Source organism: Adiantum capillus-veneris, chromosome 21, assembly GCF_014529385.1.
Source record: "Adiantum capillus-veneris isolate H3 chromosome 21, ASM1452938v2, whole genome shotgun sequence".
Taxonomy (NCBI): domain Eukaryota; kingdom Viridiplantae; phylum Streptophyta; class Polypodiopsida; order Polypodiales; family Pteridaceae; genus Adiantum; species Adiantum capillus-veneris.
In genome coordinates, this window is record NC_140951.1 from 51,913,218 (window position 1) to 52,057,396 (window position 144,179).

The window sequence follows — 144,179 nt, forward strand, 5'->3', positions numbered from 1 at the left end:
TGATGCACATTATGCCCACAAAGATTCATGCCGAGGTGACAACAGATGCCTCAGATGTTCTCATTTTCACTTCAGATCTCACTCCAGATGCTTTGGTTGCACAGGATGAGGGTTATGCACAGAATTGGATCCTTGACTTTGGTGCAAGTTTTCATGTCACACCGCATAGAGAGTGGTTTTCCTCTTATGCATCCATGCATGGAATAGTCAAGCTTGGTGATTCCTATGAGCTTGACATTATTGGCATTGGTGATGTGAAACTTCAGATGCATAATGGCACTACTTTTGTGCTACAGAATGTCAGACGTGTGCCCAAGCTTACGAAAAGCTTGCTTTCTATAGGGCAATTGGATGATCTTGGCTACACTACAGTTTTTGGTAATCGTTCTTGGATGATCCGCAAGAACAACCTTATCATGATGAAAGGCAATAAAAACGGATCCCTGTACTCTTTGTTTGTTTTGAGTGTCGACGAACACTCTATCTATGTTGCCGAGCTGCCGTCTCCTGAGTTGTGGCATATCCGGCTAGGGCACATTAGCCAAAAGGGAATGAAAACACTTCAGCATTTTGACTACTTACCTGTGTTAGATTACACGGACTTTCCATTGTGTGAGCATTGTCTGTATGGCAAACAGACTAGATTAACATCTTCGCCATTGAATAAGAAACCAGGCGAACCTCTAGACTTGGTGCACAGTGATTTGTGTGGTCCAATGCCACATAAAACTCTAGGGGGGGCGAACTACTTTCTCACATTCATAGATGATTCTACCAGAAAGGTGTGGGTGTATCTCCTTAAGCGTAAGGAAGAAGCTTTTCTGACATTCCAAAAATTCCTCGCCATGGTTGAGAACCAATCAGGAACAAAGCTCAAAGCTTTTCGCACGGACAATGGTGGAGAATACGTCTCCACAGAGTTCAAGGATTTTTGCAATAGAAGAGGCATTCGGCGGCAGTTTACTGCTCCATAAACACCTGCACAAAATGGGATAGCTGAAATAATGAATCGTACGATTCAAGAGCGAGTTGTCTCTATGATGTCTATGGCGAAGCTTACTCCCGAATTTTGGGGGGAAGCTGTTCTGACAGCAATGCACATCATCAACAGGTCACCTAGTTCTCCTTTGAATTTCAAAATTCCAGAGGAATTATGGACTGGCAAAAGGCCAAGCTATGAGCATTTACGTGTATTTGGATGTGAAGCATATGCACATGTGCCCAAAGAACTTCGTCGGAAGTTAGATCCCAGATCACACAAATGCATTTTTATTGGCTATGGTGCAAATGGAGAGATGGGCTATCGTCTTTGGCACCCAGAATCAAACTAAGTCATTCGTAGCTCACATGTGATTTTCAATGAATCAAAAATGCACAAGAAGCCCATCAAAGATGTTGAGTACAGACGTGTTCGTTTTGAGGATGTAGCCTCCGAACCAACTCAGTTCAGTAGTGTTGCACCTACTCCTCAAGTGCAAGATACTACTATTGCTCCGAAGAGAGCAGAGTCCAGTAGTCACGCACTAAGACGCTCTGAGAGAGTATCACGTGGGCCCAAGCGGTTTGAGCCGGGTATACACCACATTTTGGTCACTGACAGTGGAGATCCCACCTGCTACAAAGAAGCTATACAAATGGAGGATAGCGTTAAGTGGGAGCAGGCTATGCAATCAGAATACAATTCGATTGTCGCTAATGAGACATGGGATTTGGTTGAATTACCAAAAAAGCAAAAATTCTTTACCTTGCAAGTGGGTATACAAAAAGAAGTATACAACGGAAGATCCCGAGCCTAGATACAAGGCTCGTCTAGTTGCCAAGGTTTTCAAGCAGCAAAAAGGTGTGGATTTTGATGAGATTTTCTCTCCAGTAGTCAAGATGACTACACTTCGTACCGTGCTTGTCTTGGTTGCTATCCACGACATGGAACTTGTCCAAATGGATGTGAACACAGCATTTCTTCACGGGGATCTAGATGAAGATGTCTACATGAAACAACCAGAGGGATTCGTATGTGAAACCCAAAAACCAACGAGGTCAGAATTGGTTTGTAGACTTAAAAAGGCACTCTATGGCGTCAAGAAAGGTTCAAGGCAATGGTATCAAAAATTCGACAAATTCATGCAGTCTCAGGGTTACATTAGAAGTCAAGAGGATCACTGCTTATACACAAAAAGGTTGAACGATGGTTCTTTAATCATCTTGATCTTGTATGTAGATGATATGCTTATCGCAGGCAAATCAATTGATGAAATCAATCAGTTGAAAAAGATGCTAAGCACTCAGTTTTCCATGAAGGATTTGGGAGATGCCAATCACTTTCTTGGTATGCACATCAAGAGAGACAGGCAACGTGGAATTCTTGAATTATCTCAAGAAAAGTACATTCACAAAGTCTTGCAAAGTTTTAGTATGCAGGGGGGGAAGTCATTGAGTACCCCAATGCAAGCATACTCCAAACTTAGCAAGGAAGACTCTCCCAAGACAGGGCTGAGAAAGAGGAAATGGAGAAAGTACCATATTCTTCAGCAGTTGGCAGTTTGATGTACGCTATGGTAGCCACAAGGCCAGACATTGCACATGCAATGGGAGTGGTTAGTAGGTACATGGCAAACCCTGGCAAGAAGCATTGGGAAGCAGTGAAGAAAATCCTCAGATATTTGAAAGGTACAGCTAGCAAGTGTTTACGCTTCGGAAACAGTGATGCATCTATTGTAGGTTACACGGATGCGGATTATGCGGGTTGCGTAGATCGTAGAAGATCCACATCTAGCTATGTGTTCATGTTTGCTGGAGCAGCTATATCTTGGAGATCGTGTCTCCAAGATTGCACGTCTTCATCTACCACTGAGGCAGAATATGTTGCTGCGTCTGACGCCAGCAAGGAAGCCATATGGTTGGCTCGTCTAGTGGGAGATTTGGGCATTCACGAGGTTCCAGTACTACATTGTGATAGTCAGAGTGCCATTGCTTTGGCAAAGAATCCAGTGTTTCACTCAAAGTAGAAACACAAAGAGGTCAGATACCATGTCATACGAGATGCATTGGCTGGCAAGCGTATCGAGCTTGTCAAGGTTCACACTGATGACAACCCCGCAGATGCTCTCACAAAGAGCCTAGCCTCGGAGCGATTTACACATTGTATAGAACTTATGGGTGTAGGATGAAGCCTCGGCAATGCTTCATCAATTTTGTATAGACTAACTATACTAATGCCACTATTGGCCACCATGACCTTCAAGTGGGAGGTTGTTGGGGTGTAGGCCAGGTGGCCGTGGGAAACCACCCTTGTACACTTGCTTTCACCTAATCAATATAGGGAAGAAAAAGAGGAAGGGTTGACCTCTCTCTTTCTTCTCCACTAACCCAACACAGGCTGCCTGTGTATCATCCCCTTCCCCATACTCTTCTTCCCCTCTCTTGCACACACTCCGTACACGCACTAGAGAAACACAACACATAGGTGCAAGATGCATGGGAAGCCATGGAAGAGGCCCATGATTTTGAGCGACGCGAAAGGATGCCCGAGACCAGCATCCCCAGAGGCAAAAGTAGCAGCAACCGGAGCAAAGGGCAGGGGAGAAACCGGAGCCGAGAGCAAGGGACCATTGGCAGCAATCAGGGGAGAGGACAAGGGACCAGTGGCACAAATTGGTGGAGAGGACAGTAGCAGGGAAAGGGAGCAATTTACTTGTATAAATCTTAACAGAAACAACACAATATGTAATGTTTTGAGACAATGAAAATGTACATATTTGAAACATTTTTTGACCGCCACAAAATGTCTCTGCATTAGTCATTTTTAAGAGTACATCATGGTTTGCATGGCATCAAAGCTCTTTGCGTGCACAAGGTATGTGACCTAGCTTTCAGTGGAAGTAATTAAGTGAAGTGTATTTGTGAGTGACTCCTTGCACAATGTTGTTTTCTCCTTACATCTTGGAATCTGAAAAGAAGAAAAAGTTAGATTTTGTCTTAATGTATTAAAGACGATCAAAATTTATCCATTTATTAGTAAGCACCTTTCTATTGTTGAGACTGAATGCATACAATTCCGACGAAAGTGGAAGTTCTTCACATGTAAGATCTACCCTGAGCTATGCAAGAGTTGTGCTTGACATTGTCTCCATCACAGTAAGTAGGTTGTCTCGAAAGTAGAGCTCCATTGATAAAGGTTTGTTCTCGAGGCTATATTTTGTATCTTGGTCGAGTGGAATAAGCTGCCCACTAAGAAGATGATATCTAATATAGTAAAACGACACTAAGAAATTTTGAGAGCTTATAATGAACTTGCAAATTATGGACTTCTTTTGCAAAATACAGATTTTGCTTTGTGATTGTTTCCTATCCCAATTATCATTTAAAAAGTCCAAACAGCTCTCAGACTTGCAAATGAACATAGTTGAGGTAGTTTTTATTTGCTCATCAAAAAAAAATTCTACAAACACTTCAAGAGGCATAAATAGTGTGAGCCGAACTATTTTTGTGGTAATTGAATACTTGAGGGACTTTTGTATATCCTGAAACAACTTATTCCTAAAGCTTCCACTAGTTTACAAAGCTAGCAAGGACCAATCCTTGCTGTCAAAGGATGGAAGTGACACAGGAGCTACACGACCCCAACCAATGGAAGTTCTCGATTCCACATATGACATATCATAAAAGAATATTCCATTATTAGCAAGTTCCTTGTGTTGTCTTCCTCAGTACATTTTCTCACCAATAAATGCATGGAAAGCATCAAAAATCCCAACTATGCTCTCAACTGGTTGCCAATCTGTCCTATTCGATGGATAAATATCTGAAACATACCAAAGGTGATATCCACCACTTAACCTTCAAATATAATCATACACTAAGCGAGATGCTCAAAATAACTTACAGTTGGGTCGATGCCTTGGAAAACTTGGAGGAGATGTTTGCAACCTTAAGTCTGCATGCTGGAAAGCATGTCGTATGAGGACCTCTTTCACCCGCTTGCTTTGTGCACACACTTTAAACTCTTTAACTTGTCCCTTGAAAGTCTCCACAAAATCATTGCATTGCCTTCTCTTCCTCCTCCTAGTTTGCAGTAGAACCCAACTTCCGATAGTTATTCGAGATGGTATCCATGCTTGATCATCTGTAGTATAACTGTTAAAAATGCTAACAGAGTCAATGGTAGTGCTAGTCCTTCGAGAAGTAGTCGTGGTGTGCACTAGAATACAAAGAAAGGTTAGCACAAATATGAAAAAGGGAAGAAGTTTTGAGAGGGAAGTAGAGCTACTCAAAGTCATATTTGGGCAGGAACAAAGATACTAGATAGAGTCTTCAATGAAAGTTTTGAAATTCCTCAGTACAGAGATAGTACGACTTACGGCATTTATGCCTTGAAAGCGTGAAATTGTACAATTTGATGAACAAAAATAATATTTCCTCCCTTTTTTTTAAAAGAGCTTGACTCCAAAATGTTGATTTTCAACTTAACGTTAGCCTCTTCCTCGTTGGTCGAGCGCCACTCTCTCTCTAGAACTGAAAGGCCCAAAAGTGAGTCCAACTTTCTCCTAATGAGTGATGATACACTAATGTTTTCCACAGTGGTATCCCTCATGGATCCAGTTGTTTGTTTGACTGAAACATGGTGCAATAGGAGGTCCAATGAATTCAAGAATAACATCTTGATTTTTCACATTCTTGTCCATTTGCAACCATCTTGTGTTACCGGTTCCAATCCAATCATAGTGTGTAGACTCCATTTAGAATGCACATGAGCATGCTAAACGAGTTATCACAACAAAGATGTACCTAAAAGAGTACCGCTTTTCACTTTCCATAAAGGTAACTTGCTGACATAACTCATCAACCTAGTGTAAGTCCTTGACTTGCTCTCAAATTTCATAAGTAAACAACCCCAACATAACTAGTGTTCAAGGTTGAGAACCTGACTTATACATGAAGAGACTAAACCTAGTCGCAAACATGCTTTATCTTATGTTAAGCAAACTCCTAAGTAGAGTAGTAAATGCTTATTAATTGGATTGCTTGGTGATAATGTATTCACTTTGCATATCCTTTAGTACAAGATTACACTTTGTAATTTTCCTATCCCCTTGGATAACTGACAGTACTGAGATGTGTTTCCCTCACAGTTTACAAACAATCTTCCCAGATGACTGGTAAACGGGGATCACAATATCGTACAACATTGTTGAAGAATCAACAATGTCCTGAATAACCATCGTGGTTAACTTGAAAGATCCACAAGCACCCAAACCGAGCCATGACCTCTATTGGTGATTGGTAGACCCAAAATTAATCGCATAGAGATACTGCACATAGAATGCAAAATGCCTCATAAGCAACAACTTGATGAATATGCATGCCGTTCCAAATTAGTCTTTGCTAAGCTCTATGGCCCATAACACCTAGTGTGCATGCATTTAGCAAAAACCAGATCTGAACCTGTATATCCATAATCGTCCTTGCCAATACTTATGGCGAATGTGATGCTCCTAGCACACATTGAAGAGGAGTGTAAATAGGTAAAAAAGAAACTAAATACTTTCTATTGCAATCATTTGCAAGCCGTGCTGAAACATTTGAACCATAATAGAAGGCGAAATAGAAGTCACTTCTAGGTACAAACGAGGAAACTTTTTCATTAATAACTCATAGCCTTGCTATATGTATAAACAACCATCTGTAATGTTGTTTAACAACACTTGTACCGCAACAAGTCATTAAGTATCCGACAATTTTTTTGCCACTGAAATTGCTCTTGATATGTTGTGCTGAAAATGGTCTAGAAAATAGATTTAACCAGAACCAAGGGACATTGTCGCGACACATAATTAAAATTGCGACGCCAGTGTTTGTCCCAGAGACTCATATTCTCCACATGGGGAATATATCTCAGGTAAGGATGTCTTAAAAAAAGTTCTTCAAGTACGAGATGTACTTGGGTGTGGACGTAACTATAAACATGCATGTGACGTGTGTGAGAGAGACCCTCATTATCCATGCTCCACACTGGCTAAACCGAACTCCTTGAGTTCCTAGACCATGTTGCATCCCATGTGACAACATGTGCCAAACAAATCCTACAAGTGGGTCTATAACTGCATAATGCAAAAACTTATATTGGACACGACAACCCAAATTTCTTGGCTCTTACATGACCTTGGCATTTCTCGTAAGAGCAAAAATGGAGGATAATAGAGTTTGTGCAAAAAAGCAAAAAGAAACAAAACCAAACCAGATGCATACCTGTAGATTAGACATAGTGTTCACTTATCCAAAGTAAAAATCATCTGCCCAAATTTCTCGCCTGTAAAGGCCTAGGAACACTAATTGAAAATTAGTGAAATGCACGTAGTATTGAACCTGTAACCTTGGGTGTTGCCGTTGCAATCCCGACCCCATGGTTAAAATGAACATTGTCAAACCCTTTGGTTAAACTGTGCAAAAAAAACTGCTCAACTAGCAGCCGGCCCTTGGCCAATGTCCGTGACCCCCCCAAGGTTGCCTGTGGCAGTACTTTCCTTTGGAAGTGAAATTTGTCCACTACCCCTTGGCAGTCTGTGGACTTTGTTCCTTGAAAATGCATGTGTGAAGGTTCCAAGTATTTATCATCAACCCTTACTAAGTAATTTAGTAATCACGAGCCGGGTCTTACCCCAAAACTGTACTCATATATGCACTCTTAGTGCAAATAAGAGCTCCACTAAATTTGGAGTCGTATGCACAACTAGAGCTGTTTTACACCCAAAAATCCATAAGAGTGGGTTTTTGTGAACAGTCACGTTGTCTGAAATGCAGGTGTCATACATCATGGTAGAGATAAGCCCTTATGAGTTTAAGACCTTCAAAAAATCAACTTGACTTGCACACTTAAAGTGTGGAGTGCTAAAATAATGCCCCAAAAAACACTAATGGCAAGACGCTTGCTTGTCCATTATAATCGATGGGTACTCAACTGTAGAGAAGTGTTTGATCATAGAATTAATCAGTGATGGACTACAAACATATGGCTCTTAGCCATGCCAAATAGGTGGTAATAGATGGCTCGTACCCCTTCATGTGGGCTCATAGCCCGTTCTGTTATCATTTTGACATAGAAAGATGTCAATAAAAGCATGCCTAGTTTCACCTTTCTCGCAAAGAGTAGGGGAGAGAGAGAGAGAGAGAGAGAGAGAGAGAGAGAGAGAGAGAGAGAATGATGGGCTCAAGAAAATCCCATATTCAAATTTGTTTTATGCCCCTTGCACATAATGCAGTGCAGACCATGTCTGTGTCTTAGCTTATCATATAAGCGTACAGCAGTGTATTGGTACCACGCTCTCGGAGAGAGAGGTACCAAGAATAACATCTTGACTCACTTGTCGTGTATGTTATTGTGATTGTAACAAGGTGCATATGGACGGCACTTTGTCTATGAATACACATAAACACAAACTGTTTGAAAACATTAATAACTGAGCTCCTCCTTGATAGAGTAGCTAGTGCTATAGCAGAAGCGTATGCAATGATGGGTGTTGTAAGGCCAACGTACTAGTACGCCATGCATACATATCAAAAAATGGAATGATAAGCCCTTGGCTTCAATAATAGTCTCAACCATGTGAGTCGCTGGTATACATGTCTTGCACGATTATACTGTCATGGATACATCACAGTGCATCGTGGCAAAAACTGTGAGCTTATATCCATATAGTGCCAAAGATGTGTGCCATTATCACAATGATCAAAAGTCCATCAATAATACCTAAGCACATAAGAGAAGTCATGCTTCACGTGAAGACAGGCAAAGCACTTTGCTTTATACAGTGGCTTTGTATGGAGTCTGCCTAAGCACTTTGCTTTGCACAGCAGAGAGATCTTGTCCAAAATAAAAATTCAAACATAGACAAAAAAACAAACATAACTTGAAATGGACTAACCTTGTCGCCCACTAGAGGGCAAGTTTCTGGTAGTGCCATATATGCTAAGGACTTGAGAGTTGTCGGATGTCCTGCACATGCTTGCTTGGCTTGGTTTAATCCAATCTCTAATGAGAAAACATGCAGACTTCCAAGTTTGTATGCTGATAGCATATTTCGAACGTCAAAAGCTGTTATGCAGTATGTCTTAAGAGTGAAGCCTTGCTTCCTAAAAGTAGATCAATAAGATGAGACAGAACTGACACGGAAAGCTATCTCCTTGAGATACTAAAGCCTTGCTAGTTGAACTGGCTTTTGCAGCAAAAGTTAACCTCTTGGAAAACTTTGATAATATTAGATCATACAAAAAGCTAAAAAACTCATGAAAACATCTAATAATAGTACTTAGGCGAGGGGTTTTGTCCGATGCCATGCATGGGGAGAAGCCATGCTTCTTATCAAAACCATTTCTTATTCAAGCCTTGCATGAATGTGGTTGTCAAACCAATTCGTGGTCTTTTCTAACCATATACTTGAGTTCTTATATTGCACAATGATGGAAACACTTCCATGGCAGCATACATGTCGTGTGCATGCCCTATCTATTGAGTACATTGGCAAAAAAAAAAAAAAAACAATTGCGTACCTGATAAGAGAGTCGTACCCACTGGCCTTATTGTCGTAAAACTCAAAGGAGTTGCAATCAAGACGAGAACCTTAAGAAGTGTGTACTTCAACTTGCCTTACCAGCCACTTGGCCTATGCGACGAGCTTACTTGAATCTCGAACTCCGTTTACCAATCCTTTGTCGAATTGACAAAATAACCTGCTCAAATTTTATTACCGAAAGAGAGCGTCTCCCATCGAATTTCTTTGAAGAAACAATTTCTATACGTTTTTTATTGCATGACTTGCATGTTGCTGCATGTGAGCTTGCTTGCTCCATTTCTAAAATTTGCTCCTCGTGTGATTTGCATGCTTCTCATCATGCTTCTCATCGGCCCTACCAGAAGTTCCACTATGGGAACAAACCCTTCAAGGGTAAAACATTGGACGTCAATGGGTAGCCCAAACTTGGAGATGGCGGGCACATTGCGTAGGGAAACAGCAAAAGAAAACTCCTGCTAACGGTCCGAATTCAAGAAGAAAGGTTTGTCGAGAAATGCCTCTTGGGCCATGGCAAAACCAGGGGGAGAGAGAGCTTCCGCTTTCATGCAGGTCAACTTTGACCGCTTCCTGAGAGAGTGCATGCCCGTGTTGCTTCTCCTGTCAAGGCTCCCACTCCTTGCAAGCAGCTACTCCCACGGATCTTCTTCTTGCCGGCCTGGACTTCGTCCCCTTTGTTGTTGTGTCTTCATTGGGCCATGCCCACATCCTTCTCCATCCTAGCCTCCACGAGCTCCAAGCCCGCTAAGAGAGAGAGAGAGAGAGAGAGAGAGAGAGAGAGAGAGAGAGAGAGAGAGAGAGAGAGAGAGAGAGAGAGAGAGAGAGAGAGAGAGAAGACATGTAATAACCCATGCAAAAATCAAGCCGACCCTTCTCCTTCCCTCCTCCATGGCCTTCCTCTTCCCTAGCTTTGATACCAATATAAGACGGCAGGGGACTAGATCGTGCAATTCACCTCCCAACCGTGTCCTATATAGGCCCTTCGCCTGGCTAAATATAGGAACCCCCTTAATCCACGTCTGTCTTGGCCCTTGGCCTGACAGCTAGTCAAGTCAAGAGTTTCTAGCACTTCAAAGGAACCACAACCAATTACACAAGAGGATATCTAGGGCGTTTTAAATGCAAAGATACTAGAATGGAATGAGATATTTGCTAAAGAAAAATCTTTCCAAAGAATAATAACCAAAGAGATTTAAATAATAGGAGTTAATGGATTTGAGTCTCACTCAAATATGAAGAGTTTGAAGCCTTCATTTTCCCATGACAAGATTAAATCAACATATTCTTTTCAATAAGGTAGAAACAAGGGGGAAATAATGCTAACATAGTAGGATATGTCATGGTACCTTAGCATGGTTTGTTGACATCATTTTGGCTGGTCATGAGCCTCTACATCATCAGTTATACACGTTGGAGGACTCTACAACAACCACCTAGAAGACAACTAAAAAGTACCTAAAAGGTAAGAGTAATGCCAAGAGGTCTGCAGGCAGATCTGTAGGGGTGACAGCAACCACCTATAGCAGTGATCTTGTGGAGCAATAAAAAGAGAAATTTTTATACTCAAGAGATGGATATGAGGGCCTAGTTGAAGGGCTTGTTATCTTGATGGAGAATCCATCACTTGATGAGGTGGAACAAATTCTTAGAGATAAAGACCAAAGGCAAGGATCCGTGAGGACATTCCATGATGGAGGAATATCAACAACTCCAAGCACCAATGATAGGGCTCTCTTTACAACAATAGAAAGATGAAGACATCAGCACAACATCAATAAAAATTACAACCAAGATCAACCACCTTATGGAGGTAACCCATTTGCATATGGTAGAGGAAGACATTCATTTAGAGGTAGAGCAAGAGGAAGAGGTAGAGGTAACCACCATTCCATGCAATGCTTCAAATGCTCAAGGTATGGGCATCTTGCTAAGGATTATAGAACCAACCAAGCTAATTAAAAGGAAAAATCAGCCAACTACATGGATGGAGAAGGAAGCTCACATTGCTTCCATGAGGATACATCATTGTTATCTTTGGAAGAGTTGACAGCTCATAGTGAAGAATAATTATGGTGGATTGATAGTGGGGCAAGCTTCCACATGACCTCACATGCTGAGTATTTTTATAACTTAGATGCTACTCATAATGTAACAATATACATAGCATATAGTACTCCTAATACTGTTTTAGGGAAAGGAGACATACCATTCAATTGGGCACAGGAATGAAGAATACCCTTGGAAATGTTCTCTTGGTACCACCATCCCTTACCAAGAACCTACTTTTAGCTAGAGTTATGATAGAGAAAGGTCTCAAAGTGGAGTTTGAAGGCCAACGATGCCTTATCAAAGACCCAAGGAATCACTACAAGGCGAGAGCTAAAGGGAAGAAGCATGGAAAACTCTTCAAGCTAGATGAATTTATTTCAGCACTTTCAGCCAGAGATGAGGGAAGATCGGCCCCTCTTTCAACTCATAAAGTGTGGACAAAGGAGGTCCACTATGCCTTCCTCAATGGGTAGCTTGAAGAAGAAATAAAGCAACCACAAAGGAGTGTTGTGCAGCTACAAGGCACTTGAAAAGAAAGATGAAGGAAGAAAAGCAACCAGAAGAATGCATGGTTGCAAGTTCAAAGCATTTCATATGCAAGCAAGGAAAGAACCTACATGGAGTCAAGCAAGCTTCAAAATCTTGGCATGGAAAAAGGAAGAAATATTTCAAGTCCAAAGGAAGCAAGGATGTTATGGTGACAGATGCACACCATCAAGCAAGGATATCTACAAAAAGGGAGTCTATTCCCAAATGAATTTTTGAGCAATATAATTGTTCTCGTGTTAGCTCTACTATGGAGCTTTTTGAGACTACTACATACAAGGATAATTGTGGTAGAAGGCAATGGCAAAAAGAAATTTTGTATGCAAGTGATCATCTAAATGTACAAGGATGCAGTGCATTGTCTTATGGAGAAGCCAAGGTTGTAGCAAGGATGAGCTCTAAGCAAAGAGCTCTCTAATTTCAAGCATAGATCGGAACTTGGCATGATGGAGCTTCCCTTAAGGGAAGGAGTTGAATAGTAAGGGAAGGCTCATCATGCAAGGTTCATGAATAAGGGAAGGCTTGTTTAAAAAGTCTTCAATTTCAACATTAGAGATTTGATTTTTTCAACTCATGTTTGGTTTCAGGTTTTTAAGCTTTCGCCTTAGAGATGCTTATGGACCTAAGAGAAGGTGTTAAAGTTTCAAGTCCAACACGTCTTTTTCAATAAGGTAGAAACAAGGGGTGTCATAATAACTAATATCTAATTCTTCTAAATGATTTTCTCATGTTAAACTAATCATTTAATATGGGGAAGTGCCAAGGGAGAAAAAGCTACAATATTGGTTAAGCTAGTAGACCGGCCAAAATAGGGATCCAAAGGGGGGGCCATCTGCAAAAGTGCAATGTGCAACAATGGGCTTTAAAAACCCTAAGTTTCAACTCATTAAGACTTCCAAAATGCTAAGGTTCCAAAGGTCAAACACTAGGGAAATTGGATGCTTTGTGTGTGTACCAAAAGTTATCAAAATTCCTACAAAGGAGGGGGCGAACCTTGCAAGTAGGGAATGAGAAAGAAACACACACACACACACACACACACACACTCACAAGCTTCCTTTACACAAAGGGAATGAGAGACACATGTCAACTCCCTAGCCCAAATACCCACAAGGTGTACTCAAATCCTTTTGGATGGCCATGGAGGTGGACCAATGAGAATTAGGCTAGAGTAAATCTAGTTTAATTAATCTAAAAACACTTAATAAAAGAACCAATAAGTATTAAGCTCTCTAGAAGACTATTGGACAACACACACACACTCACAAGCTTCATTTACACAAAGGGAATGAGAGACACATGTCAACTCCCTAGCCCAAATACCCACAAGGTGTACTCAAATCCTATTGGATGGCCATGGAGGTGGACCAATGAGAATTAGGCTAGAGTAAATCTAGTTTAATTCATCTAAAAACACTTAATAAAAGAACCAATAAGAATTAAGCTCTCTAGAAGACTATTGGACAACAGCCTGCCGAATGAGCATCCAGCAGCCCAATGGCTTGCCTAATTCCTATTAGCCAGGAGACAAAGGGGTCCAATGAGAGTTTAGTTGCATTGATTAATTACCTAAAAAGCTCTCACAAAAGGGGAAAGGGGGACACATGTCAGAAGGCCATCACTTATGCTACTTAATTTTCATTGGCTAAGCCTGGAGGGGTCCAATGGGAAGCCAGCAAGAGGAAATAGCATGAGGGGTCAACCAAGAGAGAGAGGGGGGGACTGAATTTCGCAAGGCATTATTGCACACAAACTCACAATAGCTCATGTGTGAAGCAAGAAGACTCTCTCTCTCCTTCTCAAGCTTTAATGGAAAGCTTATCACCTACTCCAAGCTTGTGAGAAGGGAGGCCTACACCACAACTCTTGGCTTTGTGATGCAAATCCAACCAAGAGCCAAGCTTCAATGCATGATCATCTCCTCTACCATGCTAATTACTAAGCTATACTATGCTAATATGAGTGATTATGTGAGGAGATGTACATCTTTCTCGTAATCCTTCTTCCTCTCAATTTGTGATGCAAATCCAACCAAGAGCCAAGCTTCAATGCATGCTCATCTCCTCTACCATGCTAATTACTAAGCTATGCTATGCTAATATGAGTGATTATGTGAGGAGATGTACATCTTTCTCGTAAGACTACTCCTTCTTCCTCTCAATCTACTCTCATACCCCCGCTAGCTCTCACCATCTTCGAAGGTGTGTGAGGTCTTGGGTTTGAGATCGTGAGGGAATTGATGTTGTGTTTTATAAGTGTTTTCTGAGTGCCTGAAGCTTCCATCACCAATGCACTAGCTAGTTATTGAAGGAACACAAAGAATTGTATTGTAAAATGTCTCCCTTGATGGGGGAAACCTATAATACAAAGCCTTTTGGAGGGGGGACCGGCTCCATGTAAATCCGGTCCTCAACTATTATCAATAGCTTAATTTCTCTCTCTTTTGAAGTATTGTTCATGCTATCTAACTAGGTGTTATGCTTTTGTTGCTCTCTCCACCCAAGCACTCTTGTTATGCTCATTAGGAACCTATTCTAATGAAATGCTCACGATGTTCATGTTATTTTCCGCTACGTACAAGTTACTAGGCCATTAAATGTTACATTGGTATCAGAGCACAAGGTTTCTCTTTTCTTGCTCAAGAAGAGAGGTCCTCAAGCTAGCTATAAAGGGTTGGTATTATTAATTGCAATTGAGTAAGTAGAATAGGGATTTTTCAGCCTTGCAGTGCGCCTGCCTTCGTGCAGATAACGGGGCATCACCGTCGAGAGTTATGTTCTTAATAGTGGATTCCTATGGGGCTTGCCTACGGCTTAACCACTATTGAGCTATTAGAAGTTTGATAGGAATCAGTGTTGTTTTGGTGTTGAAAGACCCTCTCTTCTATTCCTTGTAATTAATGGTATTCGAGCCACAAGTACAGTAGCTTGAGTGCTTTTTTAAAGGGGTAAAGAGGAGTAGCAACTAGGGCTTGAAGTGCCAAAGTACACCTACAAAAGTTTACACATAAAAGTTTCTAGAATGGCTGACAATAGTAAAGAGAGTGAAATTAATGTTGATAGCTTTGATTTTGCTAATGAGCAGGCTACTAATGATGCCCCTATGCTTGTTAACTACCTTGTTTCTAGGCTTCAACAAGCCATGGGCAATCCATCCCTCCAAAGTGAAGTGCAACAGCAGCTTCGTGCTCATGGAATTCTCCAAACTCCCCACCATGACGAGAGAGTACCTAGGAAGCCTCCCTGTGAGACTTCCAAAAGAGGCCTCTCTTTGATTCAGGAAGAAGAAGAGGATCCATACAAAGGGCTCAAAAATTTGCTTCTTGATGACGTATCTCCTTCTGAAAGGAGAACTCAAGAGCCCGCACCAAAGGAACAAGAAAGAAGTGAGTTCCTGCCACCTTGACAGAGATGGCTCCTCGAAGAAGGGGGGCTAAACGCTTTCCATCACCTCCTAAACGGAGAAGACCATCACACACTTCCCCACACCATAATTCAAAGAGGGATGACAAAAAGCAAGAGAAGAAAAAGGCGAGAAAGAGGTCACCCTCTTCTCCATCTTCTTGATCTTTTTCCTCTTATGAAGAAAGTGATGGTGCGGACAAAGAGAACCAAGGCAAGAAAAAGGCGAGAAAGAGGTCACCCTCTTCTGCATCTTCCTCAAATTTCTGAAGAAAGCGATGGTGCAACTTTTGAACCATCAAAAAGAAGATGCCATAGGAAATCCTATGCCGCGTGGAAGAGGTCGTCCAAGCTCAAGAAGCTCAAAGAGGGAGGAAAGAGCATCTCTTTCCTTACTTGCGATGGCACCTTTGGTGCTACAGACAAAGCCTTGGCCTTTATCCAAAAATTGGATGCGGCGTTTTGAGATGAGGGCTTCACAAAGTCCTCTAAGCTATGCCATGTAGCCATGCACTTTCAAAAGTCCGCCAGGCAATGGTGGTCTAGCCTACGGGCAAACGGTGAAGCTCCACGAACATGGAAAGCTTTAAGAGCTTCCATAATGAAGCAATTTTTGGCCACCGATGCCAAAGACAAAGTACTCACCGAATGGCGAAGCTTGAAGCTCTCTCCCTACAAATCCATTCACAAATATGTAGACAAGTTTTGGGATTTACATCTCAAAGCCACTGCCTTCAAAACGATGGATTTTGGAGAGAAAAAACAACAATTTTGTGTGGGCTTAACTGAAGAAATGGTGGAATATTCAACTCCCAAAGACCACGCACTGTATTTGAGGTTATACACCATACTATGGTGGCTTCTCGAATCAATTTCCAAACAGGGGCTAAGAGAAATCCTAAGCCCACGGAAAACAAGGGTTCCAATGAGCCTAAGGGGAAGGACAATGTCCAAAAATCTCCTAAGGGCAATTCAAATAAACATAAAACTAAGGAGAAGGGAGTTTACAAAGCCAAAAACAAACTCTCTCTTGAAGAGCTTGAGCGTTATCGCAAGGATAGCCGTTGTTTCAAGTGCGGCGAGCAAGGGCATGCGTACCGCGCTTGTCCCCAAAAGAACACACACCACGAGCCTCCTAGAGCTAACTTGGTCAAAATCCAAGAAGAGGAAGCTCACCACAAAGGATCTCCTATATGCCATGCTTGGGGAAAGGTAAGAGAACATGATTCTTTTATTCTCTTTGACCCTGGTTCTACTCACAATTTCATATCCATGAAGTTGGCCACCAAGCTAGGCATCCAAGCCTATGAGATGGGAGATGTCCTACCCGCAGATGGTGCTTTCAAGGGGCAAGAAGCTTCAGTCACTCCCTTAATTGGGAAATTGAGGCTCCATGTCCAAAGCTATGTGGACAAAGAGGACTTCTTTATCTCTCCTCTCAAGCACAAGGATGTAATCCTAGGGGCACCATGGTTTGATTGCATGGCTGCCAATGTTAAACTCCCTGAAAGGAGAATTTACTTTAGGTTCAAGGAAAAAGATATGTACATAGATGCTAAGGAAATGGGTAACACCATACCCATTGTACACATACAAGCTTTCAATAAGTCAATAAAGAGCTCTATTTCCGTGTACATGATTTTTGTTAAAGATTCTCAAAATGAACCTAATGTTTTAGCAAAAGAAAATATAAACAATCACAAGGAATTAGAGTTATCCAATTTTCTCAAGGGGTTTCACAATGTCTTTATTGATGACATTCATCGTGAACTACCTCCTAAACGAGGCAATGATGACCATGCAATTGAACTCCTTCCAAGAAGTTCACCACCTAATAAACCTCCTTATAGAGTTTCTCAAGCTCAACAAGAGGAGATTATGCGGCAAGTGCATGAGTTAGTTGAGAAGGGCATGGTTAGGCCTATCTCATCTCCATTTTTCTCACCCGTATTACTAGTGCAAAAGAAAGACGGCACATATCATATGTGTGTCGACTATAGAGCACTAAATAGGATCACTATCAAAAATAGGTTTCCTGTTCCACGAGTAGAAGACCTATTTGATAAGCTACAAGGGTCCACCTACTTCAATAGGATTGACTTAAAAAGTGGCTACCATCAAATAAGGATAGTTGATCAAGGTATTGTAAAGACCACATTTTGCACTACGTTTGGTCTTTACGAATACATTGTCATGCCTTTTTGCTTGACCAATGCACCAGCCACATTCAACCGCTTAATGGAGAAGCTATTCAGGCCCCACCAAACCTTTACTGGAGTGTGTTTTGATGATATTATCATCTACTCTATTCACTAGATGAACACAAGCAACAACTCCAGGTAATATTTCAAGTCTTATGAGAGAATAAAATTTATGTTAATCGAAAGAAAAGTGAATTTTCCTTGCAAGAGATTTAGTATTTATGTCACACTATCTCTCAAGATGGCATCCAAATGGATCCATCAAAGTTAGAGGTAATAAAAGGATGGCTTAAACCAAGGAATCTTCATGAACTAAGAAGCTTTATAGGTATGTGTGCATACTATAGACGCTTCATAAAAAAGTTCTCATAAATTGCAGGACCATTACATGACCTAACAAAAAAAAAACATTAGGTATACATGGTCTACCAAGGAGAAAAATGCTTTTGAAAAGCTAAAACAAAAGCTTATCTTTCAACATGTGCTTACATTGCCCGATCTCTCAAAGCCATTTGAGGTCCAATGTGACGCTTGTGGTGATTGCCTTGGAGTTGTTTTGCTCCAAGAAGGGCACGCCATAGCCTATGAAAGTCGAAGGCTCGACCTTGTTGAGCAAGCTCTAAGCATATATGAAAAGGAACTCCTCGCAATTCTACATGCCTTAGACTCATGGAAGCGCTATTTATTGGGGACTCCTTTCATTCTGCGGACGGATCACCAAAGTCTTAAGTACTTCATGACGCACACCAAGCTCTTCGACAAACAAATGAGGTGGGAAGATTTTCTCTTGCAATTTCATTTTCATATTGCTCACATTGATGGCAAGCATAATCAAGTAGCCAATGCACTCTCAAGATGGCCGAGAGTGAATGCGGTTTCCATAGCAACTCACAATGATCTATCTTCTATGATAGATGAGTATGCATTTATCCCGATTTTAGCGATGTGATTTCAGCCCTTGCACTAGGGAAGAAAGAGGAACCATTCACTTTAGAAGATGGTTATCTTCTCTATGGCAATAGACTATGTGTTACTAACTCACTACGTGAGAAAGTAATGTATGAATCTCATGCTCCTCCTTATGCGGGGCATAGAGAGATTCAGTCTACCCTAAAAGGGATTGAAGCATATTTCTATTGGCCTACCATGAAAGCAAACATACAAGAGTATGTTTCTAAATGTGTGGTGTGCCAAAAGACAAAGTTTAGAGGGAAGCAACCTGGATTGCTTCAACCTTTGCCAATCCCTAATTCACCATGGGAGAGAATATCCATGGATTTTATCTTTGGATTGCCTAAGTCTATGCATGGGAATACGGGAATATGGACGATAGTAGATAGGTTCAGCAAACAAGCTCATTTTATACCTATCAAAAAGACTATCAAAGCCCATCAAATGGCAACCCTCTTCATTTCACAAATCTTCAAGTACCATGGCTTGCCAATGTCCATAGTGTTGGATAGAGATCCTAGAATGACCTGTAGTTTTTGGAAGGGTCTCTTTGAGAATTAAGGGACAAGGCTAAACTTCTCTTTGGCCTATCATCCACAAACAAATGGCCAAAGTGAATAGCTATCCTAACAATTCTTGATCTACTAAAAGCCTATGTAACGGAAGTAGATCAAAGGTCACAATGGGAGAAGTACTTACCCTTAGTGGAGTATGCCTACAATAACACTGAACATACTTCCACCGGAAAAGCACCTTTTGAGGTAATTGAGGGAAGATCAAAAATTCCCCTACTACTTAAGGTACACGAGAAGATCTTCGCTACAGATGAGTATAGCCGAGACCTACAGGAATCTTTTCAAAAGATTAAGGATGCTATCTTTATCTCACAGCAAAGGCAAAAGGCTACTGCTGATAATCACAAAAGAGCCCAAGCCTTTAAAGAAAATGATTGGGTCTTACTAAAATTTCCCAAGGCTTGATTAAGGCACATGAAGGGCAAGAATCCTACAGGACACCAAAAGTATGTAGCAGGCTACAGTGTCACTTTCACAGGACACAGTTAGTACATTTGGTCTAGGCTGTTTCACACTGGATGGACACTCTGGGCTGAGGAATGACACGTGGCAGGGTACCAACGGTGGTCTAGTGGACATCGTGGCCAGGTCACCACATGGCTGACATTTATGAGCCATTGGTGGCTCTTTATGGTGTGACATATGAGTAGTAGAGGTTGGTCATCCGGATTATCTTCTTCACCTTTGGTCCAGCATTGTCGTCGAGAGCACTGAGTAGTGAGTCTATACACAGAGCACGTCTTCACCATCCCAGAACATCTGAGCCTCGACACCCCCATTGTACCTGTGAGTCCTGGGCTGGAGTTGAGTGTGCTACCACGCCAGAGTCTGTATAAGTCTTTGCGATAGCCGAGTCATATGTTGTGGTCTACTGTTGTGTCTTTGTGAGCTCTGTTGATGTCTATTGTTTCCTTTCTATTCAGTCTGTTTGAGTGAGATTGTCATGCACATTTCACTGAGGACCACCCATTGTAGAGAGAACGACACATTATCCGCGCTACAGGTGCTCTCATTTTTGCGATCACCGTGGGACCTCAACTAAAATCTCACTCTTAGATTTGAAGCTAGTTGGGTCTATCTAGCTTCGCCTACCTTGCTTTGCACTAATCTCCTCTCGCCTGGGCCAACTAGTCTAGTCATCTTTAGCCCTGGTCCAACGAGTCCTCGTCCCTAGTCTAGCCTAGTCTAGTCCTCCTCAACCCTGGTCTAGTCCTCCTCGTCCTTGGTCCAGCCTGGTCTAGTCACTTGCCTGGTCTAGTAGAGTCTAGACCAGTCTTCAGCCAGTTCAAGGTTTTCTTGCCCAAAAGCTTGGTTGGTTTGGTGGTCGCTGCATGACCCATACAAGGAGGTCAGTCGAGCGTCAAAGCAGCTGCTACAAGGATAGAGGGGGCTAGGAAGTTGTTCACCAACCCCCCTCACGTAGAGACCCCCTTTATGTTTTTGGAAAGTCCTTCTGATCCTTTAACTTCTTTACGCAGGGAACTGGAAGCCCTAAAGTTACAGCGAGCTCTCCAAGAGGAGAGGTCCTTCTCTCTTAGACAAGAGAAGCCTCCACATCACGAGGCATTGGAACAGATTAAGCGCGAGCTAGAAGAGCTCAAGTGTCATCAAGAGACTAAGGCTACGGTTTGGTGTAGCTCATGCCGCTCTCCAGGTCACCCTCCACAGGAATTCCCCCTTCGGGTTTACTGGCACTTCTGTGAAAAATCTGGACATGAGGACAAGGATTGTTGCTACCTCAAGGGATTGTGACAAATACATCAAAGTCTTGGTCCTTCTCTTCAGCAAGGGCCAGCACCTGCATCCAACATGGTTTCTCCTTGTGGCCATCCACACCATATGCCACCTTTGCTGACATCCCCTCCTATGCAAGGTATGCAAAGCACTTTTCCCTCTCAGAGCTTTTATCATACCCATGCTCCCTCATCACCTCAAAGCTTCTATGCCTCCACCTCCAACTCAATGCACCAGGAGCAAGGACCACCTCGCCCTTCGACTTGCCCTTTGAATCGGCCCATTTTGTGCTATAGATGCAGGGAATATGGGCATTACCAAAGCAAATGCCCCCTGCCAGAAGGGTCCCCTCCTTGCCTTCATTGCCCTGAAACGAAGGATCACTATAGTAAGGATTGCCCTAAACTTCGTGCATCCACGGCTTCGAACTCAAGTCAAATCCAGAATGAGTTTGCCTTTCCCAAGCTCGATTTGATAGCAGTGAGCACCATTTCTCAGCCGCCCCCTTCTACCCACGTGGTTACCCCTCAAAATAAGCCGTCGCAGTTGGAAAAGGAGCCATCGAGCGTCCTCACCCGGGCCTAGAGAGCCGCTCTCGGTCTTAGCATTCCATCAAGTTCAACTCCCCCACACATTCTCACACCAGTGGATACCCTGCCTGCAGCAGTTGTTCACAAGCCATCCCCCAGTGCCATGAAAGAATCCAAATATTTTCTCTCCGATTATTGATGAAGCTTTCTTGGAAGTAGTTCCGATCTACAGAAGATCAAGGTACCAAAGGAATAACAGGTAGAAAAAGTGAAGCTTACAGCAGAGACGATCTTGAAAAACACATTCCAACAAGTGTCCCTCTATGACATGCTGCGACTAGATGCGAATTTTAGAAGTGACACCCTTGCTGTTATTCAGTCACTTTACCCCGGAGTGAGTCCTAGTGGCGGGCACCTCCCAGTGCGACCATCAGAGTCCTATATGATATCCAATCCCGCTGCTCCACTCACTGATTATAGAAGCCCTCGCCTAACAGTGTCCGTGTTGGGTCAGCAATTCTCAGGAGTGATAGTGGATGGTGGATCTAGCATCAACTTGATGCCTGAGTTCACTATGTTAGCTCTAGGTCTACAGACTACTCGCCTTGCTCCCTTCACAGTTACATTGGCCGACCAGCGGACAGTCTACCAAGCGGGCATAGTGGACAATGTGCCTCTGCAGGTACAGGACTTTACTTTTAACTTGGATTTTGTTGTGGTTCATCTTCCCTAGGTTGAGGGCGGATTTCCTTTGCTCATTGGAAGACCATGGCTGCAACACACTAAAGCACTCCATGATTGGGGAAACGATCAATGTGGATACATACTTCTGGCTCCCCGATGCAACCCATTCTCTTAGAAGGAGGTATGGATCCCGTGGTGCAACAAGTTTCTTTGTCAATGGAAACCAACCCTGAACATGAACAGCCTACTCCACTTGACGGGTCGGATGAGGATCTGTTGGAGTGGTTGGATTCTACCAAGTCTATGCCTTGTTATGGAGTCTCTATTCACTCTTTGCCTGAAGGTACACCCTTTTCAAATGTTTCCATAGTTACTAAACTTAAGGAGCTACCTGAGCCTTTGAAGAAGCATAGAAGCAGGAAGAAATCTCCTCTACAGGATTTCACTCCCCCTCAAACATCAACCCCTTTGGTGTCTCCTTCTTCTTCGACCAGAAGAAAGCTCTCCTTTGTGTCTAGAAAACTCCCTTCACACAGCACGTCCTGCTGGATGAATTCCCTGCTCATGATAGTTGTCTTGCTCATGGTACCTCCTCATGTTCTCCATCAACTGCCGCGCTCTGTAGCATCTCAACTTTCAGCCAGTGGACAAGGGAATTCGTCTGCAAGGAAACACGAACACTTCCGATCATATCTTGCATTGGAGATTGAATTGCTATCAGCCACCCCCTCACACTCTCTCGCCCCATCTACCCCCTATCCCCCACACCCTACCCTTCCCCTCACACTCCCCCTACCATTTTCCCCTCGCCCCTACCCACCCCTCTTGCACTCGCCCCTACCCTCCCCCTTCCTTCCCCTCGCCCCTACCCACCCCTCTTACACTCGCCCCTACCCTCCCCCTCCCTTCCCCTCACCCCTACCCACCCCCTCTCTTACCCTCGCCCCTACCCACCCCTACCCACCCCCTCTCGCCCCTATCCACCCCCTCCCTTCCCCTTGCCCCTACCCACCCCCTTCCACCACTCGCCCCTATGTAGCCCTCCCCACCCCTCTTAGCCTCAGAAAGTTCCCCCCCCCCCCCCCCCCCAACCCCGCATCATCAACTAGCTCTCAACATTCACTTGGTTGCTATCCTGTTGCTGTGAAGGATTTTTTTATCTACCATCATAATGGAGCTTAACCCTATTTGTGGGGTTACTCAGGCTTATGGTCATCCCTCCTTTCGAGAAGAGTGTTGTTGCAAAAAGTGTGGCAAGGCTATCTGCAAGCATAGACCACGTCATTTTCCTCTCACTATGGTTATCAAGAATAAAAGATGCGTTGGATCCAAACCGAGCATATCTCTTGGTAGTGGAGCCTCATTCTGTTGTGCCAATTTGGATTCATGGACTATGCAATCATACTAGGCTTAAAACGTTGGCAAGCAGTGCAGTGTGTTTAAACTCCACTTTTGGGCCTAGAACCTGCTTCAAGAAAGATGTACAGATGCAGTACCTAATGGTTTTCTTTCACAGTTTTTTCAGTAATTCCTCTCATCGAGACGGTGAGTGTTCTTGTGGCGGCAACCTGTAGCAGGCTACAATGTCACTTTCAGAGGACACAGTTAGTACAGTTGGTCTAGGTTGTTTCACACTGGACGGACACTCTGGGCTGAGGAATGACACGTGGCAGGGTACTGACGGTGGTCTAGTGGACATCGTGGCCAGGTCACCACATGGCTGACATTTATGAGCCGTTGGTGGCTCTTTATGGTGTGACATATGAGTAGTAGCGGTTGGTCATCGGGATTATCTTCTTCACCTTTGGTCCAGCATCGTCGTCGAGAGCAGTGAGTCTATACACAGAGCACGTCTTCACCATCCCAGCACATCTGAGCCTCGACACCCCCATTGTACCTGTGAGTCCTGGGCTGGAGCCGAGTGTGTTGCCACGCCAGAGTCTGTATCAGTCTTTGAGATAGTCGAGTCATATGTTCTGGTCTGCTGTTGTGTCTTTGTGAGCTTTGTTGATGTCTATTGTTTCCTTTCTGTTCAGTCTGTTTGAGTGAGATTGTCACGCACATTGCACTGAGGACCACCCACTGTAGAGAGCACGACACATTATCCGCGCTACAAAGTACTATGCTAAGTTAGCAAAAAGGTACTATGGTCCCTTCCAGATTCTTAGGCCAATCAATGAGATGGCCTATCAGCTCAAGTTTCCTAGCCATTGGCTCATACACAATGCTTTCCGTGTGAGCCTACTAAAGCCTTACAAAGGAGAGCCACCTCAAGAACCAACTATTGAAGACCCACCGGAGATCGAGGACCAAGAAGAGGTGCTACAGCCCGAGTCCATTCTCCGACATGAAGACAAGGTATTAAGAGGCGGTAAGACTATCCGACGATATCTTAATAAGTTTAAAAATTATCCTTTGAAGATGCTAGATGGATGCAAGGCATACAATTAAAGGATAACCTAAACTTTGTCAATGCCTACAATGCTTCCCTAGAGTAAGCAAATGTACAAATGTTTAAAATGAACAAAGTTTTTGTCTTATAAGACTCTCTTTTTCTTTATTGTGCACATTTGTGAAGTAGTATGCATGCTCGGATTCAAGTTTGCGGAGATGACATTTCCCAAACACTAAGTAGAGCTTGTCACTCTACTATGGAAGATTGATAGGACTAATGTGCAGACATTCTTGCGGCAGCTTAGGCTCTCAAGCACCAAATGGATTATTCATCCATTCTGGAATGATGTCGTAGGGTAAGATAGGGATCATCTACCAGCTAGAAAAAGGACTAATGAATAGGCTTTATCTTCTCTACTCCATCGTCGAGGATGACTATGATTTCAAGAGAGACGTAATGTCATAATAACTAATATCTAATTCTCCTAAATGATTTTCTCATGCTAAACTAATCATTTAATATGGGGAAGTGCCAGGGGAGAAAAAGCTAGAATATTGGTTAAGCTGGCAAACCGGTCACAATAGGGATCCAAAGAGGGGGGCCATCTGCAAAAGAGCAATGTGCGACAATGGGCTTTAAAGACCCTAAGGTTTAGCCCATTAAGACTTCCAAAATGCTAAGGTTCCAAAGGTCAAACACTAGGGAAATTGGATGCTTTATGTGTGTACCAAAAAGTCGTCAAAATTCCTACAAAGGAGGGGGCGAGCCTTGCAAGTAGGAGATGAGAGAGAAACACACACACACTCACAAGCTTCCTTTACACAAAGGGAACGAGGGACACATGTCAGCTCCCTAGCCCAAATGCCCACAAGGTGTACTCAAATCCTATTGGATGGCCATGGAGGTGGACCAATGAGAATTAGGCTAGATTAAATCTATTTTAATTCATTTAAAAACACTTAATAAAAGAACCAATAAGAATTAAGCTCTCTAGAAGACTATTGGACAGTCTCCTAAGGAGTCCAATGAGCATTCAGCAGCCCAATGGCTTGCCTGATTCTTATTGGCCAAGAGACAAAGGGGTCCAATGAGAGTTTAATTGCATTGATTGATTACTTAAATCTCTCACAAAAGGGGAAAGGGGGACACATGTCAGAAGGCTATCACTTATGCTACTTATTTTTCATTAGCTAAGCCTGGAGGGGTCCAATGGGAAGCCAGCAAAAGAAAATAGCATGAGGGGTCGACCAAGAGAGAGAGGGGGGGCTGAATTTCTCAAGGCATTATTCCGCACACACTCACACTAGCTCATGTGTGAAGCAAGAAGATTATCTCTCTCCTTCTCAAGCTTTAATGGAAAGCTTATAACCTACTCCAAGCTTGTGAGAAGGGAGGCCTACACCAAAAACTCTTGGCTTTGTGATGCAAATCCAACCAAGAGCCAAGCTTCAATGCATGCTCATCTCCTCTACCATGCTAATTACTAAGCTATGCTAAGCAAAATGAGTGATCATGTGAGGAGATGTACATCTTTCTCATAAGACTACTCCTTCTTCCTCTCAATCTACTCTTATACCCCGCTAGCTCTCACCATCTTTGAAGGTGTGTGAGGTCTTCGGTCTGAGACCGTGAGGGAATTGATGTTGTGTTTTATAAGTGTTTGCTTAGTGCCTGAAGCTTCCATTACCAATGCACTAGCTAGTTATTGAAGGAACACAAATAATTGTATTGTAAAATGTCTCCCTTGATGGGGGAAACCTATAATACAAAGCCTTTTGGAGGGGGGACCAGCTCCATGTAAATCTGGTCCTCAATTGTTGTCAATAGCTTAATTTCTCTCTCTTTTGCAGTATTTTTCATGCTATCTAACTAGGTGTTATGCTTTTTGTTGCTCTCTCCACCCAAGCACTCTTGTTATGCTCATTAGGAACCTATTCTAATGAAATCTCACTATATTCATGTTATTTTCTGCTACACACAAGTTATTAGGCCATTAAATGTTACAAGGGGTCAATAATGTTGACATAATAGGATGATGCAATGGTAACTTAGCATGGTTCATTGATATCATTTTGGATGGTAATGAGCCTCTACATTATAAACTATACACGCTGCAAGACTCCACAACAACCACCTAGAAGACAGCTGAAAAGTACCTAAAAGGAAGGAGTAATTAAAGGAGGTCTGCTAGCAGATTCATAGGGGTGATAGTAGCCACCTACAATAGTGATCACATAGAGCAATACAGAAGGAAATTGTTCCACTCAATATGGACTACAACTGGTTAGAGGGTTTAGCTTAATTCCACTTCTACCATCTCTGGTGAAGGCGTCAAGTTGGCTGCCTGTAAAGCTGTAGAATGCACAGAGGAACTAACACACCAACTTAGGAGCTTCCTACCAGAAGATACATCCATGATCTCCTCATGAAGTGTAAAGAAGGAATGTTCCCCACATTATGGTGCATCTACGACCTATGCTCGGATGTGAGAGCTACAACTACATAAAGATGTGCCATGACACTAGTTCTACAGTGAGACAGAGAGAGACAGCAGAGATAGCAGAGAGAGTGCTGAGAGACACTGAGAGGCATTACATCATTGTGTATAGAGTGTTTTTAGCTAGGAAAAAATCCTCATTGTACTTGCGTAATGCACCTCAATGTGCTTTGTGCGAGCATGAAAAATTGGGTTCCTCGCAACTTCCAAATACGCTCTGATTGTCACTGTAGATGGTGTTGGCAGTGTCTTGTCCAACACCCAAATCATCCATAAGGCATCTGAGACATACACACTCAACCATAGCTGTGAATATTTCCTTGTAATCAGTCTCATGTGGACACTCGCGTGTTAAAACAACCAGCCCAATCTCAGTCCGAAAGAGCATGTAAGTCTGGCGGTAATGATCCCCCCTTGGGATAAAACAAGCCAAGATGTAAACTACCACTAAGGTATGGAAAATCCTCTTGACATCCTGCCAATGCTTAGGCCCTAGGCTATGCATAAATCTGCTCGCCTGTGAGATTGCAAACTGAATATCCGGCCTCGTGTTGCAAACATAAATGAGGCAGCTACCAGCACTTTGGTAAAGAGTGACATCTGCAGGATCACTAGCATCATGAAGACTCAATTTTAAACCTATTTCCATGGGAGTGGCAATAGGTTTGCAATCCTCAAGTCCAAATTTACATAGCAATGTCTCTATGTAACTTTTTTGACGCAAAGCAATACCACCATCACACTGCTTAAACTGTATACCCAAGTAAAGATGCAACAGCCCCAAATATTTCATCTAAAAGTAGCATTCAAATCAGCCTTAAATTTAGCAATATGTCTCTCATTTGGTCCAATGATCAGAAAATCATCTACATAAAGAACCACAATGAGAAGTACATCACCCTCACGCTTTACATACAATGTGCTTTCTATTGGAATGTTATGAAAACCTTGTTTGACCAAATGAGTGTCAGCTTTCTCATACCAAGCACGAGGAGATTGCTTCAACCCATACAAAGCCTTCTTACATCTGCACACTTTGTCCTCTTCTCCTTTCTTGACAAAACCGCGAGGCTGCGTTACATAAACTTCCTCAAATATGTCACCATTCAAGAAAACGGTAACAATGTCTGATTGATGTACATCCAAATCAAAATGAGCTGCCAATGGACATAGAAAATGCGCAGTAGTCATACGACAAGTGGGAGCAAAAGTCTCTTCATAATCTATGCCTTTTTGTTGTGCATAACCCTTTGCAACAAGTCGAGCCTTATGGCGATTGATCTCACCATCCGTCTTGCATTTCAACTTGTAAACCCACTTCGTACCAATGGCCTTTTTGCCAAGAGGAAAATCGCATAAAGTCCATGTGTCATTGTCTATAAGTGCATCATATTCTGATTGCATGGTAGCCATCCAATTTTTTGAATTTTGTGCTTCATGAAAAGATAGAGGTTCCTCAACATCATGTAAGCTAGACACAGCCAAAGCATAACAATCGGATGCATAAGATGCATGGCAAGAGCCTAAACGAGTACGACTAGACAAAGGTGCATCCAATTTACTATCACGCAATGTGTGCACTAGCCATTTTGGCATACCTTAGCCTATAGCCCTTTCTTCATCAAGTACATAATGTACATCTGCATCAGTAATAGGCTGATCTGTAACATTTTTGAAAACCCCCATAGGCTGTACATTTGCCTCATTCGAATTTACATTTGAACTTCCACCACTGAAAAGAGGCAACAAAGTGTCATAAATGTCCTGTGAGCTTACATTACTGTCTCTAGTACATGATAGCAAGGGCTGAACAGAATCTTCCACAAACACTACATCCCGTGAAACTAGAATACGCTTTGTTTGCGGATGATACAACTTGTAAGCTTTGCTTTCAGCACTATAACCAACAAAAATACATTTGACAGCCTTATCATCCAATTTTCTGCACTGTGTTTGTGGCACCAAAGCATATGCCAAACAGCCAAAATACGCATGTGCTCAAGAGAAGACTTTCTATGATGCCATGCTTCATATGGAGTAATAGACTGCAAAGCTTTCATAGGACACCTATTCTCAGTACATAAGTGGCACACATGATGGCCCCAAGCCAAAAAAAAATCGGCAAAGCTCGACTTTTGACCATACATTGTGCCATTTTCGTAAGTGACATGTTTTTCCTCTCAGCAACACCATTTTGTTGAGGAGTATAAGGCACTGTACATTGGTGTTTTATCCGACGACTAGCCAAAAATGCATTAATGTCATGAGACATATACTCCCCCCTCGATCGGAACGGAGGGTGCCCATAGTATATTTTGAGACATTTTCAGGCATAGCCAGAAATTGTTTGAAGCACATAAAAACTTCGGACTTATCTTTAAGAGTAAATACCCATGCATGCCTGGAGTAATCATCAATGAAAGTCACGAAGTAAAGGTAATTGCCCAAGGACGAAGTTTGCATGGGCCCACAAACATCACTATGCACAAGCTGCAACCTGCATGCGGCCCTAACTGAACCATCCTTTGGAAACCTTGAACATTGTATCTTACCCAAAATATAGCCTTCACAAACATGTTTGAGAGGTGCTTCAAGAGGCGGCAAAGAAGAAACCATATCAGATTTCTGCAAACGCAGCAATTTGGCAAAATTCAGATGACCAAAACGTGCATGCCGAAGTTTTGCATCTGAAATAGCCCTTGAATCTGCAACTACATTTGCAAAATCTTATCCACGCTTTTCATACAAAGTGAGCTTATACAGCCCACGGCACAAAAGGCCAGATGCAACAATTTCATCACCAAAACTGAGATCATGAACTGTACATTTGTCATCCACAAATTTGACTACAAGTCAAAGTCTAGCAATTGCAGATATAGACAAAAGATTCTTCTTGATCCCAGGTACATAAAGTGTATCAACAAGTGTGAAAGAACTTCCATTTACAGCAGTAAGCAAAATCTTTCCAACTCCTTGAACTGGATAAGAGGCACTCGAGAGAGGGGAACAATTCACGATGTGAGGTAATGTGCTTTGTAGCACCACTGTCAAAATACCACACATGTGAATCTGTAACAACTAACATGCATGCATCATGGACAGCACGATTGTAAGTGCACTCTGCACTAAAAGCCCATTCTGCATCAACATCAGCATCACAATCTCCTTTCACAAAAGACTCAACAATGGCGGCATTCGTAGTGGAACCAGCATTTGCAGTGGAACCACCCTCTTTCTTCTTAACCTCTTTGGCCTTCAACTTAGGACACTGCTTGATCAAGTGATCATTAGCTTTACAATAATGGCAACGCATCTTCTTTTTGCCCTTATCACCAGAATTGCCAGACGCAGTGCTACCAGTAGAAGCATTGGGAACAAAGTTTTGCCACTCGCAGTAGAACCATAAAGAAGTGGTCGTATTGCTGTTACTACCCTTTCTTTGAGAAGCAATAAAAGCATGTTCAACTGCACGATGTCTAGTCATGTTTTTTATGGAAAGTGACTCTTGCAACAGCAATGCGCACAATGCATCAAACTTGACAACTTCAGGATTTCCTTGGGTCATAAGTCTCCAAGTACTAGCAAAAGTCTGGTAAGAATCTGGTAAGGCATCAAGAACAGTCTGCACAAGATAACTGTCTGTTCACCTGTAGATCCTTGACACCAGCAAGGAAAGTGTCCATATCATCTTCCTCATGCATAATCTTCGACTCCAGCTCTTTATGCAGCAATGCAATTTTTGCCTCATTGCGGCTTGCATAAAGACCAACCAGAATATCCCAAGCCTGTTTTGCAGATTTCGTTGAACGAATGTGAGGAGTAATGGTGCGTTTCACAGACAACACAATCAACACATCAGCCTGTGAATCCTTTACATCCCAAACGAGCTTGTTCTGCCGTAGGCAAAACAACTCTAATACCAGCAATCCTTGCAGCAAGACCTGCCACATCCTCAACATCACCTACATCCTCAGAACTAGGACGTACATCAATGCCCTGCACAATATTCTAGACGCCCTTTGACACAAGAACATGTTGCATCATGTAAGCCCACATAGGGTAATTGTCCCCATCCAACCTGTCCTCAGCAGCAAACATCTTGAACACATTTGTGTTGTTGTTAGCCATGGAAAATGTATGTACCTGGTGTGAAAACTACCCAAAATGAGGAGAAACTAAGTGAGACTACCACGTGCTATATAGCACAACCCGGAGTAGACTATATAGGACCTGTTATGCAAAAAATGACACTGATAGAAATTCTACACTAAATGACAAAATTGCATGTGCAGACTTGCCTGTAGTGGAAATGGAGGCCGAACTAAGCCCGAATCAGAAATCTAAGCAGACTGTGATCTACGAGCTCATCCAAAAATTTTGTCAACCTGCGAACGTTCACCAAAGCTCACTGAAATTGGAGAAAATGAGCAGGCGTGTGCTGGAGCTGCTGGCGACTAAGCCCTATTGGAGGCAACCTACTCTAATACCAATTGTTGGAATTAGGGTTGCAGGAAAACACACACAGCTTGTAGAAGACGAAGGAAGCTCAAGGCACACAATAGAGAGTGTATTACTTAGTGTGCAATGGAAAGATAGATAGCCCTAGAGTGATGGGCGTATATACAATGCATGGGGGAAAAAGCCTTCTAAAGAGGGAAAAATACCCCGGCGGTCCTAGTGTGTTCACACACATCACTACCACATATATATGGTAACACCTTAAAGTACCTTTTTTGTACTTTAAGTACTTAGATTGTACCTCATTTGGTCCTCTGAATAATAAAGCTTTCCATTACATTATATCATTGTCTCTCTCGTATTTGTGTTGTGTTCATCTCCTCCCTCTCTCTTCACCTTTCATATTTTCACATAGGATTGTTCTACTCAAGGATGTGAAACCTACACTACGATAGCATCGATATGACATGAATCCAAATTATGAAGTCAAGGGAAAGGAAGGTATAGATAATCTCTTGAGGGTCGGATTCATCACGTCAGTGGATAAAGCAATGTGGTTATCACTAATTTTAATCGTATTGAAGAAGAAATGAAGTTAGAGGTTTGTGTGGATTATCAAAAGCTGAATGTTGTTACAATTTTAGATCCCTAGTTGATGACATAAACTGATGCTTTGCTCGATGATGTTGCGGGCCATGAAATATATTCTTTTCTTTTTCATCAAGTGGTGAGATTTCATTTCCAAAGTGATGATCTTTGGCCTCACAAGTGCTCAGACAACTTTTTAAAGAGTTGCCTCAACTATATTTGAACCCTATCTCACACATTTCATGCAAAATTTTTTTAATAATTTTTGTTTGGTGCCAAGGAGAAGCATTCAAAGCATTTTGAGCTATGTTCTTTGAAGTTATGGGAATCCCATCTAAGTCTAAACCCTTTGAAGTACACGTTTTGTGTTAAAAGCAGCATGTCATTGGGCCATATAGTTTGAATAGAGGGCATAGCTATTGATCTCGAGACGTTGAAAGTCATTCAGTTAGCTAAAGTACCAAAGATTCTAAAGGACTTGCTTAGGTTCCTTGAACCATTTTGGTGGCATGGCAGAGCTCTCAAGTTTCTAGCTGATATAGTTGCACCCTTAAACCAGCAAACAAGGTCAAATGAGATAGAGTGGATGAAGAATGTGATAAAGATTTTTGAACTTAATCTTATTCTTTTCAAGGCACCAATAGTGCAACCACCGCAATGGAAATTGGCTTTCAAAGTTTATTTTTACGCTATGGATGTGGCAATAGTAGTAGTGATAATGCATGTCGAGGTTGAGAAGTGGTACCGACCATAGTAGTATGCTAGCCAATTGTTATTGTTGAGCCCGAATCAGTGCAATTATTTGGTCACACAAAGGAAAGCCTTGGGAATGATTTATTCAATCAATAAGTTTCAGCACTACTTGCTAGGGATCATTTGGTGACGAAACAGACCTTGTATGGAAAATTTATGTGATGGATGCTCACCCTCACAAAATTTAAGTTTACAATGATTAGCATGCTCAACAAGCATCATATAGTTGAGAATTACCTATCTTGGCTTGAGATTGGAGATTTTCAAGTGTCTTTAGAACTGTAATTGATATCCTTGGAATTTAAAACTTGGTGTAGATAATCTTATTGAATTTGATATCATACTTCGGATTCTTCCATTGGACAAATACAATGTGCATTAATTGGTATGGACCAAAAATTGAAAGCAACAACAAAGAGGACAAGGAGGTGTGGCATGTATGATGAAGATAGGATTGGAAGATTATGTATCTATTGTGAAAGATGACAATCGCAAACATTACATGTGGCTGAAAATAATGACACCAATTGCACATCCATTGCTACATTCCTCTGTGACTTTTGTTGACCTAGAGGAAGTCACTGCTCACTTCAAGGAAAAGAGTGAGGTTTTTGTCTTTGGTGATAGGAATGCACACACAAGAACTTTGCAACATGACATATAACAATTTGATATGCCGCATGTTTCAAGGAGACTAGAAAATATACACATGTATAGCAAACCTCTAATTATGAAACAGAGCCAAATCAATATAGAAAGTCACCTACATTTATGCAATAGCATTTGAAAGCTCGTCACCAATGGTTTATCTTTGTCAAATGGCGTCAATGGATTTGATTGTAGAAACATAGTGAAGATACTATGATTGCCTATATGATATTTTTGGAATCCATCTTTGATTGCATACAAAATTTTACGCTTGGCCAATTCGATTGGAATTGGGGCATACAAGACTTTATTTATTGATCTCAAATGTACAAAGAGACCCAAGGATGTAAACTCAAACCATAGTGTGGTACAATTGTCTTTATGCATAGACTTCAAACATGCACCTATGTATATTGTTGTGGCTAAGCAAATATTAGAAAGACAAATCTCCCAAACGATCCAACACTAGAATGCAAGTGGAAAGTTTTTATCAAATCATTTCTTGTGTGGAGAAACGCTTTCCATGAATCACATGTCTTGCAAAGGCATCAAATAAGGTAGCTCAAAGAAGAAATGACTTGTTATAGAATGTAAAGAAGCACAAAAGTGTTGGATGAGCTTAGATGCAAAGATAATGAAGACTGTCAAAGACATCTACATGCATACAAAGCACTTTTTTTATATAAAAAAAGGAGGTGGGAGTCAATCGAAATAAAATTTCAAGCTCATACAAATGCACAAGCATGTCATACATTTTGCACAAATATAAATGGCGAGCATGTTGAGAGTTTTGGAAACTTGACCCTTGTGGACTCATATGTGCATTATAAGAATCTGTATGAGAAACAGAACATGGGGAAGATATAGTGTCATGGTTTTGTTTTATGTATGCCTTCCATTTTTACCATCAGAGATGTATCTGGAGAGCTTACAAAATTGGCCAGTCCCATGGTTTTCTTTTATGTATACCTTCCTTTTCTACCATGAGAGATGTATCTAGAGGGCTTAAGAATTGGCCACTCGCAAGGCAAAAATTCAAGTCCAAAATGATAAAATGGACAAGAAAAAGAGCACATTGTTGGATTGATATGTTTAACCTTACACTTTACCATGCCATGCCTCGTGATTGAAGTAAAAATTGAATCAAAACCTATACATAATTTGAAAGATCTGAACAACATAAACAACTACCATACTAGAATGGTTGGTGAGCTTATTGAAAAGCTGCTTGGACATGTCATAGAGGTGTAGATAAGTAAATCAGATGAAAATTATGGCAAAGTACATATGGACAAGCAGGTTTTTCCAAAAACATCATAGCATCGTCAAATTCTCCTAGAGAAAATACAACTGAAATGTGAAGGATTATATTGTAGCCTTGTGGACTTCAAAGACGATTTTGCTACGGCTCCCTGGGAGAATCTTTGTAGACATATGGAGGAACTCCACATTCCATGTGTTCTCATATTTACGAGAAGGTGACATGATGTGTATGGAAGGGGGGATTTCAAATATAATCACAAGCACTATTGGTGTCAAGCAAGGATGCAGACTTTCATCGACTATCTTTGGGCTACTGATTGATGCGTTGGAACACAAGGTACTTCAATTTATGCAACAAGAAGGCATTGAAGAGGTTATGTTTGAGAATGCAATGATCATTCCTTTGTTATATACAAATGATGTAGTGCTTTGGGCCCATACTTTAGAAAAATCTTATGATTGTATGGGAAAAGTTTTGCTTGCATAGTGGGCTGACTGGCTCTAAAACATGCATAACTGTGGAAACTCTCAACAAGGAGAAAACATGGATTGTGTACATCAAAAACTCCTTGAAGTGGTGGAGAGCTTCAAGTACCTTGGTCTTGATGTACCCACCAATTAAAAATGGAACAATTGTGATACGTGACATTTGGAAGTTGGGAAGAGAGCCTACTATACATTTGAGAACATGTGCAATGTGGGGGAGATTAAATGCTAGGTTCTCAAGAAATTCCTCTTGACATCGTCATGAAACTAGTGTTTCTTTGTGGAGTTGAAGTAGTATGGGGTGGTTGCATCTCTAAGTCTACATGGAAAGAGCTTGAGAATATCCAAAATGGATTTCTTACAAATTTTCTCCAAGTTAAAACAGAAACCATTCATGCCCTTAGTTCTTGATTTTAGATCATCTTCCATTAAGGTTGTGGATATGGAAAGAGTTGTGGAGTACATGGTTAATATATGGAATAACCTTGGCTTTCAAAAATTTCATGGAAAACAAGTGAAAAGTCCAATAGATGCACGGCTCAAATGCACAAAAGCAAAATGTGAAGTTTAGGATGGATGCAAGATATCAAGAAGTGGCTTGGACGGTAAGATGGATTACACTTGCTTGATGATGCCTCAACAGACTCCAAAGTGAACGAGGCTTTTTTACAATGCCAATGTATCATGGCTTGGGAGAATTCGAGAGGTTCATTTTTCATACGTTACACCACATATGTTGGCTTCAAAACCATCTTTTCCTTTGAACACGAAAATTGCACCCACCCATGAACATCGATTGGTTCTAGAATTTTTTTCATGAGGTTGCATGCTTGGAGTTGGTTCCTGATGGACATTTTAATACTTAACAAGTTCTCAAAGTTTATGCACCTATGAACTTGCATATACTTGCATGCTTGAAGGTTAAGATCGATGGTCAATTTTGGCACGAGTTCTTCAAGTTTTTGGTAGATCAGGGCTCAGGTGTGATTGCATGCCATAAAGGTTGGCACCAATTAGCAAGATTTAAGTCAGTTTATCAATGCCAAGCATTGCACGTAAGGATTTTAAGCTTTGACAATTTTTCTCCACTAGACGGGAGTGCACTAAGTTCCAAGGGAGACAGGCCAGTTGAGGGCATAGAATTGTGAAGACTATAATCAACATTAGAGGATTATTTTAGAACTATTAAGAAAGTACAATGAAGACTAGAGACCAATGATGAGAGATGATCGAGATTTAGAACACAAGAGGAAGGCTAAAAGCCCGCGGGCTTCCAAACTCATTGCAAACATCCCAAGCTCCGAAATTTGTCATACAAAAATTCAGAAAGCTCTCCACATTCGAAGTCCAAAAGGTACTTAAAAGTTGCCCGGTGACATGATAATTTGACTTTAACATCGCAGTTTTAAACCCAATGTGATCACGTCCAGAAAGCATCATCTGATAACCCAAGAATCAATTAAGCACTACCTTTTTCCAAGTTAATAAAAACCAACAACCAATTAACCCAAGAATCAATTAAGCACCCTCACACTACCTTTTCACCAACTTCAAATGAGCATAACTGGTTCAATTGGAATCTGATTTGATTGATGTAAAGCTTTTTCCAAGTTAACGAAACTGAATATCTGCAACAATCACTCAGTGCCGAGCATACTGGTTCAATTGGAATCCGATTTTAAGTGGTGTAAAGCAGATCCCAATTGGAATCCGATTTTTAGTGGTGTAAAGCAGATCCCGTAACTTGCATCAGCACCTATCATCCAAAACTCTGCAAACTGAACCTAATCACCCGGTACGCATCTCAAGGATGATCCAAAAGCTGCTGACCCAACCCCCGATAATGTTAAACTACCCATAACTTTCCCATCTGGACTCGACCAGCCATAAAGACAGGCATGAAGAACGCTTGTAGAGTACTACATATTCAGCTCATAAACCGGCATTGTGGCAATGTCCATACTTCCTGACTATAGGCATGAAAACTCTCCTGTTGGCCCCACAATCCACACTTAACATCTATTCCGACAACCTAATGTCATAACAAAATCCTAGCATAATCATAAAACGAGAGCACATGCAACCTTTTCATGATTCATAGCTTCTGGTCCCTCTTCAACACAACTCTGACGAGATTGCCAGAATTAAGCTTTTGAGCACCATAATTCAGCAGAAAATCAGAACCTGCTCCCCTTCTACTTCGCAAGAAAGATAAAAGTGCTAACGGAAGAAAAACCTGCCATGCCTGTCGTGCAAAAATGCCCTAACGACTCATGCTTCAGCTTTTTCTTGGTGGAAACAATAACAGCACACAAGCTCTGCACACTCCACTCACCATCTCCATTTGGATAAATAGTCATTTGCCATTTACATTTGCAAAATTTCTCCAATTTAGCGAGTCTTGCAACAGTGTCTGAAATTCCTTTTACCCTATTATCTGCATCTTACAACATAAGAGTCTCTACATGCATTCAACATAACCTAACCTTCTAGAATTTAGCAGTTTATTGCCTTCAACCCCTTCTATTACCGCTGTGTCTACTGAGACAGAGTTCTACATTCAACTGGGTAATTGCTGATAAATGTATATGTATGTATGATACACCAGATTTTTACATTGACTCTTGCTGATGGTGGCAGGGTAGTGGGCCTCAATCTTCATTATGTGATTCAAAGTCGGACAATTTCAAACAGTCCCTTGGCCTCATAATAAAGAAACTCCACGAGGTAAAAGTTGGGGCATCAAAAAGCAGGGTAACATACGAGAACCCGAAGAGATCTCTCATTAACCCTTATATGGGCACCATCTTTTCCAAACAGAAAGAAAAAAGCAATGCTCAAACAAGGGCAAAAAGTGAATAATCCTCGCCATTCTATTATTCAAAACATACGCTATGATTTCCAAGCAAGCTCCTCTAAATAGTTTTGCATCATTACAATGGACTGCACAACTAAAGCTGAACTGTACAAAGCAATGGTGTTAAGGGTCTACATGAACACGGGGAAAAGGACGAGACACCTAAACTAGACTGATTGTTGTCCTGAACCTTTTTCTGTTAAAATCATTAATCATCGTGCCCTGCATGCTCCAGCATTGACCTAAATTCTGTGTGCTTTGGCTTGGTAAATCATGACCAGTCCCACAACTTGAACTTTGCTTTATTTTCTGTTCATCTCAATCGCAAACTCCAATCAGCGGATAGGGTGGTATTGAGCTGGCGTACGCTTTGGTGGCAGCTTGCGAAGAATGAACAGAACCAGTGCTGATGGTAGTATCTCCACAACCTGCAAGCAAGCAAACTTCGACTTAGAACTAGGTCAATGGCATGCACAATGTCTCACCATCACATCTCTATGTCAGTATGTAGGTTCTGCATCCATGACAACCGTAAGGAACTTTCTCGCAATACTAGCCATGTTGAGGATGGCTTTTGGAGTGTGCTCATTCTTTGCAACCTTCATTGCTAAGGTGTAGAATATACACGATTCTCCAAACACAAAAATGTAAGCTGGGAGACGAGGGACGACAGGAATGAGGGGTTTTAATGTACTAAAGATAATGTATCCTCAGTTGATGCTATGAGCACAAGGGACCTATGTAGTGTGTGCCCATAGGAAGTATCTCCCCTCAGAGTGATGTGGCACACATACATACACACACACACACATACATACATGCTAAATGCTAGTCCCAGTTCCAAGCTTTCTGGCCTTTCTAATTTGTTCACAAAGGCATCCAATGTTCAGAATGCTTACCATATAATACAACAGATTCAGAAGTGGATGGCTCAACACATCCAGGTCAACCTCCTCATTGAATGCTGATAAGGCAACCTGAAACGACAAACAAGCAGCACCAAAAGTTAAACCACCTCTTGTGTCTGCACCTTACTTTCTACAGCCACATGGTCCAGAGAGTTACCACGACAGTTCTGATTATAAAGCAGGTGAAGCATATTGCTGTTATGAAACCTATCTGCAAAAGCATTGTTGCACCACCTTATAATAAGCAGAAAATTTTTCTGACTGATAGAAACAGATAAGAGACACGGTGATTACCTCCCGGAGTTTCTTTTGCCGCCCTTTCGACTCTAACGGGAATCTTCGAAGCATAAGAAATAACCTACGAGTACCAAGGAAAAACAACTCTCAAACTGTCCTCTACAACAAAGTCATGTCAAAACAGACCAAGAACCACACTTACCTTCCCCCATACAACGCAAACCCAAGCGCTGCGCAGAAGGATACAGCTGCAAAAAAAATAATCCATTCACTAAAACTGAATTTACATTTTGATCCTAATAAAGCACTCAAACACCGCTGGGGCATATCAGAGAAAACATGTATGTCCTTCAGAATACTCTACTGGGCTTCTCGCCAGGTCTGTGCCATAAATTCAAGAGATTTCAAGAAGTGCCTAGGTCATGTACTTTGAGACAATGACCCTGCACATGATGCTCAAACTCCCACTATAAAAGCGACCAGCCATTGGAGAAGAGAACCCATCGTTTTATTTCTCTACCTAATATACATGGTGGAGATATCTTTGGGCTCACTGTTTCTCTATGGAAAGGACATCTGGCAGTACTCGCAGCAGCGCATTGCAGATGGTGTGCAGACAAGTCAAAGGTTGTAACTTGTCCATCTTTGTGATACTCCGTCACGGGACACATGTATGTTGGCTTCTGACATTGTGAGCTGGACTATGGCTCATCTAGTTCCAAGAGGAGGTGCAGCCGGTCTCCAACTTTTCCTAGAACCTACAGCTATTGATGGCATGCCCCCACAATGTACAAGCAGTGGAGCTCTAGCATGTATGGCTGACACCAGTTTCTAGGACCTGGCGGACTTGATGGCAGTTGTGTGCACTTGGTTACCATTGGTAGATAGGATTGTCTATCAGACGGTTCTCTGTGCTTGCTGCAGTGGTGGAGTGGAGTTGCCAATTCCTTCTTCACTCTTGAAGGCCCCAGATTGTTGGGGGTAAAGGCCCCCTGTGGCCCCTTCTTGTATAGTGTACACATACTTATACTTAAAACTCACTTATAAGTGAGTACACACATTTTTATTAAGTGTCCGTCCATTTTGGCCGAACAACTTATAAGTGTACTTAATAAAACAAAGAACCCTCACAAATGGACAATCATGGGTTTCTTACGCTTGAGCCTTCTCTCTCTCTTTCGATCTGCTGCGCATCCTTCTTCCTGCAGTGTGTGCCCATCTCCTCCTGCTCTCGCACACTCCCTGCACTCAACAAACTGGTATCAGAGCAAGGCTACGTGCCTTGGGCGAATCTCTCGCGCGTAGGAAGGAGTTTCTCTCTCCTGCGCAGATTTTCTCTCTCTAGAAACAGCAGCGCAACAGCTTTCTCTCTCTTCTCCAAGTACGGTACGTCGACTACCATTGCTTACACGCTGAAAACAGGAAATTACAGGTCCAAAACAGGTGCTTTTGGGCTGTTTTTGGCTAAAAACAGGCCATTTTCTGCATATTCGGATGTAAAAACAACAAAAACAGGTTCACACGCTGTCACAGGGCACTTTGGGGAACCCAATTTCACGTTTGGAATTGGGGCTTTCTACCACTTTGCTGAAATTTGTCAAATTTCAGCAATTATTCGCGACAAAACTTGCGGCTTTTGCTAATTTCAGCCCAAGTTTACTCCTTACAAGTGCAGGTGGCAAAGCTACAGTGGAGAATTGAGCAGTGAGAATTTGGGGCTTTTGCTGAATTTTGAAAAATTCGGCAAAATTTCACTTACGTACTTACATTTGTGGTCAATTTGAGCAGAGAGATTGAGGCTTGTGGAGCCTACAGGTGTTTATTCAATTATTTGAGCAACTTTCACCTCTTATGTGTATTGCCAAATGTACTTTATGCAGTGAAACTGTGGCATGTACAACATTGGAGTCATTGCAAATGCATTTGGTGATGTATACTTGATGTGAGGTTGTTCTATGCATTGAGTTTGACATACTAAATATATCATCTTGCTGAAAATTTTACTTTTGAAGTAAATTACAGCATTATATTTGCTCTTGCTGGCACTTTTACAGTGTACATTTGCATTTGCTTTTGCGGTACAGTGAGTGTACTTCTTGGCTGAAAATTATCAGTTTTGTTTTGCCTCCTTATGGCTGACACTTCGTCATCCTCGGACTGTAAGAGCCTCTTTGAGATCCGTAGGTTTGATGGTACAAGTTTTGACTTATGGAAGGATCGCATACAGGGCATTCTTTTCTTGAAAGAGTGCGATGATGCATTGTCTGCAAATAAGCCAGAGAGTATGTCAGATGCAGATTGGACTAAGCTTAACAGGAAAGCCATTACTTACATCAAGATGGCTGTGACTGATGATATTCTTGTTGATATCAAGGGACTTGACACAACTATGGCTGTGTGGAATAAGCTCAAGGCTATCTTTCTACTTATGACACTGCCAGAGTGAGGGCTTGTTAACAGGCCAAGCTTAATGATTAATGTATGCCAAATGTGGCTTAAAAGGGCCAACATATGCCTTAATGATGCCAAAAATGATAATGCTTGAAGTGAGCACATATGAAAGGTTATGATCTGAAACTGTAGTGCTTGAAGTGCTCTACTGGCCTGTCTTTACGGCTCGTCGATTGGAGCTACGATGAAGAAGTTATGGCAGTTTAAGTTCAAGTCGATTGCACATCCGTACCGGATTGGGCAACTGCAGCTAAGGTGACAGAGATGAAATGAATGCATGGGCCTGAAGTGCTCTACTTCTGGAGAGCGTCGGTCTTTTCAGATTGGTGATTGGAGTTCCGGTCGCCAAAATATTGGCCGATAAAGATTCACCGGGGGCCGGTTCCGTACCACTCCGGTCCACTCGGTCAATGAGCTGCAACCACGTTGTTTCTTTGAGTAACAACTCCAACTTGACCTATGATGGTGTGCGTGGTTCTATCCTCAATGAGGAGATTAGACGCAAGTCAAGTGGGAGTGGCAGTGGATCAGCCTATAATGTGCGTGGACGCAATGAAAAAAGAAAAAATGTTGCAAATAAGCAAAGAAATCGCAACAAAAGCAAGGAAAAACAGCAAGACATCACTTGCTATCAATGCGGAAGAAAGAGGCATAAAAAGCCTGATTGCAGGTATTTTAAGAAAGAGCAAGAGCGCAAGAAGCAAATGAATGCAAAAGGCAAGAAAAATGACAAAGAGGACAGCTCTACCCCTAAGGAAAGTGAGTTTGAAAAGGCAAATGTGATCTCTAGTGTTGTCATTAAAGAGATTGATGAAAATGAAGACACTAGTAATCTTTATGTTGCATCTTTAGATCCACATGTCATGACTGTTGAGGATATGCATATCACTAAGCATGATGTGATAGATGCTTTGCTTTCTACTCATGATGGCCTGTCACAATCTTGGATTGTTGACAGTGGTGCCTCTTTTCATGTAACTCCCTCTTTGGAGTGTTTTGCCTCATACACTGTAGGAAACCTTGGAAAAGTTTATTTGGGCAATAACTATGCTTGTGACATTGAGGGAGTTGGCACAATACACCTGGCACTTGATAATGGCCAGGAACTCACTCTTCATGATGTTAGATATGTGTCTGGTATCAAGAAGAGTTTGCTTTCAGTTGGGCAGTTGGATAGCAGAGGCTTCTTCACTACATTTGGTGGTGGCATGTGGAAGATCCAAAAGGGATCTATGCTTGTGACTAGAGGCAGTAAGAAGGGTACTTTATACTATCTGCATTGCAAGGCATTACCTGGTCGTTTTGTTGCAATTGCAGAAGTGCAATCACACATGGAGCTTTGGCATAAGCGTCTTGGACATATGAGTCATAAGGGACTGCAGACTCTTTCCTCCCTTGATAGGATTGATGTAAAAAGCTCTAAACTTGATTTTTGTGATGATTGTGTACTTGGGAAGCATGTAAAAGCTTCTTACTCTCATGGAGCCTCTAAAAAGGCTAGTATTTTGGAAATTGTACATTCTGATGTATGCACAATGCCAATAAAAACTCATGGTGGTTCTCGTTACTTTGTGTCTTTCATTGATGATTGTTCACGTAAGCTATGGGTTTATTTGCTCAAGGACAAGAGTGAGGTTTTAAAGGCTTAGAAAGTTTTATGCCTTTGTTTGTACTCAAAAGGGTTTGAAACATAAATGCATACGTACAGATAATGGGGGCGAGTATGTTTCTAAAGATTTTAATGTTTTTTGTGATGAGAATGGGATTAAAAGGGAGCTCATTGCCCCTTATAATCCATCTTCAAATGGTGTGGCTGAGCGTATGAATCGCACGTTATGTGAGAAGATTCGATGCATGTTGTCTACAGCTAATCTCTCGCAATTGTTTTGGGGAGAGGCACTTAAAACCGCGGTGCATATATGCAACCAATCTCCACATCATGCACTTAATGGTGGCATCCCTGAAGAGGTTTGGTCTGGCAAACCGGCTTCATATGACCACTTGAAAGTCTTTGGTTGTGAATGCTATGTACATGTGCCTGTTGACTTGAGGACCAAACTCGATATGATAGAGTTTGGATTCTAGGGTCACATAAGGTAATTCGCAGCCGGGATGTGGTATTTAATGAACCTAAGCTGCTGAAAAATGCCACAGCCATTTTCTACTGAAAATTCAGCTCCTTTTGATGTTGGTCATGAGGGTCAGCGTGTTCTCATTGAGCCAGATGATAATGGACAGCAAGGGGATGTTGAAATTCAGCCTGAGGGTCAAAATCAGCAGCCTGAAAATCAATTACAGCAGGGTATAAATGCTGAAAATCAGCCTCTAATTGATGGGGTTAATGTTCCGCATGATGTAGAACCCTTGCCGATTAATGTAGATCATTGGGTGAGGCGGTCTACACGTGTAAGAAGACAACCAGGGAGGTTTTAGCCCTCTTTGGATTGTGTCTTGTTGACGGATGAGGGAGAGCCTCTTACATACAAAGAGGCCCAATCCTGTGAAGATAAGAGTAAGTGGGAGCTTGCTATGAAATCTAAGATGCAATCATTGTATGCAAATAATACATGGGAACTTGTGCCTTTGCCCAAAGGAAGGAAAGATATTCCTAACAAGTGGGTTTATAAAGTCAAATGTGTTGATGACAAACCCAAGTACAAAGCACGTCTAGTTGCTAAGGGTTATGCACAGAAGGAAGACATTGATTTCCAAGAGATTTTTTCACCTGTAGTGAAGATGTCCACTCTCCGTGTGCTGTTTGCTTTATGTGCTATCTTGGATTTGGAGCTGGATCAAATGGATGTGATCACTGCTTTCTTACATGGTGACTTGGATGAGGAGCTGCATATGCAGCAGCCTGAGGGCTTTGTCATTCCAGGGAAAGAGCATTTGGTATGCAAATTGAAACGTAGCTTGTATGGGTTGAAACAATCCCCTAGACAGTGGTACAAGAAGTTTGATACTTTTATGCTCAACCATGGGTTCAAACACAGTCATGCACATCATTGTCTTTACACTAAAAAGGCTAAGGATGGAAGCCTTATTATGTTGGTCCTTTATGTGGATGATATGCTACTTGCAGGAAAGCATAGAGAGACATTAGATGCATTGAAGAAAGAGCTGAATTCAGCCTTTTCTATGAAGGATTTGGGTGCAGCTAAAAATATTTTGGGCATGCGCATTAAGCGAGAGAGAAAGAAACGATTGTTGTTTCTCTCATAGGACAAGTGAAACCGGCCTGTTCAATCCAAAAGGGCGGTAATCTTTACTTCAAACCTTGATTTAGCTTTCACCCATTATTAGTCGTCTATTTTACCTGTACTTTCAAGACACAACAAAGGGGAGAGGGATACAGGCTGCTAGATTGCACCTGTATGAGTAGACAGACACCAGATTGGCCCCTAACTTAGGCGCCCCTTTCGGTATTTCTTTATTGTTCAAAAGAGGGAATAAACGTTGTGGTTCCCTACAAGCTGCCCCGCACAAACTCGGCTGAATTTCCACTGTTCCAGCCCGATTTCGGCAACATAACTGTAGTAGAACCCTTCACGGTCAGTATTCCCATGCATTAAATGACTTTCCCGAAGCATACGGGCACTTTGCAAAACCTGGCGAGAATCTGCAGCACGCTGAATTCTCTGTTTCCAGCCCTGAAAATGCGCCAGATCACCTGTACAACGGTCCCCTTGCGTCCCCAAACCTCCTGGGGGTATTAGGGTCCGTTTAGGGCCAAAACCCTAAACCTGCAAAAATACACAGCAGCCTGTAATTCACTGTTTCGGGCTCCGTTTCGCGTGCCGGTCGCATCCGTAGCAAGTCCTTGAGCTCCCGCACCTGTAGGGCTACTTGCCCTTTGAATCGGACGAGATTTCTGGCGTGAAACCTCTCCGAATTCACCTGTACCTGCGGGGGGATTAGCCGCTAGCTAATCCAGTACCTGTGCAAGAGGCTCTTGCCTCGGCAATCGCGCATGAACCCACACAACTGTACATTAGTCAAATGAAGAGCCCACTAGAGGGGCATAACATACTGCCAAAGGGGAGAGAGAGGGCAGTGCGTTGCGTGCAGGGCATCACTCCTGGCACCGCACTGTGCATAAGAGGGAAAGCAAGCACTCCATAGCTCTTAACCTGTGACAAAAGCTGCAAATGAGCCTCTCCCAGCTTAAAATTCAGCGCCACTTCTTGTTGCATGAGGCAAGTGCACCAGAAGGTGCCACTTGGCACATTTATAAGCATTTTCCCGTTTCAGGGTTGCCGCCTAAAAATCTCCCAACCGGTTGCCCAGTTGACTTCACGGCAGAGTAAGAAAATGTTCCCCTTGTCATTCCGGAGGTAATGACGTCAACACATTTTCAGGTCCCAAAATAGCAGTTCCCTAAATTTTAGGAGATGCTGCCATTGTATCTTTCTAGGTCATCCGACCCTCTTTGTACACTGCGGCCACATCCAGAACTGAAATGTAGCCTCTGTAGCAAAGGATTCCACTTTGGCTAGTCAATGACCCCACTTGGCTAACCATAGTCCTTGTCCAACCTTAGTGCTCTCTTGCCCTCAGGCCTGGACTCCCTCTGGACAGTTCCACACTAGCTATGCAATGCAGGGCAATTAGATTTCCCGAGGGGTGTTTCCAAAAAGTGAAAGTAAATAGATAATAAGAAAGAAATCAACAAAAAGGATAGATAGTAGTCACACGCTGGTGACATACCCCCCTCTTGAAATCTCAAACGTCCTCGTTTGCATCTATGTCGTACATGCTTACTGTCAACACTGATGTATTCAACACCTGTCGACACATATACGACACATACATGCTCATTGTCAACCCTGGTGTATTCAACACCTCGTCGACTCATGTATTGCCTGCGTGTGAACCCTGTCCCAATGACATAGTGGTAGCTTCGCACTCTGCCATTGCTTTGAGTCACTAACTTTCCAATGACAAAATGGTAGCTGCACATTTTGCCACTGTCTTATAGTACACGTTGGATCCCGTAACACTTTCGAGCATACCCAAACCGACAGTTTAAGAATGCAGTTACACATGTACTCTTCAATAGAAGCAATCACTGTATCCTTGACAAACTGACAAGAAATACTCACTTCTATAGCACTAACCAAACTTTTGGACATTCCATAAGAGCAATTGCCAAACTGACAATCTGTACAGCTCTAACATTCATGTAGCAGGTATTTGATTTGAGCTCACTTTAAATACCATGTACATCATTTTGTTTCAGAAGCCATTGTCACACTGACAATCCAATTAGCTTTGAAACTCAAGGGGTCAAGGTAGGTTGCAAACCGAAGGCTTCAAGGTAAAGTGATAACACAGTTGGTGACTCTGCAAGTTCACCTTCTTCCATCCACTCAGCATCCATTGGTGGATAGTTTCTGAACTTTACTAAGTAACGCCTAGCAACCTTGCCTTTCACTTTTCTTTCTTTATGTGCCAAAATCTGTTCAGGGACAAAGATCTCGTCAAGTTCCTCGACTTCCGGCTGATCTTCAGCTGGCATATCTTCTGGCACATCACCCACATAGGGTCTGAGAAGACTCACATGAAACGCATTGTGAATCTTCCAACTGTCAGGCAATTTCAGCCTATATGCAACATCACTGATTATGTCGCATACTTGAAAAGGCCCATAGTAACACATGCTGAGCTTTGGAAACAATTTTTCCTTGCCCTTCATCTTCTTTAACCTTGCCTTTTCAAAGTGTAAAAGCACCCAATCATCAAGTGAATATACCACTTCACGACGGTGACGATCAGCTGCTTTCTTTTGCTTTGCCTGAGTCCTTTCTAAGGCCACTTTGACCTTCTTGTACATTTCATCCATGTCCTGAACATACTTATCTGCTTCAAATATCTTGTCCTTTGTATGCAGTATGGGAGGAACTTTCTTGCCACCTTCAACTATTTCAAAAGGTGCCTTGCCAGTTGATGAATGCACTGTATTATTGTATGCATACTCCACCAATGGCAAATACTGCTCCCACTTTCCTTTATGCTCTGACACATAGCACTTCAGCAGATCTAGGACAGTAGAATTTGCCTCTTCTGACTGCCCATCAATTTGAGGATGAAATGACGAAGAGAATTTGAGCGTGGTGCCCATATTCTCAAACAAGCCTCTCCAGAACAAACTTGTCATGCGTGGATCACGGTCGCTAACAATCGATTGTGGCATGCCATGATACTTGAAAATATTGCTCATAAACAAGCGTGCCCTCTGATCCGGCTTTATCTTCTTCCTGACAGGAATAAAATGAGCCTGTTTGCTGAATCTGCAAATAATGGTCCAAATACCATCGTTTCCTGTCTGCGTTCTCGGAAGATCAAAGATAAAATCCATAGCAATACTTTCCCATGGTTTATCTGGAATAGGTAGTGGTTGCAATAACCCTGGTGCCTTTTGCCTGTCAAACTTGACCTTTTGGCATATTAGGCATTCTCGCACAAAGGCATCCACATCTCTTCTCAATGTAGGCCAATAGAAGAATGTCTCAACCGCTTTAACTGTAGCATCAATACCACGATGCCCTGCATACGGTGGGACATGACTCTCTTCCATAACTTTGCGTCGCAATGGCTTTGTGACACACAATCTGCCATGCATCATCATGAACCCATCTTTGAGAAGATAATGTTCATGACGTTGTCCATCCATTAGTTGCTCGAAGACCCTTGCAAAATCTTCATCATTTGCATACTGTTCTCTCATATCATCAAGTTCATGTTGATAAGGAATCGACATAGCTGAAATTTGTGGCTTCCTTGACAAGGCATCAGCCACAACGTTCTTCTTGCCTTCCACATGCACAATCTGAAAATGGAACATGGACAAGATATTTGCCCATCGCATATGCTTCTCAGATAACTTTGTCTGTGTCAAGAAGTACCGCAAGGTCTGATGGTCCGTTTGGACAACAAAGTCTGCACCTAGCAGGTAGTATTTCCAACTTAAGAGTGTTGGGGTATAGGCGCCTGTGCCTTGCCTGGCCGCCCAGAGTCTGGGCGCCCACTGACTTGTATACCTTATACATAGCATAAGTGTATAGGGGGCTGCTCACTCTTTGAGTCTCCCCACCCATATCTGTGTGTCTCCTTCTCTCTCTCACACTCTCCGTCTGTGGTGCTCCCCGATCCCCTTCAATTGGTATCATAGCTATGGTGACTGCGGAGAGCACGACGGCTTTGAGAGCTTTGAGGCGATAGCTCGCTCTCTCTCGACCATAGAGAGATTAAGAAAGTAGAAGACTTGCTGTGAGAATGCAATGGGAGCTTGTGAGCTCAGTTGAGAGTGATGTATGCTCTTGTGGAAGCTCAGAAAGGAGTGTGGAAGATTGTGTGTAAGTGAGGGTGCTGCCTTAAAACTGTGTGCGCAGCAGCACTGTTTTCAGATTCGTTTTTCTCCTTGTAGAATGCAGATCTGAGAATTCTGTCCTTCCAACCCATCCGTTTCGACGTGGTCTACAACTTTGCAGAAGAAACTTTTTGCAAATTCCTCACCGTTTTGCTGATATTCAGCTCAGACTGACTGTATACAGAAATTCCAGATTTTCTGTTGTCGCATTGTGTGCGAGTTTGATGCACTTTTGGAAGCACGGGAGATGCTTGAAGTTGAGTGCATAAATTCTGAGTTGAAGATGCAATTGCAGCTTGTGTTAAGCTTGTGGTTTGAGGGTTTTTTGGTAGACTTGGGCAACGAAGTACGGAGGCGTTTACACACCACCGAAGCGGTCTCTTGAGAGACGCAGGTTTTTGGAGCACAAAGGTGGAGCTTCTTTCACTGGTTTTCACAGAATACTTTGGCAGTGATTTTGTGCTTGGATTCATGGTCTTTGCGGATGGTTTGTATATGGTTATGGCGCATGGTTGATGCCCATTATACATGCATTTTGGCGAGCACTTTCAACTGCCGGTGAGCTCTCTTGAGAGCATTGTTTTCGCATTGAATAAGTTTCCGGATTGCAAATCTTTTGGCGCTTGCTTATGCGCGGTCACTCCGTTGATGTACGTTGAGTGCGGATTGCCATTGTATGTGAAAATGTGGAGCCATTTTGGCATTTCTACTCATTGGCATTGAGTAGTGTTATGGTTTATGGTAGAGATTGTACTTGAGTTTTTTGCTCAGTTTTCAGGGGAAATTCTGTCGGATTTTTCCTAGATTCTCGCCATAGTTTGTGATCGAGTGTTTACTCTCACTTTGACAGGTTTTGTCAGTTTGTACACAGTTTTGTGTTTTTGTATCCACTCTCGCAAGAGTGAGAAGTTGTGTATCTTTCTTTGCTTGAGACAATGGTTTGCTCTCAGGTGGGAGAGTCATGTGATCTCGAGCATTGTTTGCCATAGTTTTGCAGAGCTTATGCATGTATGTTGAGTGTAGTTTGATGCGCATTGATTGCTCATTGTATTGAGCTTGCAGGACAATGGTTATCTTGTGTTGATAGCCATTGTGCGTCGAAACTCTGGCAAAATTTTCCCAGGAGTTTTATGCGTATCATTTATGTGATCTAGGTAGAGATCGCGGGTTGCACTCAGCATTTGCGTGCGGTGTTCTCTGCAAGTGGGAGATTTGTGCGTGTGTATGCATCGATACCGCACAGTGTGGGCTTGGTGATTAGCTCACAGATTGCAGTGTGATACTAGAGCATGAGAGGCTTGTATTGACATTGCGGGAGCTCTATTTTGGAGTGTGTCTCACAGGTTTTACATTGTGTTTCTGGCCATATTTGTAGACAATTTCTAGGTGTTGTTGGTGAGGTGGTTTTGCTTTCTAGTTTGCTACATTGTGCTCATGGCAGAGACAGGTGATCGATCAGATTGTGACCTCTCACAGATGCGCGTGTTTGATGGGTCAGACTTTGCGGCATGGAGAGAGTGTATGCTTGATGCATTGACACAGCGAGGGTTGCATCGACCATTGAGTGGTGATGCAGGTAGACCTTCAAACATGTCTGACGATCAGTGGCAGGAGCTAGAGGAGATGGCACTATCTACACTCTCTTTGCACCTTGCAGAATCTGTATATGCTCTTGTTATGTATGAGACTACTTCGAGAGCACTTTGGCGCAGATTACATGATATGTATGATAGATCTGAGTCATCACGGACTTGTGTGAGACATGTACATTCACGAGCACGCCGAGAGGTGACATGTTGGTATTGTGGTCATTCTGGACACGTTAGACGGCGTTGTTTTCGTCGTATGCGACATCGTAGGAGACATGGCAGTCTCAGAGATGTATGTAGTGATGCCATGGACTCAGTTGCTTTGACAGTTGAGGCACATGTAGTGTCGGAGTATACTAGTGACGGGGATGTCACTTTTACCTCGAGCTATGCACGAGATGCTATACATGTGGATAGTGCACTCCCTTCGCAGTGGTTGCTAGACGCAGATGCTATGTTTCATGTCACGCCGCATCGTGCATGGTTTTGTAGCTATTCTAGCGGGATGCTTGGCAGTGTACGTTTGACCGATGGATCGGTGCATGCGATAGCAGGTGCAGGAGATGTGAGACTGTCATTACCGAGTGGTGCATCTTACTTGTTACGACATGTGCGCTATGTACCAGCTTTGACAGTGAGTTTGATCTCGATTAGTCAGCTTAGAGATTGTGGATGTCAGATTTCGCTACGAGAGCGAGATTTTGTGATGCATTTGGGTTCGCTAGTGATTGCGAGAGGTGCCAGGAGTGGTACAGGTTACCCATTGCATGTGGATCACGCGAGAGACGGTGTTGTCTCTGTGATCACGCAGCCAGGTAGAGAGCGAGAGAGCAGGCGAGTCTCTTTTGCTCATGGGTTGCAGGGTACTTTGCATTGAGTGCAGAGTAGTGAGCTCGTTGTGCACACAGTTGGGGTACAACTTGAGCAGTCTCACAGAGAGGTGACAGAGTCAGACATGCATGCTTTGCTAGTGACTGAGCAAAGCAGAGAGTTAGTTGTGCGAGATACTTCTATGCAGGATAGACAGGTAGAGCGGTCTTGCTCTAGTGAGTCACGACAGGAGGACGTTGTGCAAGAGTCTATGCATACGGAGTTAGAGCATGAGAGCTCTAGTGAGTCACAGCAGATTGAGTGGTCATGTTTGCAGTGGATGATTGCAGAGGAGGCTGAGATGTCAGCGATTATGCAGTCATTCCTTTCTATGCTCAACAGTGAGCATGGGGATATAGTTGTGCAGGATATGTCTTCCAACAGACACCTAGAGCAGCTGGTTTGCTCTGAGGTTGCACGACAGGTTGATGCGTCTTTTGCGGACAGTCAGGAGATGCATGTGACTGACACGCCTTGTCAATCAGAGATGCCTATTGCCAAGGATATATATGTTGATGCATGCTCCGTAGAGCTAGCAGGGCCCGCTAGCATTGCATCGGCATTCGATGGTCTCATGTATGAGATGTTGATCTTGAGACCGGATATCGCAGCTGCAGTGGGAGCATTTGCAGTTGATTGATGATGGCATAGTGCACGAGGGAGATATGCAGGTATTGCGTACATACTTGCATACGTGTGCGGTACGTCTGGTGGTGTATGGACTTACACGGGAGCAGGACGGCCGGATGCACACGATCACAGCTAGCCATTGGGTATCGGTTGAGAGCGGTTTTCTCTCAACTTTTGTAGTCTTTAGACTAGGTTCCCTTGCTTAAAGGCACAGTCACCTTTAAGTGGGAGGTTGTTGGGGTATAGGCGCCTGTGCCTTGCCCGGCCGCCCAGAGTCTGGGCGCCCACTGACTTGTATACCTTATACATAGCATAAGTGTATAGGGGGCTGCTCACTCTTTGAGTCTCCCCACCCATATCTGTGTGTCTCCTTCTCTCTCTCACACTCTCCGTCTGTGGTGCTCCCCGATCCCCTTCAAAGAGCGCATGAATCACAGCCAGTAACTCTTTCTCATAGACCTGCATGGTCATCTCTGGCCCTTGCAAAATTCTGCTCTCATAGGCTACTACCCTGCCATCTTGCATTAGCACTGCACCAATGCTACCACCGCAGGCATCACACTGGACCACAAATGACTTCCTAAGATCTGGCAACACAATGACTGGATCTGAAGTCATCTTTTCCTTTAAAAGATTAAAAGCTGAAATCTCTTTCTGTGTCCATCTAAAGGTGACTGCCTTCTTTTGAAGAGCATGTAAAGGTGAAGCAATCTCAGCGAAATTTCGGATAAACCTTCTGTAATAGGAGCATAGTCCCAAAAAGCTTCGGACATCATGCACCGTCTTCAAATTTGGCCATGACTTGATCGCTTCAACTTTTGCAGGATCCATTCTGACACCATCCTTTGAGACAATGTGTCCCAAAAAGTGAATCTCTTCCAGAAAAAACTCACTTTTCTTTGCATTGATGAGCAACCTATGACTGCGTAGCTCTTTGAACACAATGGCCAAGTGATGCCTATGCTACCCTTCATTCTTTGATAGACTATCATGTCATCAAAGAATGTACCAACAAACTGCTGGTGTGGACGGAAAATTCTGTCCATCATCCTATTGAACGTAGCAGGAGCATTTGTGAGACCAAAGGGCATCACTAAAAATTCGTAAAGGCCAAACCTCGTTCTAAAAGAAGTCTTGTGCACATCCTCTGATCTAATGCGGATCTGATGGTACCCACTCTTTAGATCTATCCTGCTAAACATACCTGCTCCTTCTAATTTGTCCATAATATCATCAATTCTAGGTATAGGGAACCTATTCTTGATGGTATTCTTGTTCAGTGCACGGTAGTTGATGAACATACGCCATGAGTCATCCTTTTTCTGCACCAACAACACTGGAGAACAGAATGGAGATGAATTGGGCTGAATCAGCCCCTTTTCTAACAACTCCTGTACTTGGCCCATTATCTCTTTCTGCTGAGCCGCACTAACCCTGTACGGAGGCTAATTTGGTGGGCTACTGCCTGGCACCAAATCTATCGCATGGTCCTCGGGTCTCTCTACAAGTAATTGAGACGATAATGAATCGAAAAAACAGTCACTATACTGTTGTAAAAACATTGACCTTTCTTTATCTAGCACAGATAAATTTGATTCATCACAATCTGACACTTCACGTGCAAAAACCAAGTACGCAGAAAGATGCTTTTTCATTACAGAAGTAATAGCAGAAGCTGATACAGTAGGAATAGACTCCCCTTTAAGCTTTACATCCAGAATGTGAGTCTTTCCCCTACTCTGTACAGTGATCTTTTTGTTGTAGGCATCCATGATTCCCTGTACACGAAACAACCAAGGAATACCTAACAACACATCACATCCATCCAATGGCATGATGTAAAATTCTTCAGCATCTACATAGGACTGGATATGTAGACGCAACTTTCCAATGATGGGTGTCACAGCCTCTGTATGGCCAGGACATGCCAAACCTGCCTCTGCTGTATACCCCATCTCTTCAGGTCTGATTCCCAACTTTGAAGCCAATTCTGGGGAAATGAAGTTGGCTTTGGCACCTGGATCAAAGAAGATAAGCACTGTTTGATCCCTGACCTTTCCCCATGCTCTGCAAAGCTCACTTGCATTCGAATTTGGCTTATCGCCCACCATATCTGGCACTAGACCAGCCATGGGCTTCTTTCCTTTCTTGTCTTCCTTGTCATCAGAATCAGCTGGCCTTTTCTTTGTAGGACAGTTGTAAGCAATGTGGCCAGGCTGCTCACATATAAAGCATTTGTTCTCTGTCCTCAGGACCTTCTTTTGCTCTTCTGACTTGCGAGGAAAACGTCTTTTCCATTTCTTTGTTGTTCCTTTTTCTGATTCAACCGTAGCTTTATCTTTCCTTGCGTTGGCTGACTCCTGAGTCCCTTTAGAAGCCTCATTGGGAACGTGCTTCTTGGCTGAATTTTTCTTGCCTGATCCTGCCTTGACGCCAGTGTTAAATTCACAATCTTCTCCCTTGAGCAAACCATTGCCAGTGTTTGCTACCTCGATGAGCTGCGTCAAAGTAGTGACTTTCGTCTTGGTGCAGTATTTTCTCAATCCTTTGGGTAGGCCACAACAGTATTTTTCAATCTGTTATGTCAATGGCACAAACCTATAGGAAGTTACTGGAAGTAGAGCTTTTCAAAACTTCCGATTGTAATCATCCAGATTTCTGCAAGTGGCAGCATTAAGCTGGTGCCATTCTGTCATGACATCTGCTTCAAAGTCATCAGATAACCATGCTGCTGCAAAAATCTGCTTGAAGTAAATCCATGTGGACGGAGCTTGCCCTTGAAGCAATAAAGTTGTCCACCATTGTCCCGCATTCCCTGTCAAGAAAGTGGCTGCCTTGCGGACCTTTGAAGCCTCTGTAAAGTTTCCCCCTGCATAGGCCTTGTCAAACTGCTGGAGGAATGAGAGAGCCTTCTTCCTGTCATCAAACCCTGTAAAGGTCGTGAATGACACACCTTTGCCACCTTCTTTGTACGGAGTTGGCCTCTCCAGCGGCGTTAAATTGTCATATGGAAGTGACTGAAACATGGGAACACTATTAGGGTTCATCTGTGTTCCTTGGCTGCTATTAACTTGACCTGGAAATGCCATATTTGGCTGCTGATTTGTAATTCCAGCCATACCAAAATTTGCCTGTGGCATCCCAAATTGGCCCTGAGTGCTCTGAAACCCTGGTTGCATACCCATGACACTGTACATGGGGTTAGGCATCATCGTTTGAGCACCCCCAAACACTGTTCCTGGCGTGTGAAACTGATTTCCAGGTGCATGACCAGCCATGCTCTGGAATACGGATCCACCTCCAAAATAGCCAGGGTGTACTGAAGGTGGTGGGAAGACCTGTTACATAGCCTGTAGGTTGCTTCCCTGCCCATTAGAACCAACTATAGGCTATAGGCTGCTGAAAGGTGGCGGGCTGAACTGGTACAGCTTGAAAGAATGGCATCTCAGCCACCTGTTCTTGCACCTTAGGCATAGGTTGTGGAGACTGAATGTTCTCCATCAAGTGTACATGTGTTTCCATTGACTGTGCGGTATGAATCACCTGTGCTCGAGCCTTAACAGGCTTTTGAATATAATCCAGTGACCCAGCTTGCTGAGACGGAACAGGAGGTTGCAGAAAGGCTAAAAACCTCGGGTTCTGCATTACTTGTGTGAACATAGCCACAGCAGTAGCCAACTGGGTCCTGAATATATCGTCATCTGTCTGTGGTGGTCTTGAGGACTCACCCACTTCATGTGTCTGTTGACCCTGTGAAGAGGAAACCTCTTCAGTCACATCATCTGGTTTGTCAACCATAATTGCAATTCACTGTGTCTGGTCTATGATCCCCTGTGTCTTCAAGCCCAAAACTGACCAAGGCTCACTTCTATGGGAAAAAGTGATTTAATCCCGTCGATGGAACCATGAAACCGGCCTGTTCAATCCAAAAAGGGCGGTAATCTTTACTTCAAACCTTGATTTAGCTTTCACCCATTATTAGTCGTCTATTTTACCTGTACTTTCAAGACACAACAAAGGGGAGAGGGATACAGGCTGCTAGATTGCACCTGTATGAGTAGACAGACACCAGATTGGCCCCTAACTTAGGCGCCCCTTTCGGTATTTCTTTATTGTTCAAAAGAGGGAATAAACGTTGTGGTTCCCTACAAGCTGCCCCACACAAACTCGGCTGAATTTCCACTGTTCCAGCCCGATTTCGGCAACATAACTGTAGTAGAACCCTTCACGGTCAGTATTCCCACGCATTAAATGACTTTCCCGACGCATACGGGCACTTTGCAAAACCTGGCGAGAATCTGCAGCACGCTGAATTCTCTGTTTTCAGCCCTGAAAATGCGCCAGATCACCTGTACAACGGTCCCCTTGCGTCCCCGAACCTCCTGGGGGTATTAGGGTCCGTTTAGGGCCAAAACCCTAAACCTGCAAAAATACACAGCAGCCTGTAATTCACTGTTTCGGGCTCCGTTTCGCGTGCCGGTCGCATCCGTAGCAAGTCCTTGAGCTCCCGCACCTGTAGGGCTACTTGCCCTTTGAATCGGACGAGATTTCTGGCGTGAAACCTCTCCGAATTCACCTGTACCTGCGGGGGGATTAGCCGCTAGCTAATCCAGTACCTGTGCAAGAGGCTCTTGCCTCGGCAATCGCGCATGAACCCACACAACTGTACATTGGTCACATGAAGAGCCCACTAGAGGGGCATAACATACTGCCAAAGGGGAGAGAGAGGGCAGTGCGTTGCGTGCAGGGCATTGCTCCTGGCACCGCACTGTGCATAAGAGGGAAAGCAAGCACTCCATAGCTCTTAACCTGTGACAAAAGCTGCAAATGAGCCTCTCCCAGCTTAAAATTCAGCGCCACTTCTTGTTGCATGAGGCAAGTGCACCAGAAGGTGCCACTTGGCACATTTATAAGCATTTTCCCGTTTCAGGGTTGCCGCCTAAAAATCTCCCAACCAGTTGCCCAGTTGACTTCACGGCAGAGTAAGAAAATGTTCCCCTTGTCATTCCGGAGGTAATGACGTCAACACATTTTCAGGTCCCAAAATAGCAGTTCCCTAAATTTTAGGAGATGCTGCCATTGTATCTTTCTAGGTCATCCGACCCTCTTTGTACACTGCGGCCACATCCAGAACTGAAATGTAGCCTCTGTAGCAAAGGATTCCACTTTGGCTAGTCAATGACCCCACTTGGCTAACCATAGTCCTTGTCCAACCTCAGTGCTCTCTTGCCCTCAGGCCTGGACTCCCTCTGGACAGTTCCACACTAGCTATGCAATGCAGGGCAGTTAGATTTCCCGAGGGGTGTTTCCAAAAAGTGAAAGTAAATAGATAATAAGAAAGAAATCAACAAAAAGGATAGATAGTAGTCACATGCTGGTGACAACAAGTACATCAAGAAGGTACTTGAACGTTTTCATATGGCTGATGCTAAGCCTCTTGGTGTGCCTTTACCGCCACACACAAAGCTCAGCAAGCTTGATTGCCCAAGAGATGATGCTGCCAAACAAGTCACGAAAGGGATTCCTTATGCATCCGCCTATGGTTCTTTGATGTATGCCATGGTTGCTACACGTCCAGACATTGATTATGCAGTGGGAGTTGTTAGCCGGTTTATGTCCAACCCTGGCAAACCACATTGGGAGGCAGTGAAATGCATCTTTAGATATTTGAAAGGTACACAGGACATGTATATGCTATGGTGGGAGTACACTTGCGTTGCGGGGTTATTGTGATTCGGACATGGCAGGTGATCTTGACACTAGGAAATCTACCAATGGGTATGTATTCACACTTGCTGGAGGTGCTATTTCTTGGTGTTCAAGGTTGCAAAAGATTGTGGCATTGAGCACTACAGAGGCTGAATATATTTCAGCCACAAAGGCTTCTAAGGAAGCCATATGGCTTGGCAGGTTGGTCAGGGATTTTGGTCTTCCTGCACATGCTCCAGTGCTTGGTTGTGATAGTCAGAGTGCTGTATGCCTGGCTAAGAATGCCATGTTTCATGCTCGTACCAAACACATAGATGTGCGGTACCACTTTATACAACAAGTCTTGGATGATGGTCTTGTCTCACTGACAAAAATCAAAACACAAGACAACCTTGCAGATGTCCTCACTAAGAGTCTTGCAAAGTCTCAACATGAGCATTGCATACGCTTAGTGGGAGTTGCTTAAAGGTACCACATTGGGCCTTTAAGTGGGAGGTTGTTGGGGGTAAAGGCCCCCTGTCACCTGTGGCCCCCCTCTTGTATAGTGTACACATACTTATACTTAAAACTCACTTATAAGTGAGTACACACATTTTTATTCAGTGTCCGGCCCAACTTATAAGTGTACTTAATAAAACAAAGAACCCTCACAAATGGACAATCGTGGGTTTCTTACGCTTGAGCCTTCTCTCTCTCTCTCTTTCGATCTGCTGCGCATCCTTCTTCCTACAGTGTGTGCCCATCTCCTCCTGCTCTCGCACACTCCCTGCACTCAACACAGATCCCTGGCCTTGTTGTGTACCCAAGATCTGAGAGGGGGTGTTGAGTTTTGGAGATCATACTATCACAAACTTGGGCACCCCAAGTCTAGACTCTGTCGCAACAAGAGAGATTCATTGAAAATCCTTCACAACTTTAAATCACAATTCAATTCGAGACGACACAGTCCGGTGTAGTTCCATGCCCAGAGGTATTGGCCCCAAAACTTAGCGCCCCTTTCAGTATTTCTTTATTATATTAAATCTTGAGCAAAGTACAACTCCCATAGGGGTCCTCAGCTCTACCAAAAGCAGAGCCCCAAAAACAGTAAACTCAAAAGCAAGGAGTCCCAAAGCAATTGGCTCCAAAATCATCAGCGCAGTTTTCGAAATTCCGTACAAATATGCCACGTCAACAGGCTGTCAACGCAATTTGCGAACGTCCGTACTGCCACATCAACAATCAGCATGAAATCCGGATTTTTGCCACGTCAACAAATCTATCGCGCCATCTATCCATACGGTCTACCCTGTCCGCAAGTGGTCATGCGACGTCATCATTTTGTGACATACCCCCTCTTGAAAGAATTGTAATCGCCCTCGATTACGCCTGCAAAAGAGACAGAGGCCATAAACCAATTCGGTAGACACTGACTCTAAGTATCGACGCACTAGACGACACAAATCCAACACTTGTACAAAGACGACAGTCACATCACATCACATCATATCACATTCTCATCACATGAAATCTAGGACCGTGATTCTTGGTGACGTATTTAGCAATCGCATCTAGATCCGCAATGGACCTCACGGATATCGATTTAACTAATCTTATATCGTGATCACGTCCATAGATTCTGAGACCGAAGCTACAGTCATTTGGTCAATCATTCCACTCAAGCACTGTCACGTACAAGTAAATATTTCCGGGGATCCCATGTCATAGTACTTCTCTCATAAAGTCATTCAGCATAATACTGTCAGCACATCAGTATCCCTGAAACCCAAATAGAAATCAGTGACTCTATTCCATCCACGTAATCTGTGACAAAAGAGTGGAGTAACTCCCCTCTCGTGCAGTCTCACCTACACCAAATTCAACCGGCTGATCTGTGGGAACTCTTGGAATAGCCACAGCTAGACCAAAAGCGTCAAGGTAAAGTTCCAAATCTGAGGAGTATCTGCTAGGTCCTCCTCCATCCAATTCGCATTTAATGCCGGATGGTTCTTAACTAAGAACCACCGTTCACTTTACCTTTCTCTTTCCTTGTCTTGGAAAGCCAATTCTGTTCTTGAACAAGCATCTTCTCACTCTTTTTCGATTCAGGTTCATCCGGGAGCTATCACCGCTCCAAAGCCAACATCATCATCTCGTTCATAAACGTGTTATATGCTCACAAATAACATGTCCTCCCATACAACATTGGTTCTTCCAAAAATTCAAAATCTTCTTCCAAAAAGTCTTATTTCATAAATTCATAAAGCAAGATAATGCTAAGTTGTGAAATGAGTATCTCCTCCTCCCGTTGTATTTCCATTCTGTCAGTCATCCTTACTCTTGTGCCTTGTTTGTTCTCCACATTCAAAACACTTTCCTGCTTTGAAATATTCATATTTTTGGTCTTCTGTTGTCAGTTGAGATCGTGTATCTTTCTGTTCTTCTGTTAGTCGAGTTCGTGTATTTTGTCTGTCATCTGTTTCTATTCCGACTTGTCAAAGGTTCATTTGGTGGGTAAGTCAAGTTACCCGAATGCATAGTGAATCCCCGCTTAGCATGTCCCATCAATTGTTGAATGGGCTCTGACTTGTTCTCAGGACAATAGTCTCGAAATTCTTTGGGAAGTCCACAACAAAACCTCTCAATCTCTCAATTTGCTCCTTAAAACTCATCTTCTTGAAAGAAGAGGTCCGAAGGAAAGTATCCCAAAATCTTTCACAGTGATCATCCAAAGTGTCACCCCCTGATCACCTGAAGGCGGTTCCAATCGGTTCTCACATCTCGTTCGTACTCTTAAAGTGAGCCATGAAGAAATAAAAAGTTTCTTGAATTTCAGCCACTCTATCGGTGCTTCTTTTCTTAACAAAAGAGTAGACCACCATGTTCAAGCATTGCCTTTCAAAAAGGATGCGGCCCGTCTAATCTTTGAGTGCTCTGTATAGCGGTCTCAGCAAAATGCTATATCAAACTGTTGGATAAAGGCTAGAGCCTTAGGAGCATCTCGGAACCCTGAAAAGGTTTCAAACTTTACTCCTTGTCCACCCTCTTTGAATTCCTTGACCTTCTTCATAGTTACACGGAACGGGGGGAACGGGGCCTAGGGCCGTGGGACGGCCGAAACCGGACCGGGGACGGACGGAAACGGCTGGGCAAAAAATTCAAAATTTTCAACAATCATTTGAAGCCAACGTTCAATTTTATTTTATTTTATTTTTTTTTTGGGGGGGGGGGGGGGGGGGGGGGGGGGGGTTGGCCCTTGGGAGGCTATAAAAGCACCCTTGGGCCTCATCTTCCCTCAAGCTCTCCTCTCTACACGGAGTCTACGGTCTACCTTCTACACTCTACACTCTACGCCATCTACGGTCTACCTACAAGCGCTCGAGGCTCAAGCTCTACCCTTGAGTCTCCACTCTCTCCCTCTTCTACCCTCTCAACTTTGAAGCTCTCTTCTACTCTTTCCACACAAGCTCTCCTCTAAGCTATTTATTAGCTCTACTCTCTCTCCACCATCATGTCATTTCAAGCTAACTCCACTTCTCAAGCCAGCTCTTCTCGGAGGAGGCCCACTGTGCAAACATGGTCGTGGTTGGATGAAGTCGACTCTAGCACGCGTGGTAAAGGTGGCGGTGCAAGACCATGGACATGCAAGCTATGCCCGTACAAGAGAACAAGTGGTGCAAACAAAGTGCGAGCCCATCTTCTTCATGAATCCGGTCACGAGGTGAAGTTTTGCCTTCGAGTATCTCCCGAGAAGAGGTTGGATCTTCTTGAGAAGCTCACGGTGTATGAGGTTGCGGAAGCGGCCAAGAGGGGCCGTTTTGTTGCCGTTGATCCCTCCGCCACAACGACACCGTGAGAGCAAAGGGAAGCCAACCTTGACAACATCTCTCAAACGTTCAAGACAAATGCATCTACACCGTCCTCTTCCGTTGCGCATCGCCAAACCACCCTCAACAAAAACTAGAATCCTAAATTGAAGGAAGAGGTGGATAGGTCGGTTGCTCGATTCTTCTTCCACGACCACATTGCCTTCCATGCTTCGCGGTGAGTTTCCCTTGGCATATGCACATTGCAATCTCCCATTTTGTATTCATTATGGGGTCTCCACTCTCGACTCTCCATACTAACACAACATGCTCTATTTTGTGTGGATAGGTCTCCATACTTTCAAACTATGGTTACGCAGATGGAGAGGCGTCAAATAGGGGTGCCGGGGCTATCATTGAGGGCATGTATCCCACCATCCATGTCACATTTTGCATGGCGCATTGCCTCAATAACCTCCTCAAGAACATAGGGAACTTGTCATGGATTTCACCCACCATTGGTGACACCTCTCGAATTGTCTCCTTTGTGCTCAACCATCAAAAAGTGCGCCATGAATTCTAAAAAGAGGAGCCACTTGTCCTTGCTCAAATATTCAGAGACAAGCTTTGCATTCAATTGGCTTATGCTAGGCCGCTTGACGCCATGGTCAAGCCTATTCTACACCTACTTCGAGTTGTGAATGGCTTGTACATGGATCGCATGATAGAGGCACTTGAGAAGCTTGTGCCTGACCCTGTTTAGTATGCGGAGATTCATGGCTTGTGTGAGTCGAGGTGGAATGGATACTACTCTCCACTTCACGCGGCAACTTATGTGCTTGACCCTGAGTTTCAGGGAAGGCGTCAAGAGACCGACAAGGAGGTGAGCAAAGGATGGCGGCTTGCATTGGAGCGCCTTGAGCCTAGTAGTGACACTAGGCGCAATATTAGAGACGAGCTACTCAACTACAGGCAAAAGAAGGGCTCCTATGGATGTGTAGATGCACAGGTTGATCGCAACAAGATTGGCTCAGTTTTGTGGTGGAGGACTATGGAGGAGATGACCCACATTTGCAGCGCTTGGCTGTTCGTGTCCTTAGCCAAGCATGTACCACTAGTTGCTTGGAGCAACTATGGAGTGTGTACAGCCACATTGCCTCTAAGAAGAGGAATCGCCTTGGGGTCGAGAGGGCCAATGATTTGGTGTTTGTGAGCGCTAACTTGCGCATGCTTGCCAAGAGCGTCACACACAAGGCAAATCCCTTCACTGAGTGGGAGATGGCACAAGAGAATCCATCTATGGCAGATACACTTTTGGAGGAGCTAGAGGAGGACTTCGAGCCTCAATGCGAGCCTCGCGAGGCCTCATACGTCGCTAATGACCTCGACTACGACGACAATATGGAGACTTAGCAGGCGAGTACTTCTTGAGTTTGATGATCATTGATCACTCTCGAGTCTAGACTCTAGACCTACGACTCTACCTACTACATAGTCCTTTGTACTTTTTGTTATCCTTGAGACTTGTCCTGAGTCCTTTAGGCTTTTTGAGCCCTTGTGGCATGCACTTTTCATTTCGTATCCATCGATGTTTTATTAGCACATTTGCGCCTATATGACTCGTGCTCTTTGGTCTATTTAGTGTAAATTTGTGATCAAAGTGATGCTCTATGTGTGTGGCATGTGTGTAGGTCAAAAAATGCCAAAAAAACTCCTCTTCTTTTTTTTTTTGCCGTTCCGACCCCGTCCCCGTTTCCTGACTTTTGACGTCTCGTCCCTGTCCCTGTCCCCGACCCCGACCCGCCGTCCCATGTAGCTATGGCCTTCTTGCCCTTGTCAAGAAAATCATACTAATTGGCTATGTAAAAGTGCTTTCTTTTTTAATAAAACATATAGTCCGCTCGTCGTTTCTTGCCCTTTCTGTCCTCATCACTCGAATCAAAAAAGGATGAGTTGTCCGAGCTGTCAGAAGAAGATGAGGACGAGATGGACAATGCTTCGAAGAGTACACGCTTCTTCTATTTTCTTGCTTTCTCAAAAGAAGATTTTTGGCCCAAGTAACCAGAGAAATCAATTCCCTTGTTACATTTCTTCAACTGCTTCTCCTTCGACCCAAATCGTTGGTTGACTCGTTTTTCGACAATGTCCTCGAGTTCATATTCAATAAACATCCGTGGGACATGAGGTTTCTTGATTGCCGGTTTTATTGGTGACTCAATAGTTGTAAGGTGCAGCGGAAGTGAATGTTGAACTTTGCTCAAGATGAGTGCTCCAAACTGTGCTCAAGGTTCCTTTTACTTACGGAAGGGAGAGCCTTCCGTTCCTTTAGTGAGAGAGTACAATGGACACAAACAAAGTGGTGAACACTGTGAATGAAGGTGCTGAGACTAAGAGATAGAGAGAGAAGAATACGACACCAGAATGTTGTCAAACCCTCCTCCGAAGGCTCCACTCTCTATGGCGAAAGCGGTCTACTTATGATTGCACAAATCTCTACAATGCTTTGGACTTGCCGACGATGTCGACGACGATGAGACGGGCCGAAATCTGAAAATGCCAAGGGCTGAAATCTGCAAAATCTTTATCTGCTGAATTCTGACTCTATGTCGACGACGACAATGCGACGACGACGCGCTGAAAACACAGATGCTGAAATCTGCATTTTCCGGGCTAAAACTGCAAACTTCGACGGATTTGACTGTGCGGCGAGGATCTGCTGCGGGGGAAGGTGAGATATGCGAGGTTCGGGACGTGCTCTGTTGTGAGTCTATGCTGAAAACTGAAAACGTTGGTGTTCTTCTGGGTTCTGTCGCAAAAGATCTGCAAAACGCTAGGCCTCTTGCTGATCAAAAACGCTAGGGCTGATCTGTGTTGCTAAGGAAATCTGCTAACGCTAAGGCTGATCTGTTGTTGCCGAGGCTGATCTTCCATGCCAAAAACGCCAAGGCTGGTTCTGTGGGAAAAACACTAGGCCCTTGCTGTGATGCAAAAATGCTAGGGCATCTTGGGGGGGTCCTACTGAGAAGATGCCTGTTGAACGCGAAGTTCCTGCTGCCTCTTCTGCCAGAAAGTGCTAGTGCTAGGGTTTCTTATATACTTGCCAAGTCAAATTGCCCTACCGAGTTCCCAACAAAAGTCACTTAAAAATAATAAGTGAAAAATGTCAAAAATAGGGAAAATAGGTCTATGCACTGTAAAAATGCTCCTGATGGGTTCTGATGGAAATCTGATGATCATGATGTGTGCAACCAGAGGATATGCATCTACTCGTAAGTGTCTGGACATGCACGGTCTGCGAACAGTCTCACAGAAGTGTCAGATCACTTCCTAAGCTAGGCTAACTAAACTGAACTGAACCCATGTCATGAAGTAGCTTGTCCACGTACACATAGGGTTAGATGTGCACATACATCCCCTCCTTGTCAAAGTGAGGTACCGGTACCGAACCGTATGGCGTCGAGGGAGATTGCCAACAATGTCTAGAATCCTGGAAAGGACTCCTCATTGGCCCACTCTGATGCGTGGGTCATGTGATACTTGAACTTTATAAAAATCTCCAACGCTTGCTTCTTTGGGCCGTGCCCAGAGCGACGCAAAGTCTTCTGTAACTCCTTCGATGCTTCAACCTTGTCTATAGTCATGCTTCTACCTTCTTCAAGAATCTCCGAGGATGAAAATTCTTGAAGCCACTTCCAACACAAAAACATGAACATACCCATTCCATGTAAAGTGATTGGAAAATTCTAGTCGTCTTTAAAGACTATGCATGCAATGTAGATGAACACATAGACAGAGTGCCAAACCGTTCATCAAACACACGCAAACAATGGGGTCGAATCTTGACTTTCAGATCTAAATCAATCAACAATGGTAAATCATAATGGCAATGCCGATGCTTGATGCTCAATCCTTCTTGTGCTCTTTCGGATATTGTGTCATGCCAAGGAAGAGACATGGAATGTGAATTCCTTGGGTGCAAACATTTCATCTTTTCATGAGTAATCCGCATACATCCGTGCTCATTCATGAGTGAATCACGCGTGTTCATCGTACAATATGTCATGCCTATGAAAATGAATCACATAAAGACAGTGACTAAAATACAGGAAAGCATCACGAATGAAACACTCGAAGAATGCATGCTGACTAATCATTCGAACACATAATACTTTGTGTGGAAGTTCTTTGGACCTCAACTCGAGAGCCAAGATCGATTCTTCGTGATTGATCAAATCTTCCTGTGGGGGTTCTTTGGACCTGGACTCGAAAGCCAAGATCGGTTCTTCGTGATTGATCGAATCTGCAACGAGGTTAGCTTTGCTAGAAAAAGCATCAACTAAACCATCATCCTTGTGAACAATCACATCATCTTCTTGCAAATCATCATGCTTATCATTATCATCCAAATCATCATGCAAATCATGTGTGTCATGCTATGGAAAAGAAAAGACTCAAAGAGTCTCCTTCTCTCGTTCCTTTTCAATCTTCGCCTGCACATTAGAAATGAGAGATGAAGAATGAACAACTTGCTCCCCACGAATGACAATGGGAGTCACTTTTGGCATTGAAAGTGAACGTATTAGCTGCCCAACCAATGAGAGGGTTATGCTCATGAAACCATCGAATGCCTAAACGCATATCACATCCTGAGAGAGGAGAGACTACAAATTTCGAACACAAGGACACTTGTTGAACAGTGAACAAAACATCAAGGCACTCTTTCGTGATGTGAGAGTCCATACCGGGAGCGAAGCCTGATACCTCGAAAGGAGATGTCGTGCTAACCTCCAAGCGGGCTCTTTCGACAAGAGAGTAACTAATCACATCATGCATACTACCTGGGTCAAACAATTTGACAAAATGCTGACCATTCGCATGACCATAACACTTAATGAGAGACTATCAATGGGAGGATCATGAGAGACTTGGGTCACACTCGTGTTCTCATTTATTGCATCGACAGAGGAAGTGGGTTCTGTAGGTTCTTTAGAGTCATTAATTTCAAGCTTAGGACATGTTCTTTTTATGTGACCCTTAATGTGACAATGAAAACGACGACCTTCCTTAGAATACGTGCTTTGCTCTTCCAACGTGATGTATCCTCCTAAAATTCCTTGTTCTACCTTTTCATCTGGAGTGAGCTTAGGTTTAGTAATTGTGTTAGCCTTACCCTTAGGTTCATGTTCTTTTCTAAGAGACTATTGGAAGATTGGTTAGAAGAGTTACCGTTCTTACCATTCTTACCATTCTAAGGGTTCTGCGAAGTCTGAGAGGTACTTGTTGAAGTCTTGTTTTCCTTGGGCTTTCCCTTGTTGTGCTTCATCTCCTGTGCGAGAGCAATCGCTCCACCTTGTTAAGATCAATTGGATCGAGGACTTCCACATCAAACCTGATATAGTCGTTCAACCAGAAAATGAAAGCCTCCTTGCGCTCATCATCCGATTTGCGTAATTGGGTGCCGAGCTACAATACACGATTAGAGAAAAACATAACTGGCATACCATTTTGCTTGAGATTGCGCCAATCGTCTTTCAACCGTGCTAGGTACTGTGGTGGCATAAACCGCGCCTTGAGCTTGTCTTGGAAGTCGGCCCAATTAAAAGAAAGGGACGCGCCATCCTCGGCTTCCTCTAGGTGCGCGGTCAACTGTGCCTCTTGCCATGTGTGGTACCAATTAATGGCATCACCGGCAAGGTACATAGCTGTCGTCAAAACCTTGTTATTTCCTGTCTTCTTAGTTGTCGAAAAATAAGCATTAAATTGATGCAACCAAGAAAAAGTAATCAAAGCATCCATCTTACCATCATACTTACTGAACGTAATCTTCTCTGTGACGGGGTTCTTGGAGTCCGAATCTCGACGTGCGCCACTTGATGAACTATCAACATCTTTGGCTGGCTCGAATTTCGAGGTGAAACCTGTCGGACCAATTCTTGCATGCGTAGTTCTCTCTGTGCCTCACGCTCTGCCCGTCTTTCTTCTGCTGCCAAGCGTGCTTGCTCACGCTCACGCTCCAAGGCTTCCTGTCGTTCTGCTTTTCGTTCTAGTTGTGTCATCGCAAAGCAATTCGCTTCTTATTGTTGTGCCATCATGTCCATCATCGACTTGACCAAAGACTCCATAGGATTTGGTGCAAACCGTGGCGTAGATGGGAAAGTGGGAGGGTCAGAAAGACCTTCTGGTGGGAAAATTTCCTCTTTACCTTCTTCATGCTCACCACCTTCATGCAAAGCATCCATTCCGCTTCGGGCGATGACCATACACTGAGATCTTTGGTTCTTAAGTTCACGAGGAACTTGGGTTCTTGTGGGTCTTGGGTTCTTGAGGAACTTGAGGTTCTTCAAGTTCGGGAGTCTTGTGGTTCTTGAGGTTCTGGAGTCTAGAGGTTCTTGAGGTTCTTCTTTAGCTTGCAATCTGTGTTAGAGAAGGATCTTCTCTTCACCCGAGTTCTGCTCTTTTCCGCAGGCACACCCCTTGCCAACCTTGCGCTCACACCAAGGTTGCTTTTTCCCACCTCACGTCGATTGGCCGGCCGCTAAGTACACGGTCCGCTCTCAATGAGTGAAAAGAGGCACAAGGGGAGGCTGGACAAGCCCTTCTTTCTTGGGTTTCCTGTCACTCTTCAAAAACACGATTAGGAATTGACATGCCCAAGAGGACTTGGGTTACGTGCGACCTCAACAAGTAAAAAAAATTATGTGGTTCTTGTGGTTCTTTCCTTGAGTGATACAGAACACTGCCAAAGCTCTAATACCAATCTAAGGTGCAGCGGAAGTGAATGTTGAACTTTGCTCAAGATAGTGCTCCGAACTGTGCTCAAGGTTCCTTCTACTTACGGAAGGGAGAGCAGACTGAGAGATAGAGAGAGAAGAATACGACACCAGAATGTTGTCAAACCCTCCTCCGAAGGCCCCAATCTCTATGGCGAGAGCGGTCTACTTATGATTGCACAAATCTCTACAATGCTTTGGACTTGCTGGCTATGTCGATGACGACGAGACGGGCCAAAATCTGAAAATGCTAAGGGCTGAAATCTGCAAAATCTTTATCTGCTGAATTCTAACTCTATGTCGATGACGATGTTGACGACGACGATGCGACGACGACGCGCTGAAAATGCAGATGCTGAAATCTGCGTTTTCCGGGCTGAAACTGCAAACTTCGATGGATCTGACCGTGCGGCGAGGATCTGCTGCAGGAAGGCAAGATCTGCGAGGTTGCTTTGTTGTGAGTCTATGCTGAAAACTGAAAACGCTGGTGTTCTTCTGGGTTCTGTCGCGAAAGACCTGCAAAACGCTAGGCCTCTTGCTGATCAAAAACGCTAGGGCTGATCTGTGTTGCTGAGGAAATCTGCTAACGCTAGGGCTGATCTGCTGTATCTTGTTGTTGCCAAGGCTGATCTTCCATGCCAAAAACGCCAAGGCTGGTTCTGTGGGAAAAACACTAGGCCCTTGCTGTGATGCAAAAATGCTAGGGCATCTTGGGGGGCTCCTACTGAGAAGATGCCTGTTGAACGCGAAGTTCCTGCTGCCTCTTCTGCCAGAAAGTGCTAGCGCTAGGGTTTCTTACATACTTGCCAAGTCAAATTGCCCTACCCAGTTCCCAACAAAAGTCACTTAAAAATAATAAGTGAAAAATGTCAAAAATAGGGAAAATAGGTCTATGCACTGTAAAAATGCTCCTGATGGGTTCTGATGGAAATCTGATGATCATGATGTGTGCAACCAGAGGATATGCATCTACTCGTAAGTGTCTGGACATGCACGGTCTACGAACAGACTCACAAAAGTGCCAGATCACTTCCTAAGCTAGGCTAACTAAACTGAACTGAACCCATGTCATGAAGTAGCTTGTCCACGTACATATAGGATTAGATGTGCACGTGACAATAGCTTTCTGCCAATGAGTATGCACTTCAGCCATCGGGAGTCGGGTCAAAAATTTGGCATACTATGTGTTGCTAAATTGGCTTTATCTTACAGAAAAATAATTCTAAATGTATTATTGGATTTATAAGTGAGAGGGTTTTCTCGCTTGGAACACCAAGAAAAAATAATTCTAAATGAATTATTGGAATTTTAAGAGAGAGGGCTTTTCTCACTGGAGACATCCGAGTACAGAGTATTCCTAGTGCGTCATTCAAAGTAAATACGGGAGCACTGAGAACGGGAATATCTGTAAGGCCACCAGGAACGGGTACTTCTGATGCGTCACATCGGATGGGTGACAGGGAGCATCGGAAAGAAGTATCCGACCATCCGGGAACGGACATCTCTGATGCGTCATAGGATGGGTGACAGAGCATCGTGAAGGAGATTGTACCGTAAGTTCAGTAGGAAAGGACTAGGTGATGAGTATTCCTGATGCGTCACAAGGTGGGTGACGGGTGCATCGGAAAGGGAATATCCATAGTCGGGAGGAAATTCCGACTGTGTTAGAATTGTGCACAAGGAAAAAGCAAGCACTTGAATGAAGATGGGTTCAGAGGAAACTTTGAAGAAAAACAGATGCTTTTTGAGAAAGCGGGATTGCCTTTCGGAAAAGCAGATGCTTTCTCGCGAGGAAGTCTATGTCTGCATTGCAACTATGCATGTGATTGCATCGAGGGATGCTTGGGAAGTGCTGTGAAAGCATTGTTTTTAACTTATAAGGTTTTATTGAGTTTTTGGACAGATTCAGACCATTTTTAAAGGTGACCGACCGCCCACTTAAGAAGTGGGCAGCCATCTCATAAATAAGGCAACAGATCAGCCAGCGTTTTCTCTCTCTCTTTTTCGAGCGGAAAAAAATATTAAAAAAAAAAACGGTCGCTATCTATACGCGAGCAGCTATTCGTGTCCGTGGCTAGGAGCTATAAAAGCATCACATGCCCTTACTCATAGAAGAGGACCAATCTTTGCAAGGAGGAGATGCTGCTGCAAATTTCAGCTGTAAAGAAGACGTTGCAGGTGATGCCCATGGCTGCCCCAAGTGTATTAGATGTCGCCAAGACCCAGTGCGCGAGTTCCCTCGCGAAGAAGTGCCTACGGAGCGTGTTTCCATCACGACTCAGCCCCTAAACGTCGTAGACGGGGCTGATTTATGAGAAGGAACCGGAGAACACACCTCTTTTGTGTGTAGGATTGGAAGAGAGGATTTTCTATGGAGAGATCTCTTCCGGGGAATTGCTTTTCGAGAACGGAGTTGCATTTCGAGCGTCGAGACTATGAAGGTGACGATTTTCATGTTATGAACTCTGAGTATTTGTTTGCAGATGTACTTCCTCTTAGTGAGGGAGTAGGAGCAGAGGAAGGTATGAGCATCTGCAGGAGAAAAGTGCTCTGAGGAACTAGAGCCAGATCAGCCCAGGGGTTTCATACCCAAGTTTGGGAAGTAGATCCACGGATCAGAGAGAGGTAGTCTCTCAAGTTGCGATCCGGAAGTTGGGATTCCCAAGTAAGGACTTCATGTCCGGGAAAGCAGAGTTGTTCTGCGGGAAGAGGACTCTGGAAATAGAGTTCTAAAAGAGAGTTGCAGGGATGTCATGCCCTGAGTCTGGAAGGTGAGATCCAGAGGCGAGAACCTTGGTTCTCAAGGATTTGGAACCGTACTCGTTCTCTGCTTATCAGCTTGAATTTTTCGTAATGCCTCCTGTTTTCGAGGTGGCAGGTGGAGTCGTCTGATTCTTTTCGGAATCCATATGTGCCGCGAGAAGAAGGCTCGGATTTCCCGATAGAAGAGAAATCGCTCGTGCTCTGATACTATTATCACAAACTTGGGCACCCCCAGTCTAGAATATGTCGCGACACGAGAGAGAGATTCATTCTTTATTATATTAAATCTTGAGCGAAGTAGAACTCCCGTAGGGGTCCTTTGCGCTCAGACTCTGCGACCAGATGCTCTGAAGAGTGAGGCCCTTGGGCCCTTTTTATTCTTACAAAGGGATGCCAAAGCAGAGCCCAAAAGCAATAAACTCAAAAGCAAGGAGTCCCAAAAGCAATTAGCTCCAAAATCTTTCCTTAAAAAGCATCAGCGCAGTTTTCATAATTAGAGCGGCAAGGGGAAAAGGCAAGATCGCTTATTACCGAGACGGAAAAGTGGTAATACTAGAGCGACCCTCCACATGACGGTGCGAGACTTATGGGACCACACTCAAAGTAGCTGCCTGGAACTGCAATGGATCTATGCGTCTTGATGTGGATGCTTTTGAGGATAGCTTTACTGGAAGAGACATTGCAACCGGCCCGTGGTGGGACGGTAGGCGTTGGCTTTCACCCGAAATTCTTTACTTTATACACACACAGAGCACTTTGCAAAGAGAACCTGCGACGGGAGTTAACACTTCAACTCACACACGGCTCGGAAGCTAGAATGCTCCGAGCAGACGCCGACAACCTGTAGGCCCCAAAATTGGCGCCCCTTTCGGTATTTCTTTATTCTTTAGGAGGGTAAATTACAAGGTAAGGTCCTGGGAATCCTTCACGTGTATCCACCTAGATACCATTTGATTTGGCCAAATTTCGGCAGCATAACAGCCCCAAAACTTGTGCGAAACCAATTCCCCTGCTGGAACTCGCTTGCACTGTCGTATACCCTCTGATTCCTGTCCAAAAACAGTAAATTCAGCACGCTGTATTTACTGGTTTTTGCCCTATTTTCAGCCCCAAACAGTCCCCTAACTGTCCTTTGCCAGTGGGGCACGATTCCCAATGATCCTGGCGTCCGTATGGCTGAAAAACAGTCAAATTACAGCGCATACACAGCGCTGATTTTGCACCTGTACGGTGAGGTTATGACCCTCACCAGTGCCTGCTTTGGAGCAGCAGTTAGCTACCCCTGTTCCTGCTCAAGGAGGCTCTTGCCTCGGCACAAAAGCATGAACCCACACAACTGTACATCAGTCAAATGAGTAGCCCTCTTGTGGGGCATCACATAACTGCACGTAGGGGAGAAAGAGAGCAGTATGTAGCGTGCGGGGCATCACTCCCGTCACCATATTGTGCATAGAGGGCAAGGTAAGCATTCCATAGCTTCTGTACCTGTTGCAATCCGCCTGTGGCTGAAAATGGCGCCCCCTTTGATGATATGCAGCTCGTTTTTGCCTCCCAGAGTGGCAGAATCGCTCACAAGCTGACACGTCGCCCAGTTTCCGAGTTTGGGCTTTCCCTGCTAAAAATATCTCAACTGGTGCGTCAGTTGACTTCGCGGCAGAGTTGTAAAGTGTTTCCCTAGTCATACCGAAGGTAATGACGCGAACACATTTCGTGGCCCAAAATAGCAGTTCCCTAAATTTTAGGAGATGCTTCCCTTGGGCTCCCACTGGTCTTCTGACCATCTATCCTCATTGGAACCGCATCCAAAAATGCAATGTGGCCCAACTGTCGGATACTTTTTGTTGGTAGTCCCACCTTGACTTTACGCCTTAATTGAGTTCACTTCCTAGTATCCACCAACTTGCTAAGTGCGACGGGGGGACCTATATGATCTTGCTCTGAGCCTAGACATCCTCTTACCATACGAATTCCAGTGCCGACCACTTCCCGTCTGCGGGTGAATCTACCGTTCACATTGGCCATACAATGTCCGATCGTTTGCTACTTCAAAAAGAGGGTCTCAAAATAAATAAAATAAACCCCATTGGAAAGAAACCAACAACCAAGGTTAGCAGTTGCCACATCTCTGTGACATGGTTAATAACTGCCACGTCCTCGTGACAGACATCATCTTTTACTCTGAGACACACCAAGCCCCTGGACAATCCATGCCTCACATCAGTGGATACAGGTGGGAGAAAGCCTACAAACAGGAGAGAGGCTCAGAGCACAGAGGGCGGCGCTCGGGAGGAGTGGCAGTGTTATTTAGAGAGGATCTACAGCCACTGATACATATAGGCCGCAGGGACGAGCAAGCTAGGTACATGTGGGTGAGACTGAAAGCAGAGACAGGCAGATACCTCTATCTAGCTATTTGCTACTTTCCCCCGAGTACATCAATTTATGCATCACCCAGAGGACAGTCCCCTTTCTCTATTTTGGACAATGACATATGGGAATTCTCTAGGGACGGTGACATTATCATCCTAGGGAACTTCAATGCTAGGACTGCCCATCACCAAGCAGTGTTTTATGATACTTCAGAGGAGATGCTAAGAGAGCTAGATGTCGTAGAGACGGACCTTTCCAGACTATCACACGATATGGAATATACTGAGTATGGGCGACACCTGATAGACATGGGCACTGCACATGGATTGGCCATCTTGAACGGCCTACAGAGATTTCTTGCTGCGGGAGGTTTTACATGCTTCCCCTCTTCTTCGCGATGCTCTATGCCACCCATCCTATGACGCATCAGAGATGTTCGTTCCCGGATGGTCGGATACTTCTTTCCGATGCTCCTTGTCACCCATCCGATGTGACGCATCAGAAGTACCCGTTCCTGGTGGCCTTACAAATATTTCCGTTCTCAGTGCTCCCGTCATTACTTTGAACGACGCACTAGGAATACTCTCTACTCGGACGTCTCCAGTGAGAAAAACCCTCTCACTTAAAATTTCAATAATTCATTTAGAATTATTTTTCCTTGGTGTTCCAAGCGAGAAAACCCTCTCACTTATAAATCCAATAATTCATTTAGAATTATTTTTCTGTAAGATAAAGCCAATTTAGCAACATCCTTCTCACTTATAAACAATTGTCCTCAACTGTAGAGGTCCAATTGAACTGCCCGGGGAGAAACTGGAAAATTTCCAAATCTTACTCAATGGTGAGTTGAGCTGGTTCTTTCTCAAAAGAGAACTTTAAAATTAAATAAACAGAAATTCAAACATTCAATACTTACCTTACCGGTTCATGTCCTTCCTCTAGTACCTCGAGGATATCCTTCACCAATCATCAAAATTACGCGCCATGTAAGAACTCATCATTCGCGTCTTTCCAACAGATCGAAAGTTTCCTCATCCGAGAATCTGTTAACTCAATTCCACCTTCTCAATCTCGAGAAGAATAATCCTCCTAGAAATCAATCTAGGTCTTTGCCCTTGCGCATAACCTTGCGCTATTAGTTCTGAGGATATTAAACCTCTTGTGTCCTCTCGCATAGGGCATGTCGAGAGCATTAAGCTCATGTGAATCTTCCTGAGGCAGACAAAGTGTGCCATCTTATCAAAGTAAGTTCTTATTCCGGAGCCTTTGCTTTGGTTAGCCAATTGTTTTGATCCAAAGTTTCCTTATCCGAGACTCTGTTAACTTGATTCCGTCTTCTCAAATTCGAGAAGAATAATCTTCCTAGAGATCAATCTAGGTATCTGTCCTTGCGCATAATCCTGCGCTGTTAGTCTAGAGGGTATTAAACCTCTTGTGTCCTCCCACATAGGGAATGCCCAAGTCATAGAGCATTAAGCTCGACGTCTTTCTTTCACAAACAAAGTTTGGTTCTTGTTCTGGGCCGTCGCTCAACGTAGGCGGATGGCTCCAATCCGAAGATTCTTTGTGCACAGCGGCACTTCCTTCCAATCTTTTCCTCCTGCGAGTTATTACCACCAGCAGTGTTTTCCCGACGCCCATTAGCGTCTCTTCCTTACAAAATCGTAAAAAATGATTCACCTTGCGAGCATCAATGACAACTTGCAAAATCTCAGGCAAATAAGATTCTAGCCATAGCATTTTCTGAAGGTACGTTCAAACCTCGTTCACAATAGAGCGAACCCTCTTTGATTCTCAAGGATATTCTCCCATTTGTAATTCTTACCATTTTGAAATGGTTGGCGAATTATATTCTTACGAACAAAATAGTTCGAATTTATTCCAGCAGCGTGTAAATGCTGCTTGACCTGCTCATGGAGAAACATATACCGCAACCAAAAGTTGCTACTGTAATGGTAAAAGCACATAGCGTACTCAATGATCAACGACCATCAGAAAACCTCTTCTCCGTAGAGAAACTCAAATTCCTTCTACCAAACACATCTCAAATAGAGATTCTAGTGTCGGAATATCCTTGGCGCTCAAGAGAGTATAACAAACTCACGTCCAGTTCCTTAGCATAGGTCTGCATCTTTGTGTGTTATCCATGTACTCGAAAGTGTACATAATTCTTAAGCTATGTTAGAGCTTCGGTGAACCTGGGAAATTACCTTCCCTTCGTAAGATCCTTAGGGCGAAGACGCTCAACTTGACGATCCCTTGGCTCGATCTTAGAGCAAAACCCGCTCATCAAATCATGTAGGATTTCAATCCTTGGATTCCTTGAGCACAGGCCGTAGTCGTCGCTTGTTCCTTCTCTCGTAAAGAGAGTGTTCATTCACTTGTGCGAAAAGCACTACCATATCTTCCCTTACGGGTAGGGGGTGTGGGCTTAAAGAGTATTCAAGCTTAATGAAAGCTTTTCTTTGCTTGAAAGCTCAGGATGGTTCCTTCATAATTTCCTACCCGCAGTAGCAGATAATCTGTTCAAGATTACGGGATACCAGATCAATAGTTGACCTTCCGGCTAGTTAAGCAAACCAATTCATCTCAGAAAACAATGTTTCAATTTGATCCTGCTCTCATAAACACTCGAGAGTGAGTAGTCCCGGTTTAGACATAACCATACCTCGTGCAAAAGAGCAAACAAGCACAATGCACTTTATGATTTCCTCAAAGATGTAATTTTGATTAAAAACCTGTCCTCTCACTTAAAGTTCAAGGGTCTTCTATTCAATAACTCAGGCGTTAGATTTAATTCCCTTACTCCAAACTTTCTGTGTTCAATGGTTCACGGCCCACTACGGGGATTGGATTCTATGTACACTAGGGTGTACACTTTCAGCTTTTATTGCTGACTCTACCATCTGCTGCAAAGTATTTTGCAGATGCGTCTACAAAATTCGGGCAAAAATCCTTTGTTGAATTTCTTAATCTTTTCCTCCCTCAGAAAGGGTCCAGAGTGGAGCTACCTTGGCAAGAGTGAACCACTACTTGCTTTGACTCACTCGTGTTCCGCAAACCGATCCCAATCTTCTTGGATGCCTTCCTCAAAGCGTAGAGGAAAAAAAATTTGTTAGAAAATTCAGCCTTGAATTGAATCCAAGTCTTGTTGTAAGTTCCTTGCAGAGCCTTGGTATACCACCAAGTACTTGCAATCCCCTTGAGGTGTTTCGTCACATGCCTCACCTTCGACGCTTCTCAGAAATTGCCGTTTACAAAGGCAACTTCATACTGTCGAATGAAAGCGGTAGCTTTCGGGACATCTTCCCTTCCGTCAAAAGTATCAAACTTGACAGGAGTGTTATGAGGTCTAGAGACCTTCTTCATATCCTTCCCGGAATGATTGGATTTCATGGCTATGGTTTTGGATTGATGTTCATGGATATTTTCTGGATTATGAAGGATCTCGAGCATTCCGCTCCTTAGATTCTCTAGGTTCTTGAGCATCATGCTCTTGTCGCCTTCTCAGAGAATCCCAAGTCTTGTGTCGACTTCTGTAGAGAGAAAAAAATTTCAACTCTGCAATCTTTTCCTTGCAGGACTTAGGGTTCCGCCTGCTTACTTCTCTCTTGGCTTGTCATGGCTTCTTCCCGTATCTTCCCAAAGTCGTCCTCCTTTATAGAGAAAGAGAGGAGACCATGCTCTGATACCACTGTCACAAACGGGAGCGCATAACAATATAAAATACATTCGGATAAATAGGATTTATCACTTATTACTGAAGCCAGAGGATATAGAGAGAAATAAATAGAGAGAGAGATAGAGAGTGAGAAGATCGACACAGTACTGGGGACCAGAAGATGGGTTGGTCCCCCCCCCCCCCCGTAATAGTATCTTTATTACTGAGGAGAAGTCTATACAAGCACTTGAACCGAACGTATTACTACGTTCGTTCTAGACTAAGACTTGATGGTTCACGGAAGCCCCACCTTCCGATTCCTAAGGCAAAACCCTATTCCAAGGAACTTCCGTTCCTTATTCCAATTCCTCGAGAATCAAGGTTCTCGCCTCTGGATCTCACCTTCCAGACTCAGGGCATGACATCCCTGCAAATCTCTTTTAGAACTCTATTTCCAGAGTCCTCTTCCCGTAGAACAACTCTGCTTTCCCGGACACGAAGTCCTTACTTGGGAATCCCAACTTCCGGATCACAACTTGAGAGACTACCTCTCTCCGATACGTGGATCTACTTCCCAAACTCGGGTATAAAACCCCTGGGCTGATTTGGCTCTAGTTCCTCAGAGCGCTTTTCTACTGCAGAGGCTCATACATTCCTCTGCTCCTACTCCCTCACTAAGAGGGAGTACACCTGCAAACAAATACTCAGAGTTCATAACATGAAAATCGTTACCTTCAAAGTCTCGACGCTCGAAACCCAACTCCGTTCTCGAAAAGCAATTCCGGAGAAGAGATCTCTCCATAGAAAATCCTCTCTTCCAATCCTACACACAAAAGAGGTGTGTTCTCGGGTTCCTTCTCATAAATCAGCCCCGTCTACGACGTTTATGGTCTGAAAACAGAGAAAAACAGCAACTTCTCGCGATGGAAACACGCTCCGTAGGCACTTCTTCGCGAGGGAACTCGCGCACTGGGTCTTGGCGACATCTGGTACACTTGGGGCAGCCATGGGCATCACCGGCAACGTCTTCTTTACGGCTGAAATCTGCAGCAGCATCTCCTCCTTGCAAAGATTGGTCTTCCCCTCTGAGTGAGGGCATGTGATGCTTTTATAGCTCCTAGCCACAGGCACGAATAGCTGCTCGCGTAGAGATCGCGGCCGTTTTCTTTTTTTTTTCAAATTTTTTTTTTTTTTTTTTGCCAGGAAAAGAGAGAGGGAAAACGCTGGCTGATCTGTTGCCTTATTTATCAGATGGCTGCCCACTTATTAAGTGGACGGCCGACGTATTTTAAAAATAGTCTGAACCTGCCCAAAAACTCAATAAAACCTTATAAGTTAAAAACAATGCTTTCACATCACTTCCCAGGCATCCCTAGATGCAATCACATGCACAGTTGCAATGCAGACATAGACTTCCTCGCAGGAAAGCATCTGCTTTCCCGAAAAGCAATCCCGCTTTCTCAGAAAGCATCTGTTTTTCCTCAAAGTTTCCTCTGAACCCAACTTCATTCAAGTGCTTGCTTTTCCTTGTGCACAATTCCAACACAGTTCGGAATTTCCTCCCAACTATGGATATTCCCTTTCAGATGCACCCGTCACCCACCTTGTGATGCATGAGGAATACCCATCACCTAGTCCTTTCCTACCGAACTTACAGTACAATCTCCTTCGCGATGCTCTATGTCACCCATCCTATGACGCATCAGAGATGTCCGTTCCCGGATGGTCGGATACTTCTTCCCGATGCTCCTTGTCACCCATTCGATGTGACGCATCAGAAGTACCCGTTCCTGGTGGCCTTACAGATATTTCCGTTCTCAGTGCTCTCGTCATTACTTTGAACGACGCACTAGGAATACTCTCTACTCGGATGTCTCCAGTGAGAAAAACCCTCTTACTTAAAATTCCAATAATTCATTTAGAATTATTTTTCCTTGGTGTTCCAAGTCAGAAAACCCTCTCACTTATAAATCCAATAATTCATTTAGAATTATTTTTCTGTAAGATAAAGCCAATTTAGCAACAGTCCAGGTACTGTGTACAAAAATGATGCGTACTGACCCCAGGTCTCTTTGGAGGAAATAGCAGGGGGGGGGGGACTGCTCATGAAAGAGCCGCCATGCCTCACGCGAGTCCTGACTCAAGAATAGCTGATATAGATCCTGCTCAAGTCGAGCCAAAAAAGTCCTCTTCTTCCGCCGCAGCAGGCGTCGGACGTCAATCTGTGACTGTCTGTGAGTGACATCCCCCAAAAGCACCTCCCTCTGAAGTCTGGCTCTAGTCTGGCGGCACTCCTCATCGTACCAGCTGTTCTGAGGCATGCTCCTTGATCGGCGGCTCTACTCAGGTTGGGTGTGTGGGTATGCTTCTGCTGCTACCTCATGTAATGTCTGTGTCAGTATAATAGTTAGCTCCTCTAGAGGTCGCCCCGGGTCCTCAGTGCATAGGCGTCTGTAGATTCCGTCCATGTATACAGAATCCGTCTCCCGTGTGAATGTGTAGCGAGTAGGCGCTGCTACTCGTGGCCTGTGTGCTACACTGAACTGGAAGGAGATGGTCATTGACACCAGAGCATGATCCACTGCCACCCCGACCGGTCTGGGCCCAACTGTGAGATCGTGGATATTGGAGATGAGATTTGGTTGTGCCATGACATAGTCCACTGTGCTGGCTCCATGAGATTGTACCGTAAGTTCGGTAGGAAAGGACTAGGTGATGGGTATTCCTGATGCATCACAAGGTGGGTGACGGGTGCATCTGAAAGGGAATATCCATAGTCGGGAGGAAATTCTGAACTGCAAGGGAAAGCAAGCACTTGAATGAAGATGGGTTCAGAGGAAACTTTGAGGAAAAACAGATGCTTTCTGAGAAAGCGGGATTGAATTTCGGGAAAGCAGATGCTTTCCTGCGAGGAAGTCTATGTCTGCATTGCAATTGTGCATGTGATTGCATCCAGGGACGCCTGGGAAGTGATGTGAAAGCATTGTTTTTAACTTATAAGGTTTTATTGAGTTTTTGGGCAGGTTCAAACTATTTTTAAAATACGCCGGCCGTCCACTTAATAAGTGGGCAGCCATCTGATAAATAAGGCAACAGATCAGCCAGCGTTTTCCCTCTCTCTTTCCCTGGCAAAACAAAAAAAAAAAATTGAAAAAAAAAAAGAAAACGGCCGCGATCTCTACGCGAGCAGCTATTCGTGCCCGTGGCTAGGAGCTATAAAAGCATCACATGCCCTCACTCAGAGGGGAAGACCAATCTTTGCAAGGAGGAGATGCTGCTGCAGATTTCATCCGTAAAGAAGACGTTGCCGGTGATGCCCATGGCTGCCCCAAGTGTACCAGATGTCGCCAAGACCCAGTGCGCGAGTTCCCTCGCGAAGAAGTGCCTACGGAGCGTGTTTCCATCGCGAGAAGTTGCTGTTTTTCTCTGTTTTCAGCCCATAAAAACATCGTAGACGGGGCTGATTTACGAGAAGGAACCCGAGAACACACCTCTTTTTGTGTGTAGGATTGGAAGAGAGGATTTTCTATGGAGAGATCTCTTCCGGGGAATTGCTTTTCGAGAACGGAGTTGCGTTTCGAGCGTCGAGACTTTGAAGGTAACGATTTTCATGTTATGAACTCTGAGTATTCATTTGCAGGTGTACTTCCTCTTAGTGAGGGAGTAGGAGCAGAGGAATGTATGAGCCTCTGCAGGAGAAAAGCGCTTTGAGGAACTAGAGCCAGATCAACCCATTGGTTTTAGACCCGAGTTTGGGAAGTAGATCCACGTATCGGAGAGAGGTAGTCTCTCAAGTTGTGATCCGGAAGTTGGGATTCCCAAGTAAGGACTTCGTGTCCGGGAAAGCAGAGTTGTTCTACGGGAAGAGGACTCTGGAAATAGAGTTCTAAAAGAGATTTGCAGGGATGTCATGCCCTAAGTCTGGAAGGTGAGATCTAGAGGCGAGAACCTTGATTCTCGAGGAATTGGAATAAGGAACTGAAGTTCCTTGGAATAGGGTTTTGCCCTAGGAATCGGAAGCTGAGGCTTCCGTGAACCATCAAGTCTTAGTCTAGAACGAACGTAGTAATACGTTCGGTTCAAGTGCTTGTATAGACTTCTCCTCAGTAATAAAGATACTATTACGGGGGGGGGGGGGGGGGACCAGCCCATCTTCTGGTCCCCAGTACTGTGTCGATCTTCTCACTCTCTATCTCTCTCTCTATTTATTTCTCTCTATATCCTCTGGCTTCAATAATAAGTGATAAATCCTATTTATCCGAATGTATTTTATATTGTTATGCGCTCCCGTTTGACATGGACAGCCGCCCCTCCCCAACCCCCCCGATCCATGCCCACACGCATGTGTCTTTTTCACCGCGGAGATGGTGAAGAAAGCTATTGACAGGATGAAGACGGGGAGAGCATATGATCATGATGACCTAGTCGCTAAGCATTTCATGCATGCCAAAGACCTACTAGCAGAGCTTCTAGCAGTTATGTTTACCCGGGCCATGTGTGAGGGCCTACCGAACACTTGGAGCCTATCTATGATCGTACCTATCTTCAAATCAAGAGACCCCATGGAGCCCGGGAGTTATCGCACTATTGTGATTGGTCACACACTGGCACGGTTGTATGCATCCATTCTTGAGCAACAGCTGAGTAGATGGGCAGAGAGGGAAGGAATACGTGCAACTGGGCAGGCAGGATTCGGGAGAGGCTTCTCTACTCTTGACCATATCCTAACACTCAGGGCCATCATCGAGGAAGGCAGATCTCATGGGAGACGGATCTATTGTAGCTTTGTGGACTTCCACCAAGCTTTCGACACGGTACCCAGAGCTAGATTGATGCGCAGATTACAAGAAATGGGAGTACCCACAGAACTCATTTGGGGGATCATGGCATTGTACAGATCAGTAGTAGGGCATGTACGCACCCCGGAGGGACTTTCTACACCGGTTCACTCCACTATTAGGGTGAAGCAGGGCTGCTCGCTCTCTCCTACTCTTTTCGGTATGTATGTGGATGAGGTTTCTGACTACATTACAACGATGGGGATAAAGGTGCTCAGTTGGCAGGGACATGGATTCCACATTTGTTATATGCTGATGACAAAGTGTTGATCTCCGAATCCCCAGAGGGAATGCAACGTCAATTGGATGCTTTGCATACGTTTGCCTACGAAAGTGGTTTGTCTGTCAACCTGGGTAAAACCAAGGTTATGGTGTTTAATACCACCCCACACTGGATCAGGAGGTCAGCACCTACATTCACATACGGCCAGGAGACGGTGGAGTACACAGACGCTTACACTTACCTTGGAGTGGTTTTTAGCGGACCTGCATTCTCACTCAAAAGAGCAGCAGAGACCAGACTTACTAGAGCCCACGCAGCATTGGGTAGATTGGAGAGGATGTGTTCGCAGGTTTAGTTTCAGGAGCCCCGGACGAAGCTCTGGCTCTTTGACACCTTGGTGGCTTCAGCATTGCTCTATGGAACCGAGATATGGGGACCTTCACTGGATCACCACGGGAGGCCGGGTCGCTCAGACGGATGGGGGAACATGGAGAAACCTCTCGTCTCTATGATCTCGCGGCTCATTAGAGCCAAGGCATCAGTACCACGGGCCATCATCCGAGCAGAGCTAGCGGCCCCCCCACTTGTGGTGGAGGCGCTCACCAGATCAGTCTCCTTCATAAACCGCACATGGGAACTTGCTAGAGACAGATATGCTCGCATAGCACTTGAATCCTCTCGACAGTTAGCCATACAAGGAGATACAACATGTTGGTATGGGGAGATGACATCATGGTTTCAGGCACATGGGTTCAGCATAGACAGGCTGCCACCATTCCATTACTCATTGGATGCACCATCTCTCACTCTTACACAGTCAAAGATCACCAAGCTCATCCGCCAAGACCTGACCCAACTAGACACCAGGAGGACATGGATACAACCAGCACAGGAATTGGGCACGAAGATGGCTTTCTACACAGACCACCTTCTCCAGCTTACGAAAGATGGTTTTGTGGCGAGACCCAGATACATGGATACCCACTTGTCTCATGGGATACGATGTGCTATTGGCCAGTTACGCACATCTTCTCACCAGTTGCAGATTGAGACTGGGAGATACAGGGGTAACAGAAGAGGACAGGACATGCCCCTTGTGTAACATGGAACCTGAGACAGAGCTACACTATACATGTTGCTGCCCCGTCTACTACGAGATACGAGGCCGCTTCCATTGCTTGTTCAGAGAGGGTTTTGGACCACTCTCAAGAGTCATGGGATACGAAGATCAGAGATGTCTGGGTTTGTTCTTGCTCGAGCTGCGCAGACACAGAGATAGCCTGATGAATGGCGAGGCTAGCCAGTCTCAAAGACGGATCACATACTTCTTCAGAGCAGACACGGGACAGCCGCAAGAGCCACTCCCACAACAGAGCTCCCCCTCGTCTCACACCAGAGGCACACTGATTGACCGAGCGATTGAACTGGGGAAATCCAGGCGCCCGCGACTACGAAGAACTACACAGCATCGTCGGAGGCTACGATAGAAAATTCGGAGCATGCTGGCCAGGCATGCACGACGCCCGATCAGACTACTAACCATGGAGGACGAACGATGCTAGATCTCTTGTGGGTCAGCTATCCCAACAAGCCGCCCATTTTGCTTAGTTTTTTGCTTGGCTCACATCGACCAACTTAGGACCCCATAGTATATATCTTTGTTTTGTGCTGTTGTTAGGTTATTTTGTTACTCTGACTTTGTATCAAATCCACCACTTTGTAACTTTGTATCAGATCCACCACTTTGTAACTTTCGGGTCTCATAGGTCATTATGGCCTTTTGAAGACGTTAATATAACATTTCATTTCATTTCACTCTCTCTCTCTCTCTCTCTCTCTCTCTCTCTCTCTCTCTCTCTCTCTCTCTCTCTCTCTCTCTCTCTCTCTCTCTCTCTCTCTCTCTCTCTCTCTCTCTCTCTCTCTCTCTCTCTCTCTCTCTCTCTCTCTCTCTCTCTCTCTCTCTCTCTCTCTCTCTCTCTCTCTCTCTCTCTCTCTCTCTCTCTCTCTCTCTCTCTCTCTCTCTCTCTCTCTCTCTCTCTCTCAGATGGGAGTTGATCAATAGCATGGGCCTCTGACTCATTTGGAGGGCTAGATGTTTCTGTGTTATCGAAAGGCGGCCCAAGTCACTTGCAGTGACGACTTGGGACAGTCAAGAGGACAGGATAGCAGCATGCCAGGCAGCTCAGACAGGGCTGAGACAGCACTAGGCCTTCATTAAGTTTGTAACAGCCAAGGACCTCTCTTTACAGTGGGGCATGGTCTCTCCTAGCACTACACGCCACCTATTTGGCTCTTTATCCCTCCCATTCTTTGATGTAGCCATGGCAGATCTTTTGTCTATCATTTTGGGATATCATTCTTTATTTATTTTGGGGATGTCTCCCCCTCTTTGCCCCTCATGGTAGGGTGAAGCCCATTTAGTAGATTTTACAACATCTTTTTCACCCAAATACTTCTTTTTTCAATAAAAGAAACCAAAAGCACCTCAAATAATCACTTTGGCGCATGTTTTAACTTCCTAGAGCCCTTCAATATACATCCCAACAATCGGCGCATAGTTTACCTGCAAAAAATATCCTCACAATCGCCTGCGTAACAGCATTGTAACTGATCCATTCACAAAGCCAAATCACAATCTGCAAACCATTGACACGCAGCAAACAGTGATGTCAGTAGCTGAAAAACAAGCCAAATGCGATCAACTTGAGAGCAAACATATAGAACCTGTATAAAGTAGATGACACCATTGATTACAAGAAAACCGGGACGAAGCTTCTCTGTAGGCATGCTTCGAGCCTGTCATAGCAACATTATAAGCAATGCCATGCATTGATATTACAAGTATGAGTACAAACCATCTTGCAGATTGTTTTTCTCCGCAGCTGTTTCTGAATAAAATCCTACCTGATGATAAATCTCTGCCCAGAAAAGAACAAGAAGAGTATACGTGGAGAAAAAAAGAAGTCCTGGAAACTCCAGGAGAATAACCCTGAAAACCTGCATAAAGAAGTGTAAGCAAGGCCTGGCCGAATTTTGCATTATCTGATAAGAGCCTTAGAGGTGAAGATCCTTACTCGAACTTTAAACGAGAAAACTTCTTTGTAAAAGCCAAAGACCAGTGCACGAGCTGTAAATAGAAAAGTGCCAAGATATAATACTCAATCACTCCTTGAACGCACATAAAAATGGCTAGGCAAAGGTAACCTACCAGCATTCACTATGAAATTCATAAAATGAAAAACCTTTTGTGTGGTCCAACCATACTCTGGTACTCGTATCTCAATTCGTATCAATTGTATCTAGGTTAAAGAACAAACAGAAATTCTCATTTAGCAAAAGAAATCATTACGACAGAAAAAACGCTCATTACCAAAACACTAATGCAGCTTTATCATATGAAGTAGACCACCCCATAAGAGAAAAAAATCAACAACAAACTTATTATCCAAGACTTAAAAGTGCCACGAGCTGAAACATGTGAAATGTGTGAAATGTTCATCCATGCCTAGCACGGTATTTAAGTTGCATTTCTTTGATGGAAACCAGTTGCATATCATTTGTAAGCATGTGATTATACCTACATAACACATTTCGCTACTCTCCATAAGCACTAGAAAGATCCGCACTGAAATAAAAGGGCTGAAGTGCTTCAGCACAATAAAAGGAGAGATCCACCTCAGAGCCCTAAGAAATTCAACGGTTCTTTGTTTATTGAACTTGTGCAGTTTAAGATGCTTAAGAGCGAGGTATGTAGGGATCAGGGAGGATAAAAGAGAGAACTATTCATGGTATTGACATGCTAATCACAACTTAAAACACACAATAGAGATTGGAGTAGAGTGCAAGCACAAAATGATGACTAGATTGGTTGAAAGTGAACACAAAGAGGCTCATTATTTAGAGTTCGAATAGGCATCCCATCTAGCATCTTGTATGACATCATAAGAGGCTCCAAAACAGCCAAATACACTAGAGAGCTCGTGGCTACTCTTTTCGGCCCTTTTATGCACCCTTTTACTAAGTTTAGGTGAGTCCACACCCTCTAGAAATTACCCTCGTGGCAAACTACCCAGTTCAAATGACATGAACAACAGTACGGATCTCCGCAAATTGCGTTGGAATGCTGACGTGGCAATAGTACGGACCCCTCTGTTTTGCGCTGACATGCCACGTGGCAAGTTGTATTGATTTCTGCGATTTACATTGAGTGCTTTTAGGGCAGTTTTTGGACCAGATGCTTTTGGGATTGACTGCTTTTGAACTAATTGCTTTTAGGCCTCTGCTTTTGGGGCATCCCTTGTAAGAATAAATAGAACCCTTGGGGCCTCACTCTGCATAGCATCTGGACTCAAGAGTCTGAGAGCAAAGGTCCCTCGGGAGGTGTACTCCGCAAAGATTAATGATAAAGAAATACTAAAAGGGGCACCAAACTTTGGGGCCAATACCTCTGGGCACGGAACTACGCCGGGCTTTCTCTCTCTCTCTCTCTCTCTCTCTCTCTCTCAAAGTTCATTGATTTTTGAAGTTTTTGTTAGATTTCTCGCTTGGAGTGTCCAAGCCTGTTACAACACACTTAAGGTATCTTTTCCACATGCTACCACATGAAGACTCGCTATATCTTCATCGGGCTCCATTTTTAGTTTGTAGAGGTCCTGCTTACGGCTCACCCTACTCTTCTTTCTCCTAGCCCCGAAGTTCTTTTCTAAAACCTTCCATGCGGCTTGATAAAGTCTTACAGTCATCTGTGGAGTGTACGTAATTGCGTGCAATGATGTGATTATAATTCCAAGCTCATCCTTTGCTTCGTTTTGTGCACTCGTGCCAGCTTTGGCACGTGTCCCATCTCTAAAAGAGAGAGCGCTAATGGTTGGCTTGACGACCGAACAAGTGTTTTGGTGCAAATTGGAGGCCAAAAACAGTGAATTCAGCGTGCTGTAATTTCTTGCCAGGTTTTGTAAAGTGTGTGGAAAGTCACCATTTACTTGGAATTCTGTCAGTGGAGACTTCTATTGTGGTTATGCTGCCGAAATCGGGTTAGAGTAGGGGAATTTCAACCCGATAAAAGTGGGACAGCTTGTAGAAGTTTACAGGTTTTTCTCAAGTGTAATAAGAACAAAGAAATACCGCAAGGGGCGTCAGTCTTTGGGGCCAACAGGGTGTCCTTGTCTTCTTGGGAGCGTTCTAGCTGCCAAGCCGTGTTTTGTTTTAAGTGTTGAATTCCGATCACACGCTTATTCATGAAGTTCCATTGTGTCGTAAAGTTCAAGTAAAATTAAACAGTGTAAAGATCGAGTGAAAGCTAAAGTCTACCACCCTACAGCCAGTTTCATGGTTCCGTTGTCGGAACAAAATCACTTTTTCCTCAAGAAGTGAGCCTTGGTTGGTTTCGGCGAAGACACAAACCACAGGAACTTGCAATTACACTATGGCTAACACGACAAATGACGCTAGGCAAGAGGGTTCCTCTTCGCAATACAGACAGGTTCTACCTCCAGTGTTCGAGGTTAAGTTCACGGCCACCACTCTTTGTGCCTTTTGTTGATGTGAATGCTCCACAAGTTCAGGATGCATTGAGGATGCAGTTGCTTGCAGTTGTGAATGTGTTTTCTCGGTTCGTGTAGAATCCTAGGTTTATGGAACTTCTGCAAGTGCCACCAACAACTTTCTCATGCAGGAAAGCCCGTTGAGGCTCAAGCCCAGGTCCCTTATGCGTCCGAGCAAGGAGCACTTGCATGTTTCGGAGTCAATTGGGGCGCCAAGGCAAATTCCTTCTTTCCACGAACAGGTGGTTAAGATGCCAATTCCACAGGCTATACCACTTCAGCCAGCCACCTTTCGGAGTCCAAATGTTGGTTTAAATGGACAGGGAACCAGTTTCCAGGCTATGCACCAGGTTTTTCCACCACCATCTATGTTTCAAGGCTATGCAATAGGTTTTTCCACCACCCACGGTACATCCTGGGTATTTCGGGGGGTGGATTTGTGTATCAAAGCATGGTTGGTTATGCATCTGGAAACCAGTAGTTAACCTAGGAAAAGTCTTTGGGGGTATGCAGGGCATGATGCCAAACCCCATGTATGGTAAGATTGGCATGCAGCAAGGGTTTCAGAGCCATTAGGGCCAGTTTGGGGTGCAATTTTGGCATGGCTGGTTTTTTCCGACCAACAGGCACCAATGACTCGAGCCGATGATTCCTATTACAATGCCCATGTTGTAGACACTTTCTCATGATAATTTGGGAGTGCTAGAAAAGCCCAAAACCATACAAAGAAGGTATTGCAACTGTGAAGTTTGATACCTTCAGTGGATTTCAAGAAAAACCAAGGCTCTTACTTTCCTCCAGCACTTTGATACAACTTATGAGAGGGAGGATTTTACAGAGGCCTCCAAGGTCAGGAAAGCTGTCACTTTCTTGAAAGGAAATGCGCGTTCATGATGGACAACTTTGTTGATGCAAGGACAGGCACCCGTCACATGGTTTTACTTCAAGCAAATATTTGCATCTACGTGGCTGTCAAATAAATTTGAAGCCGATGTCATGACGGATTGGCACCAACTCAATGCGGCTTCTTGCAAAAGCTTAAATGAGTACAATCGGAAAATCTGTAAAGCATTGCTCTCAGTAACTTCCTATAGGTTTGTGCCACTGAAAAAGCAGATAGAGAAGTATTGTTGTGGGGTGCCTAAAGGGCTCAGCAATTACTTCATAAAGAATAAAGTGGCCACCCTTACTCAGCTTATGGAAGTTGCCAACCCTAGTCATGCCTTAATGAAGAAGACAGTGGATTTCAGGGCGGCGTGAAAGGGGGTCGGTCAAAGAAAAATTCAGCAAAGAGGTCCTTTGCAAAAGTGACTATTGAAGCTTCCGAGGGGTCAGGAAATGCAGAGAAGGCTAAAAGACTCAACCGAGTCTTCTAAAGGATAGACTAAAACAAAGAAAAGTTAAGGGAAAAGTTGCAAGACAGTTATTTGGTGAAGTTCAAAAACTATCCACCTATGGATGCAAAGTGGATGGAAGAAAGTGAACTGTGAGAGTCATCAAATGTATTGCAACTTTACCTTGAAGCTTTTGGTTTACAAGTTACAGCCATGTATTCTCCAACTCAGATCACTTCGGTAGAGCAAAGGTCAAAGGGCTTGACACGTGCTCAAAAGAGGGGTGATGATAGAGCTAGCACTTCAAGATTCAATGCGATAGAAGTGTACATTGTTTGACAAAAGTATGAAGGTCTCATTAAATCATTTGTACACATGTTGTTTACAAGTTTTTCTCAAGTGTAACAAGAAGAAAGAAATACCGAAAGGGACGCCAGTCTAGAGCCAATAGGGTGGTGAAACCGGCCTGTTCAATCCAAAAAGGGCGGTAGACTTTACTTTAAACCTTGATTTAGCTTTCACCCATTATTAGTCCTTTCGGTACTTCTTTATTGTTTAAAAGAGGGAATATACGCTGTGGATCCCTACAAGCTGCCCCGCACAAACTTGGCTGAATTTCGACTGTTCCGGCCTGATTTCGGCAGCATAACTGTAGTAGGACCCTTCACAGTCAGTATTCCCACGCATTGACTGACTTTCCCGACGCATACAGGCACTTTGCAAAACCTGGCGAGAATCTGCAGCACGCTGAATTCTCTGTTTTCAGGCCTGAAAATGCGCCAGATCACCTGTACAACGGTCCCCTTGCGTCCCCGAACCTCCTGGGGGTATTAGGGTCCGTTTAGGGCCAAAACCCTAAACCTGCAAAAATACACAGCAGGCTGTAATTCACTGTTTCGGGCTCCGTTTCGCGTGCCGGTCGCATCCGTAGCAAGTCCTCGAGCTCCCGCACCTGTAGGGCTACTTGCCCTTTGAATCAGATGAGATTTCTGGTGTGAAACCTCTCCGAATTCACCTGTACCTGCGGGGGGGTTAGCCGCTAGCTAATCCAGTACCTGTGCAAAAGGCTCTTGCCTCGGCAATCGCGCATGAACCCACACAACTGTACATTGGTCAAATGAAGAGCCCACTAGAGGGCATAACATAATGCCAAAGGGGAGAGAGAGGGCAGTGCGTAGCGTGCAGGGCATCACTCCTAGCACCGCACTGTGCATAAGAGGGAAAGCAAGCACTCCATAGCTCTTAACCTGTGACAAATTCTGAAAATCAGCCTCCTCTCTCATTTTCAGCGCCCCCTCTCTTGCCAGGAGTAGCAGAATGCTCACAGAGTGCCACATGGCACATTTTCCGACTTTGGGCATTCCCGGCTAAAAATATCTCAACTGGTGCGTCAGTTGACTTTGCAGCAGAGCAACAAAATGTTCCCTTTGTCATTCCAGAGGTAATGACGTCAACACATTTTCAGGTCCCAAAATAGCAGTTCCCTAAATTTTAGGAGATGCTGCCATTGTATCTTTCTAGGTCATCCGACCCTCTTTGTACACTACGGCCACATCCAGAACTGAAATGTAGCCTCTGTAGCAAAGGATTCCACTTTGGCTAGTCAATGACCCCACTTTGGCTAAACATAGTCTTTGTCCAACCTTAGTGCTCTCTTGCCCTCAGGCCTGGACTCCCTCTGGACAGTTCCACACTAGCTATGCAATGCAGGGCAGTTAGATTTCCCGAGGGGTGTTTCCAAAAAGTGAAAGTAAATAGATAATAAGAAAGAAATCAACAAAACGGATAGATAGTAGTCACACGCTGGTGACATACCCCCCTCTTGAAATGTCAAACGTCCTCGTTTGCATCTATGTCGTACATGCTTGCTATCAACACTGATGTATTCAACACCTGTCGACACATATACGACACATACATGCTCATTGTCAACCCTGGTGTATTCAACACCTCGTCGACTCATGTATTGCCTGCGTGTGAACCCTGTCCCAATGACATAGTGGTAGCTTCGCACTCTGCCATTGCTTTGAGTCACTAACTTTCCAATGACAAAATGGTAGCTGCACATTTTGCCACTGTCTTAAAGTACACGTTGGATCCCGTAACACTTTCGAGCACACCCAAACCGACAGTTTAAGAATGCAGTTACACATGTACTCTTCAATAGAAGCAATCACTGTATCCTTGACAAACTGACAAGAAATACTCACTTCTATAGCACTAACCAAACTTTTGGACATTCCATAAGAGCAATTGCCAAACTGACAATCTGTACAGCTCTAACATTCATGTAGCAGGTATTTGATTTGAGCGCACTTTAAATACCATGTACATCATTTTGTTTCAGAAGCCATTGTCACACTAACAATCCATGTAGCTTTGAAACTCAAGGAGTCAAGGTAGGTTGCAAATCGAAGGCTTCAAGGTAAAGTGATAACACAGTTGGTGACTCTGCAAGTTCACCTTCTTCCATCCACTTAGCATCCATTGGTGGATAGTTTCTGAACTTTACCAAGTAACGCCTAGCAACCTTGCCTTTCACTTTCCTTTCTTTGTGTGCCAAAATCTGTTCAGGGACCAAGATCTCGTCAAGTTCCTCGACTTCCGGCTGATCTTCAGCTGGCATATCTTCTGGCACATCACCCACATAGGGTCTGAGAAGACTCACATGAAACGCATTGTGAATCTTCCAACTGTCAGACAATTTCAGCCTATATGCAACATCACTGATTATGTCGCACACTTGAAAAGGCCCATAGTAACGCATGCTGAGCTTTGGAAACAGTCTTTCCTTGCCCTTCATCTTCTTTAACCTTGCCTTTTCAAAGCGTAAAAGCACCCAATCACCAAGTGAATATACCACTTCACGACGGTGACGATCGGCTGCTTTCTTTTGCTTTGCCTGAGTCCTTTCTAAGGCCACTTTGACCTTCTTGTACATTTCATCCATGTCCTGAACATACTTATCTGCTTCAAATATCTTGTCCTTTGTATGCAGTATGGGAGGAACTTTCTTGCCACCTTCAACTATCTCAAAGGGTGCCTTGCCAGTTGATGAATGCACTGTATTATTGTATGCATACTCCACCAATGGCAAATACTGCTCCCACTTACCTTTATGCTCTGACACATAGCACTTCAGCAAATCTAGGACAGTAGAATTTGCCTCTTCTGACTGCCCATCTGTTTGAGGATGAAATGACGAAGAGAATTTGAGCGTGGTGCCCATATTCTCAAACAAGCCTCTCCAGAACAAACTTGTCATGCGTGGATCACGGTCGCTAACAATCGACTGTGGCATGCCATGATACTTGAAAATATTGCTCATAAACAAGCGTGCCATCTGATCTGGCTTTATCTTCTTCCTGACAGGAATAAAATGAGCCTGTTTGCTGAATCTGCAAATAATGGTCCAAATACCATCGTTTCCTGTCTGCGTTCTCGGAAGATCAAAGATAAAATCCATAGCAATACTTTCCCATGGTTTATCTGGAATAGGTAGTGGTTGCAATAACCCTGGTGCCTTTTGCCTGTCAAACTTGACCTTTTGGCATATTAGGCATTCTCGCACAAAGGCATCCACATCCCTTCTCAATGTAGGCCAATAGAAGAATGTCTCAACCGCTTTAACTGTAGCATCAATACCACGATGCCCTGCATACGGTGGGACATGACTCTCTGCCATAACTTTGCGTCGCAATGGCTTTGTGACACACAATCTGCCATGCATCATCATGAACCCGTCTTTAAGAAGATAGTGTTCATGACGTTGTCCTTGCATTAGCTGCTCGAAGACCCTTGCAAAATCTTCATCATTTTCATATTGTTCTCTCATATCATCAAGTTCATGATGATAAGGAATTGACACAACTGAAATTTGTGGCTTCCTTGACAAGGCATCAGCCACAACGTTCTTCTTGCCTTCCACATGCACAATCTGAAAATGGAACATGGACAAAATATTTGCCCATCGCATATGCTTTTCAGATAACTTTGTTTGTGTCAAGAAGTATTGCAAGGTCTGATGATCCGTTTGGACAACGAAATCTACACCTAGCAAGTAGTGTTTCCAACTTAAGAGCGCATGAATCACAGCCAGTAACTCTTTCTCATAGACCTGCATGGTCATCTCTGGCCCTTGCAAAATTCTGCTCTCATAGGCTACTACCCTGCCATCTTGCATTAGCACTGCACCAATGCTACTACCGCAGGCGTCACACTGGACCACAAATGACTTCCTAAGATCTGGCAACACAATGACCGGATCTGAAGTCATCTTTTCCTTTAAGAGATTAAAAGCTGAAATCTCTTTTTGTGTCCATCTAAAGGTGACTGCCTTCTTTTGAAGAGCATGTAAAGGTGAAGCAATCTCAACGAAATTTCGGATAAACCTTCTGTAATAGGAGCATAGTCCCAAGAAGCTTCGGACATCATGCACCGTCTTCAAATTTGGCCATGACTTGATCGCTTCAACTTTTGCAGGATCCATTCTGACACCATCCTTTGAGACAATGTGTCCCAGAAAGTGAATCTCTTCCAGAAAAAACTCACTTTTCTTTGCATTGATGAGCAACCTATGACTGCGTAGCTCTTTGAACACAATGGCCAAGTGATGCCTATGCTCCTCTTCATTCTTTGAGTAGACTATCATGTCATCAAAAAATGTACCAACAAACTGCTGGTGTGGACGGAAAATTTTGTCCATCATCCTATTGAACGTAGCAAGAGCATTTGTGAGACCAAAGGGCATCACTAAAAATTCGTAGAGGCCAAACGTCGTTCTAAAAGAAGTCTTGTGCACATCCTCTGATCTACTGCGGATCTGATGGTACCCAATCTTTAGATCTATCCTGCTAAACATAGCTGCTCCTTCTAATTTGTCCATAATATCATCAATTCTAGGTATAGGGAACCTATTCTTGATGGTATTCTTGTTCAGTGCACGGTAGTCTATGCACATACGCCATGAGCCATCCTTTTTCTGCACCAACAACACCGGAGAACAGAATGGAGATGAACTGGGCTGAATCAGCCTCTTTTCTAACAGCTCCTGTACTTGGCCCATTATCTCTTTCTGCTGAGCCGCACTAACCCTGTACGGAGGCTTATTTGGTGGGCTACTGCCTGGCACCAAATCTATCGCATGGTCCTCGGGTCTCTCTGGCGGTAATTGAGACGGTAATGAATCGGAAAAGGAGTCACTATACTGTTGTAAAAACATTGACCTTTCTTTATCCAGCACCGATAAATTTGATTCATCACAATCTGACACTTCACGTGCAAAAACCAAGTACGCAAAAAGATGCTTTTTCATTACAGAAGTAATAGCAAAAGCTGATACAGTAGGAATAGACTCCCCTTTAAGCTTTACATCCAGAATGTGAGTCTTTCCTCTGCTCTGTACAGTGATCTTTTTGTTGTAGGCATCCAGGATTCCCTGTACACGAAACAACCAAGGAATACCTAACAACACATCACATCCGTCCAGTGGCATGATGTAAAATTCTTCAGCATCTACATAGGACTGGATATGTAGACGCAACTTTCTAATAATGGGTGTCACAGCCTCTGTATGGCCAGGACATACCAAACCTGCCTCTGCTGTATACCCCATCTCTTCAGGTCTGATTCCCAACTTTGAAGCCAATTCTGGGGAAATGAAGTTGGCTTTGGCACCTGGATCAAAGAAGATAAGCACTGTTTGATCCCTGACCTTTCCCCATGCTCTGCAAAGCTCACTTGCATCTGAATTTGGCTTGTTGCCCACCATATCTAGCACTAGACCAGCCATGGGCTTCTTTCCTTTCTTGTCCTCCTTGTCATCAGAATCAGCTGGCCTTTTCTTTGTAGGACAGTTGTAAGCAATGTGGCCAGGCTACTCACATATAAAGCATTTGTTCTCTGTCCTCAGGACCTTCTTTTGCTCTTCTGACTTGCGAGGAAAACATCTTTTCCATTTCTTCGCTGGTCCCTTTTCTGATTCAGCCGTAGCTTTATCTTTCCCTGCGTTGGCTGACTCCTGAGTCCCTTTAGGAGCCTCATTGGGAACGTGCTTCTTGGCTGAATTTTTCTTGCCTGATCCTGCCTTGACACCAGTGTTAAATTCACAATCTTCTCCCTTGAGCAAACCATTGCCAGTGTTTGCTACCTCGATGAGCTGCGTCAAAGTAGTGACTTTTGTCTTCGTGCAGTATTTTCTCAATCCTTTGGGTAGGCCACAACAGTATTTTTCAATCTGTTCTGTCAATGGCACAAACCTATAAGAAGTTACTGGAAGTAGAGCTTTCCAAAACTTCCGATTGTAATCATCCAGATTTCTGCAAGTAGCAGCAGTTAGCTGGTGCCATTCTGTCATGACATCTGCTTCAAAGTCATCAGATAACCATGCTGCTGCAAAAATCTGCTTGAAGTAAATCCATGTGGACGGAGCTTGCCCTTGAAGCAATAAAGTTGTCCACCATTGTCCCGCATTCCCTGTCAAGAAAGTGGCTGCCTTGCGGACCTTTGAAGCCTCTGTAAAATTGCCCCCTGCATAGGCCTTGTCAAATTGCTGGAGGAATGAGAGAGCCTTCTTCCTGTCATCAAACCCTGTAAAGGTCGTGAAAGTCACACCTTTGCCACCTTCTTTGTACGGAGTTGGCCTCTCCAACGGCGTTAAATTGTCATATGGAAGTGACTGAAACATGGGAACACTATTAGGGTTCATCTGTGTTCCTTGGCCGCTATTAACTTGACCTGGAAATGCCATATTTGGCTGCTGATTTGTAATTCCAACCATACCAAAATTTGCTTGTGGCATCCTAAATTGGCCCTGAGTGTTTTGAAACCCTGGTAGCATGCCTGTGACACCATACATGGGGTTAGGCATCATTGTTTGAGCACTCCCGAACACTGTTCCTGGCGTGTAAAACTGAATTCCAAGTGCATGACCAGCCATGCTCTGGAATACCGATCCACCTCCAAAATAGCCAGGGTGTACTGAAGGTGGTGGGAAGACCTATTGCATAGCCTGTAAGTTGCTTCCCTGCCCATTAGAACCAGCTATAGGTTGCTGAAAGGTGGCGGGCTGAACTGGTACAACTTGAAATACTGGCATCTCAGCCACCTGTTCTTGCACGTTAGGCATAGGTTGTGGAGACTGCATGTTCTCCGTCAAGTGTACAGGTGTTTCCATTGACTGTGCGGTATGAATCACCTGTGCTCGAGCCTTAACAGGCTTTTGAATATGATCCAGTGACCCAACTTGCTGAGACGGAACAAGAGGTTGAAGAAAGGCTAAAAACCTCGGGTTCTGCATTACTTGTGTGAACATAGCCACAGCAGTAGCCAACTGGGTCCTGAATATATCGTCATCTGTCTGTGGTGGTCTTGAGGACTCACCCACTTCATGTGTCTGTTGACCCTGTGAAGAGGAAACCTCTTCAGTCACATCATCTGGTCTGTCAGCCATAATTGCAATTCACTGTGTCTGGTCTATGATCCCCTGTGTCTTCAAGCCCAAAACTGACCAAGGCTCATTTCTATGGGAAAAAGTGATTTAATCCCGTCGATGGAACCATGAAACCGGCCTGTTCAATCCAAAAAGGGCGGTAGACTTTACTTTAAACCTTGATTTAGCTTTCACCCATTATTAGTCCTTTCGGTACTTCTTTATTGTTTAAAAGAGGGAATATACGCTGTGGATCCCTACAAGCTGCCCCGCACAAACTTGGCTGAATTTCAACTGTTCCGGCCTGGTTTCGGCAGCATAACTGTACTAGGACCCTTCACAGTCAGTATTCCCACGCATTGACCGACTTTCCCGACGCATACAGGCACTTTGCAAAACCTGGCGAGAATCTGCAGCACGCTGAATTCTCTGTTTTCAGGCCTGAAAATGCGCCAGATCACCTGTACAACGGTCCCCTTGCGTCCCCGAACCTCCTGGGGGTATTAGGGTCCGTTTAGGGCCAAAACCCTAAACCTGCAAAAATACACAGCAGGCTGTAATTCACTGTTTCGGGCTCCGTTTCGCGTGCCGGTCGCATCCGTAGCAAGTCCTCGAGCTCCCGCACCTGTAGGGCTACTTGCCCTTTGAATCGGATGAGATTTCTGGCGTGAAACCTCTCCGAATTCACCTGTACCTGCGGGGGGATTAGCCGCTAGCTAATCCAGTACCTGTGCAAGAGGCTCTTGCCTCGGCAATCGCGCATGAACCCACACAACTGTACATTGGTCAAATGAAGAGCCCACTAGAGGGGCATAACATACTGCCAAAGGGGAGAGAGAGGGCAGTGCGTAGCGTGCAGGGCATCACTCCTGGCACCGCACTGTGCATAAGAGGGAAAGCAAGCACTCCATAGCTCTTAACCTGTGACAAATTCTGAAAATCAGCCTCCTCTCTCATTTTAGGCGCCCCCTCTCTTGCCAGGAGTAGCAGAATGCTCACAGAGTGCCACATGGCACATTTTCCGACTTTGGGCATTCCCGGCTAAAAATATCTCAACTGGTGCGTCAGTTGACTTTGCAGCAGAGCAACAAAATGTTCCCTTTGTCATTCCAGAGGTAATGACGTCAACACATTTTCAGGTCCCAAAATAGCAGTTCCCTAAATTTTAGGAGATGCTGCCATTGTATCTTTCTAGGTCATCCGACCCTCTTTGTACACTACGGCCACATCCAGAACTGAAATGTAGCCTCTGTAGCAAAGGATTCCACTTTGGCTAGTCAATGACCCCACTTTGGCTAACCATAGTCTTTGTCCAACCTTAGTGCTCTCTTGCCCTCAGGCCTGGACTCCCTCTGGACAGTTCCACACTAGCTATGCAATGCAGGGCAGTTAGATTTCCCGAGGGGTGTTTCCAAAAAGGGAAAGTAAATAGATAATAAGAAAGAAATCAACAAAAAGGATAGATAGTAGTCACACGCTGGTGACAGGTGGAGCACTCTAGATGCCAAGCCTTGTTTTGTTTTGAAGTGTTGAATTCCAATCACAAGCTTATTCGTGAAGTTCCTTTTGTGTCGTAAAGTTAAAGTAAAGTTAAATAGTGTAAAGATCGGGTGCAAGCTAAAGTCTACCGCCCTACGGGCCAGTTTCAACTTGGGCATGTGACAAGGCTAACTCAAACCAATCACCCGGGGATCCCTTTCTTCCGGTACACAACTCGGTTGGATCACCACATGCTAACAGCAAGGAGATAGATTCGTCCTATTGAAAAGCCTCGTTGGCAGGGGGAGAATCTCACTTCCGAGTTCTTGGTAGGTTTTTGGGAGCACTTATGGGACAGCAAGCAGCCGAGCAAAGTCACCATGTTTTAGTGGCTAGTTGAACATCAAGCTATTACAGTAGGGAGTTGGTTGGTGCACAACCTCTCAGCAATATGTGCCGCCTGTGACCACCCACTTGAGACAGTGATTCACTATCTGTGGGACTACCCCATAGTGCAGTAGGTGTGGCTTCGGATTCTTAGGTGTGAGCGCGAGTGTGCGGAAGCGTGAAGAAGAAGAGGGGGCGAGCAGCCCCCCATGACTACCATGAGCAAAAGACCTATATACAATAACCAGATGAGAGTGTGTGGAAGTGGGTATCCCCTTGGCCCCATAAATAGGTGCCCAAGAAGAGGTAGGGTAAAGCCTGGAAAAATCCCCCGCAACCTAGCAAGAAATAAATAAAGTATGAGCGTGCCCCGACGAAATGGGCGGCCGGACCAAGCAGTCTAAATGCATATACAGAGGGTGGCAAGCAGGCCAAAGGCACACTAGCCGTACAAGTATTCCCTAGACCTATGAAGTAGCAGTGGTGTAAGTCTAACATTAGGCTCATGCCGCACTTTATATTGCCAGCCAGTACAATTGGGTTGCAACTTGGTCCACACTCACGGGCCAACATTGTGTTTCGAAATGGCTTCAATCAGGAGGATGATTGTGATACACGAGGGCCAATCCACACTCCAGCCAGCCACTGAGCTAGTCCCTCGGGAAAGATGCAGAGATAGAGAGTGGTGTTAGGAGCAGTGTAACAAGGAACGGGTGGAACGCAGCCCAAACGTTCCGAAACGGCGTTCTGGACGAGTCCCATTCCTGAAACGGAGTCAAGAACGGATCATCGGTCCGGAACAGTGTAACTAGAACGGTGTTCTGGAATCGGGGGAACGGGACGGAACATGAGGCGGAATGACAGAACACAGGGCGGAACGGGCAAAAGTAGGCATTTGGGGGCAAATCTGGGGCTATTTGGGGGACATATTTAGGGCAGTTTGAGGGCAGTTTTGGGGTTGTTTAGGAGTTGATTTGGGACCAAGTTGAATGAAGGTAATTCAAGCTTTACTTTTAGTCAACCGTTTTGGCCCCGTTCCCATTCCCATTCCCCCCCCCCCCCCGTTCCGGACCCTCCCGTTCCCGTTCCGGGTAACTATGGTTGGGAGCTCATCTACACCTGATACTGTGGTTTATCTGGAGAGCCCTAGAGACACTGTGACATTTGACTAGAACTGATTCACACACTCGGGGCAGTTTGAGAGACTCCAGGGCGCTTCAACCACATGCAAGAGCACCGTGAGAACTTCTTGCGGCTCTGGTGCCTAGGGCCCTTCTTCGCCATGGTTCATGGTGTGCCTGGATGGCAATACCATCCACCAGTGTGGCTTTTTCATCCTCCCATCTCCTAAACTAGCCTTATTGTGCATATCTTGTTTTTTCATTGGGAGCGTCTCTCCACATGCTGATGTAGCCGTCTCTAGCAGGGGCAGATTGTTGCCCATTGGGCAGTTTTATTAACTAATGGAAGGATCTTTTTCTTGGGGTTAAAAAAAGGACGCTCCACGACACATAAGGGACATATGTCTAAGTCCCAATCTTTCTACGACTATTTGAGCTGAAAACACTTTTTCAAATCTAGCAGAGGACTATAGACGTGTTCACTTCGAGGACAAGGACTAGTTCTAATTATAAAAATAAAGAAAAGAGCCAATCGTGGACACGAAGCATCGAAGAATAGAGTCCTGGAGAAAGAAAAAGGATCTATCAAGAATTCTTAGTGCCAGGTGAATAAGTTTATAAAAGGTTTGGGACACTCGAATACACGAGGAACATGGGCTAAAAAAACACTTTTTCCAATCAAGCAAAGAAGCAGTAAAGAGGAAAGCACCGTAGATGTGTTCAAGGACTCTAGTTCTATTTCTAGCGACAAAGAAGAGAGTTGGTCGCAGAAACGAACGCACCGAAGAATCGAGTCTTGGAGGACCAAAAGGCGCTGTCGACAATTCTCACTCAAAAATTCAAAGGGAGGTAGAGCGCGAAGTGAGTCAGCATATGAAGAGTTTGGGACACTCAATGGCACGCGAGGGACATAAGTCTAGTCCAAGTCTTTCCCGGCTAATTTGGATGAAAACACACCTTTTCCAATGTAGCAGAGAAGGGGTCAAGAGGAAAACATTGTAGGCATGTTCGCTTCGAGGACAAGGACTCTAGTTTTAGTTCTCGCGGCGAAGAAGAGAGTCGGCCGAACAAAAGAATGCATCAAAATACGGAGTTCCGGAGCACCACAAGGCGCTGTGACAATTCAAGAAGAGAATGACTCAAATAACAAATTCTCTACCTTTGGCTCTGCCTTTGACTGCCACCAACCAAGTAAAGTCAAAATGGGCAAGAAAGAATTAAAAAATGTGTCCAACTTGATACAAAGCTTTTTCCGGGTTGTCTTTTATCCAACACTCTGACACCGCTTTCTCAAGAGGCATTTTCCAAAGGTTTCAAGGTTCAAAAAGAAGCAACCCACCTCAAGGGCAATGCACAGACGTGGTAACTCTTCTACTGCACAGCAAGACACCTCACAATTGGGTGAGGTTTAAGAGATTGTTCTCATCTCTTCGGATGAAATCAAAATATGAAGCAAAGACTTTGACTGCATGGAATCATCTCGGATTAAGAAAAAAGATACTCTCTCCAATTACAATCAGAAAACTTGAGATACTTTTCTACCAATCACTTCTTTCCGGAAGGTCTCTTAACACAAAATAGCCCTCACTCCCTAATTTGCCCCTAAGATCCACCAGGCAGAAGATGAAACAATTAGCCCAAGCAATTGCGTCAAACCCCTACCCATAACTCCACTAACCATGGATTATTTTACTTATAGCATTGATGGTAAATGGACCAAAGTTGACAATCCACTATCACCACATAACTGTTTAGAAATCCATGTACCATGATAAGGGCGAGGCAATGTTTTCACTATTAACAACTGAAAAGACAAGCAATGATAATATTGCTTAGAGCAAGACAAGAGGACATGATACAAATTTGTGGTGCTCCAATCATTTTTTACAAGATCATGTTGCAAATCACATGTTATTTCACAATGTATGTGTGCATACCAACCTCTTCATCAAAACAAAACAACAAAACCTGAAAATCTTCTGAAGCTGCATATCAACTTCTTTCAGGACGTTCCAAAACTGCTTTTTGAGTCACTTGAAAGATCAATGCAGCTCATCGGAACAGCACATACATTATAGTAACCGAGACAACCATGGCATCACATTATAGGGCCCCTTTCACATTGAAACTATTCGTTCATTCAGGCAGATATACCACCAAAATCAGCCTTCCTTTAAATACACACATCACATGAACCTAGACCAAAGCCATCCACACAAGAGCCCTTCCCCAAGTTTGCTAGAACAATGCTGTGATCGTGTCATAAACAAAAGCAGAACAACTTACCAATGCAAATACGGCAACAAGGGAGTACGCAGCGCACAGTGTGTAAAAGACGACCTCCTGCAAAGTGCTTGAATCATTTTGCCACCAGTTTCTCAAAAAATTCACAACTGGGAGATCTGCATGGGGGCGAGGCATCCAGATGACTTCCATGTGGACCTGTGTAATTGTTTAACACAGCACTCGAATGGAAAATGCAAATGTGAGGTGGCACCCCGGCACTTGATTCTTCATATGGTGAAGTGTAGAAAGGATCCGAACATAGAGAGGTTGTTAGCCGCAAGGAAGGATCAAAACTGCCGCTGAAACCAGGAAAAAGCAACCGATAACTTGAGCAGGAAGGAGGGCAAGGAAACGTACAAAAAAGACTCTGCCAATGTATGTTTTGCGCCGCTCTATATATATATGGGTTATCCCTAAAGGGAAAAGCAAGTAAAACCCTAAGAAAACAAGAAGAACGCGGGCGATGGCGGAACCCTAGAGCGGGCAACCCAAAACTGCCTTCGCCAGTGAGGGAGGTGGAAGAGGAAGCGCGCTTTCTTGGCCCTGCCAAATCAGGCAACCTTGCTTCCCTCCACGCTTCTGATGGGCCAGAGGCCTTTACTGCTTTTGACACGTCTGTCTAATAATTATTGGCGTCTGCCACGTGGACAAGTCCTTGTTGGTCTCCGATACTCAAAACTCCGACCGCTGTTGCTGTTACGACAACATTGCCCTGGTACCATGTCGTTGCAACTTGCACCTCCTCTCGTCGGCTGCAGCCCCTGATCCTACGATGGAATTTAATTTGTTGAAGACGGAGAGAGGTTTGGCATTTTTAAACCTTTGCTTAGGCATCTGAGGGCTCACGCGTGTACATGAACATGGAGAAGAGAGCCTACCCTTGAACAGATTTCTTAGCAAGAGGTAAGGTAAGGGGGCTAGTAGAATGGCAGCACCTAATTCCAACGAATGCACACCCCAATAATGCAGCGCTCGGTAATTACTTCAGCGTTTGTCAAAGCGACGGGCTGACTTTTCTGTGATCGCGCGATTGGTTTGACCCTTCTCTAATACTGGCCCTCACATGCAATACAACTCTTTTGCATCAATTCCATGTTGGAGTGGCAAATTACTAAGCACGACATGACCTGCAAGCTTTTTTTATGATTGAATTCAGATGAGAAAAGAAGTTGATGTAGGCGAAACATGAAGTCTCTTTAGAGGGGAAAAAGCACTCCTCAACTTTGGTGCCACAAGATTGGCCCCCTCACCTTAGAGAGGGTGGAGATGAACTCTACTCACATCCTACACAATACACACATAAAGACAACACCCATCAACATCACTCTAGAGACAAATGACAAGGGGCGTAGAGAGAGATAGAGAGAGGTGAGATGTGCCAAACCAAATAGGGAGTTTCTAATTTTTACCAAAGTTTTCTATGAAAGCAAAGGAATTTTTGAAGATACCTATTGAAGAATGTGATGTGGGTGTCCTACTAGGATTGGCATTGATGCAATGAGAGAGAGAGAGAGAGAGAGAGAGAGAGAGACGTCTATTAGGTTGGATTCACCATCGGCCACGGATTGATCTAGGTTGTCTTCCCATGTAACCTTCCTCATGAGATGGCGACCACGTAATGTCTTCACACATGGATGTGAACATCATGATACTACTTCGTCTCCTTTTTTTCATGTTGATGTGCAAGAAGCCTAGTGGCTTAGCTTCTCTTGCAAGCTCCGGTTGTCGAAGTTTGAAGAGCACTTTGGATGTCCTGCATATGGGTGAGGAGGAAGGTACAACCCAAGAGCTTGCCGAGCTTGGGTATGGTAGGAGAAGAAGAAAGGCGGTCAACCTGAGAGAAGAGGGGGGGGGAGGACATCGCACTGCTTCCTTGCAACAGTGAGAGTTTGCCATATCTATTTCACTCATTTCACTCTAAAAACTTGAGAAGGCCACATGGCATTACCCCTGTATCTACACTTCTCACTTTCCTCGCTTCTTAATAGGCAACACTTGCCATATATCATGTGACATATCGATGGAAAGAGCTTGGCAATGTGTTCCAAATGCAATATGGTTTGACAAATTCGAAGTTAAGATGCTCAGGTTACGGCCATTTTTTTAAAAAGAAGCAAAAACTGGTGGGACCGTGACCACAAGCCCATTTTCATTGGTGTAGAGAGTATATTCCAAAAGCATCTTTGACACTAAAGGGCCCTTTTAGGGTTCATATTTTTCCTAATGATTTGTTTCGAGTACAAAAGGTTTCATAGGATCCACAATAGCTAAGACGGGTGCATTAGCTAGAGCCTCCTTAAGTGTATCAAAACTTTGCTATTGAGCTTCTCCCCAATGAAATGCTTTGCCATTGGCTTTCAATTGGTGAGCCATAGGAATAGCAATTTGGGCATAGTTTTTAACAAAACCTCGCTAGAAAATCTGAAGCTCTTTCAAATCAATTGATCCATATGTAATTCGACAACAACGATTACATGCCCTAGATAGTGAATTTTTTCTTTCAAAAAATCACACTTGGTTTCCTTAGCATATAATTTGTGTTGCTATAGCAAATGTTGTAAGTGTTATTCTTCAGATGCACTATACACTGAAATCTCATCAAGAAAAACAATGATAAACTTGCCCATATATGGTTTCAAAACACATTCCATGAATGTCATGAAAGTAATTGGCGCATTGCTTAAGCCAAAAGGAATAACCAAAAACTCATAATGTCCAAACCTTGTTCAAAAACCAGTTTTAGGTATATCAGCAAGCCAAATATGGGCATGGGTGAGCTTGTCAAACAAATTATCAACTCGTGGTAACACATACTTATTCTTAATGGTGACCATATTAACCCACAGTAATCGATGCACATGCACATACTACCATTTTTCTTCACTTGCATAAAGGGAGATGCCCATGGTGAAGAATTAGGTTGAATAAACCCTTTATGAAAGTAGTCAGCAAGCTGAAATTTCACCTCGATAGTCTCAGAATGACTCATTCTGTAAGGCGGCTTACTAATGGGCTTCATATTTGCAACCACATCTATGTCGTGATGCATAGAACATGTCAATAGTAACCCTGTCAAAGGTGGTAGCGGAAAATGCAATGAAGACAAGAACTGGCTCTTGATTCGGTGGACACCTCGACTTTGATCTAGAAAACGTGCAATTCCAGATACATGAACAAGGCACCTGTAGAGAAGAGAGATCACTAAGGTAGAAAGAAACGGGACATCTGAGAGAGAGAGAGAGAGAGAGAGAGAGAGAGAGAGAGAGAGAGAGAGGAAATTATCTCCATGTTGTTAACAATCTGCTCATACAAGTGACTAAGGGTAGTCTTGGCATATATCTGACATGCCTCACGGCTAGACCCAAGGTACACACATTTGCAATTGTTACTAACACAGCCAACTGCTCCTACACACGAGACCACTGACATGAAAACAACACGAGCCACAACCCCAACATTGATCCACCTCCTGGCAGAGAGAGAGAGAGAGAGAGAGAGAGAGAAATCTTTGTGCTCCTAGACCGACACACAAGGATGGTGTTATGCCTCTAACTGAGATAATCATGGGATGGGCTGCCCTGAGGGGATGACAAGAAGGGGAAGACTTGTTTCCCATCTCTCCTAGCAAAGCATCACCTCCATGAGAAGCCCGTCATTCTTTGCGAACCCCGTCATGGTTGCTCACAAAAAACACTAAGGGCTGCTAGGCAAAAAAGCTAGGTTTTCGAGTGAAAAACATTAGGGCTACTTGTTGAGAAAAATGCTAGGGCTTGTAGTCGATGATCTCCACCTACTGCCCCCTGGAGTACCCATGAGAGGGCACCCCCACACTAGGGCTGAATTGTTGTACAACCAAGATGACCCCCCCCCCCCCCCCCCAACCACCACCACCACCCCCTTCTCTATATATAGGCCCAAAGGCAGGCTACCCGACTGAGTCCTCCAACCCCACGACCTTGGAAAAAGGGAGAAATTAGCAGAACAATAGGAGAGGGTAGCAAATGCCCATAGGGCTCATGGGAGAAATATGAGAAGGGTGGGAAAAAATAATCCCAGCCTGCAGGAGCACAGATGGCCATGGAACCAAACCAAAACCCAAGGCTAAACATGTTCAGACATGTCTCGACATGAGAAACCTACCTCTTACTGGCCGAGCATAGCCACCAAACAACCCTCACTCCCTAACACCTATCTCTGGGAGAAACCGGTACAGATTGGACAAATCCAAAGAGATGCATGAACTCTAACACCCCCTCTTAGCTCCTGGCAAGGAAGACATACTAGGAAGCTAGAGTGAGCAATCTGCAACTAGAAAGAGAGAGCTTTGTGAACGAGGATAGCTGCTAGAGAGCTTCAAGGTCGAATAGTACCTGGCCAATATACCATCCAACCACTACCCTCGAAAGACGTTCGAGAACTATAATGTTGTCCACTGGAAGTTAATCCATCTCTATTAATAATCTTCTCAACTCAACCGATTTGCAAATCACACAACCAACATCTGTAGAATGTATTGTTGTTGACTGCTCCAAGAGAATGCATCAAAACTATCATAATAATCAATATCTAATTCTCCTAAATGATTTTCTCATGTTAAACTGATCATTTAATATGGGGAAGTGCCAGGGGAGAAAAAGCTATAATATTGGTTAAGTTAGCAGACCAGCCACAATAGGGATCCAAAGGAGGGAAAATAGGGATCCAAAGGGAGGGCCGTCTACAAAAGAGCTATGTGCAAAAATGGGCTCAAAAGACCCTAAGGTTCAGTCCATTAAGACTTCCAAAATGCTAAGGTTCCAAAATTCAAAGGTTGTGTCCAAAGGTCAAAAGCCTAGGGAAATTGGATGCTTTGTGTGTGTCCCAAAAGTCTTCAACCATCCCTACATAGGAGGGGGCGAGCCCTAGAAGTAGGAGATGAGAGAGAAACTCACACACACACAAGCTCCCTTTACACAAAGGGAATAAGGGACACATGTTAGCTCCCTAGCCCAGATGCCCACAAGGTGTACTCAATTCCTATTGGATGGCCTTGGAGGAGGACCAATGAGAATTAGGCTAGAGTAAATCTAGTTTAATTAATTTAAAAACACTTAATAAAAGAACCAATAAGAATTAAGCTCTCTAGAAGACTATTGGATGGTCTCCCAAGGGGTCCAATGAGCATTCAGCAGCCCAATGGCTTGCCTGATTCCTATTGGCTAGGAGGCAAAGGGGTCCAATGAGAGTTTAGTTGAATTAAGTAATTACCTAGAGCTCTCACAAAAGGGGAAAGGGGGACACATGTCAAAAGACTATCACTTATGTTGCTTAATTTCCATTGGCTAGGCATGGGGAGGTCCAATGAGGTGTGAGAATGAGCAAATAGCAAGAGGGGTCGACCAAGAGAGAGAGGGGCCTGATTTTTCAAAGGATTATTGACTTACACACTCACACAATCTATGTGTGAAGCAAGAAGACTCTCTCCCTCTCATTCTCAAGCTTTAATGGAAAGCTTACCACCTACTCCAAGCTTGTGAGAAGGGAGGCCTACACCAACAACTCTTGGCTTTGTGATGCAAATCCAACCAAGAGACAAGCTTCAATGCATGCTCATCTCCTCTAAGATGCTAATTACTAAGCTAAGCTATGCTAATAAGAGTGATTATGTGAGGAGATGTATATCTTTCTCGTAAGAATACTCCTTCTTTCTCTCAATCTACTCTCATACCCCACTAGCTCTCACCATCTTCGAAGGTGTGTGAGGTCTTGGGTCTGAGACCGTAAGGGAATTGATGTTGTGTTTAATAAGTGTTGTGCTTAGTGCTCGAAGTTTCCATCTTCATAGCACTAGCTAGTATTGAAGGAACACAAAGAAAGGTATCGTAAAATGTCTCTATTGATGGGAGAAACCATAATACAAAGCCTTTTGAAGGGGGGACTGGCTCCATGCAAATCCGGTCCTCAACTGTTGTCAATTGCTTAATTTCTCTCTCTTTTGAAGTATTGTTCATGCTATCTAACTAGGTGTTATGCTTTTTGTTGCTCTCTCCACCCAAGCACTCTTGTTATTCTCATTAGGAATCTATTCTAATGAAATGCTCACTATGTTCATGCTATTTTCCGCTACACACAAGTTACTAGGCCATTAAATGTCACAAAAACTAAGGGTAAAGGCATAAACTAATGGTATCTAGATCATTTCCCAACTCTAAAGTGCTCCATCCTCGAGGAAATAATAAAAAACTTGCACCTCTGTTCAAATACTACATGCCAAAATCTCCAAGCTACTACAGGAAGTCCAAAGAATGGGACAACCGAGGCTACCTAGAAATCAACTATTTGATGACAAAGAACCCAAGAGTTGCACTAACCACCATATACAATGATGAGCTACAAAGTGTATTTGAAGGAGCTTCATCATAACTAAAAGTGAAACTGCTACTGATCTTCATCTGTCTGGAATACATCTCGAGTGGCTATCACCCTACTCTCAAATTGAATCGGGAAAAAACATCCAACAAAAAGTACTGAGACTGCAACTAACACGACAAGATCATGAGACCATGCACACAAGCTTTGCAAGAGAAGAACAAGGTGCTATAGAAAGCCACCAAATAGACTGTCAATCCTATTCACTACGCATGGAACCACGAGAACTGTAAGGAAGTAGTTTGCACAAATCGACGAGAAACTAACTCGCAAGCTGGCTCCACGTCCCCCTCTGAAGGGAGAACACTCGAACCATGAATAATTGTCATAACTCTCCAATAGTCTCAACTTGTGTAATTGGATAACTTGAGATAGGTGGATCCAAAAGGAGATATACATGTGGAATCTAGAATCAAATTTGGAAGAAGAAGAATGTCTCCCCTCTTTGAAGAAAGGACATATACATGTGGAACCAAATCTGGAAGAACCAAGAAGATTGTCTCCCCTCTTTGAAAAATACCGGCTGATTGTAACTGGTTCCTAGTCCGAGTAGGACCACTATCCACTTCTACAAAAGAACATGCCAATCTAAGGATAAGGTTGTCCTGAATGGTATAGTTTGCGGGGATCAATTTGGAAGACAAGGCATAGGAAATATTGCTTGGATGCACTAAAAAGAGCAACCATCACACCACAAATCCGAAATACAAAGCAACCACTGAAATGGCTTAAAAACAACATCCTAACTGCATTTTAAGATAAAACACATCATCCGAAGCCGCAAGAAATGGGCAAGGAAACCAAGGAGTAGAAGACACCTTGCATGGTACTCCACTGAATGGAGCATCGGTAGTTGACTGAAGATAATAATCTAGAAGCCCTCTGTGAAAGAGAAAGTATGCTTCGAGGTAACAATTGACTCGACCCCACATTGGAATAGAGAAAACCTTGTCACTAAAAGCTCCAGAGCTAAAGCTGAGGATTCCTCCCGAGATAGGAAGCCCCGTTCCCGCTCAATCCTGAGAAAAGAGAATGAGTACCACTAGAAAAGAAATCTGAGATAACCTAGAGTAAAATTGCTTTCTCTGTAAATGAATAGAAAAACCTAAATCTTATGGAACTCGAGACTCAAAGAGAATCACACAATTGGTAAACTCGGACTGCTAAAAATAGGAAGACCTGAAAGGTCATCACCTAAGGAGCATGTTTGCCAAAGAAGCAGTCAGGGTCCAACAAAGAACCTAGCTACTGATGAAGCAAACTCCCTGAGATCAAACCAAATGTCTACCACTCCTCTGCATCTGCCAAGATCAACGCTCTAGGTACAATCCAATACAATATGCCAAACTATATACGGACTCAAAAGAGGAACTATACTCCCATTGTTGTAACTCGCTTCCTTAAAATCTTCATCAATTTTTCCTTTGTACTTGTGCTGAAGAAATATGCCCATTATTGAGTTGTGAAATCAATATCTAATACACAACATGACACCAATACTAAAAGGAAGAGTAAAGAAACCAGCTAGGGAAACTGCAACATGCCCACGACGATTGGAATGGGTTGCCTTAGGGTTGGATCTCTCATAAGGAATGTTTGGAAGAAGCATCCAAATGTTGCTGACTGCAAGAGCAGGAACTAGATGTCCCCACTAAACGTTGACATTATGTGCAAAACTGTCATCCAAAGGATCTCGACAAATCTGTTGTCTAACATCAAGACTACCGCCCATAAAATGTTGCAAACCTATCTAGAAATTGGTATAGTAATTGACAAGCTCACAAAAGGGCAAAGGAGTGACAAAATCTATAGGGCCACACTACCATGAGGGAAGGAGAGTACATGGAGATAGGAGAAGTCCACACTCCAACAAAACCTCCTCAAACTATTGTCATCGTTGGCTAAGGGTGTGGCACCACATGCTCCACCTTAAACCTCATCTAGAAAAGTTGAATGATCAAACAATGTGGTTCTGAAGATAGAAATATCCCAAGTGAATCTTGCCATCTTTAAACAAAACAAGCTCCTTCATCAAAGCATCTTTGAAACTTTCACAATCCCTCCTTCCATGGTCAGTACTATCACACCATGCTTCTATTTACAAAGCCTTCTTTGTTTTGAGGTCTTTGCCATGTAGATTGACTTGATGGTTGTTCCTTTTCTTCTAGCCTTGTAAGCTTTAACTTTACCTCTTGCATTCCCTTGACAATATCATATGGGATGGATTTGTCACTCTTTGGAACCACAATAACATGATTTATGGGACTCTAAAAAACACTCGAGGCTTGAGTATGGTTGACTATCATCTTGTCTCTTTGTCATTGTCGCTTAGCTAGCAATGAAATAACATCTTCGACCTCATTCGATCGTTAAGCCCTGTTCAAAATCCTTATCCTCAAGTAGTAACTCTAACTTTTCTAGAATCCCTTTGCTTACTGCCTGCAAAAAGAGACCTGTCTTCTTTGAGTTTAGGGTAGCCTTTTTAGTCCTTGACAATTGATCATAACGTCGCTCAAATTCCCTTAATAGTTCAGTAGGTGAAAGTCCCTCTTTTGACCTAACTACCCACTCTAAAAAAGTTCTCTTTGTCACCCGTTCAGAGTCCTCCATGAAATACTCTTCCTTCAAGGCTAATTTGAATGCTTCCCAAGTTGCCCCATGCTCATTTCTAATTTCCTTTACATGCTCTTTGATCTCCGGAACCATAGCTAGCTCAAAACTTTGTACCATCTCTGCTTCGGGCACTCCATGCAGCTCCATCTTCTTAACATACCCACAAAGATACTTTGTTACATCTTTACCATTAAATCAGAGCTTTGGTTGAGGAAAGCTCCCTCCTTTCAGCAGTTTGTTGTTGATGAACAAACACAACAAAGGTTTGAAACATTTGCATTGTGACAAGATCAAACCAAACCCCCTATTGCTCTCATTTCTCCATAGCTTTAAAGATTTTATTTGATACTTTCAAAGAATCTTTTGAACCCATGTTCACCAAAAATGTGTCAAGAAGTGCGAAGTGCAACTAGGAAAGCATCAGCCTCTGATTGTGAGAGTTTGCAGCAAAATCAAGAAAGTTGCAAAATATTTGAAGCGAAAGACACACAAAAAATGAACAGAAGTTCAGAAATGAAATCTTCACTTTGAAAAAGAACAAAAATCAACTCAAAACTCTTGGTTGTGTGTGAAGATCAGGGGTAGCCTCGCTCCCAATTGCACAGATAAAGTGCTCTTTCGACTTGTTAAAAACCCTAAATTGACGCTTTAATTCTTTGTCATGACCATTTCATGGAAGCTTCAAAAATTCATTGAAGAAGTCCAAGTAGTTATTTGAGGAGGAGAAACTCTAATTGGTGGCCTCACAACCTCGAACTTGTAGTGGAAGTAGCATGGGACTACGCTAGCACTCTGGATTGGAGCGGCTGTATCTCCTTGCTTAGATGCCCAAATGAGCTCATTCTTGGCTGTGTAAGTTCACTCTAAGCTTGAGCAACAACGGCACCATTGTTGATGTGGAATTTTGAGCCAATTTTTACCTTTTTTTTTTGCTATTTTGGACCATATTATGGCCATTTTAGTCCAATTTTCTCAAAACTGACGTTTTTTGTTTGTAAAATGCCAAACAACCTAGAAAGAATCCCTAAATTTGTGGAAAAAACCCATCGGGGTCAAATTTCATGTTGAACCTCATTTTTACACTTGGCAAGCATTTTGGAAACATCATTTACAGCCCCGCACAAAACCTACTATTTTTGGCCAAGATCACCCGCATTGAACTTTCTAGGTAAAATGAGCGTGCCACTTCGAAACACTTGACAATTGTACATTATTAAAGCAACTTAGGCATGTTTGCATGTGATAAAACATGCAATGGTGCCACGTCCTAGGCCTCGCTTTCCTGGCAAGGTATGAACATGCGTGCAACCATGGCATCTGTTTTCGCATATATCACACTATGTACATTGTAGCATTTGGTCCCACACACATCAAAAGCATTAAGATTGAGGTGGGTATTTTTAAGCTCAAATTACACAGGTGCCACGACACGACACCATGCCCTTGGGTTAGATCCTCTTTTTGTAAAGCCCTTGCATAAGTCTGAATTCCCAACTTTGATCCTTCAGAACCCTGCCAACTTTTGACATTCCAAAGACATCAACCCTAGGGCTCGAAAAAAAAAAAAAACATATGGCACTCCCCCTCTAGCCATTGCATCAAACTTTGACCAGATGTATCTCGGTAAACGTGACTCCGATTAACAGGTCGTCAACTCTTGCTGACTCCACACATTGTACACAATCTTCTAGAACTTTGGCAAGCCCAAAAAAACTCCAGATGGCACGCCTATCCAGTCAGTCAAAGTACCACACAAATGGTCCCCGACAAACTTCAATTGGACATAACTAGCCATAATGAGCTCCAATTGAGGATTCCAAAAGGCTAGCATGCACCACAACTTGAGCACTCCAAGCCTATCCACTGACATCAGCCACGTGACCATCCATCTGCACCTGCCCTATCCATCAAGATTTGCAAAGCATTCCAACTTTGAGCTGTGATATCTTTCACACCGTAGCTCCGTTTGAGGAGCCATCTGGACCAACTCGTAGAGCACTTTAAGAACCACATTACAAGGCACAATCTGAACACTTTGGACACCTTAAATTGTGAATTTGGTTGGCCTCCCATTGGAGCATCCTTTTGGCCTAGAAAACCACTATAGACATACATTCCAGCAATCACATGCCTACCCAAGGCCTTTATACGTGCTCTAACACTCTGTCATGCACATGTAGGCACCCATAGCACTTCATTGATTGCTTCATGGATGTTAGACAAGGGGAAATAGAACCTAGGAGTCCACCACCCAACCACCCACTATATAGCATAGCCCCTGGCCCTTTGCCCTAGTTGGACTCCCTTTCCACAATGCCTAGCCTGGCCTTGCCCTTGTCTAGTCCGGCCTTGCCAGTGTCTTGACATTACTCCCCCCTTAAGAAGAGTTTTCGTCCTCGAAAACAAAAGTGGGAAACTTCTTCTTAAGAACACTAATGTTTTCCCAAGTGGCACCTTCCTCAGGTCGGTCTTTCCACTCGATTAAGGCCTGTTGACGTACATGATGACATGTACGCAACTCATGATAACGGAGAACACATTTAGGTTCATGCGGTAAGGTAGGAGGTTCAATGAAATCAATCAAAATCTGCAGGTCAATGACATTGTCATCCCCATGTAACCGCTTACGTAAACAGCTTACATGAAACACCAGATGAATACAAGAATGTGCAGGTAGCAATAATTTGTAGGCACGATCACCTACTCGCTTGAGTGTTTTAAAAGGCCCACAATATTGGGGAGATAATTTAGGTATTGGCCCAGTTTTCAAACTTTTTGAATGTTCTGGCACACGTAAAAATACTTTCTCCCCTTCCTCGAAGGTAACTTGCCGATGTTTCTCATTAGCATACTTCTTATACCGATCCTGTGCTTGTTGGACATTCTGACGAGCGAGTTTCAGCATATCCATGTGGTCTTGGAGAAAATCCTTAACCTCTTGGAGCTTTTCCTTTGCCAACCCCACCGTAATAGATGACCTAGGTTGAAACCCATACATGAGCATGAAAGGACTAAATCCAGTTGTGACATGCTTAGCACTGTTGTAGGCAAACTCGAGAATAGGTAAGTATTCTTCCTAGTCTGAATGTTTTTTTGCTGACGTATGCTCTTAGCATATCTTCTAGCACTTGGTTAACTCGTTCAGTCTGATCATCTCTTTCTGGATGATCGGCTGTACTGAGGTTCAGTTGTGTACCCAATCGTTTAAACACAGCCCTCTAGAAGTGACTGTTAAACTTGGGATCACGGTCACTGACAATGTTACTTGGCAAACCATACAATTTGTATAGATTGTCCACAAATAACTTGGCTAGTTCTGGTGTCTTAACCGTTGATTTGGTTGGAATAAACTTACATAGTTTAGTCAACCGGTCTACGACCACCCATACCGAGTCATACCTCGTACAGTAGTTGGTAAACCCACAACAAAGTCCATAGAGATGCTTTCCCATTTTCCATTGGGAATCTCCAAAGGATGTAAGAGTCCTCCTGCTTTTAGGCACTCTCCTTTGTTAACTTGACATTTTTGGCTGGACTAGACAAGGGCAAGGCTGGGCTAGGCAGTGTGGAAAGGGAGTCCAACTAGGGCAAAAGGCCAGGGGCTATGCTATATAGTGGGTGGTTGGGTGGTGGACTCCTAGGTTCTAGTTCCCCTTGCTCTTGAAAAAAAAGGTTTGGCCACTAATCCCCAAGGGGTTGGGCGCCCTTGCAATGTGTAAAGACAAAAGCTTAGTGGCTATGGCCGCTTACAGTAGCGCGCGAGGGAGGAGATGAGGCCATACTGTGTTGTGCAAGGGGCTTCGGCCCTGGGTCGAGAAACACTCCCCCACCTGGCGCGATGCCGTAGAGCCTGTAAGGTTTGGGTTTTGTGCAGGTCCCACCTCGGCGGCTCCTCCTTGCAAGGGGGGTTGCCCACGGATTTTCGGCTTGTCGTCCTCCTCACGGGAGAGGTGCTCCACGGTTCCTTGACCCCGACATGCAACTTGCTCATGCAAGTTTGTGTGGCTCCCCTCCTCCACGACTGTGCCTTTCCCAAAAAAGAACCAAGCTCTTGATACCAATATTAGACAAGGGGAACTAGAACATAGGAGTCCACCACCCAACCACCCATTATATTAGACAAGGGGAACTAGAACCTAGGAGTCCACCACCCAACCACCCACTATATTAGACAAGGGGAACTAGAACCTAGGAGTCCACCACCCAACCACCCACTATATAGCATAGCCCCTGGCCCTTTGCCCTAGTTGGACTCCCTTTCCACACTGCCTAGCACAGCCTTGCCGGTGTCTAGACAATGGAACCAACCAACTTTGGCTACACCGACTGGTAAAAAGGGATCCTCTACACAAAGCAATAGGACTAGCTATGACTTTATTTTTCCTACCCCATCATAGTTGAAGAGGACTATGATTTTAAGGGAGAGGTAATGTCGTGAATATTAATTTATAACCTTCTAAAAGTATTTTCCAACTAAAATTGACCACTTAAGTCCCGAGAAAATAAAAAGAGAACAAATGAAATTGATGAAGTGCTAATGAACCAACCCTGTCAAGGCTTAGGACCAAAAGGGGGGAAAGTCCATAAAAGAGAAAGGGTAATTGCTAACTAATTATTTCAGTCATATGTACATGTCAAGGAAGGATAATTGTATCCGAGGAAACCTTGACCAAAGGTACATGACAAAGGAGATGACCAAGAGCAATTATAGGAGCCTTAAAAATAGAAAGTGATTGTGCTAATCTCAATTCATTGGAATGACGCTTTTGACTCCAAGTATGAAGTCTAGGAAGCCTTAGGGTGAAGTTTTAACTTGCCACAAATTGTCTAAATTTAGCAAGTTCTGGGAGCAGCTTGTTGACACCTCCAAAGAACTGTGCTAAAGTTTTGCACAGGAGGTGAAAGTTTTAAAGTTCAAAGGGTGAGTTTTTAAAACCAAAGATTATCCTAATTTTGCAGGTCCTAAATTAGCAGGTAGACTATAACCCTGGGTCAGTTTCATCAAGGTTTGTACAAAGGTCTTGCACTTGAGCTAATTAATCAAAAGGTACGTTTATGGCTTTTATTAAATGAAAAGGAAAAGCTAAAAACTAAGGTTAGATGGTTCCTTCCTCTTTCGTACTCTAGTCTTTGCTTACTAAGCTTGACTAGGCTACATGTTCAAGGCAACACATGCTTGCTTTGTGTGAACTTAAACAAGTGTGTGTGAGTGTGTGTGGTGTCTCCACTTGCCAAGATGAGTCCCAAGAAGGGGGGGGGGGGGGGTTTCTAGCATGCAAGGCAAGAGGGAAAAGTGCTAGAGTACGCTTGAGTTGCTTTAGGAAGTGTTCCCACCTCATTGGTCAACTGTGAAGCATTTTAACTTAAGACTTGTTGCACTCTTGCATAGCTATATAAGAGAGGGCTCGTTGCCCTTTTGGGGCCCTTGCTCCTCTCACACACTCTCTCAATTGGCCAAGATTTGGCAAAGCAACCTATACCTCTCTCTTTCTCTCTCCCTCTCTCTCATGGGAGCTCTGTTGGGGTTAAGGCCTATGTGCCTTGACCGGTCGCCCAGGTCATGGGCGCCCGCCCACTGTTACCCTATACTTATAGTGAGTATACTGTATAGGGGGAGCTGCCACTTCACAGTCTCCCCACCCACTCTGTGTGTTCTGTGTTTCTCTCTCTCTCTCTCTCTCTCTCTCTCTCTCTCTCTCTCTCTCTCTCTCTCTCTCTCTCTCTCTCACTTGTGTGTGTGCTCCCGCAATCCAACAAGTGGTATCAGAGCTAGGGACGATGGTGTGTGCGTGGTTGCGCGCGCGGTCTTGACGGGAGCGATACGAGTGTGCTTGCGGTGTGCGAGCATGCAGATCTCAGCTATAGCAGCCTCGACCCGTAGAGAGGTGAGCTTGCTTTGGGGCTTGGTGAGTCGGGCATGAGATATTCTGCAGATAGCAAATTGAAAGCTTGAGAGTGGGCAGAGCTTTGGGAGCATGAGGAGATCTATCGACTCTGCAGAACTTTGGGTAGCTTGAGAACCGATTGAAGCTGCCACGAGCACGGAATCGATAGCCAATCGATTGCAAGCTTAAGCACAGAAATAGCTGGAAAGCTTGGACGTCGACTAGCAAAAGTCGAGAGCTTGCACAAGGCTCGGAGCAAGATTCAAGGGGGGTCTACAACGACCTGCATCAAATCAAAGCAAGAGCTTCAAAGTAAGAGCAGAGCAGGGGGAATTGCTTCAAAATAAAACTGCAATGCTGGAGGTTTTTTGAAGACCAAATCAAGCAACGTTGTGCACTCTCTGCAAAGGGGTTTGTGTGTGTAGTGTCCACACACACACACACACACACACACAATCTAGTGTGTGTGTCGCGCTGCTCAGCACCGTTTGGAAACTTGAAGCCATAAACAGTTTCGGAGCTTGCAGGAGAGGGTTGCAGGAGTGTTTGCTTGCGGAGAGAGCAATGGGAGCTTGCGGACAGCCATACAATGGCTTGCAGATAAGCTTCGGGTGAGTTCTCAGTTCAGCCCACTCGCATTTGCAGCAGAGAGGCGAAGTTGCAAGCATTGCAGGAGCTCGCAGGCGGAATTTGGACCAACTTGCAGGGCTAGCACAAGCTGGCGGGTAGGTACAGGGGCTGAATTTCAGCCACACCCACAGACAGGAACAGGTGATCTTCAGCAGCAACAGGGGAAGATTTGGGGTGGTGTCAGATTTTTTAACGATCTGGTACTCTATCTAACCAAAATCGGCAAGTGGATCTATGGAGGAAGCTGTCCTCGCTGCAAGAGAGCCAGTCATCCCTCTGAAGGGAGGGGAGTGCGCAGGAGATTGACGACGCTCGTCCAGATTGAAGCCAAGAGATGAAGTACAGGTACAGGGTTTGCACTACAAATTGCTCTAGGTGCTGGGTTGGCATAGAGCGTGTTTTGTGCTTTGCCAGGCTATGTATGACATTGTGGAGAGCTGTTACGCTCTAGTCTCCTGGATTTCAGTTCCAGAGGTGTTGCAGTGTCCTGTTTACTGGCTTTGGTACCTTGCTTTGCCACAGGTGTACATGTGACTTCTCTTCAGATGGCAGATGTACTACAGTGACTCGATTTCATGCATGGCAGTGTCTTGTTAGCCGGTTTGTGCTCATGTATGTACACTGCGGGAGCTCTTTGTATGCTCAGTGATCTGGTTGAGCTACTCCCAGATTTTTTGCCATAGGATTTGGCATCTTATTTCCTTTGTTGTTTTGGGTGTGACTTAGTCCCCATACAAATAAGATTCTGTCCGATTTGTGCCAAGAGTTTTATGCATGTTGTGACAGTGTTCGTAAGGTATTAGTCATGCATTGACTTGTTGCTTGCGGATAGGTTTTCCGCTTATGCGCTCACAGGTGGTCACTCTGATTGCATTGCTGGCTGGTTTTATGACAGAGGTTTGTAGCACAGGTTTTGTGCAGGCAATTTAATGCACATATTTGCAGGGATTTGATCATGCATGTTGAGTGCTAATTGATTGCGCATTGGCTCTTGTTGAGCGGTTGATCAACTTATGGTTATTTTGGGTTAGATAGCATTTTACGTCGAAATTCTGGCAAAATTTTCCCAGTATTTTGTGACATAATGTGCATGTTTCTTGCTTAGCTTGGCTTGATTTTGGCACTCAGTTTTTTGGCTTTGAGAGTGTTGGTTACACTCAGAGTTTGCGTGCGGTATTCTCTACAGGTGGGAGATTTGTGCATGTGTATGCATCGATACCGCACAGTGTGGGCTTGGTGATTAGCTCACAGATTGCAGTGTGATACTAGAGTAAGCGAGGCTTGTACTGACATTGCGGGAGCTCTATTTTGGAGTGTGTCTCACAGGTTTTACATTTTGTTTCTGGCCATATTTGTAAACAGTTTCCAAGTGTTGTTGGTGAGGTGGTTTTGCTTTCTAGTTTGCTACATTCTGCTCATGGCAGAGACAGATGATCGCTCAGATTATGATCTCTCCGAAATGTGCATGTTTGATGGGTCAAAATTTGCAGCATGGAGAGAGTGTATGCTTGATGCATTGACACAACGAGGGTTTCATCGACCATTGAGTGGTGATGCAGGTAGACCTTCAAACATGTCTGACGATCAGTGGTAGGAGCTAGAGGAGATGGCACTATCTACGCTCTCTTTGCACCTTGCGGAATCTGTATATGCTCTTGTTATGTATGAGACTACTTCGAGAACACTTTGGCGCAGATTACATGATATGTATCATAGATCTGAGTCATCAAGGACTCGTGTGAGACATGTACATTCACGAGTACGCCGACAGGTGATATGTTGGTATTGTGGTCATTCTGGACACGTTAGATGGAGCTGTTTTCGTCGTATGCGACATCATAAGAGGCATGGCAGTCTCAGAGATGTATGTAGTGATGCCATGGACTCAGTTGCTTTGCCAGTTGAGGCAGATGTAGTGTCGGAGTATACTAGTGACAGGGATGTCACTTTTACCTCGAGCTATGCACGAGATGCTATACATGTGGATAGTGCACTCCCTTCGTAGTGGTTGCTAGACGCAGATGCTATGTTTCATGTCACGCCGCATAGTGAATGGTTTTGTAGCTATTCTAGCGGGATGCTTGGCAGTGTACATTTGACCGATGGATCGGTGCATGCGATAGCAGGTGCAGGAGATGTGAGACTGTCATTATCGAGTGGTGCATCTTACTTGTTACGACATGTGCGCTATGTACTAGATTTGACAGTGAGTTTGATCTCGATTGGTCAGCTTAGAGATTGTGGATGTCAGATTTCGCTACGAGAGCGAGATTTTGTGATGCATTTGGGTTCGCTAGTGATTGCGAGAGGTGCCAGGAGTGGTACAGGTTACCCATTGCATGTGGATCAGGGAGAGACGGTGTTGTCTCTGTGATCATGCAGCCAGGTAGAGAGTGAGAGAGCAGGCGAGTCTCTTTTGCTTGTGGGTTGCAGGATGCTTAGTAGTGACCTTGTTGTGCAGGTTGCGTCTACGGATGCACAAGTAGAGTGGGACAGCTCTAGTGAGTCACAGCAGGATGAGTCATCAGAGGTGATGACAGAGATGACTCACATGGATGCTGAGATGTCGGCTATTGTGGAGTCATTTCTTGATATGCTTATGCCAGAGCTTGATGCAGATTCAGGACAGATGGATACTCTTGGTACACATGTGATATGTGGTGGGCATGAGGAGTCACTCCAGAGCTCGGAGTCAGAGTGCCACGGTCTCTATGATAGGGGACAGGATTGCCATGAGTTGAGTTCTGAGTTGGAGGTGGCAGAGGTTGCCAAGGTTGCATCAACGTTCGGTGTCCTCATGTACGAGATGCTGATCTCGAGGCCCGACATAGCAGCTGCAGTGGGAGAATTTGCAGCAGGGTTGATTTAGTTGTTCGATGAATGATCTCGGCATAGAGCATAGGGGAGGTTTGCAAGTATTGGACCGATACTTGCAGGAGTGCATGAGCTCTTGTAGACTCTTTGCAGAGCTTGGAGCTAGCTCTGTGTGGCTTCCGCAGCGGGATGTTTGTCTATCAGTAGAGCCGGATGCACTAGCTCATCGAGAGTCAGTGGGCATATGTTGAGAGAATCTCTCACCTTCTATTGGTTGTACACTAGTAGATCTTGCATAAAGGCACATTGGCCTTTAAGTGGGAGGTTGTTGGGGTTAAAGCCTACCTGCCTTGACCGGTCGCCCAGGTCATGGGCGCCCGCCCACTGTTACCCTATAATTATAGTGAGTATACTGTATAGGGGGAGCTGCCACTTCACAGTCTCCCCACCCACTCTGTGTGTTCTGTGCTTCTCTCTCTCTCTCTCTCTCTCTCTCTCTCTCTCTCTCTCTCTCTCTCTCTCTCTCTCTCTCTCTCTCTCTCTCTCTCTCGCTTGTGTGTGTGCTCTCGCAATCCAACAAGCTCTAGAGACGGACTCTATGCTCAACCTCTTGGCTATGGATGCAAATCCAAGACAATGGAAGTTTCTTCTTCTCCATCCCTACTATTCCATTACTAAGCTACACTAAGATCTTGTCCATGAGCAAATGTACACGGAATATCAATTCTCTTTCTTGAAAAATACTTCTTTCCACCTTCATGTTCCACTTTCCACCTAGTTCCTTTCTCCCTGCTGGGGTGTTTAGGGTTTGGGAGTGAGAATTTTACAATGGAATCTTGAAGACGCTATCTTCTTGATTCAAGCAAGGCTCCATAAGAGCACAAACATGTATTGTAACAAACCTCTCTTTGGAGAGGATTATAATAAAGGTCCTTTCAGAGGGGGGACTGACTCAAACTAAATCGTTGTCGGGGGATATGTGTTCGCTACGTGAGTCGGGCAGGCGCCGGGACTCTGGCTGTGGGAGGTGTGAAAGAGAGAGAACAAGAGACAATGACAGCTCTGCCAATCACCGCAATCATCAATTAATTGATTATTAAATTGAGTACAACTTAGTCCTTAGCCAAGGCGGGCTGTTAACAACGCCGTCACTTGGATCATCTGCTAATGAGGAGTTTAAGCTCCCGCTTTACAGTATTAACCGGGCCGTTAGATACACCGGACTTAACAAAAGGCTAATTCAATCTTTAACGGATGATGGTGATGGAAATTTTCTCTTGTCGCTTTATCTGCTTCAAGTTCCATTAGATTCTGCAAGCTTCAATTCAATTCACTGCCTCGATCATCAAACTTCAGTTATTACCTTAGTGCATGCCTTCTCCTCTCCTGCTTTGATTCAAGACCCAGCTCGCCATCTCAAGCCTGCTTGCTTACTTCAAGCTTCTCGTTTGCTTGTAAATCTCCTTCTCACTTAGCCTGCTCAAGCCTCCACCTTGCTTGTAATCCTCTTCTCACCTCGGCTTGCTTCGGCCTCGACAAGCTTCTTCTCGACCTACTTGCTTGCTTTAAGCTTACTCCCTTGCTTTGCTTGTTATGCCGAATCTTGGTTTCGAGTTTGCCTTTCTTCTCCTACGACTGCTTGGGTGTCTTGGTTGCTCTCTCCTTTGGCCCTCGTTGCCTTCCAAAGCTTCGAGAACTAGCTCGAGAGAGAGACTTCGTACTTGCTTAAGCCGAGAGAGACATATTTTGCCTTGCTTGGATTAGAGATCGATAGAGAGGAAGAACTCGCCTTGCTTGGCTTGGAGATTGAGAGAGAGAGAACTTGTGGATTGGAGGTCAAGAGAGAGAGCTCCCCCTTGCTTGCCTCTTTGCTTGGACTAGAGATCGAGAACGAAAGCTCCTCTTTGCTTAGCTTCATTGGAGATCGAGAGCGAAAGCTCACCCTTCCTTCCTTCATTATCTTTCTTCCTCGTTCAAGCTTCTTGCCCCTGTCTCCTTCGACCAAGCTCTTCTCTCCTGCCTTCCTTGGCTTGCAATCCTCGTTCACTCTCTATCCTGCAACTCCTTTTTCCCTCTCCTCGTTTTCTTGCTATCCCTCGTTGGCTTTTCCTCCTTCCTTATATCTTCAATTCGCATGCAAAGCCCCTAATAATAGCTCGTTTTTTCCCTAAGTAGTGGAGCCGGCGCCACTGACGTGGCATGGAAACCGGGCCTATGACGTGGCAGCTATGAAATTTGACCAGCATGAAACGCGTCGCGGTTGGCACCGAATCAGGGCGCTATGCCATCCTGATCCTTTTTCGTCTCTGGCTCGCGCTCATCAGAGCATCGCAGCGCACGCTACGTCCTCCTCTTCTTCTTCCTGCGCTCGTTGGGTGCTTGCTTGCGCCATCTTTGCTTAGCTTCACACTTAACAGGTTCTATTGGGTGGCCATTGGGCGCCCATTTAATTTGGTTTGGGGAGGGTGGCCATGCCCCTTGGCGTTTGGTGCATATGGGAGGCCTCTCGGCCCTTAAACTTCATAAAGGCAGAACATTTGGCATGCATATCAACCTAGGCACCGCCGGCAATCATCGCATTAAAAAAGACGACATTCTCGACTAAGACCTCAACATTAACGTTTTGTGCTTTCGTAACGGCACCACAGCTGGCATGCATAGCAGCCAAGGCTTTGCCAGTTTTCTTCATCGGGAGCCAAGACGCTTGCAAGGGCATCACATTTAGCATACATGTCGGCCAAAGCACTGCCAAGCATTGGGCGGCTTTGCTTTGGGTCGACACCCCATTAAGCATACATATTGGTAAAGCATTGCCAGGCACCGCATTGCCAAGCACAACAATTGGTTTTTAATGAGAATATCATCATGAATTTTATTGCTCATTTTAGTGTTGCAAACCTTGCCGCAAGCCATTAAGATGCAAAAACCCTCGACTTCGTACTGCTCAAGCCATAGCTGTGTTGGAAATTTCCTGCTATAAGCAAACTCGAGTACATAATTCTTGTCAGGCTCAACATATCAACCAAACCATTGTTGCATGACGTCCCGAAACTTGGTCAATGTCAAAAAAATCCTAGATAGCACTTCGACCGAGCCGACCAGACTGGCACGGAACCGACCCTCGTCGAATCTTTAACGGCTCATATCTTGGCAACCGGAACTCTAATCACTGATATGAAAAGACCGACGTGCTCCAAAAGTAGAGCACTTAAGGCCCATGCATTCATTTCATCTCTGTCACCTTGGCTGCAGTTGCCCAATCCCGTACGGATCTGCAATCGACTTTAACTTCAAAGTGACATAACTTCTTCACGGCAGCTCCAATCGACGAGCCGTAAAGACAGGCCGGTAGAGCACTTCAAGCACTACAGTTCTAGATCATAATCTCTCATTTGTGGTCTCTGCAAGCATAATTTTTTTTGGCATCGTTGAGGTATCTGTTGGCCCTTCTAAGCCGCATCTGGCATACATTAATTATTAAGCTTGTCCTCTTATCAAGCCCTGATCACTACTCACTTAATGTGTAGGCTTCAAAGAAGCTTAACTTGCATTTCTCTGTTTTTTTTCTCTATCTGGCTGCGGAGCTGCACGACATTCACCCCCTCTGAACCTGCACAGCCTCCGGTCTGTGCCAATAGCACTTCAATATGCATCTGCTAACGGTAACTTAAGTTCTTTCCATCATTAGACTCACTTAACTGGTAAACGTATGAAAAATGAAATAAGGCTTATACCCTATCATCAATGTTCTAGCTTAATCATTAGGTAGCCATCCATCAAAAATCTCTAAACTGTATCTGCCGTATCTTCAAAGCATTCAATTATAAATATCATGTTTAGTGAACCCCGCCAGGTGCTCCAGTCAATGATGCACATGGCTTGACCATTAAGCTCTCTCTTAAGGAACCCTGTCAAGCTCAAGTATGCCTTGGTCTCTCTGCACACGGAATGGCCGTCAAGTTCTTTACTTCAAGTTCTGTTAGCAGAACCAACTCAAAAGATGTGAAGATACTTTATTAATTGTCCAAAGAAGTTAGCAGGAAGCCATCCATGTTATCTTATTTAATGCATAACGAAACACTCTTCTAACTTAGCATAATCTAGAAAACAAAATCTTGCATCATGTAGCCTGCTACATCAGGCATCTGGTATCCTCTCCATCTGCAACTTGCACTTTAGTAACCCCAAGGATCAAATGGGATAATAAGGAATTGTCCACACATTGGGGCATCATAATATCCACATGAGCATACAATTCCTGTATCAATCATCGTCAAGCATTTCTGGTGCAAATATGCTACCCCCGGTTCAAATAGTACGCAATTACTATCCATACTGATCAGTATCCATCCATATTGAATTTGCTTATGAACATCCTTAGAATCTCCTGGATCAAACACCATTGAGATCACATAGCATAGATGGGCTCCGCAATATACTACAGCTTCACCTGAAGCATAGTGCAGCACCCACATCCCGTAAACTGTTGGCAACTTAAGCTCGTTATGAGAAAGCATTAAAGATATCTGACTCCCTTTTACTGGCAGCCAAGACATCACTGACATAAGCATCAATAGGCATAGCATCCAAATCCAGCCACATTTGGTACGTTGTCCAAGCAAATGAAAAATCCTGTGCATTTTATGCCGTATCAAGGATGATTCAGCATCATCACCCCCTCTAGCTTCATAGCCATCAAGAAAAACTTTGGGAGTCTCTCGACCTGTATCATCAAATGAATTTTCACCTGTTGGGATTTCAGCTTGATCATGAAAAACAATTTTATCCTGTAGATCTTCATACATAGCATCCTCGGGAAAATCACCCTTGGAAGTGTCAACATTAATCAAAATTGTAGGAGTTATCTCCTCATGCAGTCCATCTACAAGCATAGATGTAAAATCCTTGTCGACAACCTGTTCACAATCAATATGATCCAAGCAATCTTCATATTCCTCGATATCATCCTCTGCTTCCTCTTCTGCATCCATGTTACTTAGCAATACATTATAGAGCTGTAAAGGCTCATCTGGCACCCCCTCTGAAGAGGTATATGCATCAGAAAGCTCTTCTATACTGTCATAAACATCTCCTTCAGATCTAGACATAAATTCATCGATTATAGCATCCTCTTTTGTGATAGCATCATCTGCAAGCATATTGTTAGTAGCAATCATAGGTTCATTGACATCCTCAGGCTCATCCTGTGCTGGGTCCACAATTTTAGTCACTTCATCAGCTACTGTGTATATAATAGCTTTGTTTATGCAATCATATGCAGTAGACATGTTATCCTGCTCGCCTATAGTGCTGATAATTTTAGAAATGTCCTGTAGAGGCTCACCTGCTTGATGAATTCCTTTAGAAGAAACCATGTCAAGGTCAGCAGCCTGTGAACCACTTACTATACAGTTTATGTCTTCGCTTGAACCATTATTAGAGGTAGCGTCCATGCACGCAATCTTTGAAAAAAATTCTTATAAATCTGTTCTAGCTTTAAATTCATTGTTTACCTTTTCGTCGTTGCTCAAATTAAGCTCCTCTCAAACTGAATCTGCTACTTCCAGCTCAACATTTTCTTTGGCTTTACTTCTTGCAGAAATATGCTCCCAGAATTCATCATAGTCGAGGATCTGCATCGGATCCCCTTCACCTTTACTGAAGACAACCTTATTTCGTTCAGTCATCTCCTTTATTTCCTGATCTAGAATCCTTGAGCTTTCGTAAATAAATTCCTCTGCAAAATACTCCCACCGTGTGGGATATTCTTCATTCATTTCTTGAACCTGCTTTTTGAAATCTGAGTTTACAACCTCCTCAAAAGCTGCAATCATCCGATCTTCTGGTACATTTCGGCTCTTCATCTCAGCTTCGTAACATACAATAAAACCTTCTGGATCATATCCTTGAAAATTATAATACTGCTCCCGAACAGCATCAAGTGCTAGCTCTATAGCATCATCAATCTGCTTTTTTAACTGCACGGCTTTCGCTTCCTGCAGACATCCCTGAACCAATTCCATCAGTTTAGGAAAATCTGTAATTGCCAGATTTTTATCAAATCCATTGGCACTGAAATCTTCAATAAACCGATTTAACTATTATGGCATCTCCATCTTTACCTCCCACCCCGGCTCGTTTCGCGTCAGGCTCACCAAATATGTCGGGGGATATGTGTTCGCTACGTGAGCCGGGCAGGCGCCGGGCCTCTGGCTGTGGGAGGCGTGAAAGAGAGAGAACAAGAGACAATGACAGCTCTGCCAATCACCGCAATCATCAATTAATTCATTATTAAATTGAGTATAACTTAGTCCTTAGCCAAGGCGGGCTGTTAACAGCGCCGTCACTTGGATCATCTGCTAACGAGGAGTTTAAGCTCCCGCTTTACAGTATTAACCGGGCTGTTAACGACACCGGACTTAACAAAAGGCTAATTCAATCTTTAACGGATGACGGTGATGGAAATTATCTCTTGTCGCTTTATCTGCTTCAAGTTCCATTAGATTCTGCAAGCTTCAATTCAATTCACTGCCTCGATCATCAAACTTCAGTTATTACCTAAGTGCATGCCTTCTCCTCTCCTGCTTTGATTCAAGACCCATGATTCAAGACCCAGCTCGCCATCTCAAGCCTGCTTGCTTACTTCAAGGTTCTCGTTTGCGTGTAAATCTCCTTCTCACTTTGCCTGCTCAAGACTCCACCTTGCTTGTAATCCTCTGCTCGCCTCGGCTTGCTTCGGCCTCGACAAGCTTCTTCTCGACCTACTTGCTTGCTTTAAGCTTACTCCCTTCCTTTGCTTGTTATGCCGAATCTTGGTTTTGAGTTTGGCTATCTTCTCCTACGACTGCTTGCGAGTCTTGGTTGCTCTCTCCTTTGGCCCTCATTGCCTTCCAAAGCTTCGAGAACTCGAGAGAGAGAGAGACTTCGTACTTGCTTAAGCCGAGAGAGACAGATTTTGCCTTGCTTGGATTAGAGATCGATAGAGAGGAAGAACTCGCCTTGCTTGGCTTGGAGATTGAGAGAGAGAACTTGTGGATTGGAGGTCAAGAGAGAGAGCTCCCCCTTGCTTGCCTCTTTGCTTGGACTAGAGATCAAGAGCGAAAGCTCCTCTTTGCTTAGCTTGATTGGAGATTGAGAGCGAAAGCTCGCCCTTCCTTCCTTCATTATCTTTCTTCCTCGTTCAAGCTTCTTGCCCCTGTCTCCTTCGACCAAGCTCTTCTCTCCTACCTTCCTTGGCTTGCAATCCTCGTTCACTCTCTATCCTTTTTCCCTCTCCTCGTTTTCTTGCTATCCCGCGTTGGCTTTTCCTCCTTCCTTATATCTTCAATTCACATGCAAAGCCCCTAATAATAGCTCGTTTTTTCCCTAAGCAGTGGAGCCGGCGCCACTGACGTGGCATGGAAACCGGGCCTATGACGTGGCAGCTGTGAAATTTTACCTGCATGAAACGTGTCGCGGTTGCCACCGAATCAGAGCGCCATGCCATCCTGATTCTTTTTCGTCTATGGCTCGCGCTCATCAGAGCATCGCAGCGCACGCTACGTCCTCCTCTTCCGCTTCCTGCGCTCGTTGGCTGCTTGCTTGCGCCATCTTTGCTTAGCTTCACACTTAACGGGTTTTATTGGGTGGCCATTGGGCGCCCATTTAATTTGGTTTGGGGCGGGCGGCCATGCCCCTTGGCCTTTGGTGCATATGGGAGGCCTCTCGGCCCTTAAACTTCATAAAGGCAGAACATTTGGCATGCATATCAACCTAGGCACCGTCGGCAATCATCACATTCCAAAAGACGACATTCTCGACTAAGACCTCAACATTAACTTTTTGTGCTTTCATAACGGCACCACAACTGGCATGCATAGAAGCCAAGGCTTTGCCAGTTTTCTTCATCGGCGGCCAAGACGCTTGCAAGGGCATCACATTTAGCATACATGTCGGCCAAAGCACTGCCAAGCATTGGGCAGCTTTGGTTTGGGTCGACACCCCATTAAGCATACATATTGGTAAAGCATTGCCAGGCACCGCATTGCCAAGCACAACAACTGGTTTTTAATGACAATATCATCATGAATTTTATTGCTCATTTTAGTGTTGCAAACCTTGCCGCAAGCCATTAAGATGCAATAACCCTCGACTTCGTACTGCTCAAGCCATAGCTGTGTTGGAAATTTCCTGCTATGAGCAAAATCCAGTACATAATTCTTGTCAGGCTAAACATATCAACCAAACCATTGCTGCATGACGTCCCAAAACTTGGTCAATGTAAAAAAAATCCCAGATAGCACTTCGACCGAGGCGACCAGACTGGCACGGAACCGGCCCCCGGCGAATCTTTAACGGCTCATATCTTGGCAACCGGAACTCCAATCACTGATCTGAAAAGATCGATGTGCTCCAAAAGTAGAGCACTTAAGGCTCATGCATTCATTTCATCTCTATCACCTTAGGTGCAGTTGCCCAATCCGGTACGGATCTGCAATCGACTCGAACTTCAAAGTGACATAACTTCTTCACCGTGGCTCCAATCGACGAGCCGTAAAGACAGGCCGGTAGAGCACTGAGGGCACTACAGTTCTAGATCATAATCTCTGATTTGTGGTCACTGCAACCATAATCATTTTTGGCATCGTTGAGGCATCTGTTGTCCCTTCTAAGCCGCATCTGGCATACATTAATTATTAAGCTTGTCCTGTTATCAAGCCCTGATCACTACTCACTTAATGTGTAGGCTTCAAAGAAGCTTAGCTTGCATTTCTCTGTTTTTTTCTCTATATGGCTGCGGAGCTGCACGACATTCACCCCCTCTGAACCTGAACAGCCTCCGGTCTGTGCCAATAGCACTTCAATCTGCATCTGCTAACGGTAACTTAAGTTCTTTCCATCATTAGACTCACTTAACTGGTAAACGTATGAAAAATGAAATAAGGCTTATACCATATCATCAATGTACTAGCTTAATCATTAGGTAGCCGTCCATCAAAAATCTCTGAACTGTATCTGCCGTATCTTCAAAGCATTCAATTATAAATATCATGTTTAGTGAACCCCGCCAGGTGCTCCAGTCAATGATGCACATGGCTTGACCATTAAGCTCTCTCTTAAGGAACCCTGTCAAGCTCAAGTATGCCTTGGTCTGTCTGCACACGGAATGGCCGTCAAGTTCTTTACTTCAAGTTCTGTTAGCAGAACCAACTCAAAAGATGTGAAGATACTTTATTAATTGTCCAAAGAAGTTAGCAGGAAGCCATCCATGTTATCTTATTTAATGCATAACGAAACACTCTTCTAACTTAGCATAATCTAGAAAACAAAATCTTGCAGCATGCAGCCTGCTACATCAGGCATCTGGTATCCTCTCCATCTGCAACTTGCACTTTAGTAACCCCAAGGATCAAATGAGATAATAAGGAATTGTCCACACATTGGGGCATCATAATATCCACATGAGCATACATTTCCTGTATCAATCATCATCAAGCATTTCTGGTGCAAATATGCTACCCCCGGTTCAAATAGTACGCAATTACTATCCATACTGATCAGTATCCATCCATATTGAATCTGCTTATGAACATCCTTAGAATCTCCTGGATCAAACACCATTGAGATCACATAGCATAGATGGGCTCCGCAATATACTAGAGCTTCACCTGAAGCATACTGCAACACCCACATCCCGTAAACTGTTGGCAACTTAAGCTCGTTATGAGAAAGCATTAAAGATATCTGACTCCCTTTTACTGGCAGCCAAGACATCACTGACATAAGCATCAATAGGCATAGCATCCAAATCCAACCACATTTGGTACATTGTCCAAGCAAATGAAAAATCCTGTGCATTTTATGCCGTATCAAGGATGATTTAGCATCATCACCCCCTCTAGCATCATAGCCATCAAGAAAAACTTTGGGAGTCTCTCGACCTGTATCATCAAATGAATTTTCACCTGTTGGGATTTCAGCTTGATCATGAAAAACAACTTTATCCTGTAGATCTTCATACATAGCATCCTCGGGAAAATCACCCTTGGAAGTGTCAACATTAATCAAAACTGTAGGAGTTATCTCCTCATGCAGTCCATCTACAAGCATAGATGTAAAATCCTTGTCGACAACCTGTTCACAATCAATATGATCCAAGCAATCTTCATATTCCTCGATATCATCCTCTGCTTCCTCTTCTGCATCCATGTTACTTAGCAATACATTATAGAGCTGTAAAGGCTCATCTGGCACCCCCTCTGAAGAGGTATATGCATCAGAAAGCTCTTCTATACTGTCATAAACATCTCCTTCAGATCTAGACATAAATTCATCTATTATAGCATCCTCTTTTGTGATAGCATCATCTGCAAGCATATTGTTAGTAGCAATCATAGGTTCATTGACATCCTCAAGCTCATCCTGTGCTGGGTCCACAATTTTAGTCACTTCATCAGCTACTGTGTATATAATAGCTTTGTTTATGCAATCATATGCAGTAGACATGTTATCCTCCTCGCCTATAGTGCTGATAATTTTAGAAATGTCCTGTAGAGGCTCATCTGCTTGATGAATTCCTTCAGAAGAAACCATGTCAAGGTCAGCAGCCTGTGAACCACTTACTGTACAGTTTATGTCTTCGCTTGAACCATTATTAGAGGTAGCGTCCATGCACGCAATCTTTGAAAAAAATTCTTATAAATCTGTTCTAGCTTTAAATTCATTGTTTACCTTTTCGTCGTTGCTCAAATTAAGCTCCTCTCGAACTGAATCCGCTACTTCCAGCTCAACATTTTCTTTGGCTTTACTTCTTGCAGAAATATGCTCCCAGAATTCATCATAGTCGAGGATCTGCATTGGATCCCCTTCACCTTTACTGAAGACAACCTTATTTCGTTCAGTCATCTCCTTTATTTCCTGATCTAGAATCCTTGAGCTTTCGTAAATAAATTCCTCTGCAAAATACTCCCACCGTGTGGGATATTCTTCATCCAGTTCTTGAACCTACTTTTTAAAATCTGAGTTTACAACCTCCTCAAAAGCTGCAATCATCCGATCTTCTGGTACATTTCGGCTCTTCATCTCAGCTTCGTAACATGCAATAAAACCTTCTGGATCATATCCTTGAAAATTATAATACTGCTCCCGAACAGCATCAAGTGTTAGCTCTATAGCATCATCAATATGCTTTTTTAAATGCACGGCTTTCACTTCCTGCAGACATCCCTGAACAAATTCCATAATTTTTGACAAATCTGTAATTGCCAGATTTTTATCAAATCCATTGGCACTGAAATCTTCAATAAACTGATTTAACTATTCTGGCATCTCCATCTTTACCTCCCACCCCGGCTCGTTTCGCGTCAGGCTCACCAAATATGTCGGGGGATATGTGTTCCCTATGTGAGCCGGGCAGGCGCCGGGCCTCTGGCTGTGGGAGGTGTGAAAAAGAGAGAACAAGAGACAATGACAGCTCTGCCAATCACCGCAATCATAAATTAATTGATTATTAAATTGTGTACAACTTAGTCCTTAGCCAAGGAGGGCTGTTAACAACGCCGTCACTTGGATCATCTGATAATGAGGAGTATAAGATCCCGCTTTACAGTATTAACCGGGCCGCTAACGACACCGGACTTAACAAAAGGCTAATTCAATCTTTAACGGATGACGGTGATGGAAATTATCTCTTGTCGCTTTATCTGCTTCAAGTTCCATTAGATTCTTCAAGCTTCAATTCAATTCACTGCCTCGATCATCAAACTTCAGTTATTACCTAAGTGCATGCCTTCTCCTCTCCTGCTTTGATTCAAGACCAGCTCGCCATCTCAAGCCTGCTTGCTTACTTCAAGGTTCTCGTTTGCGTGTAAATCTCCTTCTCACTTTGCCTGCTCAAGCCTCCACCTTGCTTGTAATCCTCTTCTCGCCTCGGCTTGCTTCGGCCTCGACAAGCTTCTTCTCGACCTACTTGCTTGCTTTAAGCTTACTCCCTTGGTTTGCTTGTTATGCCGAATCTTGGTTTCGAGTTTGCCTTTCTTCTCCTACGACTGCTTGCGAGTCTTGGTTGCTCTCTCCGTTGGCCCTCGTTGCCTTCCAAAGCTTCAAGAACTAGCTCGAGAGAGAGACAGATTTTGCCTTGCTTGGATTAGAGATCGATAGAGAGGAAGAACTCGCCTTGCTTGGCTTGGAGATTGAGAGAGAGAACTTGTGGATTGGAGGTCAAGAGAGAGAGCTCCCCCTTGCTTGCCTCTTTGCTTGGACTAGCGATCGAGAGCGAAAGCTCCTCTTTGCTTAGCTTGATTGGAGATCGAGTAGGAAAGCTCGCCCTTCCTTCCTTCATTATCTTTCTTCCTCGTTCAAGCTTCTTGCCCCTGTCTCCTTCGACCAAGCTCTTCTCTCCTGCCTTCCTTGGCTTGCAATCCTCGTTCACTCTCTATCCTGCAACTCCTTTTTCCCTCTCCTCGTTTTCTTGCTATCCCTCGTTGGCTTTTCCTCCTTCCTTATATCTTCAATTCGCATGCAAAGCCCCTAATAATAGCTCGTTTTTTCCCTAAGTAGTGGAGCCGGCGCCACTGACGTGGCATGGAAACCGGGCCTATGACGTGGCAGCTATGAAATTTGACCTGCATGAAACGCGTCGCGGTTGGCACCGAATCAAGGCGCCATGCCATCCTGATTCTTTTTCGTCTATGGCTCGCGCTCATCAGAGCATCGCAGCGCACGCTACGTCCTCCTCTTCTTCTTCCTGCGCTCGTTGGGTGCTTGCTTGCGCCATCTTTGCTTAGCTTCACACTTAACGGGTTTTATTGGGTGGCCATTGGGCGCCCATTTAATTTGGATTGGGGCGGGCGGCCATGCCCCTTGGCCTTTGGTGCATATGGGAGGCCTCTCGGCCCTTAAACTTCATAAAGGCAAAACATTTGGCATGCATATCAACCTAGGCACCGCCTGCAATCATCGCATTAAAAAAGACGACATTCTCGACTAAGACCTCAACATTAACTTTTTGTGCTTTTGTAACGGCACCACAATTGGCATGCATAGCAGCCAAGGCTTTGCCAGTTTTCTTCATCGGCGGCCAAGACACTTGCAAGGGCATCACATTTAGCATACATGTCGGCCAAAGCACTGCCAAGCATTGGGCCGCTTTGCTTTGGGTCGACACCCCATTAAGTATACATATCATCATGAATTTTATTGCTCATTTTAGTGTTGCAAACCTTGCCGCAAGCCATTAAGATGCAAAAACCCTCGACTTCGTACTGCTCAAGCCATAGCTGTGTTGGAAATTTCCTGCTATAAGCAAACTCCAGTACATAATTCTTGTCAGGCTCAACATATCAACCAAACCATTGCTGCATGAAGTCCCGAAACTTGGTCTAAAAAGACCGACGCGCTACAAAAGTAGAGCACTTCAGGCCCATGCATTCATTTCATCTCTGTCACCTTGGCTGCAATTGCCCAATCCTGTACCAATCTGAAATCGACTCGAACTTCAAAGTTACATAACTTCTTCACCGTGGCTCTAATCGACGAGCCGTAAAGACAGGCTGGTAGAGCACTTCAAGCACTACAGTTCTAGATCATAATCTCTCATTTGTGGTCACTGCAAGAATAATCATTTTTGGCATCGTTGAGGCATCTGTTGGCCCTTCTAAGCCGCATCTGGCATCCATTAATTATTAAGCTTGTCCTGTTATCAAGCCCTGATCACTGCTCACTTAATGTGTAGGCTTCAAAGAAGCTTAGCTTGTATTTCTCTGTATTTTTTCTCTATATGGCTGCGGAGCTGCACGACATTCACCCCGTCTGAACCTGCACAGCCTCCGGTCTGTGCCAATAGCACTTCAATCTGCATCTGCTAACGGTAACTTAAGTTCTTTCCATCATCAGACTCACTTAACTCGTAAACGTATGAAAAATGAAATAAGACTTATACCCTATCATCAATGTTCTAGCTTAATCATTAGGTAGCCGTCCATCAAAAATCTCTGAACTGTATCTGCCGTATCTTCAAAGCATTCAATTATAAATATCATGTTTAGTGAACCCCGCCAGACTCAAGTGCTCCAGTCAATGATGCACACGGCTTGACCATTAAGATCTCTCTTAAGGAACCGTGTCAAGCTCAAGTATGCCTTGGTCTGTCTGCACACGAAATGGCCATCAAGTCCTTTACTTCAAGTTCTGTTAGCAGAACCAACTCAAAAGATGTGAAGATACTTCATTAATTGTCGAAAGAAGTTAGCTGGAAGCCAGCCATGTTATCTTATTGAATGCATAACGAAACACTCTTCTAACTTAGCATAATCTAGAAAACAAAATCTTGCATCATGCAGCTTGCTACATCAGGCATCTGGTATCCTCTCCGTCTGCAACATGCACTTTAGTAACCCCCAGGATCAAATGGGATAATAAGGAATTGTCCACACATTGGGGCATCATAATATCCACATGAGCATACATTTCCTGTATCAATCATCATCAAGCATTTCTGGTGCAAATATGCTACCCCCGGTTCAAATAGTACGCAATTACTATGCATACTGATCAGTATCCATCCATATTGAATTTGCTTATGAACATCCTTAGAATCTCCTGGATCAAACACCATTGAGATCACATAGCATAGATGGGCTCCGCAATATACTAGAGCTTCACCTGAAGCATAATGCAACACCCACATCCCGTAAACTGTTGGCAACTTAAGCTCGTTACCAGAAAGCATTAAAGATATCTGACTCCCTTTTACTGGCAGCCAAGACATCACTGACATAAGCATCAATAGGCATAGCATGCAAATCCAGCCACATTTGGTACATTGTCCAAGCAAATGAAAAATCCTGTGCATTTTATGCCGTATCAAGGATGATTCAGCATCATCACCCCCTCTAGCTTCATAGCCATCAAGAAAAACTTTGGGAGTCTCTCGACCTGTATCATCAGATGAATTTCCACCTGTTGGGATTTCAGCTTGATCATGAAAAACAGCTTTATCCTATAGATCTTCATACATAGCATCCTCGGGAAAATCACCCTTGGAAGTCTCAACATTAATCAAAACTGTAGGAGTTATCTCCTCATGCAGTCCATCTACAAGCATAGATGTAAAATCCTTGTCGACAACCTGTTCACAATCAATATGATCCAAGCAATCTTCATACTCCTCGATATCATCCTCTGCTTCCTCTTCTGCATCCATGTTACTTAGCAATACATTATAGAGCTGTAAAGGCTCATCTGGCACCCCCTCTGAAGAGGTATCTCCATCAGAAATCTCTTCTATACTGTCATAAACATCTCCTTCAGATCTAGACATAAATTCATCGATTATAGCATCCTCTTTTGTGATAGCATCATCTGCAAGCATATTGTTAGTAGCAATCATAGGTTCATTAACATCCTCAGGCTCATCCTGTGCTGGGTCCACAATTTTAGTCACTTCATCAACTACTGTGTATATAATAGCTTTGTTTATGCAATCATATGCAGTAGACATGTTATCTTGCTCGCCTATAGTGCTGATAAATTTAGAAATGTCCTGTAGAGGCTCATCTGCTTGATGAACTCCTTCAGAAGAAACCATGTCAAGGTCAGGAGCCTATGAACCACTTTTTGTACAGTCTATGTCTTCGCTTGAACCATTATTAGAGGTAGCGTCCATGCACGCAATCTTTGAAAAAAATTCATATAAATCTGTTCTAGCTTTAACTTCATTGTTTACCTTTTCTTCGTTGCTCAAATTAAGCTCCTCTTGAACTGAATCTGCTACTTCCAGCTCAACATTTTCTTTGGCTTTACTTCTTGCAGAAATATGCTCCCAGAATTCATCATAGTCGAGGATCTGCATCGGATCCCCTTCACCTTTACTGAAGACAACCTTATTTCGTTCCGTCATCTCCTTTATTTCCTGATCTAGAATCCTTGAGCTTTCGTAAATAAATTCCTCTGCAAAATACTCCCACCGTGTGGGATATTCTTCATTCATTTCTTGAACCTGCTTTTTGAAATCTGAGTTTACAACCTCCTCAAAAGCTGCAATCATCCGATCTTCTGGTACATTTCGGCTCTTCATCTCAGCTTCGTAACATGCAATAAAACCTTCTGGATCATATCCTTGAAAATTATAATACTGCTCCCGAACAACATCAAGTGCTAGCTCTATAGCATCATCAGTCCGCTTTTTTAAATGCACGGCTTTCGCTGCCTGCAGACATCCCTGAACCAATTCCGTCATTTTAGGCAAATCTGTAATTGCCAGATTTTTATCAAATCCATTGGCACTGAAATCTTCAATAAACTGATTTAACTGTTTTGGCATCTCCATCTTTACCTCCCACCCCGGCACGTTTCGCGTCGGGTTCACCAAATATGTCGGGGGATATTTGTTCGCTACGTGACCCGGGCAAGCGTCGGACCTCTGGCTGTGGGAGGTGTGAAAGAGAGAGAACAAGAGACAATGACAGCTTTGCCAATCACCGCAATCATCAATTAATTGATTATTAAATTGAGTACAACTTAGTCCTTAGCCAAGGCGGGCTGTTAACAGTGCCGTCACTTGGATCATCTGCTAACAAGGAGTTTAAGCTCCCGCTTTACAGTATTAACCGGGCCGTTAACGACACCGGACTTAACAAAAGGCTAATTCAATCTTTAACGGATGACGGTGATGGAAATTATCTCTTGTCGCTTTATCTGCTTCAAGTTCCATTAGATTCTGCAAGCTTCAATTCAAGTCACTGCCTCGATCATCAAACTTCAGTTATTACCTAAGTGCATGCCTTCTCCTCTCCTGCTTTGATTCAAGATCTAGCTCGCCATCTCAAGCCTGCTTGCTTACTTCAAGCTTCTCGTTTTCTTGTAAATCTCCTTCTCACTTTTCCTGCTCAAGCCTCCACCTTGCTTGTAATCCTCTTCTCGCCTCGGCTTGCTTCGGCCTCGACAAGCTTCTTCTCGACCTACTTGCTTGCTTTAAGCTAACTTCCTTGCTTTGCTTGTTATGCCGAATCTTGGTTTCGAGTTTGCCTTTCTTCTCCTACGACTGCTTGCGAGTCTTGGTTGCTCTCTCCTTTGGCCCTCGTTGCCTTCCAAAGCTTCGAGAAATAGCTCGAGAGAGAGACTTCGTACTTGCTTAAGCCGAGAGAGACAGATTTTGCCTTGCTTGGATTAGAGATCGATAGAGAGGAAGAACTCGCCTTGCTTGGCTTGGAGATTGAGAGAGAGAACTTGTGGATTGGAGGTCAAGAGAGAGAGCTCCCCCTTGATTGCCTCTTTGCTTGGACTAGAGATCGAGAGCGAAAGCTCCTCTTTGCTTAGCTTGATTGGAGATCGAGAGCGAAAGCGTTTCTTGCTATCCCTCGTATGCTTTTCCTCCTTCCTTATATCTTCAATTCGCATGCAAAGCCCCTAATAATAGCTCGTTTTTTCCCTAAGTAGTGGAGCTGGCGCCACTGACGTGGCATGGAAACCGGGCTTATGATGTGGCAGCTATGAAATTTGACCAGCATGAAATGCGTCGCGGTTGGCACCGAATCAAGGCGCCATGCCATCCTGATTCTTTTTCGTCTCTGGCTCGCGCTCATCAGAGCATCGCAGCGCACGCTACGTCCTCCTCTTCTTCTTCCTTCGCTTGTTGGCTGCTTGCTTGCGCCATCTTTGCTTAGCTTCACACTTAACGGGTTTTATTGGGTGGCCATTGGGCGCCCATTTAATTTGGTTTAGGGCGGGCGGCCATGCCCCTTGGCCTTTGGTGCATATGGGAGGCCTCTCGGCCCTTAAACTTCATAAAGGCAAAACATTTGGCATGCATATCAACCTAGGCACCGCCTGCAATCATCGCATTAAAAAAGACGACATTCTCGACTAAGACCTCAACATTAACTTTTTGTGCTTTTGTATCGGCACCACAACTGGCATGCATAGCAGCCAAGGCTTTGCCAGTTTTCTTCATCGGCGGCCAAGACACTTGCAAGGGCATCACATTTAGCATACATGTCGGCCAAAGCACTGCCAAGCATTGGGCCGCTTTGCTTTGGGTCGACACCTTATTAAGTATACATATTGGTAAAGCATTGCTAGGCACCGCATTGCCAAGAACAACAACTGGTTTTTAATGACAATATCATCATGAATTTTATTGCTCATTTTAGTGTTGCAAACCTTGCCGCAAGCCATTAAGATGCAAAAACCCTCGACTTCGTACTGCTCAAGCCATAGCTGTGTTGGAAATTTCCTGCTATAAGCAAACTCCAGTACATAATTCTTGTCAGGCTCAACATATCAACCAAACCATTGCTGCATGACGTCCCGAAACTTGGTCAATGTCAAAAAAATCCTAGATAGCACTTCGACCAAGCCGACTAGGCTGGCACGGAACCGGCCCCCGGCGAATCTTTAACGGCCCATGTCTTGGCAACCGGAACTCCAATAACTGATCTGAAAAGACCGACGTGCTCCAAAAGTAGAGCACTTCAGGCCCATGCATTCATTTCATCTCTGTCACCTTAGCTGCAGTTGCCCAATCCGGTACGGATCTGCACTTCAAAGTGACATAACTTCTTCACCGTGGCTCCAATCGACGAGCCGTAAAGACAGGTCGGGAGAGCACTTCAAGCACTACAGTTTTAGATCATAATCTCTCATTTGTGGTCACTGCAAGCATAATCATTTTTTGCATTGTTGAGGCATCTGTTGGCCCTTCTAAGCCGCATCTGGCATACATTAATCATTAAGCTTGTCTTGTTATGAAGCCTTGCTCACTGCTCACTTAATATGTAGGCTTCAAAGAAGCTTAGCTTGCATTTCTCTGCTCTTTTTCTCTATATGGCTGCAGAGCTACACGACATCGCGAGTTGTCTATCTTAATTGGGTTTTCTCTTTGAATTATGTGCATGGTTAAAGTGTTTATAATGAGTGTTGCTTTAGAGAAATCAGCCCGGCACAACCTATGTTCTCCTTGCTATCTCTCACTTAAAGGAAAACTATCTTCTTTCATAGTTAAATTCCCTTGAATCTAAAAGTAAGTGTTAAACGATGAGTCAAAGGAGAGACCTCTTCTAATCCACAAGCTAAATGCAAGGTTTATCAAAACCAACAAGGCCGTGGGAGTTGAGATTGACTTTGTCTATATAGGCCTTTATAGGTTTGTAAGTGGGGATCAAAACAATTTCTACAAGTGTTTAGAGCTCAATCCTAGGAAACTTGTATGCATTCACATACCCAGATATCCAAGGAATGTAGATCCTCTTAATGGATAACAATGGGAAGGAATATACAATTGTAAACCAAAAGGAGCTAGACAAATACAAGTATATAGGATCTCCAATCTCTTTAGACTACATTTCATGCATGAACATGCCGGGAATATCTGAGTCTAATCCACAAGGCCTAGAGGGTTAAACCATGAGAAGGACTGGGTTCAATGAACCAAGGGAGCACATACACGTTTTGGGGGCTCAACCTATAGAATCAATGGGACCACATACTTCTAGGAAGACTATCCATTGGAGCCAAAACACCAATACTACGAGCCACGTAGAAGGATATAATGATTCAACGGGGTCAAGAGGACCACAGAGTGAGAGAAGAGACATAGACTGTTGGTGCACCTAAAGCAAGTCTACACTAGAAATGATGGAAAGCATGACTATGAATGTTCACACGTTGGAAAGTGGGAAAGGAGCACACACCTGGAACACAATTAACACGCCTCTCTACAGCCCAAGGTAAATACAACACCCCTAACCGCTAGAATTCACCTTCACAATCAACACAAAATCACCTGCACACACCCGTTTTGGTACACCAACACACACATACACTTCTCAAAAAGCTCTAGCACATACCACACATCCACAATCCTTGCTCCACACCTCTCACACACACACACCTCTCTCTCTCTCTCTCTCTCTCTCTCTCTCTCTCTGTGTGTGTGTGTGTGTGTGTGTGTGTGTGTGTGTGTGTGTGTGTGTGTGTGTGTGCGCGCATGTGCGCGCATACCAAGACCTCGGTTCAAGTGCACCCAACCACCCCGACAATGGCAACACCAAGCAAAGAACATGAGCAGAAAAGAAAGGGGGCGGGGAATCGACACAAAGGGTGGGCAAAGATGAGCTTCTCATTCAGAAAAACATTACAAGAGCACCATCGCGCTATGTAAGGCACACTTCTCTTGCACTTCTTCTTCACGACGTTCTTGAATTCCAAAAGAAAGACTCCAAAGCTTTGGTTTTAAAAAGCAACAACTTCAACAAAGTGTGTTTCACTTCACAAAAATCCCTTTTATAGGGAGTCTACACTTCAAAAAACAAAAACTGGGCTCCACTTCTAGCTCAAGCAACTCAAGGGAGCTCCTTTAGGCATTTTTGTGCATTGCTTACACTAGGTACTTCATTCCTTAGCATATTTTGCATGGTTGGGACATGTCAACTACTTTCTACCTCAATTACATGGGGACCGCCCTTTGGACTTCCACCTTGACAATCTGACCTCTAAGAGGCCCCTCTTGAACCCTAGGGGGATGTCACGGTGTTGTGACAACCCTTGGGGGTAAGCTCTCCTCAATAAAAGGTGGGGCGCCCAAGGGCACTGCGGGAACATACTGCACATAAGACACCACATCATTGGTTGCCTCAAATTGACATCGTCGATCCTTGGCTAAAAGCAACATTGCTGCTGCCAAAAAACGCCCAACAAAACCGCCAGCTCACGCTCGTAGCACCCACGCAAAGGGGACGTGTGCGTCCACCATAGCCACGATCAAAAGGAGCTCCTCTTTCCACGATTTGATGCTAATGTGAGGTGCCCATCCTTGCTTTATACCACGCATTTTGTGGTCCAAGCAGTGCATACGGGTTCTTTAGGGAGGCCATGTGGCAGCACGGGATCAACTAGCCTTCAAAACCTTTAAAAAATTCATACAAAAGGTCCTATAAAAGTTTTCTCTTTTTCATCAACTTCCAAGCCTTGCCAAGTGGTGCCTGATGATCCAACGCCCAATTTGTCAAGCCACCCTAAAGATCCAATTTTCCGACCTCAATCCACCTTCGTCTTGTCCGCACTTTGACTTCGTTGGGCCACTCAACCAAGCCTATGAAAACTAGGAAGGAACACCCCATGCCACATTCTCGCTAACTGTAATCGACTTCAAACATCTATAACTTTGCCTTTGCAACTCATATCAACGTCTCGTCTCTTACTGCCAACTCCATATGGTGCATGCTATCCTCAAAACTTGGTTGAGGCAAAAAAACCCATCAAATGGAGCCTTTATTGATGCAGTCAAGTGGGTACATAACCGAGCCTTGACAAACTTTCCACTGGCCATAACTTGCTCAATTGGGATCCGATTCCCAATCCGGAAGGACCTACATGCTCCACAGCTTGAGCATCACATTCCAAGGCATAAAATTCATTCATTGAACACCTGAATCTACCAACCCAATTGGCCCCTTATGGAGCCCATCTAGCCTAAAAGATTGCATAAGACATACACTTCAGATACCACCTGCCTATCGTGGTCCTTCACACTTGCTTTAGCCCTTTAGCCTGCTCATGTCAACATCCATAGCACTGCACCGCACATCTTTCAGCATCAACCGACTTTGGTCTCACCAACATTGTTGGAGGATATGTGTTCGAAATGTGAGCCAGGAAGGCGCGAGGCCCCTGGCTGTGCGAGGTGTGTGTGATAGAGAACAATAGACACTGAAAACTTTGACAATTACCGTAATCATCATTAACTTGAGTAGAGCCTTAAGTACAACTTAGTCATTTACCAAGACGGGCTGTGAACAACATCTTCACTTGGATTAATTAAAAATGAGGAGTTTAAGCTCCCTTAACAAGATTAACAGGCCTTTAACGGCTCCAAAACTCATCAATATGAGTAACAAAGCTTAAATTGATGACGGTGATGGAAATCTTCTCCATGTCGTTCTTCCTGCTTGAGCTCCACAAAATTTCTCTCTTTGATTGCCTTCAAGAAGCTCTTGCAAGTGCTTGAGAGCTTCACTCTCCTCTTTTTTCTTTAATTGCCCTTAAGAACTTTTCAAATCTCCTTGCTCGCCAAAAACTGAGCTCTTTGATTGCTTACAAGAAGTTCTTCCCTTCTCTCTCCTCGTGCGCTCAAAAACAAACTGTGATAGTTTGGCAAAAACTCCTTCTGGGAGCCCTCGTTGAGCTCTCTCCCTGCCAAAAAGAATCGGCCTTCTTCCTTTTGAGGATCCTTTGGATCCTCTTTCCTTGATTATCCCCTTACCCCCAAACTCAACAGAGATGACCTTACTTCTCTTGCTTTTCTTGGCTTCCTACTCCCTCCTTTGTGTCTCTTTTCGCCAAGGTAGAGATAGAGATAGAGAGCTTTGGATGCCCTACCACTGTGTCAAAGCTCCTAGGAGGGAGAGGGTGCTTTATCCTCTTGCCTTCATTAGTCGAGAGATATTGGAGCCGCCTTTAGCCCTTCACCAAGTCATGAGCCCTTCCTCATGGGATCCCCCCCCCCCCCCCCCCCCTTCCCCAATCTTGTATGGGCTTTTTCTCTTTCCTCACGTTGGTGCAGCCAAAGTTGGTCCGAGCTAGGAAGTGGTCAATGCCAAGTAGAGGGTGCGGGCAAGTGCAGTGCAGAAGGCTAGGGTAGGTGCCAAGATCCTGGGCAGCCAAAGGATAGCGGAAGTGTATGCTCCATGCGGCTTTTTAGGCTAAAATAGCTTCCAGTTGGCTCAATTGGAGTGACAAGTGAAGGTGCCCAAAATGCCAAGTCAGTGCTCTGTAATGTAGTATTCAATGTGCTCTAGAAGGTGGTTTAGACGGCTCATCAAACGAAGTCACGGTGCGCAAGATATTGCAGTTTAAAGATAGAGTGTGTAGCAGATCCCCGACGGACAGGGTAGCTGGGGACAAGTGGCCCATGCTGATGTTAATGGATGTATGTGTAGAGCTTGAATTGAGGAGAGTGCCTATCTTCTCGGATTGCGAATCGGAGCTCTGGTTAGCAAGTTAGGGTCAGTTGAAATTTTTTCAGGGATCGGGTTTGTGCCCATTGGCCCGCATTGAAAAATGTGCCATTTGACATTTTTTAGGCCTTGATAGGGTTCAACAGGTAGAGCATGCCAAGTGAAGTCAGCAAGAAGTCGTGGCTTGTGATTTTGAGCCCCGAGCACCGAGTTACGGCCTGGGAAAAAAGAGAGCATTTGGCGGGGGAGTGCATGCATATGATTTTCTCTGTTTTTAATGGCCTTGGATAGCGAGCTTAGAAGGACAAGAAGAGAGGGAGATTGGCACGGCCCTGAACCGCTGCAATGAAGATCCGACATGGCTTTGCGGCATGACCATTGGGTAAAGGAGCAAAGTATGGCAAGGCATCCAATGCAAACAAGGAAAGTTTTTTTTAGTTAAGATGGGGGGGGGGGATTTTTGAGGAGTTTAGAAGCCTCCAAAAGGCGAACCCCCATAGAGCTACCACGTGGCGAGCCATACACGAGCTTGTGCTACTCTACAAGTACAATTCTTGTTACTCTTGATAGTGGTTGAGTTTTGACTCCCACTTTTACACAGGTTGTGTATGTACAATTTTCTGGCACATTGTTAATTCATTGACACATTTTGACAACATTTTTTCACTCACATATGTATGTCATTTGTGGCACCGTTGATTGATTCTCCGGCTAGAGTGGTTTGGCTTTGTGTATGACTTTGTGAGGTGATTCCTGATGAGTACATTTCGGGATTGGCCATTTGTTGTTGTGTCCATTGCAATTTACTGTTGAGTATTTTTCTCCAGTTACAAAGGAGACTGCCAAAATTTTGCCAGATATGTATGCCTATTGCATAGGCTAGTGAGTTTGACCGTTTGCTCACCTTCTTTGCTTGAGGCAATGGTTTGCTCTTGGGTGGGAGAGTCTTGTGATCTCAAGCATTGTT

The 144,179-nt window shown here is 44.1% G+C and overlaps 1 protein-coding gene across 1 annotated transcript; it reads right to left on the bottom strand.

The window, feature by feature from the left end:
- Positions 1 to 38,172: 38,172 nt before the first annotated feature.
- LOC147430946 (tobamovirus multiplication protein 1-like) lies at positions 38,173 to 102,527 on the bottom strand. The gene is made up of 11 exons (XM_086493478.1): positions 101,932 to 102,527; positions 85,561 to 85,651; positions 85,427 to 85,479; positions 85,257 to 85,349; positions 85,077 to 85,148; positions 84,916 to 84,988; positions 39,527 to 39,572; positions 39,382 to 39,445; positions 39,245 to 39,298; positions 39,079 to 39,156; positions 38,173 to 38,607 (listed from the first exon to the last, which is right to left on the bottom strand). The coding sequence occupies exons 1-11, from the start codon at positions 102,079 to 102,081 to the stop codon at positions 38,515 to 38,517; spliced, it is 867 nt and encodes a 288-aa protein (XP_086349604.1). The 5' UTR covers positions 102,082 to 102,527; the 3' UTR covers positions 38,173 to 38,514.
- Between the last annotated feature and the right edge of the window lie 41,652 nt (positions 102,528 to 144,179).

Excerpts from the sequence above, each read along its gene's own strand:
- LOC147430946 (XM_086493478.1), bottom strand. The coding sequence starts at position 102,081 with ATGGAAGTCATCTGGATGCCTCGCCCCCATGCAGATCTCCCAGTTGTG. Across the intron at positions 85,149-85,256 it reads GGGCAGAGATTTATCATCAG|GCTCGAAGCATGCCTACAGA; the intron begins GTAGGATTTTAT and ends TTGCTATGACAG. Across the intron at positions 39,157-39,244 it reads TTATAATCAGAACTGTCGTG|GTTGCCTTATCAGCATTCAA; the intron begins GTAACTCTCTGG and ends TTGTCGTTTCAG.